A 144,179-nucleotide genomic window follows, 5' to 3' on the forward strand; every position below is an offset into this window, starting at 1 on the left:
GACAAAACAAGAATCTGTGCAAAGTTTCAGCTCAATTTCTCTATTTTTAAAGACTGTAGCGTGATTTCAACAGAAAGAAGGACAGACGGACGGACATTGCAAGATTGTCTTAGACTTTTACGATGATCAAGAATACATATACTTTATAGGGTCGGAAATGGATATTTTGATGTGTTGCAAACGGAATGACAAAATGAATATACTCCCATCCTTTGGTGGCGGGTATCAAAATTAGCTAAGCAATTGATAGATAGGCAAATGAACTAACCAATAAAGTTGAAGCTAAAAAAGAAATATAGTGTAGGATCAAAAGCCTACGTTCAACAGCTAAGATATTTACATTCCAGGACCACACTTTCTTTCTGATGTTCTCGCTAGTATTCGAACCCAGGCGTTCAGCATCATATGCCGCCATGCTGACCTTTGCGCCTCGGTGGCCTCCAAGTGTCAGACTTCAATGAAATAATTAAGACAAGATTTTTTTAACATAATTTTTATGTGTTCTATGATGGTTATTGTGCAGACACAATGGCTAAATTTCCTACTCAAATGGGTGGTCCATTAATCTTCGTCTACCCCCCACAGTACCGTGGAATTCAATCAATAGCGAAATAAAATCAAGTCGTCAAACAAACAGCGGTCACAAACACTGGCGTAACGTACCACACTACCACCTTCATCAGATGCCATAACTCTAATGGAATATCCTATAAATTGTTACTGGTATTTAATAATTTATAGAAATAAAACAACGACAACAAGAACAAGAACAAGAACGACATCGAGAGTAGCTGTAACAGTAATAACGGCAATGTTTGGTCACATAAAATTGGGGAAAAGAACAATAAAACCCATCGTAAATGAAAACCATGAATGATGGAGGAAGGCAGCCACTCAGGGCTTACCTGGTTACCGACCTCGGTCGGTGGAATGGGAGATGGGCTGATGGGCACTAGTCATATCGATGTGCGAAGTGACTGACTGAGTGCTAAGTGAGTGCGAACTGTGTGAATGGATGAATGAATGAGGGAGGGGCTGTGCGAATGAATGAATGAATGAATTTTTTAAAATCAATTTTCAACATTTATTGTCATGTGTTAAATTTATATTGGCAATAAATTGAAAGTTCATACTTGCCAAGCCATCGTGGCTGCCGATGTGTGTCTATGTCCATGTCCACACATGTGTCTGGACAAATGCCAAGAGCAGAACGGCATGGTCGATAAATGGGAGTGCGGACGGACAGGGGCCAAATTGAAATGCTTTTAAATGTGGATGTCCATTCAGAGCGTTCATATGACCACTTAGGAGCATGAATGGAGCTGTTGTCTGAATGCGAAAGTGACGTGATTGAGGAATGGTCAACCATTAAACTGTTATGGAGTGTAAAATCTCAGCTCTCCGATGGGTTTCTTTGGCCATTTTATGGGAGTCATTTATATTTGTATAGCATGTACATATGTCGGAGAATTGATGATGGGCTCTGATTTTATGCCAATTTATCGAGTCCCTTGATGTGATTAAAAAACGTGAGCAGAAGAACAGAGCCCAGCTGAGTTTTGACTTTCCATTCGATTGGCAATTGACGGAAATCGATTGGTTGTCGATTGAATTTAGGATTAAAATGCAAGCCAATGTATATGAATGTCAAGTTATTCTATATTCGTTTTGCTCTTTATTTTGATTTTGATGAAGCTCCCAATATTTTGATGAAGCTCCCATATAAGAGGAAGTGTTTTTTCTTAGTTGTAATTCTTTATTTGAAATACGGTTTGGCCAGAAAATTCGAATTATTTAACATCGGCAGCGATTTATGAAAACTTGGTCTTACGGGTAGTCGCTTGTGACGTATGTGACGCGTATGTCTGCCTCTGATCCTTCGTCCTTTGTTATTTTGCTGCCAAGATAGAAGAAGTTGTCAACGTCTTCAATGATAAGGTCGTTTTAAGATCCTAGTTGAGTTAGCAAAACGAAATGTCTACTAAAAAAGCAGCAATATGTTTGCTGAAACAGCAGTTTTGTCTGCTTGTCCTTTTTTAACAAAAGACCACTAAGCAATGGCAAAAGTTAGGAGGTGCCGACTGATTAATACCCTACACCTACCCTATAAGAACAATGTGGGAGCTATATTCAATTTTGAACTAATTTTAATGGACCTCGGTGGGTTTTTTCAAATGGGTTATTAAACAATCCGTATCAAATTTCGAGTAAATATGTTCAAACTGTAACAACTACAGTTCACAAATGACAACATTATTGCAATTTACCCAAAATCCGACGAACATATCGGGTGATATACATATGTGACAACTATATCTAAATCTGGCTCGATTTCTATGAAATTCACTAGTAATGCTGAGAGTCATAAGAAAATCCTTCCTGACAAAATCGGTTAACAAATGAACATTTTATTGCATTATTATTGCAAGTCAGACGAACATATATAAGCAGCAGGGAGCATTTTCCAAATCAGAACCAATTTTTTTCCAATATGGCTTCGTCTCTAGGCCGAAAAACATGCCTATACCAAATTTTAAGACGATCGGAAGAAAACTGCGACCTGTACTTTGTGCACAAATTAACATGGAGAGACGAACATAGATGACTCAAACGCTATACTTATCAATGGGTTTATCTCTCTTCCTTTTGGGTGTTACAAACAAGTGAACTAAATTATAATACCCTGTACCACAGTAGTGGTTTGAGTGTAGAGGATGCGTGGAAGAATGCCACTCATAAGATGATGATTTCAAATGATGATTTCGACCACTGACAAAACTTATAAAATTGTTTAAGAAGAGTAAAAAGTACAGAGAGAGAGTGAGAGAGAGCATGACTATGACGAGCCCATGTTAAGTTCACCAGTTGTTTACAATGAAAGTGGGAAAGTGGAACCAGTTCTCCTGGCGAGAATATCAAAAAATTTTCAGCGGTAGTTTATGCCTTCTAATGCTGGTGACATTTGTGAGGTATTGTACCATTTGGTATGGCAGCCGTGTAAAAACTTCTCCCCAAAGAGGTGTCGCACGCCGTTCACAGGTCCCTTATGCGGCACGCTATACGGAGGTCCCTTATCATTAGACATAAAACTTGAATCGGACAGCACTCATTGATATGTGAGAAGTTTGACCGTGTTCCTAAGTGCAATGTTCACGGGTACAATTGGCCAAAAAATTTAGCATTTGATTACTTTGGAACAAGTGTATAAACAAGTTTGGAACTAGCGGCCTGGACTACTGGGATATTTTACTTTTCGAATTTTTTTGGCATTACATATGTGTGAAAGGAAGGACAATTTAATCGTTATTAATAGACATTTTATTCTATAAAATTGCAATTTAATTCGTTCAATTAACAATATGTTCAACGTATGCCTTTTAAACAATTTGCCAAGATAAAAAAAATAATTTCTTGTCAAAAATAATTAAAGCAATTAACACCTTGTTTGAAATCTTTTTTATAAGTCAATACCATGTTTAATCGGTCAACATTAAGGTCTTTAAGAGGCCTCAATAAAAGGCAATCATTCATGATCATCACATCAAATTCGCTCATTCAATGCTTAGCGAGAAACGTACAATCTGACATAGCACGGAATCTGGACTTTGGAAAGCTAAAACCGCAACATATTTTCCATGTACATTCTCAACTTGGCTGGCCAAATTGTTTGAAAAAAGCACTCCTTGTTCCGATAATGAAGCGGCGCAATGACAAACCATTGTCTACCCACTCCTTGTGTAGGTGTATGTCCACCCGACTGAAGAACAACAAGAAGAGAGAAGACGATGGGCTATCAGCTGAACTGCAGGCGAGACACAGATGAAGAGTAATCATCTGATGGCCAGCAAGAGTTTCAGACGGAAGAGGGATATTCTCTTACCCCCTATTAAATGTTGAATGGGTTTATTAGTTTGCCTTCCACCCAATATATTTTTCTCTATATAATATCAATTTTTGTTCACAGCAACTTTATTAAAGCCAAAGGTAATTAGACAAAATGGCAGCAGACGATGGCTTCTTTTGCTCCCAATAGCTTTAAAGTACGCAATGCAACCGCCCATTACAGAATGTTTCTGTTTGTTCGACTCAAACATTGTCCCCATCCCTTCCCGGTGCTTGCTGCACATTAAATATAATTGGCCATAAGAAATTAAAATTTCCTCATGTTGACAGCATAATGAGTCTCCGTGTGACATTTATTAATGGACGAGAGCCTCATATTTTTTTCTTGTTCCCTATTCTGGCAACCAGTGACATGGTGGAAAGACTCGCTCACGCTTTGCTGGCAATGAATATGTGAAGGGACAATGGGTACTCAGCGTTCATCGGGCAACTGTAACGACATTCAAAGACGCAGATATGGGCATATTTACTTAACAAATATTTACATGAGCAAGGGTAGGGGAGGGGATTGTTGCCACTAGACACCACGTTAAATGGAACGAAGTGAGTGAGCTGAAAATTCCGGTATTAAAGTTAAGTGGAAGACATTACGAGTTGGTTGGCTCGACGTCAACTCAGATCATCAAGAGTTCGTTGTGACTCCCTCTTGGTTTGTGGGATGGTTGGATGACAGTTGACAATGATACGGAGTGGGGGAATCCATTTTGTATTTTTTGTCAATTTGTTTTTAGAGCATATGACAGACGCTTGATATGCCATTAGAGTTCACAACAAATTTAAATGCTGCAATAACCGTAGCAACTACATAGTTTTAGGGTAGGCAATGATAAATCGTGTCAGAAAAAGGCTTATACACTGGTGAAGCTTCTAACGGCCAACTGTTGTAATATACATACATTATGTTGAACAGTAAGGCCTTATTAATCACATTTTCAACAGCTTGTTTTACTTTGCGGCTATGTTCAACTTGGTCGAATCTGTTATAAAATATAATTTGTTTGTAATTTGTATAGGCGCAAGACCAAAAGTTAACTGTAACCGTTGAGTTAAAAAATGGCCGTGAATCAAGGCGTTGGTATAATTGCTGGCATTCGTAGACTGCATGTAGGGGGTCGCTCCATTATTTTCCTTATGTCACTTAGGTAGAAAATTTCTATGATGATGTTTTGACCCGTTTGTTAACCATGTAAGCAAAAACAAAAAAAGGTCATAATGACTCAAATTGTTTCTTTTTTAGTCTAAAATGGCTGACAATTTGTTTAATGTTCTGTTGCTTTGTATTCGAGCAACAATGTGCGACGATGGCTGTCGCTTTTGTTTTCTAATTGGAGCTGTCAGTCATTAGGAACAGTCTCTAAATTCATAGAATTATCCAACTCACTCGTATGACATTTGCTTAGTTGACTTTGATTGGGCAATTATCAATGAGGCTGCAAATCTCAACAGTGGGGAAATTTCCCGTCAGATCGCGAATTATTTGATGGTCTTTTATATATAGAAATTCGATTTGGGTTTGTTCGTTTGACGGCTCGCGTAGATTTAAGAACGGCTGAATTGATTTTCTAGAAATTTTCATAGATGTTGCAGAATGGTCCCGTGGTGAAAATAGGGTACTTTATTTTACTTCAATGGTCGTGGCGATTCAAGCGAAAATTTGTTTGCACTCATACTGTAACAAAAATTTGGTACCCAAATTGAAGAAGTTTTTGGAGGTGGGATGCCTAGGAGATCGACCCAAATGGACACATACACCAATTTTTTGTGAGACTCAAATGAATGGTATGAAAAATTAATTCACAAAGAAAGTTGATAACAAACGTGCTCATTTTAGTACCATACGGTATTTAAAGTAAACCAACAGCGTATGGTACAAAAACAATAGCGGATGGTGTGGATGAGACATAAAATGATTAATACCGTATGTCACTAGCCTTATTAACGATCTGGTATTGGTTTTAGCACCAGACCGTTATTGGTTTTAGTACCAATAGATTTAAATTGGCTGTTTTTTTTTTTAGTTTTCTTCATATACACATCGTGATAGGGCAAGCCATTAACTTATTTTGTCATTACATTTACAACATCAATCAATTTTCAACTCCGATATTCTTGATAGCCGTCTAAATATTTTTTTAAAACGTCCATATAAATCTATCGGAGGCCACCGTAGCACAGAGGTTAGCATGTCTGCCTATGGCGCTGAAAGCCTGGGTTCGAATCCTGGCGAGACCATCAGAAAAAATTTTCAGCGGTGGTTTTCCCCTCCTAATGCTGGCGACATTTGTGAGGTACTATGCCATGTAGAACTTCTCTTCAAAAGAGGTGTCGCACGGTGGCATGCCGTTCGGACTCGGCTATAAAAAGGAGGCACCTTATCATTGAGCTTAAACTTGAATCAGACTGCACTCATCGATATGTGAGAAGTTTGCCCCTGTTACTTAGTGGAATGTTCACGGGCAAAATTTGCATTTGCAATATAAATCTAGAGGGCGTAATTGTCATCCGATTTGGCTGAAATTTCGCAAACCGGTTTCTTTTATGATCTCCAACATTTGTGTCAAGTATAGTCTCAATTGGTACATAACTGCATATAGCTCCCTTAATGACTTATCTCCCGATTGCACTCTTTAGATCCCTAGAGGTCCTATAGACCAAGTATGGTCTAAACCGGTCTTTAACCTGATAAAACTCTTACATAATCCGACCTCCCGATTTTACTTGCTAAGTTGGCGCAATTATTTTTCGATTTGGCTAAAATATTTCTCCTATAACCTCCAACATCCATGCCAAGCATGGTCTGAATCCGTCTCTATTGCTCCCATATAAACGTTACTTTTTTAGCATATACCGGTAGCAGTTCCGAACCAAATTTATAATAAACAATGTCCACGTAAAGGCCGATTTTGATGATATTCGGTTCAGGTGCTGAGAGACCTTATAAAAGCCACAGTTTCAAATTTGAGATCAAATTCACATTGGATTCACATGAGATTAAAACTCTAAATCGGCATATAGGGCTATATGACAGCAATACCAAAAAGTAGTTCGGTCTGGATAATGTTCAGTTCGGACAACTAAACGCCTAGTCCAAATCACTGTCTGAAATTTCAGCGGAATCGAGTAATAAATAGGGCTTTTATGGGTTTAAAAAAAATTTGGAATTCAGCAAATCGTATATAACATCTATACATCGTATATAACAATCCCATGGCAGCCGGTTGTACGCACCGGATTGATCCGATGAAATTCTCGTGTTTGTCTTTTTCCGACATGGGAGCGGCACATTACGAAGTGCCTTCTTCGCACGCTTCTGATCCGTGCCGGAATTTGAAAAGATTGAAAAGAACCCCGGACGCAGCTTCTGTACGGTTTGCGTAACCGGTGCATGGAGTGGGTACATTTCCGAGCTTACTCTGGCCTCACATCACCACGGAAGTATAGTCATAGGTGCTGTGCGAACATAGACTGCAGTGGGTCACAAGCGTTGTCGTCGTCGCCTTCTGCGTCCTCTTCGTCGGATTATGTGACCCCCCGACCTCTCCCATGCTGCTTCCCAGCCCCAATATCGCCAGACCAGTGTCGGGTAGTGTCTTAACTAAACAGCAACGGTCTCCGTGGCAAGATCGACGAGATTGTGGATTTTATGAGTCGAATGAACATTTTGGTCGCAGCGATCCAGGTGACAAAGCTGACCAACACCTGCAGCCTGCACAGTTGTAACGGATACAATGTGCTACGCAAGGACCCCTACATGGAGTGCATGCAGTTAGGTCCGGTACTGCCGAGATAGAGCTATACAACGTGTACATACTGCCTGTTGGTAACTGTGTCCCAATTAATGACCAAGCTTACAATCCCGACATAAGTGGATTAATATCTTAGAGGAAAACTCTCGCATATCAAAGTGCTGTCCGATTCAAGTTTAAGCTCAATAATAAGGGGACTCCTTTTTATAGCCGAGTCCGAACGGCATGCAAAAGTGCGACACTGGTTCGAGGAGCAGTTGTTGCATGACAAAGTGCTTCACAAATCTCGCCAGGGACAACCACCGCTGAAATTTTTTTCTGATGTCCCACAAGGATTCGAACTCAAGAGATCAGCGTCAAGCGCGGTACTCTGTTTTGCTTTGGGAATAGTTGTGAAAAACTTTAACCAAATATCTTCAGCTTTAATTACAGCTTTATTGCTGTTGTTGTATTGACCACACATTTGCTTGTGTAGAGCGATACTATTTGTGATCACCAATGATCAACGTCAATAAAAAGTAAGTGTGTAAAATTTTAAACGCATGTCTTTATTCTTTCGACCGCTACCGTAATTTTGACAGAGGGCCAGACATGGATTTAGAATGTCAAGGTGATATCAACATCTTTACATACTTTGCAGGGACACAGATAAATATTTCGAGATTTTACAAACAGAATGATTAGATTAGCATCAGCGTTGGCACTACAAAAAAAATTTTTTCCGATCAAAATTTTTCAAAAAACATTCCACATTCCCACCCAGCCGACCCAAATTAAAAATTGAATCAAAACACATGCAATCTTCTTGCAACAGTTATTATTTACTTAACAAAAATACATGCAAATTTGCACACATTTTAGGGAAAGTCGTTCGCTTACTTTATTTGCCAGCGGAGGAGAGCGTGAGAGGGAGATCAAATGTTGACACTTCGAAAATTGAAAACCTTCAAATTTCTTCAGGAAGTTTTTTTGTCAGCAGAAATTTGCAACTTTGAAAAGATGTTTTACGAAGGTCGGAAGTTTTTTGAGGAGCAGCTATTTTGTGAAAATACAAAAGATGACACTATGTGTTTATTTGTAGTGTTTAAATTTATTTCATCATAATTGACTTTTTCACAAGAGTCAAGGCAGCAACCATTATTCTGGTACAGAAAATGTATAAAATCGAATCGAAATTTTGCCGCCGCAGGTGTTATTCTCCAAATTCCTACTGGAAGTAGTTCGTGTACTTTAGCTGGCAAATTTTTTAAAGAGAATAAAATGACTCTAATTTTCCTGTAAATTTTTACTGGCTAATGTTTGGTGGAAAAGTACGCGAACAGATTTAATATAGCATACAAAACATAAAAATTACATAAAAAAGTAAACACTTTGGAACCCACTTTTTATTAAAATGTTATTAATTTTTGAGAAAAAATAATGGAATGATCATGAGAAAATACTTATCTTTGTATCTCCATCGGGTAAAGATGTTTAGGGGAATAAAACTACTCACTTTTATTTACTATTGTGAGTAGTTAGAGCTTAATACAACACACCATTTATATATAAATATAATCCGATCTTGGTCATACTCGACACAGGTATCGACACCTCGACGACCAAAAAAAATTTAGTTACTTTGCAGTCCTCCTTGAGTTTAAATTTTTTGTGTATTCATTATCTACTCCTTCATACCTTTCATTCAAAATCCATATTGCCTAGGGTTATGTGGGGGTTAAAAATTCTCAAGACATTGTAGGTCCTTCCTGGGTCAAAGTTTCGGTTCGTTTTTGCATATTTGTAATCTACTCGTGAACACCTCTCGTATAATACCCATATTGGCTACGTTGAGAGAGTTCAAAATTCTCAAGACCCAGGAGATCCTTCGCGGGTCCAATTTTGGGGCTGGGATTTCCTAAATCTACTCTATAATCTCTTTTATTTGATACCGATATTGCCTAGGTGGGCCCACTTCCACCAAAGGGGGTTTTTGCCCATATGCAAAAAATTTAAAAGAACGGGGGTGGGACCTCTAAAGTGCATTTTTCCTAGCTTATCGGCCACAATAGCCTTCATAGTGGATTCCTATACTCCAGCAAAAATTTAACTTTTGCAGAAAAATGACCATTTTGTACCATATTCAAAACCACATTTATCATCCCTGTCACACATATTCTTATTCTCTCGGCTTCAGTCGTTGTTAAGACCCGGGCTGCGGAGTCTAGTTTTTGAGGCCGGAGTAGATGTCGGACTATTGAGTTTCGTTCGGTGTTGGGCACGTTAGCCCCGACTCCGGCTTAGACTCCCACCCGGGGTCGGAGTCGAGGGCTAGACTCCGTAGCCCTGGTTGAGACAGCAACGAATGACCATGCGCATGAGTGTACGCATCATGTTTCTATCTTTAATTTAAAGAAAGGGAAATTTATTTAATTTTCTTATTATTTTGTTTACTTTTAAAATACTTCATTCGTTCCGTCAAATATTTTTAATTTTATTCACGAAAAATTTAAAGAGGGTATGTCACACATACAAACACATATTTATTTGTGCACCTCTGGTAAACACCCCGCCTATGGTGGTGGTGGTACCGTGCAGTTAAGATGTTTTTTTTATTGTCGCAATTCACCCTGGAATCGTTTATCCGCAGTGTAATTATAACAGCAAGGATAAGTACTCTAGCAAACAAACATTTGACACGGACAGGATGAAGAACCTGCTTTTAAGCAATGCATGAAGTGTTGAGTCTTGAGAAATGCAAAAATTGTAATCTTTCATTTTAAATCCTTTTGCATGTGTAGCTCATCAGCTCCTTGTAAGGCAAGTCAGCATTGCCATGTCCAGTTAACTATCAGTTGCGGCATCTTTATCCTGGGCTGACGTGATGACCATCCGCCTTAATGTGAGAGCAGAGTACATGTCCATCAAATTTCAAGCAGGACACACGTGTCCATCTCTCCCTGTGCCGTGTGCCTGAAGTGTGTGTGTGTGTAGTCGGTATGTATGTGGGGGGGCTATGATAATCTGATTCATCTTTGATGTTACCTTGCCGTATCGCACATACAGTTCGGTTGGCTACTACTCCACCTGTGCTTTGTCCGACTTTCCTTTACGTCTCCCTTATTTATTTATCTTTTTTGGGGGTAGAGATATTCACTTTTAATTTATTTTCTCGACATATGAGGAGTGCCAACTCTCGGAGATGCCAACGGGCAAGCGAAAGAAGATGGTGGCTTGTTGCTTGCTGGTTGGCAGATTTTAACACATGTTCTGCAGCATGTAGCCATTTTGGGCATACATAAAAGTTAATTTATCCTTGATTGAAATGTTGTTTTGTGTGTATCTGCGATGGTTGCTTACTCTTTGTGTTTCCTTTTCGCATTACATTAAAAGGACATTGTCTGAACATAAACAGATTAGTTTAACATGAAACTGTCCGCAAGTTTGGTCAATAATCAATCAAGTGTCCGAATGCTTTATGTTCTTTTATTTTCTTGCTACTTTTCCCATATTTTCTCAATAGGAAAGCGCACAAAACGGAAAGACAATGGCCTGCAATGGCAAAGATAAAAGAAATGGAAAACTTTTCATGTTAATTAATTTCGAAAATAGGTTGGAGGACTTTATATTTTTATGGGTACTTTTAAGCATGCTTTAAAGTATAGATGTATTTGATTACACTTAAAAAAAAATTGTCGTACGAAAATTATATGTGCCAAGTTGGGTTCAAAAATTACCACATTATTGCAATTTTATTTAAAATCAAACGAACAAATACAGTCAATGAAATAAATTTACGTACACTTCATTTATTTAACAAAAAATCAGCTACAATTGCTCATGCCTGAATATGACTTTTACTACGTTGCTAAATCACATACTCATCTAGCCAATAAGTATATAACTAAAGTTTCGATATCACTCCTATTTGCGCCCTTATATCTACGAAAAAGAAAAAAGCTACATAAATAAATCATACACAACCTATATTACGGGTCTTTTGAGGAATTATAGGACACTTGGCATTGTCCGTAAATAATATAGTAGATGTTAGGACCATTCCAAAGTATAGTTCAAAATATATCACGGAGCAAAACGTTCTTTTTAAATGCGAATACTAGTTATTACAATATGTTTGTGAAGGGTAATTTTTTTATCTTTATCTTTTTGGCAACACTGGTTTAAACAGCTTACGCTCGTTTCGTGTTTTGTTTCACTGTCAAACATCTTCAGTTTGGTCTATAATTTAACCATGAATCGTCTTATAAACGAACAACGCTTGCAAATTATTGAATTTTATTATCAAAATTCGTGCTCTGTTAAAAAAGTTCATCGCGCGATTCTTCCATTTTTCGACGAAGCTCACTTTTCGCTCAATGGGTTCGTAAATAAGCAGAATTGTCGATTTTGGAGTGAAGATTAGTCAGAAGCATTGCAAGAGCTACCAATGCATCCAGAAAAAGTCACAGTTTGATGCGGTTTATGGGCTGATGGCATCATTGGACCGTACTTCTTCAAAAATGATGCGAATCGTAACGTAACTGTGAATGGTGAGCGTTACCGTGAGATGATATTTACCTTTTTTTGCCCAAAATGCAAGAGCTTGACTTGCATGACATGTGGTTTTAACAAAACTGTGCCACATGCCACACAGCACGCGTAACAAGGGACCTATTTAGAGGCGAGATCGGTGAACATTTTATTTCGGCCGATTTAACGCCTTTAGACTATTTTTTCTGGGTCTATGTTAAAGCTTTATCTATACCGCTAAGCGAGCTTCAATTGACGCACCGAAATGCTGGAAAGAGTGTTCAAAATCGGACTAAACAGATGGACAATTTGAGGCGTAGTCACGGTCAACACTTGCATGAACTCATCTTCAAACATTAAATAATATGGACCGTACTATCGATTCAAACAAAGATTTCAAGAATTTTATGCGTTTTTTTTTTCGAAAAAACTTTCCTATAGTTCTTAATAAATCAACCTATAAAATTCATCCTCTCGTGAAATTGGAAAAATTGTCGGAAAACCACATCCATGTGTACCGAGCAAGGCTGCGGTGCTGGTGTCGAGAAAATGATCTCGACTCCGACTCCGGATAACGTAGAAAAAATGTTACAAGGAACAAATTTTAGGGTTGCCCAAAAAGTAATTGCGGATTTTTCATATAGTCGGCGTTGACAATTCTTTTCACAGCTTGTGACTCTGTAATTGCATTCTTTCTTCTGTCAGTTATCAGCTGTTGCTATATGTATATAAAAGTTTTTATTAAAATTTCGTCTTAAAAAAATGTCATTACAATTTTGTCTCAAACAAACAAATCATGAGTGCTTGCATTAAAATAATAAAAAATTTCTTAGAAAAAAGGAAAAATATTCATTAAAATATTCACAAATATTCAAGTTGGGCTTAACGACCGAGCGAACACCCAAAGGAGAGATTGTTAAACGAGTCTTGAAGTAAAGGCATTGCCAGTTCCTCCGACGAGGCAGGACACATGTCACCCCACTGGTGGACGCGTTTCGATAATTGGGTTTCTTTATCTCATCGGCACCATCGTGAACTATGTCCGTCCGTCTGACCGGCCTACAGTTGAGTAGTAGTAGTTGAGATTTCACATAGGATTTGTGCTTATGATCTCAATTATAAGTACTACGAACAACTGTCAGACCGGCCTACAGTTCACAGTATAGGCCGGTCAGACGGACGGACATAGTTCAATGAAACAAAAAATGCACGTGGTAATTTCATTATAATTTTTCGTAAATTAAAGAAAACTTTTTTTTTCGAAAAAATGTATAAAATTTCACTTTTTGACAACGTTTTTGGTCAAAGAAAAATTTATCATAAAAAAGAAAATTTTATCATTATACTAATTTTAGTACATTGCGAAGTCCATCAGATTATAGGAACAATTAAAAAAAAAAATTATATATATATATATATGTCTTTGATTTTAAATATAGTGTCATGATAGACATCGAGTGTACTTTTATATTTTTCAGTGAACTGAAAGTTTCTTACATGTAAAGTTTTAAAGCGATCGCACCACAAGAAGGGGTAGTGGACGTAAATGGGTTAAATTTTTCTTTAGAAAAAATGGTTGTTTGGATTTTCGATAAATTTTTGGGCTTGGAAAAAATTTTACTACAATTTTATGTTTTAGAAGAGACTCCATTGAATTTTGTTCTTAATAATTTCATTGAATTTTATTTTTAATATTTTATTGAAATTTTGTCTCACAGAACAAACATTTTTTCGCTTTTTAGGGAAAATTTCAACTTTCAGTTTTTTTTTAATATTTACAAGTAAGGATGGGCAGGTCGACCTTTGGATACCATACACCACATAGGGTATACAGGCAAATTCGTCAAAATTAAAATTAGCTTTCATTTGATACGTAGAATTTCGACCAAAATCGGTATAAATTGTGGGAGTCATGGAGGAAATCGTTGTGCAAAATGTTGATAAGCTAGGTTAATAACCACGTGTGCAAAGGCCTCAGAAATGAATATCGGGAGATACATATATATTAGAGCTATATGTCAATCTGAACCGATTTCACAAAATTTATCAGTGATCATAAGAGTCATTAGAGAAATCTGCGTTTCTATTTTCGTGAGGATCGGTTATCTAATCACCAAATAAATATCAATCAATATACGGGAGCTTTATCTTAATTGCAACCGATTCTGCAAAAATTCCATCTATGAGAGTCATAAAAGAATCTTTCAAGCCAAATTTTGTGAGGATTGGTTAACAAATGTCCAAATTATTGCATTATTAGTTAAAATCGGTCCAAAATATATATGGGAGCCAGATCTAAATCCTTAGAAAAAGTCATAAAAGAAGACATTGTGCGAAATTTTAAGAAAAATCTGTTAAGAAATATGCTGAAAATGGCGACACATCGGGTGACGGAGCTATACCTAAATCTGAACCGATTTATATACAATTCAACAGCAGCGCCGGAAGTCGAAAGAGAATTCTTTGCGCCAAATTTCGTGACAATCGGTTGGCAAATGACCCCATTATGGTATTATAAGTGCAAATCGGACGAACATATATGTGGGATCTGAATCCAAATCTGATCCGAGTTCGGCTAAAATCCGCGTGTTTTGGGTAGTTGTGAAAGAAAGCGTATTGCACAATTTGAGGAGATCGTTTGATAAATGCGATTGCAAAGGCTATGCAACTGAAAATCGAGGGAGCTTTATCTAAATCTGAAGCGATTTCTATCAAATTCATCAGTAATGTCGAGAGTGATAAGGAAACCTTCATGCAAAATTTCGTTGAATTGGAGAATGGGTTGACAAATGATGTTATTATTGCACTATTAGTCCAAATCGGACGAACATAAAAATTGTACCTATATCCATATCAGACCGATTTCTTCCGATTAGTCTACTGTTATCAGCAAACACTTCACGCTGATGTTAAATTAAAAATGTTAAACTTTTGAATGAATCCATACAACATTTTTGAATTTCTAAACATCGATTGTGGCATTTGCTGTATGTGCAGATCCCAGAAAAAGCCTACCAACCACCGAATTTCAAATAAATCCAAATGAATGTTTTGGTTACTACAATGTAAGAGTAGATATTGAATTTGATCAATCTTTAAAAAAATTGGACTTTGATGATAATTAATATAGAAATCATATCAAAATTCAACCATACCTAAGGTTTCATAGTAATAGCCCAAATAAATGTTTTGTATGTGTTTATATATTACAGCAAAGTTATGATAGATGAACCTAACTATTGGGTTGCCCAAAAAGTAATTGCGGATTTTTTAAAAGAAAGTAAATGCATTTTTAATAAAACTTAGAATGAACTTTAATCCAATATACTTTTTTACACTTTTTTTCTAAAGCAAGCTAAAAGTAACAGCTGATAACTGACAGAAGAAAGAATGCAATTACAGAGTCACAAGCTGTGAAAAAATTTGTCAACGCCGACTATATGAAAAATCCGCAATTACTTTTTGGGCAACCCAATATTTAAATGTTTTTATCCTCTTGATAGTCTTTGGTTTTAGTAAAAAAGTAAATAAATTTATTATATTTAGGAGGGCTGTCTCACCCTAAAATCTACCAAACATATATTTAGACCAATCACGACAGTATGAAACTCCAATGAATGGTATTTAGGATAAGAAAACGTATATGATATCCAATTGTCGGACCAAGTGCAAGGGGGACCACCCCAAGCCCCAAAACACCCCTCAATCGGACATATTTACCGACCATGGCAATATGGGACTCAAATGAAAGGAATTTGCGAGTAGAATACGAATCTGATATCCAAATTAGGCACCACGTTTCTGGGGGTCCACCCCTTTCCCAAAACACCCCCCAAACAGGATTTATTTACTGATCATGGGAATATGGGGCTTAAATAAAAGGTATTTGAATGTAGAATACGAATTTGATATCCAAATATGGGACCAAGTGTTTGGGGCCGTCTCTCACCAAAAACATCCCCCAAATGGGACAAATTTACGACCATAGCAATATGGGGCTCAAATGAAAGGTCTTTGGGAGTAAAGCACGAATTTGATATCAATATTCGGGAAAAGTGTCTATGGGGCCACGCCACCCCCACAACACCCACCCAAATAGTAAGTATTTCCTGACTATTGCAATATGAGGCTCAAATAAGAGGGTTTTTAAAGTGGAACACGAATCCGATATATATTTTCATGGTCAACTCACTGAGTGGCCGCCCATCCCCCAAAACACCCCCCAAGCCGGTCATGTTTGCCGACTATGGAAATATAGGGCTCGAATTAAAGGTATGTGGGAGTAGACCACGTATCTGATATCAACATTAGGGGCCAACTGTCTAGCGGATGATCCACCACCATAACAACCCCCAAATAGGACGTATTTGCTCACCAAGACAATTTGGGTCTTAAAGAGAGGTGAACTAAATATTCATAGTTTTTAGGGCCAATACCCCAAACTGGACATATTGGCTGACTTTTGCAATAAGGAGTTTAAATGAGATTAGAAAACGAATTTGATATCCAATTTTGAGGGCAATGGCAATATGGGGTTCAAATAAATGATATATAGATATATGAGAATAGAGCACGTTGCTGATATATTTTCCGGGCTTAGTGTTTGGGGGACCACCCCAATCCCCAAAACACCTCTAAATCGGGCATATTTACCGATCATGTCAATGTGGAGCTTAAATGAAGGAAGTTGGGGGGTTGAGCAAGAATTGATACCCATTTTCGGGACCAATTTTCTGGGGGTCCTCCCCTTTTCTTAAAATACCCCACAAACAACAATTTTTTAGTAACCATCGCAATATGGGGCTCAAATAAAGGTATTTAGGAGTAGAATACGAATTTGATATCCAAATATAGGACCATTTATTTAGGGCATCACCCCTTTCTCAAAACACCTCCAAAGGAAAAAATTTTTCGACCATGCCATAATGTGGCTCAAATGAATGGTAATTGAGATTAGAAAACGAATTTGATAACTTATTTTGGGGCCATGTGTTTGGGGGACGCCTCATCCTGTAAACTTCTCTTAAGCCAATGGCAATATGGGGTTTAAATAAATGGTATTTGAGAGAAGAGCACGATGCTGATATTTTTTCAGGGCCAAGTACCTGGGGGACCACCTCTCCCCCGAAAACACCACTAAATCAGACATCATGAGAATAACGGGCTGAAATGAAGTATTTTAAGAATGGAGTACACCTTACATCCAAACTTAAATTCGTAGACTAATAACGATCATGTGGTATTCAGATAAAGGCACTTATATTGTTAAACTGTTAGTCAAGTTAGCATTGTATTTCACTAAAAGATCTTTAATTGTCCAAGGAAACTTTTGTTCCATATAAAGTAAAAGAAGGCGCAGCGGAGCGGGCCCGGGTCAGCTAGTTTCATATAAATGTGAACTTAAGGCCTTATTCACAAAACAATGTAAATTTGAAATAGGTTTATTTGACAGTTCTATAATGAAAATCTGTCAAAGCTATTTCAAACCAATATCGAGTTTTGTGAATACCGATTTTAGTTGCCAATTTCATGCTAAGAACTAAAGTACTCAACTGGATTCGTGTTGGAGCGGGGTTTCGTCAACCGATCGCTATGATAATACGTATTTTGCTTATTCGAATCAAAAGGAAAAAAATGAGTGCATGAGTTTCTCTATTTGCAAAATAGTTCTCCTTTATAGTATGGGAAGGTCTAATATACATGTATGACCGGATATACATATATATGGTGTTTTTTAGGCGTTTGGCCTTCAAGAATCGTGGCATATACTTTAATGTAATGGCCAAGTAATAAAAATTCGTAAGAAGTACGACGGTCACTTACTCAAAGTTATTTTCCAAACAAGTCCTTCACTAAATTACAGGCCTCGGCTGTCTCGAAGAAATTCCTACCGGCAATAACTATAACTCGCACATGTCAAAGTTTATTGTTTAGATTTTTAGGACGAAACTATTGGTGGTTCCTTAAAAATATTAATTTTTTAATATAATAAATTTAAGTTTTTTCTTCCTAAAAACGCACACCAAATCAATAAGCCAACCAAAACAGTCATTTTCACGGCTTGAGGCGCCAAGAGGGACACACACGATCAAAGTCATTAGGAAGACTCAGGTGCGGCTTCTGAATGCGATTAAATGGCTTTCTAAATTTCAAAACATATTTCATGCCAAACAGGCGTCCAAGAGGAGAGGTGAATTCAAATTGTCGGTCAGTTAAATGATTAAAGACCTGTGCGAACTGCGGGCCAAAACAAACAAGCAAAATTGTTCTCCAAATTACTACTAAATAGTGGCGCTAACACTTTTCTCCAGAAACGGCATATGGTCACATGGAAAAAGGAACTGCCGATACACGGATGCTCACAATGTTGTCTGAATGCGATGAGTGCACAAACCCATAATTATAAAAGGGTTCTTCTCTTAAACTGTTTCCTGTCCACCCAACAATTTGTTACTTTGGCAACGAGCCAATAAAGAAAATGTGATCTGACGATATTGAAGCAGAGCAAATGTATTTCAGTTAAGCGTAGTTCGGATAAGTGAAACAAATTTCCAGCTAAACGGTATAAGCATAAGTGAAAACGAATTTTCACGTCAACATACTACAATAAATATGTATGAAATGCAGTAGGAAGCAAAACCGAGAATCACTTGCTTGTTTAAAATATTGACTTCCACTTTGTTTTACACTTTTACAATAATTTTAGAAAATGGCTTGTTTTTGATTCTTTCTTTTTTAACCCTTACTTTTGAAACATAAGTAAAGGCCTGGTTATGCTCTCGTAAATGTAATGTAAATGGAGAACAAATGTATCGTAAATGCAAAGAGCCAATCATGCTTATTATAAAACTTAGCATTTGACATTTCAAACAAAACAAATTTTGTAACAAAAAAACTTGAAGGAGAGGTCGGAGAACTTCAGGCAAAACTCCAGGGCAGGTCCGAGAAAACGGCCCTCAACGCAGATATGTGAGAAGTTGAGACGTCTTTCCAATTGAAGGAGTACGCGATGGTGGCCTTCTCGAATGTTGAGAGGGCATACAACAACGAGGAGATGGGTCAAAAGTCACAGCCCTGAGCCGCAGATTATGGCCAAGATTCCCTTCTGGACACTATGGATGCGGTGGGCACACTGAGGATGGTCTCAGGAGACGGACTGGATTGGAGCTATACTAAGACACACATAACATTTCAGGGAGAGCTATGTGTCATAACGATAGACGAAAAAGAAATTCTGGGAAGGGATTTACAGTTTTTGAAATCTGTTGTTGTTGCTGATGTTGTAGCCACAATTGTAATTTCTTGTTATATGTCTCTCTAAGTCCCATTTTTCATTTACTTTTCACAACAGGTCAGACTGGCCACCTTTTCATGTTGGGCTTCCCATTATATTACTATTCGGCTCCGACATAATTTCCCTAATAACCTCCGACGAATGCATGCCAGTGATAACCTCTTCTGGCGCTACGTTGTCCGTTGAAGATTTTCCTCACAAGATTCGTTAGATCTTGTCATGATGAGCTTTCGTACGCATCCAGGGGCAGGTGAGAAAGCAGTGGAACTCTGCAGTGTGGACGATTCCTCCTTAGATGCTTCCCTAGCTGCTGCTGTCGAGGTACTTTGTGAGTTCCATTCTTCCCCGCTGACGCACACCTTGAGCCCAGCCCAACCGGATGACTCAGCCACACAGGGCTTGTCGGGTTCCATTTTGATGTCTTCCCCTCCTGTTTGGATTTTGGCGGGGGGATTTTTAGTCTTCTGGAATCCTCCAGACCTTAGCGATGTGGTCGATAGTTCCTTAGGCAAGTGTTCAGCAACAACTGCAGAGTCGTCTCGTGATTCCCCAACCCAACCGATTCTATAGACCTTCAGTCTCAGCTTGTTGAATCCATAGGATACAACTCCTTCCGACTTGTTAAGGTATGGGAGACAGCCAGAGTTTAGTACGAATACTGCATGTCTCCATCAACCGCATTCAATCAATCAATCTTCCGATCGGTGGTTGAAAAATTGAGATTACATTCCCTTAGTCTTCCAAGTATCGATTCAGGATGTGAGGGAATCCTTGGTATCCAAGCATGCGCCATTGGTCGAGAAGTAATATCTTCCTTCTTGACTAAATCTAGTGCTGCACCTGGCCAGATCTTACCAATCTTTTTAAGCGCACAACGATACATTTCAATTGAGCGTTGATCCCCAAAGGCAACTAGTATGTATCGGCCCCGATACAAGCCTGCATCGTCACAAACTAGAGGAGACCCAGAAAATTCCGCAAGGATATCGGAGTATAGTGATGACAGTCCATTGACTATCCTACTCGAATTATTTCTAGGTTTGCAGCCCTGTTCTTATCCCTAGTACAGCCATCACCAAATTCCAGCGATATTAGCAAAGGTTCTTGGGCCCATCTTACTATTGTTCGCCCTACTTCTTTAAGGCATGGGTGGCATGCGATGCAGTTTTCGAATCTAGATGTGTGGTCTTTAGGGTAGCCTGTGGAGTGAATCCCCGAGCCCAATTTAGGGAGTCTCTCTCCTTATTATTGAAAGTCTTTAGATCATTCGTACCAAGCCTCTCAATAAACCTGAGAGCGATGCGCCTCCTATTATTTCAACCTCTAAAAGATCGTGTTGGTTTGCAGGGGAATGCCGACGGCCTAGGCAAATTATAGGCATGAGAAGATAGAATAGGTTCGGCCTTGTCCTTACGACTGGAAGCAGGTGTCTTTGTCAAAAGCCTGAAGCTGCCGCTCCACCAGTCGACTTTTCGGTAGCAGACAACATGCTACGGTCTGATACCACCACAGCAACTGTTGGGTCATTGGAGTCCATTCTAAGCCTACTCCCGGACTTTAGATCTTCCGCTCCACTGGAAACAGACGCAGATCATCCAAAAATTTTTACATTTCAAACTTTTTTCTTGATGTTTTATTAAAAAGTGTAAGGTTTGCGTTGTTTAAGATTCGTTCCCAACTTTGCTCAATTGATCAAAATATGTAGCAGCAAATTCTGCGTGTCATGGTTTGCGTGAGACACGGTGACATTGAAACGGTTTAGATTAAATAGGGCAAAATCGCTTTTAAAACCGTGAGAAAATGTCTCACTCCTCCTCTCATCGCCGCCCAAAAGACAGATTAAAAATCATTATGTTTTTTTAGTCATTTTCTATGTATATTTTTGAAATTTTAAGCAAGTGGTTTTCGTCTTTTTTGTTTTTTCTCTTCAAGATTACAAGCAAATTACAAAGATTTGTTACATATTTTGTTTTCATTTTTTGGTTGAAAGGGGGTAGGGGGAAGGGGCTATCTTATCGCATTATCATATATTATTGTGGTAATGACTTACTTCTAATTAACGTTAATTTTGTTAGTTAATTTTCTACACAATCTATTAAATTTCGGATTCAGTTACCGGTGTGGTCTGTGGCTTGTGGTGTGAGATTTGATTTGTACAATACGTAAAATAAGAGATAGATAGGGTGCACTGCCATTAAGAAGCGGGGGTTCTATTTTGAGATTAAATGAAAAATACGTTGAGTCGTTTATCTATTGATGGAATGCCGCTCCGTCGGTTCCTTAATGGATTGGCTGACTCCTTCGACATTCTCGCCTTATCAAATCGATCATTTTTTTTTAATTTAAATTTGTTAAATTTACTATTTACAGTTTTGCACTTCACTTCACTATAAAGTGATTTTTTATTACTCGTGTATGTATAGCTAAAGTAATTATAATAATTAGCATAGTAGTTATAATAATAGTAGTTGTCATTTGTGTTTTTACAGGACTATGCTAGAATAAAAATCTACAAGATTTCATTGCGTTGCTCTTCTCTGCACCCACGCGGGGAAAAGTGTCTGTTGCACATTGCTGTGGTACCTTCCGACTGGTTTTTCTTTTTTTTTTTCAATATATACATGAATTTTGTTTGTTTGTTTATTTATCACAACATATAAGGGGTTTTGCATGCGTTTGGTTAAGTTTTTAACAACCTGCAGCATGCGGCGTTTCGGCCCAGGGCTGCAGGCCATGCAATGCTGCCAGAGGTGCTCCATTAACGGACTGTGACGATAGGGGCGCGGATGGTGGAGGCGCGAAACCTTTGCTTATGGCCTCCGCCTGCAGGGAGAGCATCAGTCGATTGGCGGCCTGTCTCTCAGCTTCGCGTTCTTCTGCTGTTTGGCGTCTGTAAGAAAATAAGAAAATGTAGATTGCCTTAGTTCATTGAATACAAAGTTGAAAAGATCTCATGTTTTGTTTGAAATATACGCATTGCTACCAAAGAAATATAGCTCCCATGTAAACCAATATTCTAATTGCACTTCTTAAGCCATTAGAGGACGCAGTCCCTGTCTGAAATATTGCCCAAAAACTTCTTCTTTGATCTTCAAGCCAAGTGCCAACGATGGTCTGAATCGGCCCATAACCTGATATAGGTTCCATATAAAGCGATCTCCAGATTTAACTTCTTCAGCCTCTATAGGGCTATCTACACCAATTATGGTCCGAAACGGCACATAACCATTTTTCAAGGTTTAAATTGGTGCCTTGCTAAAAATAATCGGTTTTTTAATGGTTTATTTCCAACAAACTTTTGTGATAATTACCACATTTAGCCATATTTTGAGATAAAAGATTTTGGCCCAAAAATTTTTTTTTATCGAATTCTTGATCACAAAACTTTTCAACCATAATAGGTGTGGAGTCTTTAAGGGTCATACATCGGTAGGTCATACTTATATCGAATATACCGCGAAAACGTGTCCCCGAAAACATTTTCGATGGCCAAATAAGCCATCGAGCCGACGAGCCCGTCTAAGAGCGTAGGGGATTCCCCCGTCGTGAGAAGTTGTGTCCTCAAAGCGACTCTTCTGGAAGAGTGTCCCGCGAATCCTCTATATGAGTGCTAGCGAGTAAGTCAAAAGATCTTAGAATCGTGTTGAAAAGTAACAAATTAGTGTTTTTGAAGATTTATTAAATAGTCCTCTAGAAGAGTTAGTAGTAGTGGGACTTCTTTATTTGAATACATTTTTTGATTCATTACAGATATGTTACTTAAAATTAATTTTCTAGATATGTACATTTATTCTTCCAAAGAAGTTATATCTATTAGCGACTTTGTGTATAACGTCTGTGGCATAAACTTTAAATTTTACTTAATGATAATCATATAATAAAAGTTGCCGATAATTATAGGCTATACATTAATATGTAGTTAGCGTATTCCAATTCTCCACTTCAATTCCATCTAGTATATGGACTTCATCGAAGCTCAATGACGCTTTACAAAGGCGGCCAACCTACATTCCTTTTGTACCGAACAAATTCCAAAGAAATGGTGTTTCCCTTTTTCTTAGGTTGTAAACCTTACACATTTTAACCCAGTTTGATCCCTCTACTGCGAGCTCTAAATATCCAATTAATTTTTTCTGATGTATATCGATCATTAAGGTAGAGGTAGGCTTTATTTGGGTCTAGGTATTTATATATTCTAAGCTGGCTTTCCGTTTTTTGGTGAATTCTACATTAGTAAAGTTTCTGTTTTAAACTGTTAATGAGTTTCTTGGTAAAGTCATTCCATATGCTTGATGAGGGAAATGTTTCGGGTCATTGAATATCCATACGTGCAGCTAAGGGTTTCAGTTCTTTTGCCCAGAAGAAATTTCTGCGTAATGTAATATTGGATAGCTTGTTGGGCAGTCTAACGTTCGAATGCTGAAACAGAGTTTTTATATAGTTTAAGGGCTTATATAGTTTAAGTGCAGTCCCAGGGTATATATATGTGTGTCCTCTACCTACGTTTCTATTGGGTTGCCCAAAAACTAATTGCGGATTTTTCATATAGTCGGCGTTGACAAATTTTTTCACAGCTTGTGACTCTGTAATTGCATTCTTTCTTCTGTCAGTTATCAGCTGTTACTCTTAGCTTGCTTTAGAAAAAAAGTGTAAAAAAAGTATATTTGATTAAAGTTCATTCTATGTTTTATTAAAAATGCATTTACTTTCTTTTAAAAAATCCGCAATTACTTTTTGGGCAACCCAATAGCATGAGAACGTAACTTGGAGTACAGACTGGCATCTTCCTTAAAATCCTTAAAAAAAACGTTGCAACGAGTCAACTGCTTCGTAATGGCAGAATCCCCAAACTTGGACAGCATAGGTTTGAATAGATCTGCAAACCGCCACAAACAATTTTCACTTTGCGTTCATATTTATGTCTGTTCTGCCCACAAAATTTTTCCATGTTGCGTTTATTGCATTTTTTGCTTGGTTGTTCCGATTTTGGATCGATCTATCCAAGTCCATCCGTCTGTGGAAATCACGACGGCGGTCGAATGCGTAAAGCTAGGAACTTAAAAGTTTGCTCACACACTTCTTAGTGTAGGTCGTTGGGTATTGCAAGTGTGTGATATCGGTTAAGATTTGGATATGGCCCCCATATAAACCGATCTCCCCCATATATCTCACAAATACGTGGTATGTGGTTTATGTTCAATGTTTATTTGTATTTATGTATTTGAAAAATGAGTGTGCAAGGTGGCGTATGACTTATGGCATATAAGGATATAATTATGGAAAATAAACATGCGCGCCCATGTGCAATAAATTTAATAAAGAAATGATTGGTGCTGCATCAGAGATGTTCGGGAGTTACTAACTTTAAGACATCTCTTCTTCCACTGCAGCATAACAGACATACCACTCATTTCTGACATACAATTTGATCGACCCATAGTTTACCGCATTCATTCCAAAGTCCGATGTAGGACTATTTTGTATTTTAAGTATATATGTTTATACACCACAAATGTGTCAAAAATTATTTGGAATTCGTAACAACTGAAGAATATTTTTCAGTGTCCAGAAAACGAAAGTCGGGGTAAAAATCTTAAATAAAGGTCCTGAGCTATACTCAATAACAAGAGTTCCTGGAGAAAAAAAAACAGAGGAAACAAAATCCCTTTTAGCCAGTGTACTATACCTTTATGGATTTGCATGTTTTCATTTTACTCAACATTTTATCTTCTACTTCTAATTCTGCACTTTAATTATAGTGTCCGTCCATGCCCAAACACTTTTTTCTAATTTTTAGTAATAAAGTTCTTCGCTTTACCAAAAAAAAAAAAACTAATTACGGAAATATTTTATAAATAAAGGCTATTAGCCTAACTAAATCTGGTCATCATTCAAATAAACAGGGGAGAGAAGAAATTGTCTCGTTATATATGATGATTAGATTTGGAATATTCTTCAAGAATACCAGGAGGAAGACGGTTTCACCACTCAGAACTGATGCCAAAGTAAAATGGTTTCTCCATTTGCGGCTTCAAGTGGCAAAAATGATTTTAATTACCATCTTGGCTAGACCCTTAGGGGATAACCGCAATATGCGGCAATGAGATACAAAAATTCAATGTGGCAACTTTTCGTAATTGTTCACCAAGTTGGAGCATCTGGTTTGTGAACACTTTAGGAAATTTATTATTAAAATGGGTTTCTTCTTAGATAGGCAGCAACTGTTGTAGCTCTTGCGGAGCATAATAACCTTTTTAAGTTAAGCTATTAGCACTCTTTATTGAAATTTATGGCCATATAAAATTTAACAAGGCCACAATTTAAGGAATAATGTAAATCGCTTAAGGAATTAAAAATATTTGCCCCAAATCATATCTTGCCCTCCATGCCATGCAAAAGAGTTGTTTTTAACTTAGAATGCCAAATGAGACTGAAAATTGCAAAAAAGCCAACATTTTAAAGCTTTTAACAAAACTAGCACATAAAGTTAAAGTAATGTGAAAGATTTAGTGAAAATACTGTAGAAGACGTTCCTCCGCAGAAAGAAGTTTCGGCACACATTCGACAGCATTTCCCCCTGTAATGGTGGCATTTTTTGACCTTCAATAATTTAAAACTAACGTCAACTGTGAAGGAGCTGGAAAATCTAGTGTTTGATATTTAAATAAGAAAAAATATGTTAGTGGAGGCCACCGCGGCGCGGAGGTAAGTATGTCCGCTATGACGGAAACATTTTTTCCGCGGTGGTTATCCCCTAAAAAATGCTGGCGGCATGTGTCGCTTAGCTCGGCATAAAAAGGAGGCCCCATACCATTGATCCAAAATTTGAATAGGACTTCACTCTTGGATATGAGAGAAGTATCCCCTGTACCTTAATGGAGTGTTCATGGGAAATTTAGTTGGTAGTAAGATATACTATTGGGTTGCCCAAAAAGTAAATGCGGATTTTTTAAAAGAAAGTTTTTAGTTTTTTTTACACTTTTTTTCTAAAGCAAGCTAAAAGTAACAGCTGATAACTGACGGAAGAAAGAATGCAATTACAGAGTCACAAGCTGTGAAAAAATTTGTCAACGCCGACTATATGAAAAATCCGCAATTACTTTTTGGGCAACCCAATATATTACTTGGGATCTAAGGATCTACAGACATGGCTCAGGGTTCCTTTGTCCCCATTACTTTGGAAATGGATATAAAAAATTTCTTATTTTCCCATCGATTTGTAAAGCGGACTTTCACGTTCCAGGGGAACTGAAGTCTGTGGGCATGTGTTTAGCGACATGCAAGCTTATTCTTCAATATAAGGTCCAAGGGCATCAGATGACAGATCCCATAAACTTGAAAAATTTTTTGATTACTTAACGGTAAAAATCTAATCATGATCAGTGTTTGACTATGTAGTTTCTGCTTCGCAAACTCTAGAAGCTTCTTAATAGGAAGCATTCAAAATTTTGATGGACCGAGCTAAAGGTATTTCTTTCATCTAATTTTATACCAACTCAGTTTTAATCCAAAAATAGTTTATGACTTATATGGGCGAAATAAACTTTTCAGTTCATTTATAAATTTATAGACTTGCTTTGTTTTCATTATCTCCGCTTGAGTTTGGGCAAAAAAAGCAATAATAAACACAACGAGAAGAAAAATCTCACTCGTTTTGGTGGTTTATCATTTTTGGCTAAATGGTCGTAAAGTTATTGAGCACGGACTGGGTTTGTATCCGCAAATAACATTTGTCAGAAACACACATGAGAAGGACTTGCATGTTACAGCCATATATATGTGTGTGTGTGCGTGCGTCAATACACACACTCACCGACATATGCATATGAATTTAATTCACATTTGTTTTGAGAGTTGTTATCCACACGCAATAATTCATGTCGAACCAAAAGTGTGATTAAATAATAAACAAAACGTAAAAATTCAAATAAATTGAAAAAGTAAATCTGCACATTGCTACGGCATTCGGGGAGCATTCGAGCTCTGTGAGCGAGAAGTGATAGAGTAGAGGTGGTATGGCAAATTGTAAATTGAAAAGCTCGCAAGCCCCAACCGTACATTGTTGCAAATGAAATTACAAAGTTTTACGGTGCACATAAATCACATTGAGGAAGGGAAAATAAAATAATTTGTGGAAAAAAGTTAACTCATTCAACTGAACTTGATTACATGCGATTGTAACTAAGTTTAAACTTCAGTATAAACATTTTGAGGAAAATTGTTGCATACGCTATAGTTGAAAAAGTGAAAATGTCATTACTTTTTCAAATCATGTGCAAAATGGTAGTGCCTTCGTCTGCAATTGGCTTTGCCTTAAGTCCAACAAAATATCTGTGCCAAATTATGCATTTAGTTATAATACCCTTAACCAAAGTAATAGAGCAGGGTATAAAAATCGAACAAGAAGTGAGGTCAGCTCCATGATAAGCCAATGAAAAGTAAGGCTTAAGTTTAGTAGAACGGTTAAAGAACAATAAAGTCACTGGTTGCGATGACACAAGTTTTGCGAATCCTCTTTCTTACCTAGTCAAGTTATTTTCCCCTTCCTGACATGCCCACTTCCGCACGCAGGACCACAATTCCGAACATGTTACTCATTGCCTCTCAAACGGTGTCAATTTATGCGAATATTTTCGAAAATAGAATTTTGCTATCACTGTCATTTGTGGTCATTTACATCAACTACCTATCCCATAAATCCATCACTGAGTATCGCTTCACCATTAAGGTAAGCACTTCGGTCTGTGATGAACTTAACGAAAACCAAAATTAAATCAATTTCAAGAAATTTGATATTCATTTTCATATTCCCACATTCACATCTAACACTCATCGCATTTATCATCACACAAATGAATGAATTCATAATTAATTCCTACATACATACATACATACTTAACTTCACACACACTCATACCAATAGTGCGGAAAAGTGGCATGCATGAAATCTCAATGACAACGTTATGAAAACTAATTTCACTAAATACTTTTGTAGCAACTGAAACTTTCGTTTCACTCCTCCCCCAACCAGCGGTCTATAATAGCAGCAAAAGTTATTTTTAAGTATAAATGGAAAACTTTTGCGGAGCCGACGAGAGTCTGTGCCGTCGGTCGGTTAAATGAGATTTTCAATATGGCTGTGTCGGCTGGCCCTTCCATTCGCCCCCGATGCTTTATGTCTACTACGCTGCTCTTCGTTCTGCGCATACTCCTCCTGTTCTCGTTTTGTTAGACATAGCAAATGAGCGAATAGCAGCCAACAAAGTCCCAGAGAAGGGGATTGCCTGCAGCGATAGACTGGCGATGGGGGGTGTATACATAAATATTTAATACACTTTTCATGAGTACTTAAGACATTATGATTAACATAAAGTCACTAGTCACTTTGGCTCGGAAATATGTTTCTATTTGCGAGGAATTTGGGATGCAAAAGCCACTTATTTGGGCAATTTTTGTATAGCCCATGGAATGAGATCACTTCAAATCAAATGAGGGCTGGTTTAGCTTTATGGCGAAACTTTGTGTAAATATGCGAATATTTGATAAATTATTTGCCCTGATAGAAAATTGTTGGGTGGTTTGAAATTGTGGTTAGAATATTGCAAAAGCCCATACAATTCAAAGTGTCTGTAAAGTCGCTAGTTTGAAGAAGCGGACGCTTAAAAAACAATTCCAATCAATCGAATTTGGAGTATAGCGAAGTAGTCAAAATTATTTACGCCAGCTTAAATTTTGAAATAACTTCCAAAAAAAGGGTTATTTGTTATTCTTGTTTGGCAACAGATATGATGATTTCAGTGGGTCCCCATTCTTCCATTATTTATGGCGAAATTTTAATAGAATAACTATGTTATAACTAAGAGCTTTATATTGTAGGCTTTTAAGTTCACTGTGAAACTGGATATTAGTACTACGCAAAGCGTATTTAAATGAACGCCTGGGTGCGTTGACTTATTAAAAACCTATTGTGGTTGAAAAGGGTATCGTACAGATTTTAAAGACTCAGCAAATGTGTGCTACCAAAAGTGAATTGTCTTATCGCCCTCAACTAAAGCCATAAGGAGTTTATATTTATGCCAACTAATTTCATACTTTTCTAATTATGCCCCAGTCGTTGAGTAACCCCACATGTGTCTGTACGTATTTTCTGTCATGGTATTTTCCACACTTTCTCATGTCCTGGCGAGTGTCTAGTCAGAAGATAAATTGCTTAGCACGTATGCCAATTAATAAGATTCTAGTCTTTGGGTCGTTTGTTGAAATCCGGAAGAGAGGCATAGAATTTATGTTTTTCCTAATTGAATTATTCAGCATATTGTATTGTATTTTCGATTTAATTACTATTCAAATGCTTCAGAAAATGGTGCGTTGTGAAGACATGTATCCGTTCGGTAAAACTCCAGATTGTTATTTGGATGTTAAAGGTTAAATACAAGCAAAAACGATGTTCTGATCTCATTGAAAACGTGTTAGAGACCTGGATTTATTTATTTTTTTAATTACAAAATTGTGTGTGCTTAAACGAAAATACGGAAGAGCGGACAAACAAGAAGTAACGGACTAAAGCCGGGTAAAACATAAAATTCAGAAAAATGCATGAAATCTTTATTTGAATCAATAGTAGGGTACATATATGATTATTTAATCCAAATTTTGACCATGACTGCGCCTCAAATAGTCCAATTTTGGCATACTCTTTCCAACATTTCGGCTGGCATCTCACGAATAAATGCTTCAATGTTGTCTTCTAATACGTCAAATGAAGCGGCTTGTTTGTATAGACTTGAGCTTTAACATATCCCCACAAAAAATAGTCTAAACGCGTTTAATCGCACGATCTAGGCGGCCAATTGACCGTTTCCTCTTTTGCCTCTCAATAAGTCCAATGTTACGCGTGCTGTGTGGCAAGTAAAGCTCTTGCATTTTGGGCAAAAAAAAAGTTGAACGATAGCGCTCACCATTCCCAGTTACGTTATGATTCGCATCATCTTTGAAGAAGTACGGTCCAATGACGCCACCAGCTCATAAACCATACCAACCTAAAAATCACCCTTTATAAATATGTGCTTTATCTAAATGTGAACCATGACTTTTCAACAACAGAAGTGACTTGTGCTTGCTCATCATGTCCTAGTGCTTTCTCATGTGAATATAATCGTTGAAAATGATTATAAAGTAGTTTTATACTAATCTACAATAAATGAAGTACACAAGTCTTAGGAAAATAATAGAAAAGGGAAAGTAAATAAGACTTTTATGGTAATCCTATTGCGTTATTTGTAACTTATTGACATCCGTTTAACAAGAACGTATGTTCTCATGATTATAGTACGGGAAATTAATCGTTTTAAAGTTTACATTGTTAAGATAAAGAAAAAAAATCCCACTGAATGCTGTGCTGAGAGCAGTCACTTTTTACAGCAATTTATTGGTCGAGCATTACCAATTAATGTTGTTGTAGATGTGTAATTTTGTAAATTTTGTTTTGTTGATTAATTAAAGGTTGCCTCTCTATTCTGGTTTTTATATGTTGTAGTTCTCTTGGTGGTTATTGATTTTTATATACACAAATTTAATTTAATTTAATTATTGTAATAGCTTGAAGTAAATCTGCCACATGTGTTTAATGGCTTTTCCTCGTATCGAATCGTTGATGTTTAAATGGATATCTCCTTTGAAAGAGGGCAGTGGAAGGAAGTTCATTTTTCCAAATGCTTCTTGGTACTTGTCATTGTGTTGTTTAGTTCTAACATGCAATTAATGAAATTCGAATGAATATTTATGAATTAACACATATGTATGTACATTGGCGAATGTGTGAAACTGTTCTCTTGTCTCCGATAAGACACCTGAACAAGTTCTTCTGCATATATAAGAACAATTTGTTGAAAGTTCTTTGTATTCTTGCTTTAAATCCGTCCTATATTAAGTCTGCGAAGTACATGTGAATCTTTCGGTCTTTGTTATACCCTCTACCATAGGATTGGGGATTACTAATTTCGTCATTTCGTATGTTACATATCGATATATTCATCTGAGACCCAACAAAGTATGCCTATATATATCTATATACATATATATATATATATATATATATATATATATATATATATATATATATATATATATATATATATATATATATATATATATATATATATATATATATATATATATATATATATATATATATATATATATATATATATATATATATATATATATATATATATATATATATATATATATATATATATATATATATATATATATATATATATATATATATATATATATATATATATATATATATATATATATATATATATATATATATATATATATATATATATATATATATATATATATATATATATGCATACTTTGTTGGGTCTTAGATGAATATATCGATATGTAACATACGAAATGACGGAAGCACGGAAACTTTCGAAGGATTAAAGCTAAACACTTGAAATTTTGCACAAATGCTTCCTATTAGTGTGGGTCGGTTGGGTTTATAAATGGGCCATATCGGTTAATGTTTTGATATGAGGTGTTATGTAACGATTTCCAACAACTATGCTAAGTTTGATCCAAATCGATTCATAACTTAATATAGTTGCGATATAAAGCGATAGCGGATCATGCCTTCTTGAGCCTCTAGAGGGCGCAATTATTATCCGATTTGGGTGAAACTTCGCATGAAGTCCTTTGTTTTGACTTCCAATAATTGTGCTAAGTGTGGTCCAAACACATTCATAACCTGATGTTTATGTAGCTCCCATATAAACCGATCTCCCGTTTATACATCTTGAGCCTATAACTGACATTTTACCTGACATTTTGTTTAACGACTTTTCTTATGACCTTTAACATGCATGTCAAATACTGTTTGAATCGGTCTATTACCTGATATAGCTCCCACATATACCGATCTCACGATATTACTTCTTGAAAGACTTATACTATGGTCTCCAACATCCAAACCAAGTATGGTCCGAATCGGTTCATTACCTGGTATGGCTCTGATAGCAAGTAAATTTCTATTTATTATCGTTTGTTTGCCGCTAACGAGGTACCGGGCAAAGAACTTGACAAATGAGATCCATGGTGGAGGGTATATTAGATTCGGCCCGGCCGAATTTAGAACGCTTTTACCTGTTTTATTTGTCTAGGTTTAGCTCCCTCTATGCAAAATGTTGCCTTATAATTCGCGCAACACAATCCATCTGCTCGACAGAATGCAATAGACACTTAATATTCCCCACAAATGATAGTTGATAATAAAATCAATAGTTAGTATTTAAAATATATGCGATTTGTTTAAATTGAGCGAATATATTTCGTAGGTTTATGAAGAATCTAATCAAAGGCTTATATAACTTAAAAATTTTATAAAATACTAACTGACCCGGGCACGCTCCGCTGCGTCTTTTTTTACTTTATATTAAAAAAATGTAGTACTCCCCCTTCAGATATCAAAAAATGTAGTACCCTATTTTCACCACGGGGTCATTGTGCACCATCTGTGAAAATTTCAAGAAAATCGGTTCAGTCGTTTCTGAGTCTACAAGGAACACACAAACCTACAAACAAACAAACACAAATTAATTTGTACAGCGGTCAAAAAAAGTATTCATCATTAGCAAAATTGATAATAAATTCACTTATTTTGGGTAATTGAAGAAAATTTAAAGTAAACAAATAATGCAGTTTTATGCAATAGTTTATTTTTCGTAATATGTTTTAAAATAAATTCAAAAAATAAATTTAATTAGCGCAAAAATTGCAATTTTATATAATAACACCAAAAACAGAACAAAAAAAGTATTCATCATTGATGTGCTATCATCAAAGTCAAATTCAAATATTATTTGGGAATCCCCCTTTTCTGTTTTATTTAGTAAAGGAGGCTTTGCCCTTGACAGCAAATATTTAATTTCATTGAAAATATAGTTTTTGTCAAAATGGGTCGTAAGCAAAACGAGGTTTCTGATGAGGTAAAAGTTTTGATAATAAAACACCACAGGAATGGTTTAACTCAAAAAACTATCAGTGAAATATTAAATAGACCACGATCTACTATACAATCCATCATCAGAAAGTGGACAGAAACGAAAACTGTTGACAATAAACCAAGATCTGGTCGACCAAAAGCACTTTCAGTTGGAGATGTGCGTTGGCTAGTGCGGCAAGTTCAGAAAACTCCGAAGACAAATGCGACCATTTTTCGTAAAAACACTATGGAATATTTAGGGAAGGAAGTTACTACACAAACAATTCGAAATACACTCAAAAGGCATAGTTACAGAGGAAGAACTGCACGTAAGAAGCCCTTTATAAATAAAATAAACCGAGTGAAAAGGCTAAACTTCGCAAAAATGTATGTAAAACAGCCCGAATCATTTTGGAAAACAGTCATTTTTGCAGAGGAGAGCAAGTTTAATCTTTTTGGGTGCGATGGAAAGGTCATAGTGTACAGAAAACCAAATACAGAGCTTGAAGAACGAAACACAGTTGCTACTGTAAAACATGGTGGAGGTGGTTTAATGGTTTGGGGGTGTATGGCGGCTTCAGGAGCGGGAAATCTTGAAATTATTAATGGAGTAATGGATCATAAGTATTACATTGACATTTTAAAGAGGAATTTAAAAGATAGTGCTGTAAAACTTGGGCTTGGTAATAACTTTCAATATTATCAAGATAATGACCCCAAACATTCTGCTTTAAATACCAAGATGTGGATGCTGTATAACTGCCCCAAAGTCATTAAAATTCCTCCTCAAAGTCCCGACTTGAACCCAATTGAACATCTTTGGGAACATCTCGAACGCAAATTGAGAACGCGCAATTTTTCGAGCAAGAGTCAAATGCAACAGGTGATAATGGAGGAATGGACTAATATAGACCAAAATATAACCGCTAAATTAGTCCAATCGATGTCAAACCGTTTAAAAGAAGTTATAAGACGCGGTGGTCGAATAACAAAGTATTAATTTTTTTAAATTATGTTATTTATTTTTTTGTTTTTTTGCAATGATGAATACTTTTTTTGTTTAATTTTTTGTGTTCAGCTGTAAAATGGCCCTTTTTGTTCCAATAAATACTATTTTTTTCTTTAAAAACAATGAAATTGTGTACATATATATCACACAAGCACTACTGCATCATTAGTTTAATATTTTTTTATTCCAATTGTCTTTTGTAGACTTATTAAAAAAAAAAACATTGAATGATGAATACTTTTTTTGACCGCTGTATATATATGAGAAATGCGATTGAGGCATTTAAGGGATCAAGAAGTCGAATCTATATCTTTTAATGTTAGTAGATGATTGGATGTTGCAGATCCCCATAAACTGGGGATCTGCAGCCTCCTAATACTGGCGATATTTGTTAGGTACTTTGCCATGTAAAAATTCTCCTCAATGAGATGTCGCACTGCGGCACGCCGTTCGGAGACGGCTATAAAATTTAGGCTCCTTATCATTGAGTTTGAACTTGAACCGGACAGCACTCATTGATAGGTAAGAAGTCTGACCCTAATCCTTAATGGAATGTTCATGGGCAAATTTGCATTTGCAATCTGACGATGGTAAAATCGTTCAAAGAACTTAATAAAGTCCATGATAGAGTGTAATATACGCGCCATTACTTGTTAATCTAAAACAAAGTTCTCGGAAGGCAGAATTGAGAGCATGGGGAAGGGATTCAGTTAGAACTTAATGTCGTGGTAATAAAGATATCCTTCAATTCAAATCGGACGAACACATATATGGTAGCTCTATGCAAAAAAAAAACGCATTTATGTTCCATGAAGTAAACATCTAGCAAATATTATAGAAATAAATTGAAAATTTCATAAAAATTCCAATCACTTTTTTCGCCGTATCAATTAAAAATTTCGAAATTCTCGTCGAAAATGCTGTTGAAGCGTTCAATAACCATGTTTTGGAGGGGACTCTATCGTAGTGGAAATTGGTTTGAGTGCATGCAAAAGTGTATACATCATACTGGAGAATACTTTGAAAAGCAATAAAATAATTTCCAATGATGAAAATTTGGATTTTCATGATTAGGCCAGTATCTATGTAGCAGCGTTGGTAGCATATTTTGTATGGACTACGACAGGACTAGTACAAGTTTCTCAACGAAGTTACTCAGGCACCCAAGCCTCCAGTGTTTGGAATTTTTCAAATTTTACAATATCTTCCAGTGAGATTCTTGTGAAAGTCCTACAGTATTTCTATAACTTGGATATTTACTCAACTTCGTCTCACGCTTTAATTCATGGTGTTTGTTCTTCAACTGGGCCATGTTCAATTTACATTCTAATCACAAACCACCCCCACATATAACAGTGCACAATGGGGATGAACTAGTCTTCATTCATATTTTCGTCAATTTTCAGAAAAAGAGGCCATGAAAACTTGAAATAGCGCTAAACAAAATGGCTACCCTCTTAGTGACATTAGCATAAACGAGCAGCCGTGAATAAAAACCATTTCGATAAGGTGACATTACTGCAGCGCATTGATGGTAACTTACAGTTTTAATGGCGCCTGGTCACTCCATTTGCCCATTTGCAAGGGAAACATTTAATCACACATCGCCGTGCCATAATGGGCAGTCGCCAAATAGTCATAATGCCCACTCAGGATATGGATTCCATATTAATTGGCCACCATTAATTCGTGTATTTTAGTGCAATATTGTTTCTGTATTTGCCCGGCTGCAAATGAAGTTGAGGGAATTCGCTTTTGTCACCATGCCTTGGGGGACTGTCTTCATTAAGCAGACGTTTTAAAATTGAGAGGGGGAATAAGAAGTGGTTGCGGTGGTGGGGTACTCGCTTAGGGGTCTGTTTATTTGCAATGTAAACAACAGCCATTAAATCTAAATGATAATTACTTATTGTGATTAAATTGACCCATTTCAAATTCAATTTACTTTGGTTGCATGCGCTCACTGAAATGTTGAAAAATCACGAACATGTTAATCTCGATGGCATTCATAGTCACATTCTGGCAAAACCAAGGCTGGGATCCATTATTATTTCGATATTACTTTTGGAAAACCGAATGGATGTAGACATCATTCCGACTGCATAATACCCTACACCTACCCTATAGGTACAATGTGGGAGCTATATTCATTTCTGAACCAATTTTGATGGACCTCGGGGAGCAAATATGTTCAAACTGTAATAACTACGGTTGACAAATGACAACATTATTGCAAATTGCCCAAAATCTGAAGAACATATGTATAAGAGCAATATCTAATTCTGAACCGATTTCGAGCAAACTTCTCAGATAATGTGGTAGTCGTAGAGGAAGGCGTTGTGCAAAATATGATCCGATTTGGGTCTCTGGAGTTTTAATTCAACTTACTGTTTAAAATTTCCCCTTAATCAGATAATAAATGCGCCGATTATGTGGCTAAGCCCTAAATCAATTGATCGATCTATATGGAAGCTATATCTAAATATGCTCCGATCTGGGTAACATTTGGGTTGGAAGTCTTACAGCAACGCATTGTTTCCAATTCCCGCAAAATCGGATAATAAATGAGCTTTTAATGGTATTTAGATCCTAACACAGAAGATCGTTCTATATGATAGCTTTTTTTAAATATAGCCCGATTTGGACTATAATCGGGACGGATGTCGGGAGTCTTGAAACAATTTACTGTTCCAAATTTCAGCAACGGGTTTTCAACGCGTCTGTTATAGGCCAAAGACTTAAAATCGGTAGATTGGTCTACATTGTAATTATATTCCGATCTGGACCATATTGAATTTCAGCGAAATCGGGTAATGAAGGCGTCCATATGGCAGCTATATGTAAATATGGTCCGATGTAGTCTATATCCGGGTCGGATATCGATGGGCCTAACAAATCTTACTGTTCCGAATTCCAGCGAAATCGGGTAACAAATACGCCTGTTACGGCCTTAAGAGCCTAAATCGGCCTATATGGCAGCTATATCACCGCCGTTTCAAATTTCAAAGAAATCGAATAAAAAATACGGCTTTTATGGGCTTAAGACCCTTAAATGCCAAATCGGTCTATATGGTAGAAATATCCAAATCTGATCTGATTCGACCCATTCGAAAACTTTACATGAAGAAATACGAGCCTGTGCAAAATTTTAACTCAATAAGTCAATTTTTAAAGACTGTAGCGTGATTACAACTAACGGATACTAAGACAGACGGACGGACAGATGAACATCGTTAAATCGTCGTAGAATGCTACGACGATCTAAAATAAATATATACTTTGAAAGGTCGAAGATTTGTCTGCAGACATCAGCTAACACTGTCTGCTGATATAAAATTAAAAATTTTAACCTTTGGATGAATGTATACGAAATTTTTTAACTTCTAAATAAAAATTGACTACACTTGATACTTTTTCGCGTTTAATTTTCTTTCAATAGCATACTCGTGCAGATAACAGTAGCAGTTATTTTGAATTCTGTTTTTTTAAATTCGTTCAAAAATTAGCATGTTGTAGAAAATTTAAAAAAAAAATGTACGTTATACGCTTGTAAAATTCGAAGATAATGTGGAATATAAAAATTTTTAAATTTTTGGGCCTTTTTGCCATTTGAAAACAGCAGAAAATGATTGCTGTTTTAGCAAAAGACTCATCCCTCGTCTCATCACCTGGACAAAGTCTAAATTTTCATTTGCATAGCTCATTAAGCATCGTCCATTAAATTACTTAGGCAACATTTTCAATATGCATAGCAGTCATTGTTGTAGTTTTTCCTATATTGCCTATCAATTTTTGCTTTGGGACTAATGATTGTTTCTGGTGACAACGATTATCGTGGCAGGCCATTTATTGCTAAATGGGCTAAAATGCTTTGATACGATTTTAATTGCCTATTATCAAACATTATGTGTGGAATGAAAATCCTAAAGTGTTGTCTTTCATTTCACGAGTCATTAGTATCGCATTTCCATAAAAAGCGAGACTAAACACACACACACACAAAGACTATTAATGACACAATAGATTTTAGATAAAATATATTGCTTTTATATTTCCCATTTCTCATGGTGAATTCTTTCTAAATAGACTATCAATAATTAGAAACTCATTATAAATTAATTAATGATGCATGTTACAATAATGGCTTAATCATCGATAATTTTATTTGCATGCGTAACCATACAGGCATATGGTTTTGATCCAATCTAAATTTGTGAATGACCTCAAAAGAAATAACTAAATTTACCATTATTTAGAATGAAATGGAGCTTTGGCGTTCTTCTATTTTACCCAATCTTAAGTCGATCAAATGAAAGGGATTTTAATTCAAACATAAAATGAGCGAGGTGTAAATAAAGCAAAATTGATGTTAGTCAATCAAGGCTTAACATAAGGAATATCAGGGACATTAACTGCAAATCCACATTTTCTCCAACAATATTCACACACAGTGATGCCCATATAATTAGACACACCGTATTTAATTTTGAAAAAAAAAAAAATTTTATTGAAATGAAATATTAAATATATTATTATTCTTTAGTTATCCCATGTATTCCAGCATTTTGTTTTCGACAGCTTATTAGGAACACATTCAAGACACACTTTTTGGGTATTCGCACGTTTAGGAACCGCGTAATTCCATGAAAAGCACCACAAAATCATTTGCATGAACATAAAATGAAAAATGCAGTGATAGCATGCACCGTAATGATCAAAAATATACCGCCAGGGGCCTTAAACTTGCCTTTCGAGAGTATAATAAAGTAAAATGGGGATGACTTACTCTAAGAAGTTTGGCTAGTTGTAACCCTTTTCCCGAGTTAAGAACAGTATGTGCATAAAACCATTACCAAAAACACGAAAAAATTAAGTGTCCCAAATTGTCTGTCCAAGCCTAAATTAGACGTTTTTTTTTCATTACCTTATTATGTTATGTTGAAAAACTTTTTTCTACATTTTTTAAATTTAAATGTTCGTAACGCTATAATATATGAGACTACCTAAGAAAAATAATACATATATCATTTAATTTCAATAAAAAGTTTTTTTTTTTTTAACTAAGAACAGTGCCTCTAATTATCTGATCACCAGTGTGTATTATACGTTTTTGTACAGCATCACTGCGTTTCAGGCTATACTGACTTTGGGAAATAGCTGCGCCAGATGTAAGAAGATATGTAACAAGTAAGAGCGTACTTAGTTCGGCCGGGCCGAATCTTATATACCCTCCACCATGGATCGCATTTGACGCAGTATCTCTTTTTAGGCAAACAAAGAGTATTGAATAAGAACTGTCAAGCAATGGGAGCTTTCTAATGTTATAGTCCAATTCGGACCATAAATAAGTGCTGAGCATTGTAGAAGCCATTGTGTAATATTTTAGTTCATTCGGATAAGAATTGCGCCCTGTAGGGGCTCAAGAAGCAAAATCGGGGTATAGGTTTTTTTATGGGAGCTGTATCAAGCTATTGATCGATTCAGACCATATTTGACATGTATATTGAATGCCATGAGAGAAGCCGTTGTACAAAATTTCTTCCAAGTCGGATGGGAATTGCGCCCTCTAGAGGCTCATTATGAACTGATTTGAATCATACTTAACAGATTTTTTGGAAGTGATACCAAAATACTACGTTCAGTCAAATCGGACGAGAATTGCGCCCTCTAGAGGCTCAAGAAGTCAAGACCTAAGGTCGGTTTATATGGCAGCTATATCAAAACATGGACCGATTCGGCCCATTTACAACCCCAACCGACCTACACTAATAAAAAATATTTGCGCAAAATTTCAAGCGGCTAGCACTACTCCTTCGAAACTTAGCGCGCTTTCGACAGACCGAGGAACGGACGGACATGACTAGATCGACTTAAAATGCCATTACGATCACGAATACGTTATGGGGTCTCAGACGCATATTTCGAGGTGTTACAAACAGAATGACGAAATTAGTACACCCCCATCTTATGGTGGAGGGTATAAAAATAAGTAATGGTGTTTTCGATTCTAGAAAAAAATGTTTCACTAAAGTTACACTTATAAGGTACAACATATTGCAAATTTCGCCCTGATCCTTTCAATAAGTTGCACTTTTACATTTTCAATGAAGCATGCTCATGTGTGAACATTGAACAGTAAGAAAACGTTGTTGAATTTGTTTCAATTTTGCAATTAACTTTTGACTCAAAAAACATGAAAAATTAAAAAGTTCGGCAGAGCCCGGTCGGGAGTCGATCCTGGGCACACGGAGTAACAGTGAGAGCCGTTGCCGTTGTCTAGCGTTCGAAGCCATCAATACAACTTCCAACAGATGAACTAAATCATGGGTACTACGGAAGTAGTGTAATTGCCACAGAAAAAATGTTTGCCATTACACAAAAATAAATGCATTGGAAAAAGTACAGCTAATAAGCATGGTTGTCGAGCTTGGTTAATGTGGTAATTGTATCATAGATGCGTTTCCACAATTAATACGATTCAAATACAATATACCAACGCACGGCCCTTGAAGCCATCACACCTAATATGGTTGAAAAGTCTTCAAACCAAAGACGAAACGTGGTTGGTGTGTCCGATCATTGAGCCCGTCTCGAAAGAGAAACAAACAACAATTTTAAAAATTGTAACAGGCAAAAAACTTGAAAGACAAATTTTCATATTTATAACATTCTATAAAGACAAAATTTACCTCAGACTAAGGCAGCTTCAAAATTATTTTTCTTGGGGTCAAAATTGCAAAAAAATTCTTCTTAAACAAAATTTTAATGACATTTTTTGTAAACAAATTGTAATAAAATCGTTTCAAAAGACAAAATTTCAGTGCAACATTCTCTAACGACCAAACTTCAGCCAGGACTGGACTGGCTGGCAATAGGCTTGTTATGCGCTCTAAATATTAAAAAGTAATCTCGAAAAAGCAAATTTAAGTCAGGAATTTCGTGCTGCTCAAAACTACATTTCAATAAAATTTTCTGCAGATAAAATTTTAATATATTTTTTTATTCGAAATGTCAATAAAATTTTTTCCAAGGACAAAATTTTAATGAAATATTGTCTTATACTATATTTGGACCAAAGCTGTTTTGAGCAAACAACTCGTTTTGCCTTTATAATGCTCTGAAAACCACTCGTTTTTCTTTTACATTTTTTAAGAGAAAACGACCCATTTGCCACAAAAACAAGTCATTCAAATTATGTAAGCCCAAATAAATGCCTAAATTGTGCTAAATAAACACAGCCCAGAGTTATGTCAAATAACAAAAATTAAAACTATAGCTAAAAAATTTATGAAATAAACCATAAACCAATTTTGCAAACATAGCAAGAGAATCTAAATCTTATACTGAGATTCCATAGAATTTAAATTGGAGTGTGAACAAATTTAATTTGCAAAATATATCAACCGCAATATGGGACTTCTATAAAAGCTATTTGGGAGTAGAGTACGAAAGCGTCATAGGCGGATATGGGCTACAGTGACACGAATTCGATATCCACATTCATGGCGAAATGTCACCACCCTAAATAGACACTAGAGAGCTAAAGAAGGCGCAGCGAAGTTAAGTCAAAATTTCTCCGTCTATAGCAAGCAGCGTTCATTTATTATTTCTGTACGCATTGATCGTAGATTTGGGCGCAGTGGAAACATCTTCAAACATAATTTCAACAATTATTTTTTGAATTTTGAAAAAAATATTGCCAATAATGATTTCCTTTAGTGGTATGTACGAAAAACTTTAATGAAATTTTTCCAAACTGTAAGGAAATGTGTTCAAATAGGAAAGATTTTTGTTAAATCCTATCAGTCATCAGACTTTTGTCTATGAGAGTAATTATTTAATGATACATACGTTTGCCGCTAGATCATTCACATCAATTATTGGGAATCTGAGGCTAGTTGAATGAAGAAGCTTTCTAGAGAATTTGAATCTTTTGAGAATATTTGAAAATTATTTATTGACTTATTTATTTAAATACTAAGCTTATAGTAGGTATAAATTTAGTATTAGGGATGTGACAACATTGGCAGCTGAGGCTGTCCGCTAAGAAAAAAAATTCTTTATGAAAATTATCCACTTTGAGGAGGACATAAATTATTTATTAGTTGACGAAAAGAGATCAAAAAATAAAATGTATAATGCAAATAAAATTGACAACGAAAATATCCCTTCCTATTTCTGATTTTTACATCAGTTTCATAACATTGATAACATAAACATCGAAAAACAAATCTGTTTTTGATGGAAAATATCATTAAAAATAGATTTTGTATCGATTTTAATGTATATAGTTTGAAGGATATCATTTAAAGAACGTAGATATAGCGTCAAGTTTTATGGAAACAGAAGTGATCTTAAACCAATTGACCGACAGAAACAATCGCCTTTTGAAATCATAAAACTAGTTTGAGAGCAAAAGGAAAAAATCTTATCAAAATACTGCAAATACTCCCCCGCCCCAATTTAAAAATCAGGCCACGTCTCTGTATGGTGGCATATGTTTGTAGCTGTTGCATTGTCTGACAATTTTTCGAGCCTTGGGCTTAAATGGGAAATCCCATTTTGATATTGTAAGTTTTGTTCTGTACTCACCTCCACTTGGTTCGTCTGTTTTGAAACCATGTCTTTACTTGAGCATCGGTCATTTTTAGACCTCGCGCCAATGCAGCTCTTTCCGCAGATGCTAAATACTTTTGCTTGTGAAACCGCTTCTCCAATTCAGCCACCTGAATGCGAGTGAAGGAGGTGCGTGGCTTTTTCCGTTTGGGTGGTGTGCGGTTCTGGTAGGGATGGCCAATACGTCGGGCAATAGGAAATGCAGCTGAAATGGGGAGAATGGTAGATAGACATTTTAGAAAATTGCCAAACGACTTATTGACTCATTACGCACAACAAAATTGTTATCCTTTTAGTCTGTATGAGTGTAGTTGTGTGTGTGTGTGTTTGTGTTATCCCATAATTGTTTGTCAAACGCTGTGGGGCGGCCTCGTCAATTAACCGAAACTATAAATTTTCCTATTTGCCTGGCTCACTGATAACAAGCCATTTCCGATCTTAACTTCCGGCAAACGCACACAAATGCCATTAACTCTCTTCGCTTGCGTGGATGGAAGGAAGGGAGGGAGGAAGACAAGTATTTTAAGTAGTTATGAATGAATGAAAGTAAAAGCCAAAGGAAGTTAGTAAAACGCATTTAAGGAACAAGAACCTTTAAGGGTAAATTTGTATGTATGGACTTAATTACAGCTCACTCTAATCGGTGTCGGCGTTAGTTTTTAAGTGTCGGCGTACCTGCCGCTGTGAAATCAATTAGGCTGTTTACCTACTTCCTTGCACAGTAGGCCCACATTTTTAATAGCTCTTTCTCTCCTTAAAGAGGAACGAAGATGACGCGCACACACACGCACTATCAAACAAACAAGTTACTTTTTATGGTCCCTTACGCTTGAGAGTAAGTGAAGTATGCTGCGCTAATAGGAATACACGCGACAATTTAGTTTTTATTTCGACTATGTGGTGATTGTTGTTGCAACTGGTCTCTGATGCGGACGGGTATGCCACATTTACTTCGGCTATCCATTGCCGTTGAGTCATATTGCTGGTGACAAAAAGAAGTTATATCGCGTTAAATGAAATGAATGAAAGACAGCCTGTTCGACTGTCGGACAGCTCGCTGACTGACAGAGTGACCCAGACTGAAGTTGGACATGCTAATGCATCAGCAGCAGTAAAGGTAACCCACCAACAACATCACAGCCGTAAATTAACCACCGAAGTTGGCCAACTGTGGCGTATAGAGAGACTTGAGGCTGATGACTGTGACTTCATTGATTGACTGTGTTATTTGGCCGGTCAGTCCTTTAGGTTCTCGCTTTGTAAAATTCGAAGACTGTGATCTCTATGGTCAGACAAGACGACGAACCTTTTAAAATTCTTTAAGGACGTCGTCGTCATTCAAATTGGTCGTCTGTTGCAGCAATGTCATTATAAATATTTTTTTGGCTTTTATTAGGTGCGATAAGCGACGAAGTGTCCTCTTTTTAAGGATGTTTTTTTTTTTTTTGAAGCAAGGGGGTAGTGTGATAATTAAAGTTTTATCTACAATGAAATTGGAATAAATATCCCGTCTTGTTGTCGTGCTACATGCAAAATAAAGGTACTTCTGAGCTTGGTACAGATTCTTTGTTCTATAGCCATGTTAAGTTTGAAGATTGGCTATATCCAACTACAAACTATATCTGCATATGCTCTGTAAACTGATTTTATCTAATAACCCGTTTTATAGAAGCGTTTCGTTTTCTTACTGTCAAATTATATTTATTTTAGTCCATGTTGCTATGAACATACTTAGTGTGCTCTGGAGGAGAGTTGGTCCAAATATGAATGTCAAATTAGTACTTTGATTTCCAAAAGTTTGGATTAAGTATCCGTTCTGGAGTTGCCATTATAGGGTATTCATTGGGTGAGTTTTCAGTAGTGGAGATGAACCCTGATATCATGCATTGGAGACCTAGCTTGCCATGGCTGCGCAAAATGGTTTTGTCTTTGTTTAGCCTTTACGAACATAAACTAAAAAAACAAGTACAACAAAAACGAATCTTACATACCCTCCACCATAGATCGCATTTTTCCCGGTGTCTCTTTTTAGGCAAACTAAGCAAAAGAAGGGATAAAAGTAAATAATTGCTATGCTATTGGAGCTATATCAAGTTATTGTCAGATTCGGCCGGTAAATTTCACAGTTGTTCAAAGTCATAACGAAACACGTAAGTAAGTAAGAGCGTGCTAAGTTCAGCCGGGCCGAATCTTATATACCCTCCAACATGGATCGCATATGTCGAGGTCTATGCGCGGTATCTCTTTTTAGGCAAACAAAGAATATAGAATAAGAACTGTTATGCTATTGGAGCTATATCAAGTTATAATCCGAGACGTTGTACAAAATTTTAGCCAAATCGTATGAAAATTGCGCGCTCTATTGGCTCAAGGAGTCAAGATCCAAGATCGGCTATGACAGCTTTGCCAGATTATGAACCAATTTGAACCATACTTAGCACAGTAGTTGGAAGTTATAATAAAACACTTCGTGCAAAATTTCAGTCAACTCGGACGAAAAATGCGCCCTCTCGAGGCTCAAGAAGTCAAGACCCAAGATCGTTTATATGACAGCTATATCATAACATGGACCGATTTGGCCCATTTACAATCCCAACCGACCTACACTAATAAAAAGTATTTGTGCAAATTTCAAGCGGATAGGTTTACTCTTTGGAAAATTAGCGTGCTTTCGACGGACGGACGGACATGGCTAGATCGACGATCAAGGTGGGCCGCTATTTCTACTTGGTTTATTTTATTTTTGGAAATCGAGGACGGCATAAATGCACTTCGTGAACATTGTTCACTGATCACACCGCCTTCGTTTAGAGCAAAGATGAAACATTTCATTTGATAAATGAGTGCGGAAAAAACATTTTAACATGGGCATGGTCTGAGGGCAATTATCATCACACGCTGGCTGTTCGACGCTGGCGTCCGTCACCCGATTATTTTACAAGAATGTTTCATAATTAATAAAATATTAAAATCTATTTGTAAATTTATTCAAGCAAAAAGGACAGACAGACTGTGCGGCCAGACAGACATCGTTCTCTTTATCGCTGACCTGTCCTTTGCGGCTCTTCCGTCCGTGCCACCATCGTGGAGGCCGTGGCTGTGGTTGCTTGGACCCATACCACTTCGCCCTGTTGCTCTTCGATGCTGGTGGGGTAGTGTTTTGTCGCCAGCTTATCTTAATAGCTTCGTCGAAGTACAATAATTGGCGCCTCCGCGGAAATGTTCATTATGAGCAACACTGTGGCGCTTGTTGGTGTCCAACCAAGGTGTTCATATTTTTGGTGTCTTGCTGATGTGGTTCATGATGTTGTTGCCATGTTCTGGCCCAATGAGGCTTTTAGTGGAGGCGAGTCAATTTCATTTTTGGTCTGAACTCATGTCTGAAGAGTGGCTGCCTAAACGATACATTGACACCGAGCAATTAATTATGAAAGCGTTGTAGAAACACAAAGTGAATGCAGTCGCCGATAGTGATAATGAAACAAAACCTCTTTGTTCTGCTACACATAACGAAACGAAACCTTTTAAAACTGCATCTCAATGATGGTCATGGGGCAGAATGACAGCCAGGGTAATGCGAAAGCCAGTCTACAGAAGCATTTAGCACACTTTCTCAAAGCCACGGGTAAAATGAATTATTAAAACCAAATTTTGCCAACAAGGTGACATATATTGTCCAGGAGGCTTTTGTAAATGCCTGCAAAGACCTCAGAAGATATTCCAGAGACTTACGCGGCCGCTCTCAAATTTACACGGCGTGTCATTGGCGACACTTCTACAATTAGCGCTTATATAATACCTGCTGAAGCAGTGCGTAATAATGCCTTCTAAAATACCGCTGAAAATATGCCTGTTCTTCTTCATTTTCGAAATGTCTTAAATTTCAAAAAGTTTTGGAAAATCGTTATGAATATGAGTTTACTCTTACTCTTTGTGTGTTGGTTTAACTGAATAGTGAATTGGCACAACACAAAAGAGTTGATTTTGCAGAAAACGCATTTTTAAATTTAATTTCCCGTTACTTTCAAAGAAAACAAGTAAAAGCGTGCTAAGTTCGGCCGGGTCGAATCTTATATACCCTCCACCATCGATCGCATTTGTCGAGTTGTTTACCAGTATCTCTTTTTAGACAAACAAAGGATAAAAGAAATGAATTGTGCTAATTGAATTGAATGTTGTAGACCACAGTAGAAGTCTATGTGTGAAATTTCATCCAAATCGAATTGCCTTTAGGGGCTCTGAAAGTAAAATAGGGAGATTGGTTTATATGGGAGCTGTATCTGGCTAAAGACCGATTCAGACCATATTTGAAACGTATGATGGAGGTCATGGAAGAAGCCGTTGTACAAAATTTCAGCCAAATCGGATAATAATTACGCCCTCTTGAGGCTCAAGAAGTCAAGATCCCAGATCAGTTTATATGGCGGGTTATGGCAGGTAAGGTTATGGACCGAATCGAATAAGAATTGTGCACTCTAGTGGCTCTAGAAGTCAAGACTCGAGATCGGTTTACGGACCGATATAGCCCATTTACAATCCCAACCGACCTACACAAATAAGAAGTATTTGTGCAACATTTCAAGCGGCTAGCGTTACTCCTTCGAAGGTTAGCGTGCTTTCGACAGGCAGACAGACGGACGGATGGACATGGCTAAATCGTCTTAAAATGTCACGACAAACAAGGTCTTAGACGAATATTTCGAGGAGTTACAAACAGAATGACAAAATTAGTATACCCCCATCATATGGTGGAGGGTATAAAAAGAAAATTAAATTTAATATTAAATAAAAAGTTTATAAGATATCATTTTATAAGATAACTTTTACACAAGACAAAGCATAATAGGGAGCATATTCATAAATTTACGTAACCTTATTTGGATATATCTGCTATAAAGACCGATCTTCCAATATAGGGCGCTAAGTCCATACAAGGCGTATCTATTATCCGATTCCACTGAAATTTTAAACAATGAGTTGTCTTAAGACTCCATTCATCTGATTGGAGTACAGTTCGTTCTACATTTGGATATAGCTGCCATATAGACCGATCTTCCGATATATGGTCTTTAGCCCATAAGAGGCGCATTTTTTATTTTATGTTACTGGAATTTGAAACCATGAGTTATGTTAAGACTCCCAACATCCAACTCGAATATGGTCTAGATCATATCGTACTAGATACAGGAGTTATATAGACCGAACTGCCGATTTGAGGCCTTAGCCCACAAAAGTCAAATTTATTACTCGATTTCGCTGAAATTTGGATCAATGAGTTGTCGATTTAGATATTTAGTACATTATGTTGTGTTAGGCTCCTCAGTACCAGTGCCGAGAATGGTCGAGACCACATCACCTTTCGATATAGCTTCCATACATTGCTGCTGGCAAATTATAGATATTCATTCAATCCCATAGTTTCAATATTTTTTTATTGTAACTATCGATAGTGCTCACAAATTTGCTAAATATATAACAAAATATTCATATTTTCAAAGAAAACGTGTAAGAACGCGTAAATTCGTACGAGACGAGCTTTGAATACCCACTACATACTTGGATACCTCTATAAAAGAATTTAAATCGTTTGTATTGGGGGAATCTCGCACAAAGTTTCATAATGATTGGTTAATAATTGAAGTTATAGGACAAATTTGTTTTAATTTTGAAGGCTTTCTAACCAAAAAAGGGTACACTTTAACAAAAAATCAAGTTTTACCGATAGTGTTAAAAACTATCGATATTGACTGAAATTTGGAACATAAAGTTATATTAGATCCCTTGTCATCTTTCCCAATTATGGACCAGATTTGGCCGTATTTACATATAGCTGCTATTTGGACCGATCTGCCGATTTAAGGTTTTAATTAAAAAAGGGGGACTTTTTGCTAAATTCCCTTAAACATTGACTTGTGTTAGGCTTCTCTGCACCTGAATAATGTGGAGATATAACAAATTAGAATAATGACTAAATATCCGTGGTTGTGGGTATCCAAAGTTCGGCACGGCCAAACTTAATACGTTTTTACTTCTTTTATTATGTAATTCTTCAGGCACATGAGCGATTTGATTATTCTAAACCAAAAGAATTCTGAATTAGTTTCTAAAATAAAAAGTGTTTTTTCTATTCAATTCATGGCAATCATTTTAGTTTTGATAATTTTAAGTCGAACCTATAAATCATTGCTTCTGAATGGCGATTCAAAAATTTTGTATCTTCTTTAATTAAAAATGTGATCGTGCGATAGAATATCAATGTGTAGACCATTCCAGATTATGCTTGGCACAGATGTTAGAAGTCGCAAAGAAGTCTTTGTGCCAAATTGCAGCAAAATCAGGTGAAAATTGAGGCTGCTAGGTACTCAGGAATTCAAATCCGGGGGTCGGATGATATGGGGGCTATATCCAAATCTGAACCGATGAGGCAATCCCCAATGACTTATATCGATAAGAAGTATCGGTGTGAAATTTCTTTATTGGTTCAAACGTCATCGGATTTCGACAGACGGACATAGGTAAATCGAGTCAGAGAGTGATTCTTAGCCGATCGGGTCGGATGATATGGGGGCTATATCCAAATCTGAACCAATGAGGCAATCCCAATGACTTATATCGATAAGAAGTATCGGTGCAAAATTTCTTTATTGGTTCAAACGTCATCGGATTTCGACAGACGGACATAGGTAAATCGAGTCAGAGAGTGATTTTTAGCCGATCGGTATGCTCATCATTGGGTCTAGCACTTCATCTTCTTAGCACAAAGATATAATACTCTGTACCACAGTGATGGTGCTGGGTATAAGAAGCAATCTAAAGAGACAAATGTGTAACGTCTTATTCATCAAATGTATTACACCATATTCTGAGAAGTTGTCATGGAATGACTAGTGACATTTTACTTGGCTAACAAAATGCTGTGTTTGAGGCCTTCTATAATGCGAGATGCTAGAAGTTGAATGTGCATATGTATGAGCTCTCTTGTAAAGTCAACTTCCATTAGTACACTCATAGAAAACAATTTGCTGAAAATAGCAGACACTTTCTGCTGAATATTAGTCGTTAATTTTGCAGCTATTGTAGCAGTAGTCCTCCTATTACAGCAGTAGTTCTGCAATTTGAGAGCAGCAGGCTTACTGCTGGAAATTCTGTTGTTTGCTGAAAATGACTGCTGTTTAATAATGGAGGGGTGTTAGAAGAAAAAATAATATACGAATGTAAATGTGTTTCTCAGTGGATGCTTACCTTCCATAATGTTTTCTCTTTAAATTTAGATATAAAAGGCCATGCCCATCATGTACACATTAGTAGAGCAATAACAAAAATGCGAGCGAGATCAGCCAAATTTCGAAATGTATACCAATGAATGAATCGGATAGGTTCTTTACAGTAATATTCCACAAATTAAAATCATCTCTTCAAACAAAAGTACGACAAAAAATGCCGAAAGTAATCACAACAAGTAACAGGCAAACATAAAAAAACAGCATACAGTTTTTTTCTGCAGATTTTTGTACATCAAACAGCAGATTTTGTTTGCTTATTTAGCCGACCGTAATGTTTGCTAATACAGCAGTCCTACGATTGCCGAAACAGCAGCAATGTCTGCTGTTTTAGCTAACATTTTTGCTGTTTTGAATAACAAATTTGGTTGAGAGTGAAGTACAACTGTTTTCCGGCGCTGAGTAAATTTTCAAATATCATGTGTTTGCGTTTAAATGCAAACATTTTTATTTTTTATTCTTAAATTCATAGATAAGTTCTTTGAACTTTAGTCCAACCTAGCCCTTTTCCTTGCGTAGGAAACCAAAAATATTCTATTCCTACTTCCTCTGCAAGTTTTTCCGCCAACGCGCATATGTATGTATGTAAATATGTATGTGTTTCGTAAATACTAACGGGCCAGGAATATTTTCGGCATAAACATTTCCTATTTATTATTCATGTTAAAAGCTTTTTCCATTACTTGGCTTATGGTTTATAACCTCAGTCGACAACAAGGATGCCCACCTTTGGGGGTACGGCACGTTGTGGCCACCACTCCACGCAACCTCATCGCATAGCACATCCGAACAACTTTTCTTCGAAAGTCGTAAAACATCCCTTTGGAATATTTTACAAGAAATTATGCCCTCCATGCCATCCACCTGGTTTTGGGAGGTATTCTGCTGCCATGCGAATGAAATTTTAAAACGTTTGTGTGAAATCCCTTAAACTTTAGTGAACATTATCATCATGTGTGGTTTCTGGAGAAACCCCCAACGATATTTATATACTGCAAAAGCTTAAAGTTTATGATGCACCCACCCCCAAATGCTGAAGTCGAAATGGAAGCTGCTACAGCATGTAGACAAAGAATCCGCTTGCAAACCCCTTTTCCAAAGCCCTGAAATCCATTCATTATTTGATGACTTGTTTTTTGTTGTTAACCCTAAGCAAATGGGTTCTATGCCTCTAAATTGGCTTCAATATTGAAATTGATATGCTACACAAGGATGCATATCAACCCCTTCATTCGTAGCGTTCGTATGTGTGTCAATGATATTGATTTTTAGGTTTTCATTTTGCAGAGTGATGTATTATTGATAGACCCTTTTCCGGTACTGTTCCTAGAATCCCTTAATAAACAACATGATTTGTCAGTTTAACACTTTTTTATGGTCTGGGTTGGGCAGGACATGAAATATTCAAATGCCAATTACGCACGTGAGTCAGTCAGCTAAGATATTTTTATAACATACCCATAAGGCATGGACTTGGAAAGCTACGCCTTAAGTAGAAATTTAATTGAGACTTATCAAACATTGGAGGAGATGCCAAGCCATAAACAAAGTGTTCGATCACTTGGTTTAAGAAAAAAAAAAACACAAACGTATTTTTAGCAGTTTTACAGCAGATATGATGCCGTTGGCGAACAAATGAAACCTGTTACTTATTAATTCATCCCTAATTCATGTAATATGATAACAATAACAATATAAAGACGTACACTTGTTTTTCTAGGTTTTTTTGCCCATGCCAAAAGTTGAACAGAGGCGCTTGATGATTTTACTAACTTTAAGTATTTGATATAACTCAAGTCTGTTGTAGGCCACCGCCTGGGTTCGAGTCCTGGCGAGAACACAGGAAAAACATTTCCAGCGGTGGTTATCCCCTCCGAATGTTGGCGACATTTGTGAGGTACTTTGCTATGTAAAAAGTTCCTCCCAAAGAGGTGTCGCACTGTGGCACGCCATCATTTAATCATTTAATAACTTTGAAACTAGACGTCTGATCGTTTTGCAATCTTCTAACGGTTTGTAGTAGAGGAAATAAGCTTTCAGAAATTGCTTGATTTGGCCACCCTATTAATAACATAGGGTGTGCTATTCTGCGTTATAGTTGACCTCTAGTGATTTCTTTAATACTTAACAAACATAACTTTTGATCCGATCTGTGTGGTGTTCATTGCTGTTACGAGAAACTTTTCTGCGAACTACCTGGCGCTTCCACAGGTTGCGGATAGAGGAATACTCCATACGGAGTAGCCGCAACGGGAGTCGCGAACACTCAGTGGTATCGAATGGAGAGTCGCTGAGAGAGAGGGCGGCACCGGCTCTTGCACAAATACAGAGTGTCTATGATGCTCGATATGACAAGGCGGGTTATTGGCGCCTTTAAATAACCAATGGCCATCCTGTTCCAGGGCCAATCGGTCCTTTGGACCACAACGAGTTTGCTTATCTACAGGAGCATGACGAGGATCGCCACCTCCACATGCAAATGTGGTTACAACAACAACTCAAAGGAAACTTATGTTTTGTAATGGTTGTAATGGTTTAAGCGAAATCGGGTGTCAGAAGCGTCTATTATGGGCTTAAACCCTAAATTGGAAGTTCGGTCTAAATGGCAGCTACCATTATCGGTTTGGATGTGGGAAGGCTTTGTACAACTTACTGTTTCAAATTTTAAAGAAATCGTGCAATAAATGCTCATGAATGGCTATAAGACAAAATATCGACACCATATTTGACCTCTCGGTTCCAAGTTTAATCGAAATCGGTTAATGAGTGTGTTTTTTATGAGCTTAAGACCTTAAATCGACAGATCGGCCTATATGGCAGCATTGAAGTCAAGGAGTCTAACATCTATACCCAAATATAATCCGATCGAGACCATAATTGGAAGAAAAACCCACGGTTTGAAATTTCAGCAAAATCGGATAAAATCGGTCTCTACGGCAGCTATCGGTCTCTACATGGCCTGTGAACGGATGAAATACGAATCTGTGCCAAATTTCATCTCAATATCAAAAATTTTGAAAGCGTAGCATGATTAATATAGCGGACGAACAGATAGACACACGGGCATCGTTATATCGCTTTATAATTTTTCGATAATCAAGATTATACACACTTTGTAGGTTTGGAAATTGATAACTTGTTGTATTGCAAACGGAATGACGAAATGAATAAATGTTACATCTATCCTATGGTGTGGGGTATACAAATTTGAATTAAAAAAAAATTATTTTGTCGGAGCGGATTTTGAAATTTTAAACCGCTCCGCTCAGAAAATGTCGCTCCCACTCCGGCAAAAAAAAAAACGAATCCCTGGTTGAAACTAATTACAAGTCTGGAATAACGTATTTAATTAAAAACGGAATCGTCCAAATATTCGTACTACACAATCGTAAGGTAAATATAAACAAGTAAAAGCGTGCTAAGTTCGACCCTCCACCATGGATCGCATTTGTCGAGTTCTTTTCCCGGCATCTCTTCTTAGGCAAAAAAGGATATAAGAAAAGATTTGCTCCGCTATTAAAACGATATCAAGATATGGTCCGGTTCGGACCACAATTAAATTATATGTTGGAGACCTGTGTAAAATTTCAGCCAATTCGTATAAGAATTGCGCCCATTGGGGCTCACGAAGTAAAATAGAGAGAACGATTTATATGGGATCTGTATCGGGCTATAGATCGATTCAGACCATAATAAACACGTTTGTTGATGGTCATAAGAGGATCCATCGTACAAAATTTCAGGCATATCGGATAATAATTGCGACCTCTAGGGGCCAAGAAGTCAAGATCCCGGATCGGTTTATATGGCAGCTATATCAGGTTATGAACCGATTTGAACCTTATTTGACACAGTTGTTGAAAGTAAAAATAAAATACGTCATGAAAAATTTCAGCCAAATTGGATAGGAATTGCGCCCTCTAGAAGCTCAAGAAGTCAAATCCCCAGATCTGTTTATATGACAGCTATATCAGGTTATGAACCGATTTGAACCATACTTGGCACAGTTGTTGGATATCATAACGAAATACTTCGTGCGAAATTCCATTCTAATCGGATAAGAATTGTGCCCTCTAGAGGGTCAAGAAGTCAAGACCCAAGATCGGTTTATATGGTAGCTATATCAGGTTATGGACCGATTTAAACCATACTTGTCACTGTTGTTGGATATAATAAAAAAACACGTCGTGCAAAAATTCATTCAAATCGGATAAGAATTGTGCCCTCTAGAGGGTCAAGAAGTCAAGACCCAAGATCAGTTTATATGCTAGCTATATCAGGTTATGAACCGATTTGAACCATACTTGGCACAGTTGTTGGATATCATAACAAAACACGTCGTGCAAAATTTCATCTCAATCGGATGAGAATTGCGCACTCTAGAGGCTCAAGAAGTCAAGACCCAAGATCGGTTTATATGGCAGCTATATCAAAACATGGACCGATATGGCCCATTTACAATACCAACCGACCTACACTAATAAGAAGTATTTGTGCAAAATTTCAAGCGGCTAGCTTTACTCCTTCGGAAGTTAGCGTGCTTTCGACAGACAGACGGACGGACGGACGGACGGACGGACATGGCTAGATCGACATAAAATGTCACGACGATCAAGAATATATATACTTTATGGGGTCTCAGACGAATATTTCGAGTAGTTACAAACAGAATGACGAAATTAGTATACCCCCCATCTTATGGTGGAGGGTATAAAAAAATACAGAATTTCCACCAGCATTCTACTTTTATGTTTCTGTTGTATGGATGCAATACCAATATATTAACTGACAAGTCTAGTTTTTAGAACATATTTTATCAAGTTAAAAACCAGATATCTGGCCAAATCCGGATGAAGTTGGTGCAAAAGTTTCGGTTTTATACCCAACAAATTTAAAAACTGTGATCCACTTTATATGGGAGCTATGCGCACATTTTAAACTAGGTGAGCCATATTGAAACCACATTATTGTTTTCCAAAATACAAAAATTCAAAATCCAAAATATCATCAAAATCTCAAAAAAAAAAACAGCATTTTATGGAACAAAATTGAAAATTAAGCCATATTTAAGGTATTAACAATCATCAAAGTTTAGATGCAACGACATCTCATATAATACAAAAGTCAGGATCTTTAACAGTAGTGTCAAATCTATTTTATTATACCAGCTGTAACCGGCCCGCTCTGGTGTGCCTTCATTAGCACCACGCGGAAAATAAGTTCTTTACTTACTACCATATGTATCTCCCCAGTACAATTTCTTTATTTACTACCAAATACCTTTTATTGAATAAATAAAAGGAGGTGGAGGTGTTTTGAGGCTTAAGCAACCACCTATTACTTGACAACAACAAATCCCATGGCAGCCGGTTGTACGTACCGGATTGACCCGATGGATTTCTTCATCGGCAAGGGCTTCCTCATCAGTGTTTAACACACTGCTACAACAACAACAACAACTTGAATCTTATTTTTAATACCATATTCGAAATCTACTCCCGAATACATTTTACAATATTTGAGTCCCATATTATTATGATCGTCTAATATGCTCACATAGAACGGTTTTGGTTTTGGGGCGGCCCCATGGTTATTACACCCAATTTTTAATATTCGATAATCATATTCGTATTCTATTCTATTCGTATTGTCCCGATCGGTATACTTTGATTTTGGGCGTTACTTTTGGGGTAACGCTCTAGGTATTTAGATCCAATTTTTGACACCATATTCGTATTCTATTCCCGAAAACCTTCCATTTGAGTCCCATATTGTCCCGATCGGTCCACTTTGATTTTTGGCGGTGCTTTTGGGTTTTGGGCCTGTGAAGGCCTTCTAGGTACGTGGAGCCGATTTTTAACACCATAATCGTATTTGACTCCCAGTTCCATATTGTCGCAATCGGTAAATATGTCCTGCTGGGGGGTTTTGTGGTGTGGGACAGCAATGAATAAATTTTTATGTCAGATTTCTACTCAATATTGAAATACCTTTAATATGATACCCATATTGCCCAAAGAGGTAAAAGTGTCCTCTTGGGCGGAGTTCTTGGGAGTGGGAGACCCCCGACAATTAGGGTGCAATTTTTATGGCAATTTCGTACTCTACTCTTAAATACCGTTCATTTGACACCCTATTGTACCAATCGATAACCATGTCCGTTTGGATGGGTTTTGGGATGGGGCGTCCCCCCAGTTTATTTGACTTAAACATTTTATATCAAGTGCGTGTTTTCGGGGTACCATAAAATAGCATACTAAAGTTTGCTTAAATTGGTGCACATATCTTCGAGATTTGGCGTTTTTGAAAAAAGGGGGAAAGGGGAGGGTCCGAGAAATGTCTTAGACTGGAACCTGCAAATACGAAAGTAGAGTTGCAATTAACCCATATATCGTGGAATCAAGCCAAGTCTTTTGCCAACTGTGGAGTTTGGTGGATAGAGCTTGTTGATGCCCTATGTTCACGTTGAACATTTTACTATTGGTTTTCTTTTGTTATGCATATAAAAATATTCCAATTGTAAAGGACAAAGTAGGCGCACTACAACATTGAGTAACCTGAATATGGTATTGATACATTTGGTATATTAAGAAAATTTTGAAAGCTATTTATTTTCTTTTCCCAAGTGCGAATGAAAGGGAAAAAGTTTAGAGCTCTAAATCTCTAAAATCTAACTGTTCTCTCAAAAGTTTCACCCAATGCATAGCAAAATTTACACCAATTTTAAGCGAAACGACTGGTACATGAGTTCATTGACACCCTTCTATACCCACCCTTTAAACGTTCCCGTGTTTCCTTCGCCACAAAAATTGGGAATTCCCGGGATTCCCCGACTCGGGAATTCTTCACGCAAAAACCTAAAACCCGAAATTACGTTACGTTCGAAGATGGATTATATCTTGATAAGGACCCATCTCCCGATTTAAGGTCTTAGGCGAATAAAATCCGCATTTGTTACGTGATTTCACTGAAATTAAGATCCTCGACAACAGTGAAGAATGTTGTCCAAATTAGTCTACATGATAATGTATCCTCCATATAGACCGATCTCCTGATTTACCCGATTTCACTAAAATGTAACATAGTGAGCTTCGATATTAGTGCCGAATATGATCCGAATCAGTCTATATTTTAATATAGTCTGCATATGATCCCATCTCCTGATTTAAGGTCTTTAAAAGGAGCATTATTTACTCGATTTCGCTGATATTTGGCAAATTGAGTTGCGCTTAGACCGCCCAAATTGGAGATCTACACATTACCCGATTTTGCTGTGATTTAGTGCGGTGATCTACAAAAATTTAACTCCCATACATCTTTTCTGAATATGATGCAAATTGGATTTGAATATAACTGCCATATAAAGGGTGATTTTAAGCTATTATCTTTTTGGCAACACTGATCTCACGCACGTTTCGTGTTTTGTTTCACTGTCAAACATCTTCAGTTTGGTCTACAATTTCACCGTGAATTGTCTTACAAACTAACAAAGCTTGAAAATTATTACATTTTATTATTAAAATGCGTGCTCTATTAAGAAAGTTATCGCGCCCTTCTTCCATTTTACGCCGAAGCTCATTTTTGGCTCAATGTGTACGTTAATAAGCAGAATTGTCGATTTTGAAGTGAAGATCAGCCAGAAGCATTGCAAGAGCTATCAATGCATCCAGAAAAAGTCACAGTTTGGTGCGGTTGAGGGCTGGTGGCATCATTGGACCGTACTTCTTTAAAGATGATGCGAATCGTAACATAACTGTGAATGGTGAGATGATATCCAACTTTTTTGCCCAAAATGCATGAACTTGACGTGTGGTTTCAACAAGACGGTGCCTCATGCCATACAGCACGCGTATTAGTGGACTTATTGAGAAGCAAGTTCGGTGAACATTTTATTTCATGGACAATTGGCCGCCTAAATCGTGCGATTTAACGCCTTAGACTATTTTTTGTGGGGCTATGTTGAAGCTCATGTCTATACAGACAAGTCCTTTACAATTGACGCATCGGAAGATAACATTAAAGCATTTATATGTGAGTAACATTTTACGATTTATGGAATTATGTATTAATTGTGTGGATTGTGTAAATGAAACGGCAATTGTGCAAGGCTTTTAATATCAGGAAATTTGAACAAGCTAAAATTGCGGTTAGTGTAGCTGCGAATGTAAATAAGAGATGGCGTTGATCTTTATAAGTGTAAAACGTGGTTCAACCTTAATGCATGAATTAGAACTTAAATTTATTAAACCTTTCCCCGATTTAAGTCGGAGATAATGTACAGCAATGTTCCAAATATTGTTGTATATTATAAAATATCCAGTTCCACAAAATCATATGTCTCCACCTTACCACCTACGTGCAATGAAGTACCTCAAACGGACGAATAGCTCATAAATCATTTTCCTCCATCAAAGATGTTTTATGGCTCATGGAAGCTCTATCAGCAGCAGCAGCAGCATCAGCAAAGACAAAAGCACTAAGGCGCCACCTTATCACCTAACGAAAGAGCATCCCAAAAGTCTTATAAATATAATAAAATATAAAAGCCATCGGGAAGCACAATGTCGCCAACAGTTAAATATTACCATGAGCTCATGTGAGCCTAAAGAAATCAAATCCCAAAATTATTGAAAGATAAGAGAAGAGAGAAAAACGACAAAGCTGAAGCCCTTCGAAGAGTCAGCCAGGCAATAGTAATGCAAGCCACACACGACAACTAGCTACTCTTTCGATATTTAACCTAGCCTAAAATTTTCTTGTAATCAACGATGACTGTTGACGCGTTACTACACCATTTCCGAGTGCAGTGTTAAATCAGGTCGAGTTAATATGAAAATCAAAACACTTTGTTCAACAATTGAAGTTCGGTTTGGCCAGTTGCCTTACAATTGAAATGGTGTATTCGTTTCGTTGAAGGAAATCCATACTTTGCTTCACCGAACAGTTGGCTGGTCTTGATTTCAAAGACTCATTTAATAAAGCCAAATTAAAAGCTTCCAAACATAAGCATTAACTCATTGACATATTTGTCGTCGGTCTGTCCAGAGGGCTGCTCTTTGAAGGTGGATGCAGAAATGTTGGCCAAATGATAAATTTGCCAAAGTCACGGCATCAGTGCGTCAGTATCGAAAGGCACTCAAATGACATCGTGTGGGGATGGAGAGGACCGCCCGGTTGGTAATTAATTCGGTATACAGGTTGAAAATTAAAAAGTCATGTTAATCACATCATTAAAATAGTCCAGCGAAGAGTAGCATAACAACAACATCACAGCCGACCATGCGAGATACCCACCATCGTTCGTACCCTTACGCTTATGCAAATTCCTTACTTTTAGTTTTTGTTTTCCAATTGACTTCAATCGAATCCGTAATCCGGTTGGCAAGTGCAAATGTGTGGCCGAATGTGTGGTTGTTGATCAGTGCCAACACTCACTCATATGATGCCCGTGGCATTAGGTTGGAGTGTCTGTAGGACAGGTTTCCCGCATCGCGGCATACGTATTTGATACCTGGTGGAGGGCAATGCATAATCCTTCAACAAACATTGGCGATGATGAATTTTACTTGGCCTCATCCTCTGCATTTGCTTTGTAGCTGGGCTTAAAATTGTTATTTTGATGGTCACCGCTTTTTTACCATTTTTTAAGCACAAAAAATAAATGGCGCAACATGCTCTACAAATCCTTGCGCTTATCTTAACCATCATTGGGGGTCATAAATTGACATGTGTGATTTTGCTGACTGTTAGACCGATCTTTCGAATATCGGAGTGTCTTTTGCTCAACCAACAAAATATTGGCGCGGCAAAAGGATAAGTATGGCCGAATTACAGTAGTTTCGGTGGTTAGCGGATGTAAAGTTTAGTTTTGGTAAAAGTTTTACTCCTAAATGATTTGGACAATTGAAGAATAGTTCATTGCGCGGGTGATGCCCCGGTTCATTGAGATGGCAATGCAAGCCAATAGCAATATTGCTTTTTTTTACAGACGATTTGATAAACCTGACCATTCTGACTGCGCTTTAAATGGTTCATATGCTGGGTCGAAGTTTGAAAAATAAGGTCCAATGATGCCGCCGTCGAGAAACAACGACACATTCATTTGGTCAATCTGCCGCATTTTTTTATGATAAGTACGCATTTATCAAAATTGGAGTTATTATGTACAAATAAACCATGTCTCCAATGTTTACAATGTTATCCTGTAATACAATGCAAAGGGAAAATTTCATGCATTCCTGGTGCAAATGAGCAGACAAACACACTGTGGCAAAAAAATGCTAAAAATTACCATACACACAAAAAATAAACCGTGTAACGTTCCGCTTCAACATATCAAACGTTATCCACAAACGTAATATTATTGTTTTTAATTAACTTTGATTATTTTAAACCCTTTAGCAGCTTGGTTTACGGTGAAGGGTCCTTCCTTTTGTTGTTTAACTAAAAACTCTTTAATTGCAAAAGTGTTTCGATTGCCGCAAACGATTACCGGTCCAACAATTAATCTCTTAAATTTCTCCTACTAGAGAGAAAGGGTGAGTATTTTGGCGCATAGAAAAGTGGTTGGCAAAAACACTAACTCTATTGCACATTACATTGTACGTGCGAAAATAATCCCAAGCAGACCCATAGGCTAGCAAATAATTGTAATTGTTTGCTCTTCACTGATGTAGACACATTCTCACACACGACATTTTTTCCAATGACAAAAGTCATTAGAGCAACACACAAATGGCTGGCAGATACAAAAAAACAACAAGAATTTCTAAGGCACATACATTGTTTGGTAACATTTACGCGATAAAGAAATATCCATCACAAAGTAGGTATTTAAATGTGCGACAACAACAACCATTTTTTGTTTTATTTGTAGCATAACGAATACAGTAGATCATTATAAAAAAGCGGAAAAGCGCACTTCGGCCGATCCATTGAAATCAAATATGCGCATTCCGGATAGAAGATATGTATGACAACCATACAAGTATCTTATCAGATCTCAATGCAATTTGGTACACATATTAAGATGTCGAAAAAAGTAAGTTGTAAAATATGGAGAAAATCTGATGACAATTGTGGATTCTACAGTCCATAAAGCATGTATTGAATGAAAGATATACATTGGAGTTATATGGCTTAGTTTCATTATATTGAATTTGTTTATTCATTATTAAATCTGGTGTGTACCTCAAACGAAATTTGCAAAGCCATAAAAATGCATCGACATATCCTAAGCGAAATATTAGGTTACGATACCATTACCGAAAATTGCACTTGCAGGTATGTAGCTCAAATGAAATTATATTTGCGAAACAAGGTGGTGTAAAGAAATTAAAGAAACACAGCTATTTTCCAGTAAAGTCTTGGCAGCAAGACATGGAAAAATCGTTCCTGTTTCCTTTAAGTATTCCTCTACTATATCATCAAAACGAATTAAAGGTTACTGTAATCTGATTTTCACACTTTTTTTTAATCAATACTACAATAATTGCCAAGTCATGACATAAATATGGAATCGAATTTCGATTTATACAATGCTACGTCTGGTCCGTGTTACTATACGTCCCCGAAGTTTGGACTTTTAATACCTCATATGAACGAAAATTGGATTTGAATGATGAGTACTACACTACAGCAAACGTGCTAAATTCGGCCGGTCTAAATCTTAGGAATCCACAACCATAGGATAAGAACAAATAGAAAGGATGAACTTCGAACTCAACAAATTGGAGGACGTTATAGAATGTAAACGTCGTATTTATAAATAATATAAACATTGTCTTATTATTTCAATAATAAGACCATACTTCCTCAAAGTACGGTCCAGCGCTACCGTTTGATGATATCCAACTTTTTTTGCCCAAATGCAAGAGCTTGACTTCCAAGACATGTGTTTTCAACAAGACGGTGCCACATGCCACACGGCACGCGTAACAATGGACTTATTGAGAGGCGAGTTCGGTGAACATTTTATTTCACGTTCTGGACCGGTCAATTGGTTGCCTAGATCGTGCGATTTAATGCCTTTAGAAAATTTTTGTGGGGCTATGTTAAAGCTTATGTCTATACAAACAAGCCCGCTTCAATTGACACATTGGAAGACAACATTGTTGAAAAGAGTTTACCAAAATTGGACACGGTCAACATTTGCATGAAATAATCTTCAAACTTTAAATTATCTTGATGGTACTGTCAGAGTTATATTTGGACGCGTAATGTAGCTTTACATTACAGATCGAACGAGAAAGTCATCAGTAAGACGACTGGGCTACGGATTAAGCACTTATCTTTCGCAGCCATTCTATAAAAATTGGAATACAATGTCTGTATTTATTAGGTATGTATATACCCACGGGTTGTTCGGCCGGACTGTACTATGTACTGCATAAGCTGCAACCCATCCATCTTAGAGAAGATTTAGTTTTCCTTGAAGTTAACTTTTCCTGATTTAGCTCTTATAAATATTAGCAGCCGATCAAATCATCATTTAAATACTATGCAAAAGATTCAGTGTTGCAGGTTTGGGTAAACAACTACAAAAAGGAGAACAAAAGAGTTAGAGATAGAGAGATTAAATGAAAAAGGAAGGAAGGATATAAACGGCGCTCTCGGCGAATGGTAGGCAACATGAGAATGAAGAGCTTCTGGGCGGTTTTAAGTATCACCTCACTGGACTTTCGAATTAAGCTGAGATTGTGCATTGAAAGCGAACATGTTTTCCTACTTTAGCCGAACATTGTGGTCCGCATCGTCAACAACATGGTACCGATGCCAATTGTGAGGTAAAGGATTTCCTTTACCCCGCGTTTACCACAGATCCTGCAAATTGTAGACTCAGCCACCAACAATTGATCGCTGTTTTTCAAGTCGTTGGTAATTGGTGTTGCTCTTTGATTTCGACTGTTTCTGCGTATGCTCATGACATGCCGATATGCTTGTTGGCTTAAAAGACTTCTGTGATCACACTTATTAGCCAACAAGTCGGTGTGTGTGTGATTGTGTTTGTAACTCGTTCGAATATTGCGAAGTAGCTCAAAGCATTAACAAGGCGAATACTGCCATTCTTGGTGGTATACTTTTATAACGACTCGTTTGTTTGATTTTCTCCAAATAATGGTTTGTATGGACTTAAAATTTTCGAGGATGGTATATTCATTTGCGGTCGAATTTAGTTGTGTAACAACCAAAGGTTTGCCCGCAATTTTATAAAAATTTTTAAATAATAGTTTATTAGAAGTGCGTTAAGCTTGAATTTTGTTGCATATGCAGTAAATAAATTCATGTAGAATCTGTGGAGCATTTGGAATAGATGTATATTTTACAATCCTTAAATTACTACCTGCGACATTTGAAAGGTCCACACTCTCAAATTCAACATTTTGTTGTTTTGATAATGGTGCCACCAGACGATATGTTTTTGTCATCAGTTGATATTCTGTAGGCGAAGTTGTGTCAGGGTGTAACATCTTAATCGGCCAATATTTTGATGTAACTCTGAATTATGTTGCTTGATTATGCTTGATAGACAGGTCCATGAATAAGCATCCTTCTGCATAAACATACTTCGGAGAAAATTGCGAATGCTAGATGAGGGCTTATTAGATGCGGATGTTTTTCATTTCAACTTTTTATAGCCTGCAGGGTATTATAGCTTAGTGTGTTTGTTTGATTCGATTTAGCTGTGTCCGACCGACCGTCCGTTTATCTGTCTGTCTGTCCATGTGAATTTGTGTACAAATTTAGTACAGGCATATGTTTTGACCTCGAGACGAACCCTATTGAAATTGGAAAAAATGGCTTCAGATTTGAATCAGATTGAACTAATTTTGTAATTATATCGTAATTTGTCTGGCGATTTTCAAGAAGTTTTGCACTATTTCAATATTGGTGAATTTGATAAAAATCGGTTCAGATTTAGAGAGTTTCCATACGTGAATATGTCGCCTGATTTTCACTTATAGAGCCTTAGCAAGCTTATTTATCAACCGATCTTCCCAAAACTTCTCTAAACGCTTCTACAACTATCAAAAAACAAACTACAAAAATTGGAACCGCCAATTTGGATATATCTTTGTCTGAATTGGTTTCATATTGCAATAATATTGCCATTCTCATGAAATTAGAGGCGAGGGTTTCTCTCATGACTCTTCTGGGCACTGGTGAATTTCATAGAAATCGGTTAAGATTTTGATATAGATACCATATATATGTGTCATCTGGTTTTAAGATTTTCCCAAAATTTTGCATATTGTCTTCCTTTTTAAATTTGTTGTGTATGTGCCGATTTTGGTCGAAATTCTAAGGTCTGCTTTGCTTGACTTCAGCCTGTCTTCACTTGTGATAATTATTTTTATTTGATATTATATATATGTCCTTTTTTGCCATTGGAGTACATTAAATATGTTACAATAAAATGTGACCAATAGTAAAAAGTTCAATGTGAACGTAGGACATCATATGATACTACGAGAATATTTTTTTGTTTTCATAGAAATTATCATGCAAAATTCCTCTCAAATTTCAATATGCCGACTTTAAGCAGGCATCAATGGTTTTGCTCATTGCTGTTCCTCCCTCCTAGACCTTTAACTTCGAATGCATGGGTTTTAAAAACTGCGTGATATGTAGCAATCGTTGGATGTTTTTGTAATGGACATTTAAGTGTGGCCCTGTATATGGGCCAGGCAACAGGCACACATCATTTGTTCTGAATGCCATAACCCTACCCCATAATTGCAATACGCAACAACCAAGCCACAGTGAATTGTGATTCCCAAGAGTTTACAGCCGAAATGTCTGTACGCCCTTGGCAATTGGCTGGCAATATTATTGACGGACACTATCCATGATGAAAATACAGTAGCTAGCCAGAAAGCAGCACACTTTCATCGTTCCACACTATACATCCTCCGTTTCATTTGCTTGGAACCGTTGAGGTTGTTAGTGTTGTTTGTGGCACACGTTGCACGTGATTTCTTTGAAGTCGATTCTCGCTTCTCGCGTACATTGGTAGCTTTCAAGGAATTTATCTGATATTTTCTGGCTGGGTAACACAGATGCTATGTGTCGGTGAAGGTGGTGCTGGAGTACTTGATGTCTCTGTCACATTAGCGTAATTAAATGGGCTAGAGACAGTTTTTAAGGTTACATTCTCTATGGCATTTATTGGATAGAAATGAGTTTTTGAAAGATAACTAAATTAAAATGAGCTTTCACTAACTAAAAGTTCAATGCTTTATACTCAAATCTACTGAAGGTGGTATAACACGACATGTGTCAAATTTAACATATGAGAAAATTGTAGAAACAGATATGCAGCTCTTTAATCCAAAAAAATTGCGAATAAAATAATTATAATAATGCATGCATAAAATAATTATAATAATGTTGCATGGATACAGAAAATCGCATGCAGTGTGAAAGCACCTTAAGAAATATTTATGACAAACACTAAAAACAGAAACTTAAGTTAAGATGTGATTATTCTACCTTTTCTTTTGAAAGATAATTGCAACTTAAATTTAGGGTTCATCGTGAAGCGTATGTTCGCATATGATGCTGATCGCTTTGGTCGAAAACGAGGTGAGAACTTCTAAATATTTTTCAGTGCTATCCGAGCATACCCTACTAAATTCTGGAGGCATTTATGAGTATTTCAGCGTTATAATTTTTTTTTTTTTTTTGAATAGATTTTATTGCTGTGAGAAAAATTTTTCTTTAATGGAACATTCATTGGAAATTTTAAAAAAGCGTCTTTTTTTTGTAAAATATTGGATGCCCGCTGAGCTAGTTAGAATGAAAAGCTACCCCAGTATTGGTTTGACGAGGTAGTGCCTTCCACTTTGTCTTCTTGAGCCCCTAGAGGCCGCAAATCCTATCCGATTTTACTTGGAACATTTCTGTCATTGACATCATCCTCTAAAAGTGAATATACGTGCGAAAATATGAACTTTACTAAAATTTTAGATATTTGTTTTTTTTTATACATATGTACATTGTTGGCGTTGCTTATTTGTATTATCTTGTATGGAGAGATTTCATTTCTCTGATGACTTAAAGTTAAATTCGATGTGGAACATTTCTTCCTTTGACACTATGCGCCTAGAGTAGAATATTGTGGGAGATTTTGGCTAGTTTTGATCACATGATAAAATAACACTTAAAGTTGTAATTAAATAATTTTTGCATGAAATGCGCAAATTTGTACTTTAATTTCCTTCAAAGTTTTTTAAAGATGTAGGAGCCACAATTTTTGCCATCTTTACCAAATTTGGCACGAAGTGCTTTTTTGATGTCCTAGTATGCGTGAAAAATTTCATCAGAATCGGATCAGATTAAGATATAGCACTCATATATATCTTTCATCTATTATGCACTTTTAAAGCTATAGTAACCACAATTTTGGTCCGATCTCTACAAAACTTTTCATGAGATGTTTTAATTGACATCCCAATACGTGTGCAAAATGTCATCAAAATCGAATCAGATCTAGATAAAACTCCCATATATATATATATATTATGCGTTTCGACTTTTAAGGCTGTAGAAGCCACAATTTTCGTACCATCGTAAGAAAATCGTAGAAGGTTCTATTCCATATTTCAATAGGTATGCAAAATTAAAGTCTGACTAGATTTGGATATATTTGCTATATATTAAAGGTAGGTAGGGTATTATATAGTCGGCTCCGCCCGACTTTTGCCTTTTCTTACTGGTTTTTTTAGTTGTTGGTGTGTTTATTGTTTTTAGCATTAATGGTTAGTTTGTATCGGAACAGTGGAAAGTAAGGATTTCTTCTCTCTTGCTACGCTTAGGAGAGTTGGAGGACTTATTGATCCCTGTTTCGAAACAAGAGCGTGCTCTTCGCCGTATCAAATAGTCTTTGGGTATGTAGGGCACCCTAATCATTTTTATAAAGGTGCTGATGAAGATGCATGTCGTAACAGAAATCATGATAAATTAGCCAGTCAAAGTGTTTTGAATAACAACACACACTTGCTCAACTTTTATAAGTTCTTTGCTATGCTATTCATTGAATAGAAAGCATTGAATATGATCTCGAGCTGGAAGAAGTTCAATAAATCAAGATTTCAAATTTTGAAATTCCATTGCAGGATATTGTCCGGCTTTAGACCATTGTTTAATGCTTTCTATTCAAAGAATAGCACAGCAAAAAACATATAAAAATCAGAAAAGTGTGTTATTGCTAGATGCATTTGACTGGCTATCCGTATCGCGATTTAATTTTCGACCAAGAAAAATCATCAGCGGATGATGTCAAATGGATGATGGTGCTCTACATACCATCCCAACTAGAGTAGATTGTAAAGCACATATCGGAATTTGATCAGGGCTCTTTAAGACGACTTGCTTCACGAGCGCAATAGAAAACAAATCAAATCTAACTTCCCTTACGCAAATCCAACAATGCCAGTAGCAACAAGCACAAACATCTTTTGCAAAACTCTTTTGCTCTTCGCACGGCGATCACCGAACGGTTGCCAGTGCTGTTTTTGTGTATTGGCAGTGATAACTACACCACATGCGACGTGCCTTTCGTTTTATTTGTCTGTTTGAGATTCCTTTTGAGAATGGATTTTAAATTTATTTATACACTTTTTGCTTCAACACTATGAAGCTTTCATTTTAAATGCTCGCAGTCTTGAATGTTTTAATTAATTAAATTGAAATTTAATTTTCAACATCGGCAGCCGGCTGTAAATGGCTATTTCTCTTTGAACAAACGGATACAAAAGACCGACGGTTAATTGATCGATTGGCTTTTCCTTTCTGTTTGCAAAAGGCCTCCACGCAAGCAACGATGTTGTAATTTAATGCCGAAAACTACCACAAAGTAATTAAATTTAATAATAAGACATCGTCTTCTGATCGTTGTTGTCGAGACGGCATGTACTTGGCTACCTAATTTGGTTTTACGGCCGATTTTATAGCCGACATAAGAGGGTTATAGTTTTGCACTAAAAACGAGCACAAATGAACGATCAAAGTCCTCATCCATAGCTAGGTAGGCTACGCTGCCTGTTGGCCAAACATTAAGACACATTAGTACCTCGTTAAGTTATGAACGACTACGAGAACAGAAACTGATACAGATACAGAGGCTACTGTGGTTACTTAGTTTACATTTGGGCTACATCACTCACCTGCCAGTCTATCCTTGACTGCTTGATGCGCCAACGCCGCATGATGCAGTGGTGGCAGGGCCCAGGTCAGTGGTGTCCGTTGGGGTGGTACTCTCAAGACGTGACCGGCAGCTGCCGCCGCCGCTGACGAATGGTAGAGATGGGGATACGTGTAAAGTGCAGTTGCTCCGCCGTATGTGGATGAAGCTAAGCTGGTGGCTAATTTATAGGCCGCCAAATCTTGTTCGTTCTGCAGGTCCTGTTCGCTACTGCTGGACTTATTGCTGCCGTTGATGTTGTTGTGGTTGTTATGCTGGTTATTGTTGTTGTTATGTTCAAAAGGCTTGGAAAGCAGGCGTGATATGCTGAAGGGCAGATTTTCACTGGATGAGGAACGGGTCTGCTCAGACTGTGATTCACTACAAGGGAAAAAAGGAACAAGGAAACAAATGGCATTAAATAAAATAGTGTACGAACACAATGTCAGACCACGTCTCTAGCAGTAATACGAATAATAAATTAAAAATGATTTTAAATTTATGCACATGTAGATGTTTCATTGAAAAAATTGAAGTTTCAATTCTCTCTCATCTCATTGAATATTTAAAAACTCAACTCTACGGAGGACGTCGTCGCAGACCATGTCGTGTGAATCATCATGTTTTGGTATATTGTCACCAACGAAGATATGAAGGAAACTGTCATCTGTATATTTATTGATGACATAATCCTATACAATGTCGCATAAAATCTCTCTCTTATTATCGCGACAACTATTTGAAAATGTCACCAATGATTTGTATGCAGTCTGCAGTATGTCTTCCACGATTTTAAGCCTGCCTGCCAGGATGATTAGACGATAAAGACTAGGATACAGCCGGCCGTGCAAATTTTCAGTACAGCATCAAAGGATGTTATATGAGAAGCAAATATAAATAAAACAACTAACAATAAATACAGCTCGGCTACACCCAAGATATCGACATCATTGATATCGACGGTTGAGTAAAGCGAGCTTTAGAAAAATTAAGGATCTACGTATTTGTAATATTGGGTGTGACGAAAGACGTAGATAAAAACTAGTTATTAGCATCAGCGTTTAAGGCGTCAAGAGTATGGTCCAGTCAGGCAGTTTAGGCCTCTACAGAATTCTAAAATGACAAGAGAGCTAAGAGCCTGTACATAATCCAGGCTCGGTAAGAGGTTTTCACCCATTGTACTTTGTCTTCTCCTCGCAATTGCTGGGCAGTGACACCAGTAGTGCTAAGGCGTCTCCAACTCCTCCTCGTCATAGCACATCCTGCAATGACCAGTCAGGACTCCTATTAGCAGTCCTAAGTCATGCTTTCTCAGCCACTGGTTAAGCGACGTCCTGTTTCGCACAATACTCGGCCACAGGGCCTTTCACACCCTACAAACTACGGCACCAGCCCACGTCATATTTGCGTAGTCAATGCTAAAGAAAACGACGAAGTACAAGCTGCAGACATGGTATGTTGAAGACTAGATTGCACGAAGTACTACAAATTGAAGCGACCATATATTTTGAGTAAAAATATTTTTTATTGACTCAAATTTGATTCAGTCAAAAACGAGTTACAAGCTGCACGAATATAATGTACCAGTATTTTGGGCCCATTCCCGTACAATGCCTTTCTTCAGCGTATTTTTCAGCTCTTACCAAATAGAAAAGTTCATCGAATTGGCATCTGGCGAATTTGACGGCCACTGAATCACTATGTGACTGAAATAAAGATTGGAAAATGCTTTTTTAGCCATTCCTGCCTTACAATTTATTTTAAAAATATGAATATGAAAATTATTTCCGGTGCCCTTCGTAGGCTCAAATTTTCGTATGTGCGTTCGGTTAAGTAAACAATTACTTTTAGTGTTTACGATTTGCAGACTTGTGGGATTTTTATTCGTCAGAGAAACGTTCGTGGAAGCGCAGCAACTCATTTACTCCTTCAAGTTTAACTTTTTTTCTTTGGTGTAAGATTTTCTGCCTTGTGGAACTTGGGGACTCTACCTTGAGCTCGTTTTTCAATGTACGCTGAGTCCTTTTAAAGGATATTTTCAGATCATTAGCCAATCGATTGCCTCTATGGCAGGAATTTAATTTTTTTTTACCACGACCAAGACCATGGTCGTGGTGGCAACACGTCTAGTATCATTCTCACGATTTATATGCGATACACAAACATTTTATTCACTTTGAGGCGTTTAAGTTCGCCAAAAAAACCCGGTTGTGATTTTCATCATCACGAATAACTTTATTTTTCAATAAACTCAGCAGCAATTGCTTTTGAAGGCTTGAGCTCTTAATAAAACATATGTCATGCAGCTGTCATTCCTCGCTTGACAGATAAACTAGTGTAAAATTGGTAACACTTCATATCAATAATTCATGTTTGGAGATGACATCTGCCCTCCCTATCCGTATAAGCAAGACTTAAGAGTTAAAAAGTGAACGTGGTCTATTCTTATATACCCTCCAGTATGGATCGCGTTCGTCACGTTCTTTGCACGGTTTCTCTTATTAGACAGAAGTTAAAGATATATAATGGCAGGTCGTAACAAGAAATCCCCATGCATCTTTATACATTTGGCTAGGAATTAATTTCTATGGCTACTCCAGGTCTCTAATCGAGAACTCGATTTATTTATATGGAAGCTATATTATGTTATGAAACGCTTAAGATCTGACCTGTCTACGATCTTTAAGGTCGTAGGAGCTGTCAACGTGCAAAGTCGGATCAGAATAGCACAATGTAGAGGCTCAAGAGATATACTCGACAGAATTTGGGCCGATTTGGCCCATTTTCCAACCCGACCTACATCAATGAGAAGTATTTATGCCAAATTGTACATGTTCGAAATGACTTCGAATGTCATTGTGTCTAATACCGGATGTGTTAAAAACGGAATGACGAGGTTAGTATACCCGCATTCTATGTTGGAGACTATAAAACCTCAAATAAGTGTCCTGAGGCTTCTGCTTTTAGTGTTTTTATTGGCAGAGCAATTTATTCTGAAGGAGAAAAAAATCAACGTTTTGTAAGGGCCACTAGAGGCAAATTTGATTTTGATTGTGTATTTATTAATCCTAAGTGGTTGTAGCCAGCCATCTTTCGAAGATAAAGTTGTGTATGACAAACCCCTTAGTGAGTTCAAGATATCGTTTAGGAAAATTGGTTTATGTAGAGGTTTTAGCTGTGAGCTGGTCTACTATGGAAATCGTATTTGGTACAACTATTGGAAGACTTGTCTAGACCGAAAAATGCAAATCAAATTTCAACCAATTGAAATAATTTTTCTCAAAAATCCAACTTCTAATTCCGAAGATCATGTTCAAATGCCGCTTTATCCGTAGGTATAATAAAACAAACATTTCGATGCAACTCATTTACATACAAATCAGCTTAATCGAAACTACAAATGCAGTGTTAAATTCGATTTATTTTACTTGAATTACCAGCTGACATGCATAATTTATCGGTTCTAGCTGCGATACATTATGGTGCGGCGGCCCCACAAACATTGTTGCGTTTAATGACGGCCGGTTTGCCACTTTGGCCAATAGCTTTATTTTATTAATTTTTATGGGAGAATTTTAAATAAAATTGTTATGGAAGTGTTTAACACACATTGTGACAAGTCGTTAAGCAACATTCAATAGCCAACATTTCCAAAATGCACTTCGTTTTAATTTAATTCAAGTCAATCTAATTAATAACCATTGACACCTCTTGCCACTTTCCAATGCGGTGTGGTCCATATGAGAGCGCCGATAGGCATTATCGAAGCAAATCGCATCACAATCGACGACATCGACGGCAATTAAAATGTTTAAAGACAACGATTATCTACAATAAAAAATGGCCATTTGATGGAGTTGGCAGATCGATGGCAATAAAAACCACAAGGGATGATTATGGGCAGATAATGTTAAACACAAACGGCTTTAATGGCAAATTGATGTTAAGTCAGTGTATAGTTGGAATCAGACGTTGTATAATCACAAGTCGATTTAGAGTATCTAACGAAATGTTAAGTCTCTTCCGTATCAAAAACTGCTGATGGTGACGGTAATAACAGCTCAAATCTAATGCTTAGACCATCACCTGGCACCATAAATACAAAATTGTTGTCCGTCCAACAACATGAACTGATTGTGTTGACATCTGAGGGCATGGAATAGCTTCATGTTCCCCTTAACCCAGCATGGGACAATAAGAATCTGTAACAACTAAAAGGTGTCAAGCGCTATGAAGTTTATCAGTCTACATCTCGTGAAGATGTGTGTTCATGTTAAGTCGACCAAAGATCCCCACAAAGATGTGAACAAAATAATTAACATTTCAAATGTGTTTTGGGTGTGTAGCCAATGTCAAATTATAGATAAACCTGCAGTACTACGCTTCTGTATGAGTGTTAATGACATCCTGGTAAAATTAGTTGCAAGTTATTGTAGAATAATAGAATTTTATATAGTCAAAAGAGAGTTTCTTCAATTTCTACCTCGGGAGGAACATTGAATATCCAAAGTTCAAACTTTTCTAATGATTATTAATGCTGGTAGTGGTGGGGGAGTATAGAAAGAGTTAGACTTTTTGTACTTTCAATTCGATCCTTCATTGAGTGTTGTATGTTGCATACGCCATATTTGACTTTTAAGTTAGGTGGTAAAAAGTATTTTCTTGCTGAATTTTTGGTTGATTTCCCTTTTATAGTCTCTATGCTTAGATGTTATGCCGACTTTATGTTGCATTTTTCGTACTGGTTCCAAGATCTTATTTAAGTTCCATTTTGTAAACCGATTTAAAATAACTTTGAAAATATTAACCTACACAGCAATAAGAAAACGAATAAAGTGAATCGAAAAGGATGTAGAAAAAAATGTTGCAGTTTTTGCGACAACCCTTTGTTAAAATCACAACATTTGAAGCAGCATAGAATACATCCAGATCCCCAAATCCCGATATATCTGTATCTTATGGGATTGGAGGTCACCGTGACGCCGAACGCCTCGGTTCAAATCTTGGCGTGAACACCTGAAAATTTTTTCAGCGGTGGTTATCCCCTTACTAAAGCTGGTTACATTTGTGAGGTATCCTGCCATGTTAAATCTTATCTACCAACCGGTATCGCTTTGCGGCACGCCATTCAGATTATCACTTAGATTAACTTTAATCGGACTGCACTCGTCGATATGAGAGAAGTATCCCCTGATCCTTAGTGAAATGTTCATTGGAAAATTAAGTGTGGTGTGGGATTAAGACCCTTAATTGGAGGAACGGTCCATATGGCAGCTCTATCTAAATATGTTCTGATCTGGATGATATTCTGGTCGGATGAAGAGAGGCTGAAAACAAATCACTATTTCAAATTTCAGTGAAATTAGGCTTTTTTGTCTTTAAGACCTAACACGGCAGATCGGTCTATATAACAAATATATCTAAACACACTCCAGTCAGGATCATACTCATGTCGGATGTTGGGGGTTTTAAGGCAACTCACTGTTTCAAATTTTAGCGAAATCGAATAATTAATGTGCCTTTTACGGGTTTTAGACAATATGCCGGCTGATCTGTCTATATGATAGCTAAATCGAAATATGGTCCAATGTGGACCAATTCCGGTTCAAACAACGAGAGGCCTAGTGCAACACACTGTTCTAAAATTGTGAAAACGGATAATAAATGAGGCTTTTATAGGTTTAAGACCCTAAATTGGCAGATCGGCTCACATGACAGAACGGTCCATATATATTAAATATGGTCCGATCTGGATCATTTTCAGTTTAGATGTCGGGAGGCTTTATTCAACTCACTGCTCCCAATTTTAGTGAAATCGGTTACTTAGTGCAGTTGTTTAGATATTAAGATCATAAATCGGCAGATCGGTCTAAACGGCAGCTATATCTAATGATGATACTATCTGGACCATATAAGGATAAGGGTGGGCCAAAGTAAACCTCTTTTTTAAATTTCACGAAATCCGGTTGTAAATGCCGCATATATAGACTTTAGACCCTAAATCTGCAAATTGGTCTATATGGCAGCTATATCTAAGTGTGGTACATCCAGGACCACATTCGAGTCACATCCTGACTGCTTACTGTTCCAAATTTCAGCGAAATCGAATAATGAATGCGCCTTTTATGGACATAAGACCTTTGTGATCTGATTTGAAGAACTTAACCTGCATATGGAAGAAATACGGATCAGTGCAAAATTTTAGCTTGATATCTTAATTTGTTAAGTCTGTAGCGAGATTAAATCTGACGGACGGCCAGACGGAGAGATAGACGGGCGTTAAATCGCTTTAGAATTTTACGACGATCAGAAATGTGTTGCTAACGGACTGGCTAAATGAATATATCTATAGTGCGAAAAATGCAACGTAAAAACGGCATAGAAAAAACGACCATAGAAGCTGTTACAGTAAAAAAATTTGAAATTCTACAAGCGTTTAAAGCACTTAAATCAAATAGTCGAAAATGGCGTATGGAATACACAGTGGTCAATCACGGATATATCGATTTTAAAGTACAAAAAATACTATTGATTCAAAACTGCACAAAGTTATATATCATGGAATCTTTAAAGTTAGCTATGCAAAGTTATTCTACATCCCTTCTCAAGATGTAGGAATAGAAGGATCTTTATTTGGAAGTACATAAAAAGCTGTTCTTTTTTAATAACTTCAAATTTATTTTCCTGGGCCTATAAACCGATTTTTTTGAAATCTCTACAGATAATGTAGAATGGACCCATGGTTAAAATAGGGCACTTTATTTTTCGATATCTGAAGGAGTCCTATATCATTTTTAGCCAAAATTTGTTCGAAGCCTTATACTAACCCAAAAATGAGTAAATGCGCGCTTAGTTCGGACCGGCCGAATGCTTTATACTTCACCTTCACCATGAACCTCATTTGTTAAGTTCTTTGCCCGGTATCTCTTTGTAGACAAACAAATGATAATGTATAAGAATTGGTAGTCTATTGGAGCTTTATGAGGTTACAAACCGATTTTAATCCTACTTGGCGTAATTGTTGGTAGTCAAATCAAAACACTTTATGTGATTTCAATTTCAGCAAAATCGGAAAAGAATTGCGCTCTCTAGAGGCTCAAGAAGTTAAGACCCAGGATCGGTTTATATGCAGCTATATCAAAACATCCACCGATATAGCTGATTAATAATCCCAACCGACCTACCCTAACATAAGCATTCTTGCAAATTTTTCAAGTGGTAAAACGTGGTACCTGGAGGCCCCCGACCCCAAAATCAGCCAAAAACTAGTTTGGACCAATCATGACAATTTGGGACTCAAATAAAAGGTATTTAAGAGTAGAAAACAAATCTGATATCCAATTGGAAGTATAAAAGGGGCCACCCCACCCCAAAACACTCCGTAAACAGAACATTTTTACCGAACATGGCATTAGTGGTTAAGTGAAAGGTATTTTTTCTAATGTCCTCGCCAGGATTCGTCATAGCCGGACATCCTAACCTCTGTGCTATGGTGGCCTCCCCACTTCCATTTTCATTAGATCTCCATTACTTGAGGGTTATCTATTATTAGAAAGCCATTTCAAGACTGGAGAAGCAGCGTCGCAGTTTGTCTACGATTTTATTGCCGTTTAAAGCAACATAATATGTATCACAATCACAATATTAAAAAAAGTTTAATTTTTATCGCTGCGCTTGACTTTTATTGAAACAAAAATTCCATGCCACTTGCTACATTCACCGCGCCGTTAATCAATGAAACACACCTTGGTTACTATCAAGTGTGTCCATCTTTTGGTATTGTATCGTTACGAATACATTCTCTGCAAACATAGCAGTCTTGTATTTACCTTGCTGGTCTCGCTCATTTACTACTCCCTCATTCAGTATTTCTTCAACCCCCAATCGAATACTCAATTCAAACATTTCGCATGATGTCATTATGGGCTGAGGAAATCAAGCAGCGATTTAATGCATCAATGGTCACGCAAATGTCTCAATTGGAACATAAATCTCTTTATGACGCTTTTCTAGTGCGGCTACCAGTGTTGAGCAATCGTGATCAGTAGTAGCCCAACATCGCCATCAATACTGCAGAGCCTTTTGGAGCTGTTACAAAGAAGCTGAAAGTTTTTGTTTCGATTTTTTTTCGGACTTACTCTAGTTCTCTATACGCATAACCGACGTCAATATTGCAGACTAATCGAAAAACTTCGATCACTTTTTTTTTTTATTTCTATATTTGTACATTATGGACCTACATACGATATGATGTATGAATAAGTATTTGCGAGTATGTAACTTTTCATTAACAATTTTATCGATATTGTCGTGCGTTGCGTGGGCTTATGTCATCTATAAACGTATTTTATTTGTTAGCAACGTGACAAACAAACGAAGCGATAGAGCAAATGTAGCATAGAGGTGAAGCTTCGGGGGAATGATTAAAATGAAGATAACATTTTTATACCAGTGATGGCCACGCTGGGAGGCCAGTGTAGCGAAGAGGTTAGCATGTCCGCCTATGGCGCCGAACGCCTGGGTTCAAATCCTGTGGTTATCCCTCCAAAAGCTGGCGACACTTGTGAGGTACTATGGCATGTAAAAACTTCTCCTCAAAAAAGGTATCGCACTGCGGCACGCCGTTCGGTGTCGGCAATAACAAGGAGGCCCCTTATCATTGAGCTTAAAACTTGAATCGGACTGCACTTATCTCATTGACATGTGAGATTTTGCCCCTGTTCCTTAATGAAATGTTCATGGTCAAACTTGCGTTTGCGATGGACACACTGCCACTACTGAAAAGACCAAATTGTTTTTGTGTGAGTATCATCAAACATCAACTAAATGAAATGGCTTTGAAATAGAGTCAGCCGAACGAAGCAACACGAAGTTGTTTACACTGAACGTGTGCTTCTGTATGTTTTCCCTATGCCCGCGGACATCGGAACTTATGTATGGTTGTGTGTTGTTGCTCATCTATTGTGTATACGCCCGTTAACAAATAATCGTTTGCGGCTATCTAAACACTTTTGCCACTAAAGATTTTTTTTTTTATTTTACAACAAGTAAAAAGGTTTTTTCACCGTAGTAGGTTTACAATATACAAAGTTAGTTACGTCCAATAATGCATCGTTTATGGCTAACGTTTAATATGTTGAAACGAAACGTTATACAGTATTCCGTGTATCGTAGAAATGTCCCAAAAGTTTTATTTTTTTGCGTGCATATTTCCATAGGAAATAAATTTATTTGATAGGCCCCTAAAGACCTGTCTAGCCTTATAATACCACAGAAGATGTATTATCTTTCAACAGGCTTAGACCACATTGCTAACGCAGAGTTATATTCCAAATACTTGGCAGATTGATTCATTAATAGTTTATTAATAGTTTAAGTAAATATGATCAAATTTCTCAAACCCTACACTCAAAAAATGAAAATTTACTGGCCATAAACGAACTTTTCGACAAGTTAAGTTCTTTTAAGCGAAACGTTCAGACTTTGTTTACTATAAAAATCCAAAAATTTTTGACGAATACGAAGGATGGATATTTCTTTATGGCACAGCAAATTATCAAACTTTTTATGCGCTGTAGAAATGTGGTTGCCTGCAAGTAAAATTTATCACCGGCAGTAAAATTTGAAAAAAATTTATTTTCCCAGTTTACTCCGCTCACGATTGCGACCCTCCCAATACTGACTGCTGGCAGACTGAGCTTTATCTTTCTTTCTACATCTTACCTACATTCTATGCCGAAATGGAAGACACACGATATATATTTACAAACCAAAATTATCATCTTTTCGTGTAATAAATTGTCTTTTGCTGTAAACGAAGCATTTTTGGTTGAAAAGAATACTTTACCACAGACCAAGTTCATAAATTGTTTACCATAACAGAAGTGAATTTAACATCGAAATGTGTAACATTTATGACTAACGTTGAACTGTGGTGCACAGTTACTATAAAAATGGTACTAAACTAAACTACTGCTAAATTTCCAATGAGCATTCCATTAAGGAACGGGGATACTTTTCTCACACCAATGAGTGCTGTCCGATTAAAATTTTTAAGCTCAATGATAAGAGGCATCTTTTTTATACCGAGTCCGAACGGCGTGCCGCAAGCGGCACCACTTGGTAGAGAAGTCTTAAAATGGCAGGATACTACACAAATGTTGCCAACATTAGTAAGGGGATAACCACATATATATGTCATAAAACGTGATAAAGTATTTTATGCGGTGAAATATCGTTGGCGTGTTTTGATGTGTTCGTAAAAATGAGACTTGTGAGAATCAATGCATATGAAATCAAATGCAGAATAAAACGAAACGAGCTAACACACATTAAATTCACAAACTAAATAAAATTTAAATACAATTAGTTCCAATTTATTTAATTAATAAGGGGATGGAATGTCCAAGCGATAACGGAGGTGGTATTAAAACAATTGATTCGGTACTATGCCAATAACATTTTGTTATAAAAAGCAATATTAAATCTTATTTCAAACGGTACTAATCATTTCATATTTTATCCATACCAGACGGCATTGCGTTAATACCATTTGGGATTGCTTCGCTATGAATACCGAAAGGCATCCAAATATGGAGTTACATTGTTATAAGTGTACTCACAAATACCTTTCATTTAATACCCACACTTGTTCTAAATATGTCCTTTTGACGGTTTTTTGTTACGGCCCCCAAGAACCCTGACTCAAAAAAAGTATTTTTTTTTTTAAACAAAAATTTGCCTTAATCGGTTTATCCGCCACCAAACATCTAGCTTTTTGTAAATTGGGGTCCGGGGGAGAGTACGCATGTCAACTATTCACAGGGCTATACAATCTGTCAGGAATGGTTCAAATGGTTTATCAAAGATTCATATAAAGTTGGGTTCTCTGGTCTACTTTCGGAATAATTGTGAACAACTTCAAACAAATATCTTTATTTTTATTTAAGACAAAGTATCAACACACTAGAATCACTTGTTTTTAACTACTCTCTCCAAGTACTAAGCGGTTATAAAACTTTTATTTATATCCTAAATTTTTCATGTATAATTTTTTCTATAAGGACTTCGACAGGGTTTCATGTGAAAAGGAGGAAACTAGAACCAACTATTAGTGGCTATACAACGCGCTATTATTTGTTTCTATCTATCTTTTTATCACGCCAAAGAGTATCCTATAACTAATGCTAATGCATTTTTTCGCACAAATCAAAGGCATATGTGTGTCGTTCAGTGCCTATGGTGTGCATGTAAAAGGTGTTTGGTTGTTGTTGTCTTACATGAATGTATTGAACTTAATTAATAATTTGTTTTTCTTAACATGTTCATGTCAGAGTCGTTCGTTTGCATAAAGAGAGAAGACTTCAGTGCAGCGCCAGACGGACCGACAGCTGGAGGCAATGAAATGGTCAGGATTTGTAGTCGTCGTCGTCGTCGTCGTCATCGTCATCGTCGATGTTGTTGTCACTGGCGTTATCTGTGACAGTTCTTGTAGAACTCATTAATTTTTAAATGAAAACATAAAAACGCTCGCTCGCATTTGTATTTTGGCTCGAATTTGAATTCATTCCGTTCATTTTGGCTTAGCATAGCTCAGATTTGAGTTCCTCAAGGGGAAACGACACGCAATCCAGAGTAATACCTGCCGTACAACTGGAACCAATGTTGTTTGTTTATTTTGTGTACACACTCGCATTTGTTTTGATTTTGGTCACGTTTAACTTTAAAAGCTTTTTTGATTTATTGTTTTATGAATAACAAAAATACAGCAAAACAAAAAAATGGCCGGTCAATAAACGCAGCAGCTTTTAGTGCATATGCGAGACAATTTTTAACTATCATGTGCCGAGTATAAATAATAAGTTTTTTTTTTTCAGGTTACGAAGTTTTTCATTGAAGCTGGTTGAAGTTAGTATTTCAGAGATTTTTTCCAGCGATTTGGAAGGCAATGTTAAGCCAACAAATGTTAAGTTAAAAGAAATAAAAAAATCGAACATATACTCAAAAGATTTTATTTGAGTTGTATTCTAATGCTAGGTTAGGTTTAAGTGCCAGCCTGCCATCAGACTCACTTAGACGTTTTCGTCCATTGTGATACCACAGGAACAGAAGAAGGAAGATGCCTTCTAATTCCTACTGTTCAACCATCCAGATCGCTTTAGAAAGTCCAATAAATTGCGAATGTTCACATCCTCTAAATCAGACAGGTTCTCAAAGAAATGAGAACCTAATGAGACTGCTAGAGTGGGACACACACACATAATGTATTCTATAGTCTCTTCTTCTTCGATGTCGTCACAGCTTCTGCAAAAGTCGTTGCTGGCAACCTTCAGTCTGTCAGTGACCCTTCATGTCGGACACAATGACTGAGACGTCTATTCTAGCCAATGACAGCAAAGCGGGGACCTCTTCAAATCTAGATTAGGCCACATTGTTTTGGAATGCGCATAGCCCCCTCTTTGTGACTTTCTATAATTCCTTGTCCTTCGGCCCTGGTCCTGAAAACTTAGCTTACATATCGCTAGAGGCATACCCAGTATCCCTGGAATGTTTAGGGTCGTTCCTAGTCTCGCAAGCTCGTCTACTTTACAATTCCCTGGGATATCTCTGGCAGCCAGAATAGTTGAATTTTGAACTGTTCAGCCATCTCGTTGAGAGATCTGCGACAGTCGAGGGCGGTTTTCATGTTCAGAAATACGTTTTTCAGGAATTTATTAGCTGTCTGAGAAGATATTAATGCCAATCGTCGTAATGACATTATATCTTAGCCATTTCACCACTTCCTTAATTGCAAGGATCGCCGCTTGATACACACTGCAGTGGTCGGTCCTTTTCGATATGACCAGTTCTAGATCTTTAGAGTACAGCCCAAATCCCACCTGGTTGTAATGCTAAGTCCACTCTGACTTGTTTTGTTTAACTCGTTTTTGAAAACATCTCAACTGTTCTCACCAGTTGAGATGTTTATGAAAACGAGTCGTTTCCCCAAAACAGATTAGACTGAACGTTTTCTAAACTTCTTAAAAAATAATTCAAAGATTTGCTTGGTATATTACATTTATAAATGTCAAATTGCCTTTCTTGTAAGTAGATTTGAAAACGACTAAACCGATTTTCTTGAAAATAGGGAACAAAATGTTCTCATGTAGGAAGCAGAAAAATGAACCGATCGGAATGGTATGGGACTCAAATGAAAGATATTTGGAAGTAGAGAACGAATGTTATACAACAATTTGCATGGGGTTACTCAAAACCGACCCTTCACCTGGGCAATATGGGACTCAAAAAAAAAGTATTTAACGATAAATACGAATATCGTGTCTAAATTAGTCACCCAATTTCAGGAATGCCACTCTTCCGCCCATAAAAACCCCTCCAAAAATGGAAAAGTAGACCGATCAAGACGAGGCGAGTAGAATACGAAATTTATTCTATTAACTCCAAAACATAAGTAAGTTAAGGTTAGGTCGAAAGAGGATGCGGATAATTGGCCGCCCCATTTAACTATGGACATGCACCTTAACCTCGTCTTCTCATTATCCGGATTTCCTCATAGGATTTTCGTCGTCCTACCGACTGCTTCGCTGTTCCACAGTGTTAAATGTACGTTCGTGCCCCACGGTCTTAACTCGAACTGCATCACCCCGAATGTCTTCGCGTTAACCAAGTTTATTGACTGTTCGTGACGACGTTCTCGCTTTAACACCACACCACCTCACGCATTCCGTGATCGTCTGGATCTCCGCATGCAGGACTTTGTTATGGTAAGGCTGTCCAAAACAGATCTCAGTCCCTGAGTTCTCAATGAAGACCCCCAGGATCACTCTGTCCTTTGGTTTGATCCATCTTTATAGCATGATATTTTAGATGGCAATACCAGAGTTCTGTTAATCTAAGAATGTACTGCTGGTAGCAGTGGCTCGCACTCGACCTCAAGTGCCAGACATCCGCTCCATAACCTCTTCCATTCCTTCCAGGTTTTCTAGTCGTTGCCTAGATTATACTGCAATGGTATAACATGTTCCTATCCTCTAGCCATTCTCACACTTAATCTGTATGTCTAGAGTAGTCTTCAGTGTCTTAATGGGAGTGGTCCTCCTCCTGTCTCCTATGGACCTATGCCAAGACAACATGTTATCTGAACCTGATGTATTATCCTTACGTTGCACCAAACTACTAGCTACCCTTTTCATTGTAAATGCTTTCGAAAAATATCAATGACAAATATATTCGATGTACTGGGCGTCTCATTGGGACGTTATTATCATATATCATAAAAACATCAATTAAATGATCAAAGCCTATGTTGGGCATGCTTATGATTTAGAAATATGTAAACTAATTTTACCGACGGATTTGGTAAGATACAAATTCGTTTTTTGTTAATCTTTTCCTATTATCTTACTGTTACTGCATTTAAACATGTTAAGTCCTAACCTAAGGGCCCTAGCAATGCGGCTTTAGACCTGATAAATCCACTCTGGACCAGATATTCACACTGCGCCAAATCCTGGAAAAGACCCGAGAAGGAGAAATCAACACCTACCATCTCTTTGTTGACTACAAAGCCGCCTTCGATACTCCTTTACGTTCAAAGGTATTTCAAGCCATGTCTGAGTTTGGTATCCCTGCAAAACTAATAAGACTCTGCAGGATGACACTTGCTGCTACGCGTTTCTCAGCAAGAATAGGAAAGAATCTCTCCGAACCATTTAGTACCAAACGAGGTTTCAGACAAGGAGACAGCCTTTGAAAGAATCAAAAGAGAGAGAGAGAGTGAAAATGGGTATGGCAGTAGAGGGAGATAAGACGAAATGGATGGTCTCAACTCCCAAAACACCCTGTATAACCGAGCAGATAAAGAAAATGTAGAAAGTTGAAAACCACAACTTTGAGATAGTCAGTAACATTATCTACCTCGGCAACGCCGTAACCTAAAAGAATGACACCAGTTTTGAGATTAAGCGATGAATAATACTGGCAAACAGATGCTACTTTGGACTAAGTAAGCAGTTTAGAAACAAGGCCACTACCCGTGTTGTTATATGATTCTGATGCATGGGTACTTGTGAAAACAGATGAGACAGTGCTTGAAGTATTAGAGAGAAAGATTCTTCGTAAGATATATGGACCAGTTTGCGTTAATGGAGAATATAGGCGAACTGTATGACGACGATAGCATAGTTACACGCATCAAAAGACAATGGCTGCGTTGGCTAGGTCATGTTGTCAGAATGGATGAAGAAGCTCTAACAAAGAAGTCTTTTGAAGGCAAACACGGTGGTACAGGCAAACCAGGAAGACCAAAAGATCGATCGATAGATCAGGTGGTGGGAGACACCTCGAAACCAGGTGTCAGAGATTTATTAAAAATGCATTTACTTTCTTTTAAAAAAATCCGCATGTACTTTTTGGGCAACCCAATATTTATCTGGAACGAATAATTTTTTTGCGTGTGGGTTAAGGGGCGTAACCTAGGATCTATATCCCAAATAATAACCTCAGTAAATTATACATAAACAACGAATTAAAGTTTTCCAGACGATCCTAGCCATACGAGCCATATTTTCGGTACCATTGATTAAGGTAGAAAATTGCTGCGGAAAAGTTTATTCAGATGTCCACTTTTCCAAATTATTTTGAGGAGAAAATTCTTTAAATGAATGGACAGGTATGTTTGCATTTTAGGAAATTGACTTTGGTACAAGAACAATTTTATACCATAGCTTAAGGCACATAAAATAGTTCTTTAATTTTTTTTATTTAAAAAGTAAAGATAAAAAAATTCAATTCAATTAGAATATGACGACTTAAATTTGAAGATAGCTATTTCATTTGGTAGATGTGTTTCTTTGGCTCGCAATCATTAGCGCTATCCTTCGATCGAGAGAAAAATCTTCAACTTTTAGTTAACTTTTTTGTGCTTTTCGCATTTTGCACCTACCTTAGAGGAGCTTCCGATTCATCATAACAACTTGCTCCATCCATATCGACCTCTGAACCTGTGCCGCATGACAAACGCGAATCCGAATCGACATCCACATGGATTTCCTGCTCATCGATATCATCACGATCATCTTCTTCGTGTGATGACATGGTGGAGCAATACGAGGGAGCCAATTTGAAGGTTAAATTAACGCAAATTTACAAAAATTCCAAAATCCACATAGGCTACGCCAACTCCAAATGCACGAAACACACAACACACAGACACTGATTTATTTATCTCTTTTGTTTTCTTTTCTTTGATGACAATTCTATTTCATTGGAGGAACACCGCTTTTGGGTTTAATTTGATTTGTAAATTGTTTTCAACTTTACACTTTCGGTCAATTAAACACTTTTGGATTTCTTGTTTTGCTTCTTAATTAGCTTCAATCCGCATTAACGACAATTGGGGCTTTTTCGGTTTCACAAAATCTTTTGTTGTTGTTGTGTTTGGGTTTCTTTTCTGATCCGCTCTTTGTCCGTTTCATGAATGAATGAATGAATGAAAAGCGCTTAAACGAACTCGTCAAATGGAGGTGTTAACGCTAACTGAAATGTAAACTGCCCCGTTGCAAAACGTCAGGCGGGCCATGCCATTGACGACACACTCGCACACACGGAGGCCTATACAATTGAGAAGAGCATGGAGAGACAGTCTGATTTTGACTTGTTAGCCTCTTAACAAGGAATGGTGAATGGCTAACGGCAGGAGTGAAATGTGCACAACCACCATCATGACACACCATTCACGCACACACACACAAACACACTCACACAAATCAAAGGAAAGAAACACCGGCAGCTAATGGGTTGTTAGACCTGTTTAACTGCTTCCTTCCTTTTAATGCAACGAGTGAGTGAGCATTCATTGTTATCGGTCTCGTTGTTGCTTTTGTTGCTGGTCGATTGAAGGCTGTCTGGCCTAAACCTAACCTACGATAATAATGGCACTTGGTGTGTGTGATGTGGTGTGCGCTTCAAACTCCGCCCCCATTCGCCGACATGTTGAGACTCGGTGAGCTGAAGTATGCTCTCTCCGCAAAACTCTCATCGCTCATGTGTGCTGGTTTCTTAAAGCGAATGTTGAAACTTGGCATCACCTTTTATTTACATCAGAAGGGGCGTAGCTTGAATTTTATTGGTTCTGCGCTGGCGTAATTTTTTCTAGTTCTTAGCCATGAGTTTGTTTTTGGGGGCGCATTTCTTGTCCACACCATCGCTGCCCACAAAAAGATGCAGGCAAAGCTTCTTTCGTTGACTTTTAATCTGGGGTTTTCTTTGTACCTACATCCGAACAACGGTTTGTTTTTTTGTTTGTGGCGACATTTTAATTGGCAAACGTTTTGCTTTGGGAGCTTTTTCATTCACACTCACGACGAGCTGTGATATTCATGTTTGAGTGGGCGGCTGGGATGTCTTATGGTCTCTGTCCACAGATTTGCTAATCATTTATCGGGTTTTGGTTATTTTTTCCTTCAAGATTCACATTTTTGTATTTTTAATTTTCCCCTTTCCCACTTTTCGAACAAAATGAACGAGGAAAGTGCAATTTTGGCAGATTAATAGCGCTTTACGTCTGAACAATACGAGGGTCGCCATATCAATTGAGGTTTTTGATGGAAATGACGATCTGAGACTCCATGATGTATGTATATGATGTATACGACTAAGTAATGTGATTTAACGTCCTTGCGTGGTAATCTAAAAATTTTATACGGATTGTCCGGTAAAAGAGTAATCGTTTGGTATCATTATGTAATGTAATTTCATAAGCTTTCAGATGGGTAATCAAACATTCCATACCAAGCTTCTTTTGAAATTTTTGGTAACCACGACCTTATAAGTCTAAATGCCGATATGCTCTTTCAAATATCACATTTTGATAATAATTACTGAAAATTAAAAAAATAAAAGTCCCCACAAAAAATAGCGAAGCAAATTGGCACATGCACTTAGTTTTGCACTTTAAGAATTATTAAAAAAAGTTTGTTTTTTAATATTTTTTGATAAACCACTATTTTTTATTTAAAGTTAATTTAGCATGTGTTGGCATGTCTTTGATAAATTTTAAAGTTATTTTGTTAGAAATGAATTAATTCTATAGCTGATATTTTGTCTGTTACCCGTTTGATGCGACAGGGACTGTTTTTATGCATATCTGCGATTTTTGATGGAAATGGGATCAACACTGTGCAATTCCCTTTTTTCAAGATTAATATTGTGGATTTGGTTAAAATATTACCTTTGTAATTTAAGTTTGCATTAGTTAATATTTGATTTCACCGTTCATGGTTTTGCGATTATCGCGTTAAGCACTACTTTGTGAAGCGGTCCGGTAAGCTTAAATTTAAACTAACATTATAAATTTTTACTATAGCATAATCACATGGGTACTATATTTCCTTTTTGTTTTATGCACGTGTTTAGATATTGAAGGCATTATGTGTTATGAATATTTCATCCGAAATTATGAACATAGAGATCAAATAACACAATACATGTAGCCTTACAATGATGCATTAAAAGATGGCGATACCAAAGGTTTCGCTTAGGAAACCATCATAATTTCTTTCCATCTATACATGGGACTGTTTATGTTGTGTAATGTAATCCCCTAAGACTCTAGGAAGTCGAATAACTTCAAGATACTCTCCAAACCAGCTTGGTGTGACTATATGGTAAACCCTCAACACTGAAAATTGAGGCAAAAACACGTAACTGGTTGGTGACAAACTTAATATTTTAATTAAATCTACAATTTTAATTTCGCAAGAAAAGAAATGCAAAGTTTCAATCCTATTTCCTATAAAATTTTAAAAAAAAATTGCGAATTGTATTTGGTTTGGTTTTGGTTTTTTGGGGACTTTTCTTTTATGTTTTAATTTTTAGCAATTGTTCACAAAACGTGGTAACTAGAAGAGAAATAAACTAAAACAAGTAAGAGCGTGCCGGGCAGAATCCTATATACCCTCCACCATGGATCGCATTTGACGAGTTCTATGCGCGGTACCTCTTTTTAGGCAAACAAAGAATATTGAATAAGAACTGTTATGCTATTGGAGCTATATCAAGTTATAGTCTCATTGTGTAATATTTCACTTTATTCGGGTAAGATTTGAGCCTTGTAGGGGCTCAAGAAGCAAAATCGGGAAATAGGTTTATATGGGAGCTGTATCAAGATATTGATCGATTCAGACCATATTAGAAACGTATGTTGAAGGTCATGAGAGAAGCCGTTGTACAAAATTTCTGCCAAATCAGATGAGAATTGAGGTTTAAGAAGACAAGATCCCAGATCGGTTTATATGGCAGCTATATCAGGTTATGTGCCGATTTGCGCCATAATTAACACAGTTATTGAAAGTCACAACAAAACACCTCATGCAAAATTGCAGCCAAATCGGATGAGCGCTCTATTGACTCAAGAAGTCAAGATCCAAGATCGGTTTATATGAAAGCTATACCAGATTATGAACCGAATTAAATCATTCTTAACACAGTTGTTGGTAGTGATACCAAAACACCACGTGCAAAATTTTGAGTCAAATCGGATGACAATTGCGCTCTCTAGAGGCTCAAGAAGTCAAGACCCAAGATCGGTTTACATGGCAGCTATATCAAAACATATACCGATTTGCCCCATTTATAATCTCAACCGACCTACACTAATAAAAAGTATTTGTGCAAAATTTCAAGCGTCTAGCTTTACTCCTTCGAAAGTTACCGTGCTTTCGACAGACAGACGGACGCACGGACATGGCTAGATCGACTTAAAATGACATGCCGATCAAGAATATATGTATATACTTTATGGGGTCTTAGATGCATATTTCGAGGTGTTTCAAACAGAATGACGAAATTAGTATACCCCCATCCCATGGTGGAGGTGATTGATTTTGATCTATTTATGATTTTTAATATTCGAAAGAATTGCAAAAATTGAAACTGAACCGAATTTTACCAAAGTCCCCAACAAGTGAAACATTTATTTGCTTCCCGTTGCATATAGGTTAGTTTAGGTTGAAAAGAGGGTGCAGATATTAATCCTCCTAATGCAATCCACCAGCATAGTAAAATGTTTAACATTACTGCTTTGTACCAAATTTAAGTCTTACGTATAATATACAATTGAGCAATTGAATGAAATTGTAGTTACTACGTCATTGTAGGTGAAATTCGGGCGATGTATATAATTATATGGGAGCTATATCTTACACTGAACCGATTTTCCTATTGCTCAACCTTGGTCCAAAAAGTGATATGAGGAAAATGAAATGCCTTCGTTACAAAAACCCGGAAAAAGGATGAACAAGACGTAATTCTGTGTTCATCGGTAGGCTGCATCACTGAGACAGTAGTAATGTACGAATTGCATTCTTAAACCATTAACGCCTGACCCTCGATTGCCTTGTCCGATGTTGATGAAATTTCACAAACACAGAAAAATTTAAAAACTGTTTTCAATTTGATGATCATGAATATATCTTACTGGGATCTTAGACCAATATTTCGTGGTATTAGCAACAAAAATATAAAGTTAGTATACCCCCCATTCCATGGTGGAGATTATAAGAATGTGTATTTAACAGTTATTTACCTTATTTCTCCCAAAGGAAGTGAGTCTATCTCATAGGTGGGCAAAGAGAGTGCCCCGTGCTTTTTCCCTCCGCTGCTTTGGTGAGTGCGAGCTCTCTTTACACTTACAGAATTAAAAGCAAACCACGAACATTATTCGGAGCAGCTATGGCAACATAAACACATATAAAATCAATTTGTTTCTTCGCACTCGCAAACAAATAAAACGTTTGAGACATATTTGCAAGAAACAAAATACTTTTATAGCGAAGTTTTCCTTTATTGCAAATATATAAAGTTTTGCCTCAACATATCAAACGGTAACAATAAACGTAACCTTGTTGAATGTATCTTACTTTGTTTATACTAACCCTTTAGCAACTTCGCTTACGGTAAAAGTACATTTCTGTTGTTGTAAAACCAAAAACACTTTAATGATAGGTGTTTCGATAGCCTTAAACGATTATTCGTTTACCGGACCAATATTTATTTTTTTTTTAAACGTGTGGACCAGTTGTGGGGGATGATAAACCCGGAAATTGGCTATTTTTAAAGTTTCGCCATAGGTACGTCCAATGGCAAAAATCATTAGAGTAACATGGAAGGGTTTTAATATAATTGTGTATCATAATATCGAAATAAATTGAAATACACTCTGGAAGAGTTTGTATTACCAACCTATATCTGCCCTTAATTGGTAAACATTTGAGTTAGAATTATGCTACTACATTAAGTTTAACTTGGCATCCTTTTCAATATGCACAATCTATTTTAAAACTAAAAAGAATGTACATATACATAAGCATGACGTTAAATTACTGATAAAGCTACAATTCCTTGGAATATTTGCCATTTTCATTCATAATGTCCCTTTTTAAAATAGGAATGAAATAGGATAGGATCGTAGTACTAATCTTTAGGCATACAAATATGTATTTGTTAACCTTTTGCCTTAGTATTTCATATTTCACGTATTGCCATCAAAAGGAATAAAGATTGAGGGTTCCAATGGAAATTGGAATACATCTGTTCAGGTTTTGTATATAGCTCCTATGAATATGTTTGTCCGATTTGGACTAATATTGCAATAATGTGGCCATTTATCCACTGGTCCTTACAAAATTTGTCACTAAAGATTTCTCTCATGAATCTTTAACACGCGAGTAACTGTTCATACTTCTAGTGAATTTGATCGAAATCGGCTTAGATTAAGAGATAGCTCCCATATGCATCACTCGATTAATCCTTGTAAGACCACAATTTTTATGTTATAATTTTTAGCATCAACGTCGGTTCAGATTTAGATATAGAGTCCATATGTTCCAATTCCTACAATTCCTATTGGGTTGCCCAAAAAGTAATTGCGGATTTTTCATATAGTTGGCGTTGACACATTTTTTCACAGCTTGCGACTCGGTAATTGCATTCTTTCTTCTGTCAGTTATCAGCTGTGACTTTTAGCTTGCTTTAGAAAAAATGTGTAAAAAAGTATATTTGATTAAAGTTCATACTAAGTTTTATTAAAAATGCATTTACTTTCTTTTAAAAAATCCGCAAATACTTTTTGGGCAACCCAATATTTAATATGTTTAGTATCTGCATTCTTGCTTAGTTTTTTTCCCAGCATTATAGAATTTAGTTTAGTTTAGAATTTAATTCGGTTCTCTTGTATATTTTGTACCCGATATTTGACTTTGAGGTTTTCTTTTATCGATACATGCTAATAGCAATTAATGCATTGAATTCAATTTTTATTTTGCCATCGTACTTGTGGCGAGGTATTAAAATAAACATTTCCCCATTTTTGTGTTTTTCTGCCAAAGTGCGAACCGTTTGAGTATTCTCTTAGCTATGGGTTGGGTTTTCAATTTCTGTGTTCTCCTTCTCTCTCGCACACACAAAGCTCCAATCGAACATGCCACATTTGGTGTTGTCGATGGAAGAGAATCCCAATGTCTATTGGGTGATTGAGTCTAATATGGTCGACGTTGTAGTTGTTCTTGTCATTCGCATTGTTGTTATCTGTGATTGAACAATTCTCGTTAACAGCTCTCATAGCACTGCAAATTGCGAACATACTTCCACTCCACAGCACTGTGGGGCATTACAATCTGCATGTAGAATAAGGAGACGGAGACCTTTTCAATATTTAAATAAGCTTCGAATCAGTGAAAATAGTATTTTTGTATTGGTTACAAATTACAAGTATTTTTGTATTGCTTACAGCCTAACATTTGCCTAAAATTTGCATGATAATTTTTTTTTGTCTTAAGAGGGGGTTATACTATTCTAGGCATTACTTTTGTAACACGTCGAAATATTGATCTGTGACCCATAAAATATATACATTCTTGATTGTCTTGACATACGTAGTCGATCTAGCCATGTCCATCTGTCCGTCCGTCTGTCGAATTCACGTAGCGGTCCTACTAATAGAGATATGCCCAGATGCAGCTTATTGATGTAGGTCGTTGGGGATTGCAAATAGGTTAGATTTGAATATAGCCGCCATATAAACCGATCCGCATAATTGGCTGCAATTTTGCATGAAGTGTTTTGCTCTCATCCAACATCTGTGGTAAAAATGGTTTTAATCGGTGTATAACCTGATATAGCTCCCATATAAACCGATCTCCCGATTTGATATATTGGACGCCTTCAAGCTTCAATTGGTATCCAATTTGGTACGTAAAGTATCCATATGCTTCAACTTAGACTACTTTGTGGAAATTTATAACAGAATCTATGGTGGTGGGTTGCCAAGATTTGGCCCGGCCGAGATTAGCACGGTTGTACTTGTTATGCCTAATAACTCGAGATAATCAGAATTCTATCCACATTTTAACCTACAGCTTGGAACACACGGTCGAAAAATTTAAATATTCCTGTATTTCAAGCGATGAGTTAGTTGTCTTGCTCCACCGTGTATGAACAGTTTATTTGTTTTAAGTTGGCGTACTGCATGTGTAGAGGTGTATGGATGGCATGAGTTGTGGAAACGGGTTGTGCTCCTTACTATTGCCATGGACGGGCCGATGGATGATGATGGTCTGATTGCTTTCGTCGTTTTACACTCGTTCTCAATTGAAAGCGATTACCCTCTTTTAGCCGTAGTTGTCAGTTGCCAATATTGTTATTGATGTTGTTGTTATTGTTGTAGTCGAGCAATTTGAGATCTTTATTGGTTAAATACTTGCAGCGTGAGCTGTTTGCCATGACTTCGCTGTATTTCCTCTAATCTCAAAACTATTGGCATTTATACGATAATGGCAGTGTTTGTTGTGTTGCTCACGTCTAACGTCTGGCTGTTGTTGTTGCTGCTGCTGTCAAGGCTTAAATTTTTTGTTTTGGCGATTTCAATAAATTGAGCTGTGTGGAAAAACTTTGCCAAATTGAGATGCGAAATTCCTACGGTCATTTTGGAAATAGCTGCGCGTCTAGCAGTGAATGGCATCAACTTAATCGAATGGTATTTCTATTCCGTTTGCTTTCGATGATTTGATGTTCGCGGGTGTGGGGATGCTTTTGCCATTTCGAAGTTCAGTAGATAGATAATATTGGAACTATGGATGGTTTTTGATTTAAATTTATTCTACGAATGGCGAATGGGCAATAAATTACATCACACATGCAGCGATTAACACGATTAGAAGCCTCAGGAAAAGATATAAGCACACAAATTAAATGCACATTGGAGGCAACATGCCCGAGTTCGCTTATTTGTCCTTTTTCTTTCTGCGGAGTGGAGGTTTCTCCTCTCTCCTTTTCTCCCGAAACCTCTCCACACTGTGCGTTGCTACTGATTGCAGGGTTGCTCTATATGCCGCATTTTTGCTTTCAGTAGCATCTCGACACTCTTGGTCGTACCATGGGTTTCTTGGGGGAGGCTTCCGGTACACAAGTACGGTTTTTGCCGCATTTTTCATGAAGTGGGCAATGGTATGCCACTGCGCCATTATATCATTGGAACAAGGAGTGCTTTCATCAAGCAGTTGGGTCAGTCGAGCAGAGTATGCCGCTGCCATGTGTTTTGTTTGCAGCTTTTCAATGTCTAGTTTCCGTGCAGTGTCAGAGCATACCTTTCTCGTCATGTTCAAACGGACCTTTGCAGCAACAAAGTTATGATCCGAATCTATATTCGCACCACGGATCGAACGTACATCTAACACGCTGGATGAAAGCCTTCCATCTACCATAACGTGATCAATTTGGTTACTCGTGTTTTGATCGGGTGACCGCCATGTGGCTATTTGAATATTTTTATGTTAAAATCTGGTGCTACTAACTACCATGTTTTATGCCGCAACGAAATCTATCCACCTCAACTCATTACTGGACGTAATCTCGTGGAGGCTAAACTTTCCGACTGTTGGACAAAAGATTTCTTCCTTCCCTTTCTTCGCATTTAAATCTCCCAGAACGATTTTAATATCATGGGTGGGGCAGCGGTCATATTCTCTCTCTAGGCGCTCGTAGAAAATATTCTTCTTCTGCTCGTCCTTATCTAACGTTGGGGCATGGGCTGATGTTGAAGAATTTGGCTTTTATGCGGATTGTGGCTAGCCTCTCATCCACCGGAGTAAAGCTGGAGACAAGGCGTTTAAGTCTCCGATTAACCACAAATCTACAGGCAAAATCATGCTGTTATGGCAGCTATAGTATAATTCGTTACCGTTTGGTATTTTTGTGACGCCATTCCCAGTCCATCACACTTCCTGTAAGGTGGTAATATCTGCCTTGTATTTTTATTCTCTAAAAAGAGTGAGGACATTCCAGGTGCAGATCCGCAAATCATGGTCGTTTTTTCGTTTGCGTGGCTCGTCAACGTTGGAGGGGTCCTTTTTTACAACTCCTTTGTTTCTCAAAGTAGTTCCCATAGTTTTCAGGAGGCGGGAAACTTGCTAAGCGTCCCAACCGCATGGCTTTTATGGGATTGCACATGTATCCCTCGTTGTTCCAAGATCCGGTCTCATAATAATGTTAAAAAAATTATCATTTTGCTCGTGTTCGTATATTAAAGTCATATTAAAATAGATAGACCAAACTATTTAAATATCTTAATAGCCTTCAGTTTTGGTATTTCCGTACCATGATGAATATGGAGGTGTAGGTCTGAAATTTGGAATGTAAGTAAAATTTAGAAGTATATGATGGACGACTAATTGATTTTTTCACTTTGCGAACATTTTGGAAACAAAATTGACATTATTTGGTACTTTCTTTATAGATGGAGCCAGGGGTCCGAAATTTGGCATGTAGGTACAACTAAGAAATACAGGGTAAGTTTTTAAGATCTATGGGAAAGTTTAAAAAAAAAAAATAAAAAACACATACAATTTATTTGAATCGATAGTATATATATAATTTAATTTAATGTTTGAAGATTCTTTCATGCAAATGTTGATCGCGGATGGACTCAAATGGTCCATCCGTTAAGTTCAATTTAACCATACTCTTTCCAATATTTCAGTCGGTATCTCATGAATAAATGCTTCAATGTTGTATTCCAATGCGTCAATTGGAGCGGGCTTGTCTGTATATACATGAGCCAACATAGCCCCACAAATAATAGTTCAAAGACGTTAAATCGCACGATCTAGGCGACCAATTGACCTGTCCTGAACGTGAAATAAAATGTTCACCGAACTTGCCTCTCCATAAGTCCATTGTTACGCGTGCTGTGTTACATATGGCATCGTCTTGTTGAAACCACATGTCATGCAAGTCAAGCTCTTGGATTTTGGGCAAAAAAAATGTTGGATATCACATCACGGTAGCCCTGATAATTCGAAGTTGCGTTACAATTCGCATCATCTTTGAAGAAGTAGGTCCAATGATGTCACCAGCCCATAAACCGCACCAAACTGTGTGTTTTTCTGGATGCAATGGCTGATATTCACTTCAAAATCGACAATTCTGCTTTTTTACGTACGTACGCTAAAAATTAGCTTCGTCGTAAAATGGAAGAAGCGCGCGATAAACTTTCTTAACAGAGCACGCATTTTGATAATAAAATTCAATAATTTGCAAGCGTTGTTCGTTTGTAAGACGATTCATGGTTGAATTATAGACCAAACTGAAAATGTTTGACAGTGAAACAAAACACGAAACATACATGAGCTGTTTAAACCAGTGTTTCCAAAAAGATAATAGCTAAAAAATCATCCTTTTATATGAGCTATATAAAGTTATTGACCGATATAGATCGTATTTGTCATTGCTGCTCGAAGTCATAGAAAAACACCACCTCCAAAATTTCAGGCAAATCGAGTAATAATTGCGCCCTTTAGAGGCTCACACGATAGGTTTATATGACAGCTATATGAGGTAATCAACCGATTTAGACCTTACTTAAAACAGTGATTTGAAATCATACTAAAACGACAAATACAAAATTTCAACCAAATTGGATAAGATTTGCGAGAAGCCAAAGAAGTCTAATTGGGAGATAGGTTTATATGGGGGCTAATCACGTTATGGACTGATTGAGACCACACTTCGCACAGTTGTTGAAAGTCCTCTAGAACCTCAAAAAGTCAAGACCAGTGGGAGGGATATCAAACCATTTGGTCCATTTACAATCCCAACCGACCCACATTAACAAGTATTTATGAAAAATTTTAAGCGCCTAGCTTCACTCCCTCGAAAGTTGGCGGGCTTTCTACAAACAGACGGACGGATGGAGGGACGGACGGACATGGCTAGATCGACTTAAAATGTTATGACGATCAAGAATATATATACTGTATGGGGTCTTAGATCCATATTTCAAGGTATTAGTGTACCTCCATCCTATGGTGGAGGGTATAAATATAATTAGCTAAGAATTTTAGTTTTTTTCTCGTTTTATATGCATATCAACCTTGCAGTCCGTAATTTGTATCCGATTTGGTTAAAATTTTGCACGTAGTATTCTGTTATCACTTCCAACAACTGTGCTATGTATGGTCCAAATCGGTCTTAAACCTGATGTAGCTCCCATATAAAGCGATATCTCGATTATCATTGTTCGGTTCCTAGGAGCTTTCATATTTGCCTGGTTTGGCTAAATGTAAACGAAGTGAATTATACTTATCCGATTTAGCTGAAATTTAGGCTAAGAATCTCCGTGCATCCGCCTTACGCTGGAGAGAACATCCGCAAAAAGTGTGTGCGGCAGTTATCCCCTGCCAATACTGTCGAAATCTGTGAGGTACTGTGCCATTTAAAAAATTAAAATGGTATGTCTGTCATGTAAAACTTTGCAATTTCCAATTCCTGACGTACTTTAAATTCCTATATAGAATGCGGTTTCAAAATGAAATGAGGGGCGTATAAGATTGAACACTTCTCTGTAGAAAAGCACCTACTTATGTTGTAACATAGATAATAATACACACAACGACTTGGATATGCAAGTGATTACGAATTATTTCAGACTTTATTAATTTAGCATTTCACTAATAACAATTCTCCAAGTGTTATTGTTGTACGCACAAAGTCCATGCCATCGATATGGCATGGCATGGATATGGCAGGGATAACTACAGGGTGGCTGATGAATATTGCTACAATGATGAATATTGCTACATTTTTTTTTCGGTGTATGGAATACATTTTTCTTTTATTCATGTTAAATTAAATTATTAAATTAATTATTAAATTATTATTAATTAAATTAATTAATTAATTAATTAAATTAATTATTAAATTATTATTATTAAATAGAAAAAAAGTTATTACATTTTTTTTTGGTAGCGGCTTTCATCAGCCACCCTGTACATAAGGCGGGGAAGGACATCTTGGCGCGATTGTACCGGAACGAGTGGGGAAGGAGGTAAAACACATTCATGGAATGTGAGTGGAATATTTGTGTAATGCGAATTGGGTTTTTATTTTGGTATGAGATGGCATGAAGTTAATTGGATTTTATTTTGTGCAATAATAACAACAACAAACACAGCGAAACATACCTGCTCGTAGTGAAAACAATTGCTGTGGCAATAACAATCTGCCAATGCAATTTTAATGTTAAACAACATCGAAGAACACGAACGACAGCAGCGGCAGCATCCACAACCACTCCGGTGGCAATAACACAGTGCTAGTCTTCAACGGTAACAATCCTCTTCACCATGCACAATGGGTTCTATGTCCTCCGTTTTCTGAGACTGCGGATGCAAAAAAAAATGATGTGTACCTACAACCATAGTATAGGGGTTTAGTATAAACATACTCCTTGTAACAAATGTGATCCTTGGAACACTTCGTGTCAGTATTTGGGGTCTATTCCAAATCTGAACCGATTTCTTCCAAGTAAAAAAGGTTTCGTCTCTAGGTACAAAAAGTCTGTGAAGATCACAATTTTCATCTAACCACATTAAATAATATGAACAGGTAGACAGAGAGTCTAGCATGCTTAATCCAAATAAAAAGTTGTTTTAAGTGTAGCCGTGTACTGATAGGTCCGTGTACCGTTAGGTCCATGTATCTTTTTTGCTGCATTTAGTTATAATAACCTGTACCACAGTAGTGGTTTAGTGGCTGTATAATGACAATCATTCAGCTATCAAATTCGAAATGGAAGATCGTTAGTATATACACGTAAAAAAAATAAAACGTTAAGAAAATTTTTTGCGAAAAACAAATTTATTTTATTGGAAAACTATTATACTAATGGTAGCTGTGCATTGAATGCTAGTTGTTAATCTATTTGAAAGTCATTTCTGTCATGATAAAACTTTTGTGAACTTCATCTGTGATAAAGCCTTTTAAGCCAAAAATGATTCGTTTAGTGCAAAAAGCAATGTGTTCCACGAAAAAAGGATTTTTTTGGTTATTTTTATATCTTGTGTCTCTTCCAGTTGACAGAGAGTGTTGCTAAAAATAGACTCATATGTTATTCGGGATTTCAACTAGTTTTTATTTATTTAAAAATTAATTTTACGTCATACGTATAAAATGGTTTGTGCGTATAGAAAAGGATGTCGAGTTCAATTTAATTTTGTAACATAATTCAAACTCAAATGTTTACGAATTATAAGCAGATCTCAGTAATTCAAATTCTTTCAGAGTATATTTGGATTTATTTCGAGGTTATGATACAGATACAAACACAGTCTACACACTAAAATACTCACCGTTTCTCTGTAGTAGGAGCGACACAAAAGAATAATGTTTCGCCCGGTACACGAATAATCGTTTGCGGGTATCGAAGCACTTTTGCAGTTAAAGATTTTTTGGTTTTTCAACAAAAGGAAGGTCTTTTAACCGTAGGCAAAGCTGTTAAAGGGTCTATGAGTCACTGAGACTCTTCAGCTGATTGTCCGTGTATGCAGTTGCAGCTACACCGTATATCTATAAAACATTCCTCTTTCGGTAACTTGTGGGCGAGCCCGGTAGCTTTGTATATGTATATTTCTCGATTTCTCTAACTTAAAATATTCTTATAGAATATTTTTTGAAGTGAAATTTTAAGCTTCGGTGCTTGAAAATTATTTCTTATATACGTATATATAATAATGAGACAGCAACAAAACAGTCATAATTTGTATTCAGTAAGTAAATGAAATGAAATAAAAGTGCGTTAAGTTCGGCCGAGCCGAATCTTATTTACTTCCACCATGGATTGCATGTGACAAGTTCTTTAAATGACTTTTCAAACATAAACGGGCTGATATGATCAACAAAAGTGAGTCAAGGCCCATTGAAACTTGGTTTATTTCGGTTTATTTCGAGAGAAGTAGGTTGAAGGTGCATATATATATTTACCTTTTTTTCTCAATATTTTTTCTAATTTATAATATTTTTTAAATTTTCCTATGTACACTTACCCTACAAAAGCCAAATATTTAATGGGTGTTTACACATTATGTAGGGACGGACATGACATATATATGCTTTATGGCATATGGTTTTAGTTTACCCCCATCATACACACATATATATCTACATTTGACCGATTAAACATAGTATTGACTTATACAAAACTGTTAAGTGTTCATTGCTTAAATTTTTTATGACATAACAAGTAAGAGCGTGCTAAGTTCGGACGGGCCGAATCTTGGGAAAAATATGGCTGCTATATCTGGTTATAGACCGATTCGGACTGTACTGAGCCCCAGGAAGCCGCCAAGAAGTCAAATCGGGAGATCGGTTTATATGGGAGCAACATCAGATTCTTGACCGATTTGAACCGTACTTATCACAGTTGTTGGAAGTCATAACGGAACTCTATATGCAAAATTTTAGCAAATCCGGACAAAAATTGTGGCTTCCAGGGGCTCAAGAAATGAAATCGGGAGATCGGTTTATATGGAAGCTATATATGAAAATCTAAACCAATATGGCCCATTTGCCATCCCAAACAACCTACATCAATATAAAGTATATTTGCAAAATTTCAAGCGGCTAGCTTTATGCGTTCGACCGCTATAGTGATTTCGACAGACAAACGGACGGACGGACATGGCTAAATCGACTCAGGATGTCGAGACAACCAAGAATATATATACTTTATGGGATCCTAGATCAATATTTCGAGGTGTTACAAACGGAATGACTAGATTAGTATTTTTCCATCCTATGGTGGTGGGTATAAAAATTCGTGTTTTTTGTATCACGGCAAGTCATTCGTAAAGAAGTCATACGTTGTACCTATTTTAATTGTTTAATAGTATAAATTGTATATTGATCAAGATTATATTGTGTGCCCTTTCACACATAGGTAATACAAAACGAAGTCCGAATGAGTCAAGTATATGTCTGACGTTGCTAGACAAAAAAATTAGAGATTATATTGACTTGGGCTCTGAGGACGGAAGATAATACACGTGGATCTAGAATTCGATTTCTACGGTTTATTTTAAAAGTTTACATAAATTATTTTGTTTATAATATTATTTACGAACGGCGACACCGAGAAGAGCCTCATGATGAAAACGATTTTTTTTTTTGTAAAAGCCTGGGACCATTAAATAAAAATACAAATATTTTTAAGCAATATATTTCATGTTTTATCCGCAATTTAATCCAATGAAATAGAGAGTTTTTTGTTAATATATTCTACATTAATAAAAAACTTTCTATTTCATTGGATTAAATTTCATTTATTAATTATACCTTACACCACTACTGTGGTACAGGGTATTATAACCTAGCGAAGAGAGGAAGAGAGATTGACCCCTTTATAAGTATACCGATTGACTCTGAATCACTATCTGATTCGATTTAGCTATGTCCGTCTGTCTGTCCGTCTGACAATGTTAATTTTTGTACAAAGTACAGGTCGCCTTTTTTATACGATTTTCTTCAAATTTGGCACAAGCATTTTCTTGGAAAAAATCGGTTCATATTTGGATTAAACTCCCATATATATGTTCGTCCGATTTGGTTTAAAATTGCAATTATATCGTCATTTGTAAACCGATTCTCACGAAATTTCTCAGGAAAAGTTTTCTTATAAGTCTCGACATTATTGGTTAATTTCATAGAAATCGTCCGATTTGGACTTAAATTGCAATTAAATCGTTATTTGAAAACTAATTCTCACGAATAAGACTCAACATTATTAGTGAATTTCATAGAAATCGGTTCAGGTTTAGGTATAGTTCCCTGATATGTGTTAGCCCGATTTGGACTAAAATTGCAATTATATCGTTATTTGTAAACCGATTCTCACGAAATTTTACACGAGTTATTCTCTTATTAGTTTTGAAATTATTGGTGAATTTCATGGAAATCTGTTCAGATATGGATATAGCTCCCATATAAATTTTCGTCCGATTTGGACTAGTGTTGCAATAATTTGGTCATTCAGATATAGATATAGCTCCCATATATATATTCGTCCGATTTGGACTAGTATTGCATTAATTTGGTCATTTGTTAACCGATTCACACGAAAATTGGCACAAAGGATTCCCTTATGACTTCTGGGATTATTATTTAATTTAATAGAAATTGGTTCAGATTTAGATATATCTCCCATATGCATTTTCGTCCGATTTAGAATAATACTCAATAATTTAGTAATTTGTTAACAGATCTGCACAAAACGAAGGTTTCTCCTATAACTCTTCATATGACTGATGAATTTCATAGAAATTTATTCAGCTTTAGAAATACCTCCGATATATATGCATCTCCCGATTTTCACTTTTAAGGCCTTTGCTAAACCATTTATCAATCGTCTTCTCAAAAAATCAAATTTAAGCATATTTAAAATTCGACGACTTAGCCTGGATATCCAATGTGTTGTAGGGTATCAAAAGGTCGACTTCGCCCGTCTTTGGCCCGTCCTTACTTGTTCTTATTAAAACAGTAAAAACGTTATTTAAAACATAGTGCACCTTTCAAATAAATTGGTTTATGTAGTTATTTACCGCTTTAATTGGATTTTTGCGCTTTTCATAAATCCAATTTGCAAAATTGTCAATCAATAAAATATTAAGTTCCTTTTTAAAAACGCCAATTTAAAAATTAGTGGCACTTTTTGAATTCGGCCCATTGTGTAATCCCAATATTCGTTTATAAACCATTTTCGTGATATTGCGATGGCTTTTCGCTTAAAACCTCTCTTTGCGTTGGCAGGTTTCCTACATTTTATTTCTCTTGTTTTTTTAGTTTTAACAACGAACGAAGTACAATGAAATTGAAACTCGATGTGAATATTAAACAGAAAAGTGCCAGCAGCATACGCCATGGCTACTGCAATCGCTGTCAGCTGGAAGCCCCATTCCATACGTGGCGTGCCAATAGTGGCAGGACATCGGGTAGGAGTTCGAGTCAACATGGAGCAGCACCAGTAAGTAAACGATATGTTGTTGGCTTTTATTTCCACTCCTCCTCCTCCATCTTGTTTCATTTCCAAGTCCAGATTTAGTTTCTCTTTATTGTCTGTGCCTCATAAAATATTCAGATTCTATTATTCTGAAATTGCTCTGCTTCTGCTGCAAATTGTCGTGTACGCCGAGCTTCTCCTCAACTGGAGGTCTTTCCTGCTGATGCTGGTCGTTTCCTATGCAGCCATAAAATAATGGCATCATTCATTCATTGACGTGGTTATACTCCCAACATCATCTTGCCCTTCACCACACTCACTTTCATATGCAATTTTATTTGTGTCATACAGGGTGGCTGATGAATATTGCTACAATGATGAATATTGCTACATTTTTTTTTCGGTGTATGGAATACATTTTTCTTTTATTCATGTTAAATTAAATTATTAAATTAATTATTAAATTATTATTAATTAAATTAATTAATTAATTAATTAAATTAATTATTAAATTATTATTATTAAATAGAAAAAAAGTTATTACATTTTTTTTTGGTAGCGGCTTTCATCAGCCACCCTGTATGACCGTACAAATAATCATTCACTGCACCATTTGGTGAGCTCCGGGACAATGGGTTTTGCTGCCTTCATTCGATGCCAACCATGCTCCCGATGCTCGGGGGCAGATAAGCCCATTGTAATGTCATTATTGAAAGTTACTTTCTTGCTGTTGGATACATTCACTTGAGCTACATTTACCGTATCGGCTTTTGTGGTTGTCTGTTTTGTCTCCTCCAGAAGCGTTATTGTCGTTCGATTCAGAGAATCTAAGAATCTCTGGAGCTTAAATCAGTGGTTTGTCCGTAAATTATTATCGTCTATGGGACTTTAGTGTTCTCCCTGTGGTCGGCACTTGTCGTCTAATGCAATGGATTTCCGTTTATCTCTCAAGCACACAGAGAGGACAACAATTTGAATAAAATTTTGCACGAAATGGCGCTGTTGTTGCATGTGATGAATGATTGAAATCGATAGGGGTTTTGTATCTGTTTTAGTGTTTGTACGATACGGATGTAATCATGGTCTAAATATCATATTCGATTAAGGCAAAAAGAACATTCTGGGGCGGCAAATTTGGAAATTGCATACATTTTAAAATAATCAGGAGAGCATTAACTTAGACACACATGGTATGGTGTTATAAAGTGCGCTGATAGAAAAATTGACACCGAACGTATTTATTTCGATACTGTATGGTGATGTTGTTGTTGTTGTTGTAGCAGTGTGTTGTACACTAAGGCGACAGCCATTGCCGATGAAGGAATCCATCGGGTCAATCCGGTACGTACAATCGGCTGCCATGGGATTGACTGTATGGTAATGATAGTGAAGAGTCTTAGTACCCCGTATGGTATGGATAAAATATGAAACGATAAGTACCGTTTGGTATTATATTGATCATCAAACAGGTCTGGCTTTCAAAAATAACTGTTAGTGGATTTAGTACAAAACCGAGATTGTTTTGATTCGAATGTTACCGCTTGACAAACTAGGTTATTGGACTTCTTGAGCCCCTAGAAACCAGAAATTTCGTCCGATTTGGCTGAAATTTTGCACGTAGTGTTCTGTTATGACCTCAAACATGTGTGTAGAGTACGGTCCAAATCGGTCTATAATCTGATATAGCTCCCATGTAAACCGATCTCCCGATTTGGCCTCTTGAGCCCCTGGAAGCCACAAATTTCGTACGATTTGGCTAAAATTTTGCACACAGTGTTATCTTATGACTTCCAACTACTGTGTCAAATACGATTCGAATCGGTCGATAACCTGATATACTTCAACTAAATTAAGTTTCTACACATTTTTTGAAGAATCCACGGTGGTGGTTTCCAAAGATCCGACCCGGCCGAACTTAGCACGCTTTTACTTGTTTTTATTCATTCTTAAGTCTATAGATTAAATAATGCTTACAGACTTAATTATAAACTTAATATATATACAATACAAATATATACAAATATATTCGTGGTGTGAGTATTTTTGCCCATCATTATACGCTCAAATACTCACCTTTTCTCTCTCTATTATTGGTACGGTAAACGAATTATCGGTTGCGGCTATCAAAAGCTTTTACCATTAAAAATTGTTTGAGTTTACCATAGACGAAGCTTCTAAAGGGTTTACAATGAACAAAGTAAGTTGTGTTCAATAATGCTACGTTTATGACTAACGTTTGATGTAGCGAAACGTTATACAGATACTATACAATACACATTTTGTAGTAAAAGTATTTTGTTTGTCGTAAAAATGACCCAAACGTTAAATTTTTTTGCGTGTATATGGCAGCTACATCGAAATATAATCCGATCTGAACAACACTTGAGTCGGATGTCGGTAGGATTTAAAAAAATTTACTGTTTCACATTCCAGCGCTATCGGATATAGATGCGTCTTTAGGGGCTTTAAACCCTTTGCCGGCAGATCGCTCTAGATGGCATCTATATCTATATATGGTCCGATCTAGACCATATTCAGGACGGATGAAGGGAGGCTTACTGCAATTTAATAATTTCAAAATATCGGATAATAAATGCGGCTTTTATATCGTATTTAGGTATAGCTGACTACATAGGCAGATCGGTCCATATGGCAGCAGTATCCAAATATAGTACGATTTGACCAATTCAAGAACTTAACCTGCGTGTTGAAGACGTACGGATCTCTGACAAAATTCCAGCTCAATATCTTAATTTTTGAAGGCTATATCGTGATTACAACTGACGGACGGATAGACACACCGACATAGTTAAAACGTCTTAGAATTTTACGACGATCAGAAATATACGTATATACTTTGTGGGTTCGGAAATGGATATTTCGATGTGTTGCAAACGGAATGACTAAATTCATATATGTCCCCTATCCTATGGTGGTAGGTATAATAAATAAATTAAAAACTCATCTACTCTCGCATTTCGTACCCATACATGTCGTATACATTTTACTGCGTCAACTGGATTCCATTAAATTCAACACTTAATGTTTTTCGTTTGATTGCAACTTAAAAATAATGAACGCGAATAAAAATGTGAAGCAAATCATCCTGATTCATTTATAACCAACGCAGCAACAAGAAAGGAAGGAAGGAAAATTAACAATATGGAAATATGAGAAATGATTGCATTCTTTATTTGGGTTCCACAAGGGAAGCGAGAGGTATACAATTATTGCTTTAAGAAAAGACGAATAAAACTGGCTCATTAGTGTTAATAGAACGAGGACTTGTATGTATTATTCATTGTCAAAAATATACGATTCATTTACATACATTGACAGTACTTAACTTGAGAGTTGAGATTACATCTGAGCCAAGAGTTTCAAATGACTTAGAGGAAGTGCTAATGCACATACTCGTAAGTTGCTTCGTCCGTAGTAAATTGTAGCTGCTGGCCAAACAAAGGAATTCCCAAAACATAGCCCATACCTTTGCAACAAAAACTGCTACGTCGCCAATAATCTCATCTAACGGGGTTCTAGAAAAATTTGACAGTTAATCACAACTGCTATGAGCCATTTTACCTCAATTGTCATAGCTTTAATTTCGTTTGTTTTCATCGAGTACTAAAATAATCTGTAGAGAGGATTTACTTGATTGTCATAACTCTAGTGTCACCATAGCTTTCGAACGACTAAATTCACATTTTCCTGATTTAAGCATAAACATTGCCTGGTGAAAAAAATCGTTTTTTTAATATGCCAATTTTTTACATATTCCGATTCAAATTCAAACTTTCTTATCAAGAAAACGAATTGACTTGTTCTGGTGTGGTTTCTCGCAAATGGCACAATTCATGCGTCACCTACATTTGTTTTTTAACCCATCGACAAATCATCTATTAATTCTTTAGCACGACGTGTTTTCTTATTATATCCAACAATAGTGCCAAGTATGGTTCAAATCGGTCCATAACCTGATATAGCTACCATATAAACCGATCTTGGGTCTTGACTTCTTGACCCTCTAGAGGGCGCAATTCTTATCCGATTGGAATGGAATTTCGCACGACGTATTTTGTTATGATACCCAACAACTGTGCCAAGTATGGTTCAAATCGGTCCATAACCTGATATAGCTACCATATAAACCGATCTTGGGTCTTGACTTCTTGACCCTCTAGAGGGCACAATTCTTATCCGATTTGAATGAATTTTTGCACGAAGTATTTCGTTATGATATCCAACAAGTGTGCCAAGTATGGTTCAAATCGGTTCATAACCTGATATAGCTGTCATATAAACAGATCTGGGGATTTGATTTCTTGAGCTTCTAGAGGGCGCAATTCCTATCCGATTTGGCTGAAATTTTGCATGACGTATTTTATTTTTACTTTCAACAACTGTGTCAAATAAGGTTTAAATCGGTTCATAACCTGATATAGCTGCCATATAAACCGATCTGGGATCTTGACTTCTTGACCCCTAGAGGTCGCAATTATTATCCGATATGCCAGAAATTTTGTACGATGGATCCTCTCATGACCATCAACAAACGTGTTTATTATGGTCTGAATCGGTCTATAGCCCGATACAGATCCCATATAAATCGTTCTCTCTATTTTACTTCGTGAGCCCCAATGGGCGCAATTCTTATACGAATTGGCTGAAATTTTACACAGGTCTCCAACATATAATTTAATTGTGGTCCGAACCGGACCATATCTTGATATCGTTTTAATAGCAGAGCAACTCTTTTCTTTTATTCTTTTTTGCCTAAGAAGAGATGCCGGGAAAAGAACTCGACAAATGCGATCCATGGTGGAGGGTATATAAGATTCGGCCCGGCCGAACTTAGCACGCTTTTACTTGTTATTTCTCACTTTATTGAATCTCAAATAAATTTTAACAGATTTTATAATTTAAGATTTCCTTGTGCAAAATGTCTTCATGCGTATTTACTTCGTTTGCTCTACATGCAACAGCATTCATTTATCAACATGGTGTAACCTTAAGGTAAAGAAATTGGATTTAATGCGCCGACAATCAACAGCAATATTAAAATAATCATATTTTATAGTTTATTTTTATACATATATTCTTGAAATTGATTTTCCTAATAAAATGTTCCACATTATGGGCGTCTTGTTCGATAGATCACCATCGCGTACTAAAACACTGCTGTACGTTTGGCAAAACAAAATGCTAATTTAACTCTAAAGCAGACAGAACGAAGAGCGGAACGAACCGCATCCACACGTATTAATATAAAAAATACATACATAAAATCGAAATTGAATCATTTAAATATCGTAAACCAAACGACATTAAAGTAAAAACATTCGATCGTTTTTCGAACTGTTTATGGGCCTCTCACGAGTCCAAAGACTTTGTACTTAAACACTATGTAGCCAAAAACAAGTAAAAGCGTGGTAAGTGATCGCCCAGGCCGAATTTTATGTACCCTTTACCATGGACCGCTTTTGTAGTTCTTTGCCCCGATCTGTTTATAGGCAAACAATGTATAAAAATGTACATGCTATTGGAACCATATCAGAATGTGGATCGATTCGGACCACACTTGGTTTGGATGTTGCAAATCAAATCGCGTAAGAATTGCGCCCTATAAGGGCTCAAGAAGCAATATCGGGAGATCGGTTTATATGGGACGTGAATCATGGTATAGACCGATTCAGAGCATATTTGGCATGCATGTTGAGCTCATAGGAGAAGTCGTTGGACAAAATTTCAGCCAAATCGTATAAGAATTGCAAAGCGCCTAGCTTTATTCCTTTAAAAGTTAGCGCGCTTTCGACAGGCGTACGGAAATGGATAAATCGAGTTAGAATACTTTGTTGGGTCACAGATGAATACTTCGATGCGCCGGAAATGGAATGGCGAAATTAGTATACCCCAACCTATGATGGAGAGTATAAAGAAGAGGCAGAGATAGACGAAGAGTGCTATACGCTGAAATAAGACTTTCAGAATGATGAGAACAGTTAAGTAAATTCTTTTTTAATACCCACCACCGTAGGAAGAGGGTATGTTTACTTTGTCATTCCGTTTGCAACGCATCGAGATATTCATTTCCAATCCTAGGTTAGGTTAGGTTTAAGTGGCAGTCTGCCATCAGACTCACTTAGACGTTTTGGTCCATTGTGATACCACAGGAACAAAAGAAGGAAGATGCCTTCTATTAGTTCCTACCGTCGAACCATCCAGGTCGCTTTAAAAAGCCCAGTAACTTGCGAATTTTCACATCCGCTAAATCAGACATGTTCTCAAAGAAATGAGAACCTAAAGTGGAACTCCTTCTAACTGCTAGTGCGGGACACACACAGAAGGTGTTCTATAGACTCTTCTTCCCCGATGTCCCTACAGCTTCTGCAAAAGTTGTTACTGGCAACCTTCAGTCTGTCAGCATGTTTTCAGATTAGACAGTGACCTGCCATGACTGACACAATGATTGAGACGTCTGTTCTAGCCAATGACAGCAAAGCAGTAAACCTCTTCAAGTCTAGATGAGTTTTGGAATGCTCACAGCCCCCTCTTTGTGACCATCCATCATTCGTTGCCCTTCGGGCCTGGTCCTCGGGCCGTTGCAATCTTATAAAGTATATATATTCTTGGTCCTCGTAAAAATATAAGACGACGTTGCCACGCCCGTTCGTCTGTCTGTTGACATCACTCTAGTCTTTGAAAACGAAGATATTTAGCTGAAACTTTGCATAAATTCTGTTTTTGCCCAAAGGCAGGTTATGTCCGAAAATGAGCTATGATGGGCTATATATTAATACATCCCCCATATAGACAGATCTCCCGATTTAGGCTTTAGGCTCATAAGAGCTGTATTTATATGTATTTTGGCTACAATTTGGCACAATGATTTGTGCTAAGATTCCACAAATTTGTGCTGAATATGATCCAGATCCAGTCTAATATAGCCCCCATATACACCGATCTCCCGACTTAAGGTCCTAGGCCCTTTAAAGCCACATTTATTGCCCAATTTCTCTGACATTTGGCAAAATATTGTGGAGTGATCCCCGAACTCCATGCTGATTATGGTCCATATCAGTCTATATCTTCAAACAGCCCTTATATAGACCGATCTCCCGATTTCCGGTCTTATGATCATAAAAGCTGCATTTATTATATCATTGGGCTAAAATTTGGTACAATAATTTGTGCTTAGATCCTTAACATTCGTGCCGAATATGGTTGAAATCGGTCTTTATCTTAATTTAGCTCCCAAATAGACCGATCTTCCGATTTAAGGTCTCAGGAAAATAACACCCGCATTTATTACCCGATTTTGCTGAAATATAACACAGTGAGCTGTGTTCGGCCCTTCGAAGTCCGTATCAAATATGGTTTAGGTTGGGTTAAGTTCGGTTGAAAAAAGGGTGCAGATATTCATCTGCCCATGCCACTATAGACATACACCTTAGCCAGTAATCGGCTTGTAGTGCGTTCTTAAAAAATAAAAAGTAACCTCGAAGACGAAAATTTTTAGGTTTTCCGTGCTACTTACAAAATCCTTAAATTGTTTTCCATACCACTTCCCTAAGTTGGTTCATGTCTGGTATCGTTTCGCCACCTAAGTACCGGTGTCTGTTAGCCGCGAATGCCGGGCAATGACAAAGGAAATGCTCCAACGTCTCATCATCTTCACCACATGCCCTACACACGGTATCACTTGCCGATCCGATTTTGCATAAGTGAGCTCCTAGTTCACGTGTCTCGTTATGACATCAAAAGCTATACTGATCTCCTTCTTAATTCCTTTCAGTAATAGCCTCGTCCTCTCACGATCCGGATCACCCCATAGGATTTTCGCCGTCCTATCGACTGTTTCGCTGTACTACAGTGTTATATGCGCGTTCGTCGTCCATGCCCTTATATCAGACTGCGTCGACCCGAAAGGCTTCGGAATAACCAAGGTTATCAACGGCAGTTCTCTGGCCTTCACTGCCAAATCGTCTGCCCTTTCATTCTACCTTACTCCGTTTTGGCCCGGCAAACAAACGATGTGGATTGTGTCCTCCTCAGAGAAAGCGTTAATCTTCTTACACTGCAAGACTGTTATTGACCTTACAGTCCTGGTTGTAATTACCCTTATGGTCATTTTACTGTCCATAAAGATGTTCACACTCGACGTCCTCCCTTTAGCACCACACCACCTCTAACATTCTGTGATCGCCCGAATCTCTGCCTGCAGAACCGTATTATGGTCAGGCAGTCTAAAACAGTTGTCAGTCCCTCGGTTCTCAATGTGGATCTCCATGCGCACTCTGTCCCCTAGCTTTGATCCATCAAATATGGTTTAGATCGGACTATTTTTGGGATTAGCCCCCATATAAACCGATTGAAGGTCTTTCACCGATAAATAGCGTATTTATTCCCGGATTTTGCTGAAGTGAAGTAGAGTTATGGCCTTGAGTGTTGGTGAGATTGGTCCAGATCGGACCATACTTCTATATAGCTCCTTTAGGTTCAGAATAGGGAATTTTCCACAGGACTTTAAAAAAGTTGTTTATATATACCCGAGGTGGTAGATGTCCAAAGGTCGGCCCGGTCGAACTTAAAACCTTTTTACTTGTTTAAGTAATATAACACTACTTCAAACATTGTGTGATACTAAAGTCACTACCTAAAAAAACTATTATTTTTATCCCGGCATGGGATGGTTGGAACTTTGAGCTCCGATTTGAGTGGTGTTCATCGTCATTACGAGGGGCTCAGCTGGGAGCTACTGAGCACGTCCACAGGTTGCGGATAGTGGAATGCTTCGTAATCGGAGTAGCTGCAATTGCAGTCGCGGACTATCAGCGGTATCGAGTGGATGAGCTCAGTGAGATTCCGGGCGGCAGCCACTCTTACTTAAATACCAGCCATCATCTTAAGCGGTTGTATTTGCTGTCCCTAAACTTAGATCCACATTTTGCCAACTTTTTTAGATTTCATTACTTGAATTTTCGTTTAATTTAAGCACGTTAATAACGTGTTTAGATTGCTTGAATAAATTTCTATGAACGAAAATAAAAGTTAAATAATATGAGTATAGTTTGTCCTTTGTTGTGTTGAGTAAAAGATGTCAGCTGCCCTCAACGATGAACGCATAGCCAGTAGGGTGTGCAAACTAGAGATACTATAAAAGCATCTGCATAAATAAAAGGCGTCTTTAAACTTTATGACAAGTGATTAGCTGAACGCATTCAGAGTTATGTATGTGGCAGTTGATGGTCGTGTTGCATTAATGAAACGGATGCACAAAAACAAACAACAAAACGTTAAAACAACACCTTTGCCGGGCTTAGTAATTTCAATGCATTTGGTTGTTTGAAGCATTTTATCTTAAATATGCGCATTAACCGCTTAATTTGTTGCTGACTCCACTCCACTCACATTAACTGCTCTAACTGTTCCATAAAAGACGAACAACGAACATTGACATCTCGTCCCCTCTGTTGCTTTTCTCAGAGAACTACAAATTTAAAATAATTTTAAAAATTTTACTACAATTCTGATAACATTCGATGCACTACGAACAGGAAGACAGACCATCAGTTGGACAAATTTCATTTGTGGATTGGGGTGGATTGTCATGTTTCTTTTCCCATAGAATAAATTACGTGTGTTTAAACATGATTTTGCCAAATCAACCACGTTGCCTTCGTACGAATTTCATGTTACGATAGCAGACGACAAGAAAAGTACTATAGGCCGAATACGTGCATTTACTCATCTCGTTGTCTTGTTATCTGTTTTACTCAGTCCTTAATTGTCCTATACAATGTTGTATTTTTAAACCAAGAGTTCAGTTCTTGAAATACTCTATGATTGTTAGTGTGTCTAGAAAGCAGAATTTAATGGCCTGCGCAGGCTTTTGTTTTTCAAGCAAGCGAAAAAAAAACAAGGATGATTAGTTCGGTTTTTGAAACCCGGTTTTTCAAGCTCATCACACTAATCGGCTTCTTGAAAATTGCCATTTGTCCGGCGTTTGATAAATCGGTTAAACTGGTTTGTTACCATTGGTTAATTTCTGACCATATTTTATTTCATTGAAATTTTGTGTTTTGAAAATATTTCCTTGCGATTTTAACAGTTCACTAGAAGAAGAAGAAAAATACTTTATCGAAATTCATCATGATTAATAAAAACTTTATAAAAATTTTTTACACAAAGTTTCCTTGAAATTTTGCCTTCATAGAACATTTTATTCAAAATTTCTTCTCAGAAAATTTGTTGCAAATTTTTCTTCAGCAAAATTTCAGCGAAATATATTTTTTTGAATGTGGTCTCCGCGCTAAATCAATGTTGTCTCAGAAACTGAAGAAAGGATAAAATCTTAAAAACTGAAACTGGTTTGAAAAAACCCAATTCTTCAAATTATTCGAAAATCGGTTTTAGGAAAAGGCCAGCTAATTGATCACCATAGAAATAGCAAAATAATACACAAAATCGTTTCTTCATAAATTTAGGCAAATATTAAAAGAAAGGCCATTTTTTTATTAATCTTTCTTTAAAGATTTTCCAGTAGTTGTCAACAAAATGTTAACAAAAATTAACTAGACTAAGGTATGGGGATATAAATGTCTATTTCGATTAAATGATTTAGTGTTCTTAGAATCCTGAAACATACATATATATTTGCATGGAAATACATAATTCATTAGCCATAATCGATATTTTCGATAAGTAAATTCTTTTGGAAAAAAGATGGAGCTTTATTCACGGCGAAAGTGCAATTTTTCGTGTTTCTCGGAAATGACTTAACCGATTCACAATCGGATTGATTCGTTTGAAAGCCAATAATAATATCTACAATTCCATCCTTATTTTTGCCTACCTAACACTCACAGTTTCCGAGATATACAATAGAATAATTTTTTGTTGCGTCATTCTGGAAGTGTCTTGTACGGATGGAATAGGTAATTTTCGCTTTTCTTGGAAACGACTTAACCGATTCGCAATCGGACTGATTCGTTTGAAAGCCAATATCGACAGTCACGCTCATTGGCTTGTTATTCCTGAAACTGCCCCGACGGCATTTTATTTAGTTATAAAAATTTTATTTTTTGTAAAATAAAAAAAAAAAATATTATATATTTAGTTATGTAACGAATATGTGTGATATGCTGCTATGTTAATATTTACATAAAGCAACTGCAAAGTGGCGAAACTCTTATGCGAGATATGGAATGCAGTTAGAACAAGGATGAAAGCATTCTTGTTCGAAACTTCTGTTGATCTTTACATAAAAAAGTAAATTGTACCAGTAATATTTCTTAGAACATGTAATAATTTTCCATTTCAGCAAAATATTACTATACGAAAGGCAACAGACGTTTTATAGAAAACGATGGGATAAATGACAATGCTACTTTACTATGCATACTGGAAGATGGGCAAGTTTTAACAATTTTAAGTTGTGAGCAAACTTGGAGCACAACATATTAACTATCACTACATAAAACATTGATTAAGCAAGAAACAAAAATCTAGACTTCTCAACGGTGCCAACATAAACAGTTTTGAAATTTTCGAGTACAGCCCTAGAATGCTAGTTCAAATGTTGGTCATTATCTGGTGGCAATACCCCATTATTCGTACATACAATAGAACCAATTACGATAACTTCGGATGCAGAATTTGATTGATTTGCACAAATACTTCCATTAGTTTCGTAGCTTTCTGTAGATGTTTCTCCTTTATATTTGACAAAGTGGTGGGGGGTGTATAAGATTCGGCCCGGCCGAACTGAACGTGTTTTTACTTGTTTTTCAATAAACCCTAATATACAACACGAAACAATTAGGCACATGCGTCTACATTGTTACCTGTTTGTGAACTCCACTCCAATCTTGGATGTAAGGAAGTGAAAATTGTTTCTAAATGGTATCGTTTAATACAAAGAACACAAAATGTTAAAAAAATCCAAAAGATATTTGGCGTCATCTTTAAGTAGTTAACGTTGGCGATGGCGTGAGTCATAAATACGAATTAAAAGTGTAACCTAAACCACAGAGCTCTCCGACCCAATGGGAATGAAGGGCATTTGTCCATTTGTCGTTTGTCTGCGAACACAATTTGTTCCTGTCTATCGTCTTATCACATTTGGGACATTTGGTACTGAAAACGGATGAAGTAAACACTAAAATTATTTATTTCTGTTAAAAGCATTCATTTGGCTCAAGTTTATCGTTATTTGCCAACATCGACCAAAGAATTTAAATTTTTAAATCATCCGTCATACACATTTAATTAGTAGTATAAAATACACTCAATATTTGGTAATTTCGGAATTCAAATCGGAATGAGGATTTTATATTTACGCCTACTATATATTCTTCATTTGATCTCTGAAAAAAAAAAATATTCAGTGACATTGACAAAGGTCGGTACACAAAATCAACAACGCACTATCACCAAACCTACGCCGCATTTTCTCAAATTTTTTTTAACAGCGTTTTTTATGCACAGAAAAAATATCACAAACATTTTTTCAATTAAAAATTTAATTGAAATAAAAATGTTTTCAATTAAAAAAAATAATTGCATCAATCATTTTTTAATCGTGAATGAAATTTTGGCAATTTTCTATTAAAAAATTAATTGATCTTATAATTTTTTAATTGAATCTGAACTTTTTTCAATTACGATTGTGATTGAAATTTTTTTCAGTAAGTTAAGGTCATTTGTACAAAGGTAAAAAAATAATTTTGGGCATGATCGTACATGTTTTACCTATATTATAGTATTGATGAATATATCAAGGTGGAATAATAGACAACGTCTAGATAAAACGGCTAAAGTTAGAATTTTGAAATTTTGCTTGAAGGTTGCAACGAATTGAGAGGGTCCAGAAATGTCTGGTTTTGTACACATTTGTACTAAAAATTTACGAAATGTTCGTTAAATTGTTTGAATTGTACTTTATCCCATTCTACTTAACGAATGGAGCAGTAAATCTGAAATTTAGCATTTGTATTGGTCTGCAACATTAACAATTTTGTACGAAAATCGTAGAATTTGGCACCAAATAGTACTATTTAACACAAAAAATTACCAAAAAGTACTATTTGATACATAAAACTACTATTGGCTACAAAAAGTGCCTTGTGCAAATATTACTGGTGAATTTAATGGAAATCGGTTCAGATTTAGACATAGCTCCCATGTATATATCACCCTATTTTAACTTCTAGAGTCACAGCAAGCGCATTTATTGACCAATCTTGCCAAAATTTTATAAAACGCTTTCCTCGACGACTGCCACAGTATCTGAGGAATTTGCTCGAAATCGGTTCAGATTTAGATATAGCTCTCATATATATATTCGTCCGATTTTGAGAAATATGGCAAAAATATTCTCATTTGTTAACCGATTCTGTCGAAATTTTGCAGAAAGGATTTGCTTATGACTCTCAATATTAGTGGTGAATTTCATAGAAATCGGCCTAGATTTAGATATAGCAGATTTTCACACCAAGAGCCACTAAAAACGCATTTTTTGACCCATCTTGCCAAAATTTTTGCACAACGCTCCTATATATATGTTTTAAACTTAACAAATTTTATAGATGCAGTAACATCTCACATAATACAATAATCAGAATCTTCAACAGTAGTGTACAATTTATTTATATATGGTTGCACAACTTGGAGCTTGGCACAAACGACTACCAGTAAAGTCTAAGTTTTCATAAATCGCTGCCTACGACAAATACGTCGAATTTTCTGGCCAAACCATATTTCAAATCAGAACAAACACTTGCCCAGTCAAAGTAGAAATTCGGAAGAGAAAATGGATTAGGTTGGTTAATATCCTACGCCGACCGCGCGATAATATAGTGAAAAATGTCCTAGACAGTAACTCGCAAGAACAGCGAGGGAGGGGACGACCGAAAAACACATGGATGCGTTGTACGAAAAGAGAGTTGAAATCAAGCCAAGGCATCGGCTAAAGATAGAACTCCATGGAGAGAGCTTCTTGATACCCCATGTTCACACTGAACAGTTTACAATTGGTCATATTTTATTGTGATATATTTAATATACTCCAATTGTAAATAAATCCATATGTATATACTTTCTTCTACGAACGATAATAGCCTTTTATTCTGCTGAAAGCTCCACTTCTAAATTCTGATAAGTGTGAAAATGGAAATGAGATTTCGTGGATTCTCCTATTATTTAGAAGTAGAGTTATGGAGAGAAATGAATGGGGCACTTTCAAATTTATTTGCATAAATTTCTGTGTTTCGTTTTCGGTTTTGTTATTCATTTTCTGTTGTGGACAACATGTTTCGGTTTTGGCTCATGAAAATGCTAATGTCGCAATAAATTTGGTTCGATCTCTTAACAGTATTCTATTAATTAGAAGTCATTAAATGTTAAATTTTAAATGATGATGCGAATCGTTTCGGCATTCTTCCAAATAGCCGTTTTTCAATCAGTTTTTTCTCATGACAAACTCAATGTTCGTAAGCGCATTTGCTGAATGTAAAGAAGCAATGCATAGGTCTCCAGCTTTTGCATACATTGCTACATTTGCATTTGTACATTACAATGGGAACTAGTTTGTGAACGAAATCGTTATCCATTCAGCCTTCAGTTTTGATCCAAAATAAAATAATGGACAATATTTTAATTTTACACAATACTCGACGACACTATCTTAAATTAAATCTAAGGCCATAAATTTTTGTTTCAACGCTTGAACCCACGTTTCATTCGAAATGAGAACAAAGTACCTGGAAGCACAAAAATAGCTTTCGCCTTGCAAATATTTTTTTGATATTTCTTGTCAATCTACCCCTCGTCATGATGATGCCATGCAATAACATTACATTTCAATTAATTACAATAAAAAAAAAAAAAAAAAAAAACAAATAAGTAAGGAGCAACGCCGACGTTTTGATACTTTACACTTTAGTTGATACCAGAGCAAAGATGAAATACAATCATTCAGAATATTATAACTCAATTATTAAAGCTTGTCTCATTTGCCCAACAACATAGAATCCACAGAATTGGCCTTTTTTTCATAAAGTTGTTGCCAACACTCACAAAGAAATTTTTGCGCCTGTGCACATTTGAGGAAAATATACTAGAAAAACGAGCATAACAAGAAGAAATTGTGACATTTTAATGTCATCAAATTAGACTGATAGATTATTGAGCAATGGTAGAATGTATATAAACCAGAATCCAGTTGTGGAACCTTGCATGAATTTATATAAAAGCTTTATACAATATAAACTTCAGTTTAAAGCAAGTTGAAATGTGCTAATTTCGGCCGGGCCGAATCTTGGGAACCCACTACCATGGATTCTGTAAAAAATTTTCACAATCAAACGTACTTCAGGGCAATTGTTTGCGTACCAAATTACTGCCAACGCAGGCACAAATTGATACATCTAGGGGCCGTAGAAGACTATTCGGGAGATCGGTTACTATGTGGGTTATATCAAGTTATAGATTTGGAGCGTACTTTGCACAGTTATTGCAAGTCATATAAAACACCTAGTGCAGAATTTCAGCCAAATCGGATAACAATTACGATTTCTAGGGGCTCAAGACGCATAATTGGGACATCGGTTTATATGGGAGCTATATCAGGTTGTTGATCGATTTGAACCGTAATTGGCACGGTTGTTGGAGTCATAACAAAACAATCCGTGAAAAATTGCAGCCAAATCAGACAAAAATTGAAGCTTCCAGGGGCTCAAGAACTCAAATCGGGAGATCGGTTTATATGGGAGCTATATCCATATCTGAACCTATATAGCCCATTTACAATTCCCAACGACCTACATTAATAAGAAGTGTCTGTGCAAAATTTCAAGCGGATGCCATAATTCGTTCGACCGTTATTATGATTTCGACAGACGAACGGACATGGCTAGATCGACTCAGAATATCGAAACCATATCAATATTTCGAGGTGTTACAAACGGAATAACTTGATTAGTATACCCCCCATCCTATGGTTGCGGGTATAAAAAGTTCCACGTTTAGTGAATACAATGTGGATGCTTCACTTTTTGGATTTTTTTCGTATATTAAAAATCAAAAAAAAAAAAAATGTAGAAAAATAAATGACTTTTTTTGTAGAATACTCTTTTATTTATCGTGCTTATAGGACTCAGAAAGTGATTCGAAATCAATCAGTGTACCTATTTTTCTGTCTTTTTTACACCCATCACCGTTTGCAACACATCGAAATATTCTTGATCGTCGTTAAAATCTAAGACGATCTAGCCATGTCCGTCCGTCTGTCTGTTGAAATCATGCACAGATTTTTTTGCACAAATTCTTTTCTTGTCCATAAGCAGGTTAAGCTCGAAGATGGGCTATATCGGACTATATCCGAAATTTGGGACAGTGAGTTGTGTAAGGAATTCAACATTTTTCTTCAATTTGGCTTAGATCGGTCAAGATTTGGATATAACTGTCATTAAGGTTTTTGTTATATCAGATCGGTTCTGATCTGGATATAGCTGGTATATAGAGCGATCTCTCGATTTAAAGTCTTGGCACCATAAAAGGCACATTTATATTCCGATTTCACTGATTTCACAAGTTTGACACAGTGACTTATATTAGGCTTTTCGACATTCGTTTCGTATATGGTTCAAAAATGCAAATTTTGTCCATGAACATTCCCCTAAGGAACAGGGGCAGGGGTGGCCACCGTAGCGCAGAGGTTTGCATGTCCGCCTGTGACGGTGAACGCCTGGGTTCGAGTCCTGGCGAAACCATCAGAAAAATTTTCAGCGGTGGTTTTCCCCTCCTAATGCTGGCAACATTTGTGAGGTACTATGCCATGTAAAACTTCTCTCCAAAGAGGTTTCGCACTGCGCCACGCCGTTCGGACTCGTCTATAAGCTTGAATCGGACTGCACTCGTTGATACGTGAAAAGTTTGCCCCTGTCGTATATGTTTCACATCGGTCTATATTTGGATATGGCTACCAAAAGGACAAATATTTTTTTCTACAAAATTGAACAATGACTTGTACTTATTAGAGCACTCAATGTCCGTGACGAATTTTGTCCAAATCAGACCATATTTCGATATAGCTGCATAAATTATGAATTTTTCACCAGACTATGACGAAGGGTGGTTTACTTAAATACCCGAGGTGGTGGATATCCAAAGTTCGGCCCGGCCGAACTGAACGCCTTTTTACTTGTTTGTTGATACAAACGAATTGTCGAAGTTATATTACCCTGTGGTGAATGATATACAAAATTAAAGCACAAAAAATCGACACGAATCACTTCCATGCATTTAACGAAATCTTTTAAATTTTGTTATTGCATGCCACCTAAAGTGGTCATAAAAGATGTGTAAATTAGCTCGTGGTATTTTTAAATGGATTGAATATGAGTCAATTAAAACAGAGGCCTTGTTAAATGTAAGCTGTGCTTCCAACAACATTTGTATCGACTAAACCATGTTCAAATCGAGCCATGTAATTGGTACTGATATTTGTAGTGCTATGCACAACTTTTATATTGCACAAAAAATTAAGCGAACCATAGCTGATCTTAGTGGTCGTCATAGTAACCATTTCCGACTAGCACGCAAAGTGCACGCTTCCATGTCCCCGCTAGAACATAAACCACTTTGGTCTGATTTGGTTATCCCTTACTAATGCAGAAGCAAGTACTCGTCAAACATCGTTGAAGGAGGTGACGATCTAAAGGGTGATTTTTAAGCTATTATCTTTTTGCCAACACTGGTTTAAACAGCTCACGCACGTTTTGTGTTGTATTTCACTGCAGAACATCTTTAGTTTGGTATATAATTAAACAACGAATCATCTAATAAACGAACAACGCAAAGTGAGATGTGGAAAAAAAGTGGAAATAATTCTGTCGTTTTGGAACGGATAGAGATATCTTCATTACATGGTTTTAGCTGAGGTGTTATTTAGTTTATATGCAAAATTTTAGGGCTCTAGAAGTCCCAGGGCCCTATGTTGGGCCTTCCAAAGTTGGTTACCTCTGCCCTCTGTTAACTCTATTAGAAGATCTGTGAAGTACAATATTAACATTTTTTAACAAAAAAGCTGGGAAACCCCTTCGAGTTCTCAAAACGCAAAGCTGAGACTCCCAACTTTGTAACATATTTTCTTTTCCCCAAGTAATAATAATTCATTGCATGCAAAAAATTAAAGCCAATTTTGCAAACATCTTTCCCCAGTGTGGAGATTTTCGGTGTTTTCATCAAGAAAGATGGCCAAAATTTTTATTCATTTTTTTAAAAACATATTCATTCAAAAATTTGTGAAAAATTAGAAAGATATCTTAAGTAGTTTTGGTTTTATGATATTTTAAATTTCTTTAAATTTTTTGCATTTTATTGTAGCACACGTCTCGACCTTTCCAGAAACGTATAATTTTTATACATAAATTGTTATAATAAAGGTCAAAATCGATACACAATGTGCACACTTCGGTCATTTTGGCATTCATTCATGACAGAAATGTTGTCTTGAAATTATATCTGTGCTTTTGTGCGACTTCTCTAAATGTACACTAATTTACGATTTGTTGCCAAATTATGCGACCTATCCCAAAGTTGTGTCACTTTTGGGGACCCTTATGTATCCAGAGCCTGATCCATGGCTTGACAGCATGTCAAATTTTCAATTGCTTGCTGAAGTGACGTTTATGTGCTGACCGGTATGATTTTCTGAAAGGTAGAACTCATAACTTCCTACAAATAAAATGTTAAAAAGCTTGGAATATGCCTTATGGTTTGATCAAGTTATCGTCGGTATTTATAAAACTGTGGAATTATTTGTAAACCGATTATAAATTTGAATAGACTGTTGAAAAGGATGCAAAATAAGGATTAAAAAAAATTTACAGATTGTCCACCAAAAGTTATCCGCTTTAAAGCCAAAATTTCTGTAAAAACGTAAATTTTGCATTTTTTTGAAAAAAATACTTCCTTTATAACTTTTGTTTCTTCTAGTAGGAGCAATTTTCTTGTACATATTTTAAAGATGACTAAATATAGATGCAATTAATGCTGACAATTTATATGAATTTGTTAATTTTGAACATTTTACAAAGCATTTCACTGTGCCCAAACTACGGTCAAAGCCTACAGCCTACGAGAACCAACGATGATTTCTTTTAACTGATAGATTTCGACCTATAATCACTAAGGTTTCAATTGTCTTGGGTGAATTATGGAATTCCAAAACACATAATAATTTTTTTACAATATTAATTGTGTTTTCGAGTTCTTAAAATCTTTCATTTTATACCTGTTGTAATTCAAATAATTTATATTCAAATATTACTAATTATTCTTTGAAACCCTTATTTATTATTCATATCTATTTCACTTTCGAGACGAGCCTAATGGCCATAGACTTCCTTTTATGCAATGGAAAAGTGAAGCCAAAAGATACAACACTTCGGACACTTTTAGGTATGAAGTTAATATTTATTATTAACTATAGTTTTTCAGACAAGCAAGAAAAATATTTTATTTAAAGACAATTTTTAAGTAATATTGTTTTACTGATAATATTTCAATTAACATAGTAAAACTAGAATTAAGAATTACGTCTTACACACAAAAAAAAAAAATAATTCCTTTCAGATAAAATACATTTTCGCCAACCAAACTTTTTTTGTAGAAAAACGTAGAATTTTGATACAATTTTTTGCGATAAATTATTGCAACAATACGTGTCAAATATAGTTTTTTTACACTGCCAATACCTTTCATTCTGAATACATAACTCGTTATTTGCAGTTTTTTACCTATAAATTCATTTAACGTCATGTATATGTACATTCTTTTTCATTTTAATGTTGTAACATAATTCTAACTCAAATTTGTACCAATTATAAGCAGAACTATTAAGTTGGTAATTTATAGTTACAAGAAACAACTGTTTCTCATAAAAATGTCTAGAAGATTTTTTTTAGCGTGTAGAGAAAAGTGTGTCCAATTTTTGTTTTTCGGAATAATTGTTTTTTTTTTGATCTTTGGGGGCCGATTTTTTATCGGACCCAAGTTTAAAACGATTCGTACCACAACTGGTACGTTTTTCAATTAAAGCCTATTTTATGAAAGAAAATTCAACTTGTAACACATTTCGCCCTTTGGCCCTTCTGTAAGAATAATTGGAACAAATCTTTGCTTAACCGCGAATGCAAAATTCCACTTAATGAATTTTTATCATTGCATTGTACAACATTTCATCTGCTAATGGTATATAAATCCATTCGGCATTGACTGGCATGTGCGCAAACGCATTGGACACCTTTATTAATGAGATGGGAATGGGGGAACACAGTGCGAGTGACATTAACACGAATTTAAATAGCATAACATTAACACGATCTATCTCTCAGAACTCCAAATGCTTCCGCTGTGTTCTGCTCTCGGTGTATGAGAGAGAAGTCATACTTCCACAAAGTGGAATAGCACGAGCCATCTCACTTGTGCTTGTGTGTGAAGTGGGTTCGGTGTGAATGTATGTGACCGGTTTCTCAACTAATTGACATTTTCTTTTGATTTGTGATTGTAGTTCAGCAATTAATCAGTCTTTGGCTGTAAAAGCATTTAAATATCCCCGTCCACGTCAATGGTTGAGTCACTCTTAACAGGATAATGACGGAATATTCATATTCGTTTGGATACACAGGGCCTTATTGAAATGAGTTTATAACCTTGTCAGTCAGCTCTTTGTAATAACGTTACAGTGGATCTTTAGATGTTACTTGGCACAAATGAGCTTTTTGTCCGCAGGTATTTACTTCTAAGATGGGTTGACTCAGATCAAATATGCACATAGAGTATCTGTATTCAGATATGGTCTTTGTTAAAGACCCCAGGAAAAATTGATACCATGCGGCATCAAGTACCGTAAATGTAGAAAAAATGTATCAAAAGTGTAACGAAACAATTATGCTTGTTACAAAAGGTAGCATTTGCATTACAAACAAAACAATATTATTATCAAAAAAAGATTTGAAACTTAGGAAGGGTCTGACTTCGGAGAACTTCAGGCATTCCTCAAGGGCACAACGTGCACCCCACGTGGTGCGTCTCTCCAACTGAAGGAGTACGCGATAGCGGCCTTCCTAAAGTTCTGGGAGCATTTTATAACGAAAAGATCTGTTAACAGTCACCGCCCTGAATCGCACAGGGGTCCAACCGAGTTTCTTCCAGTGGACGGACTGTATGCTATGTGACAGTATTATCAACGCGGACTTCGGAGATAGTGTGTTCAAATTGCGAGTGATAAGGAGAACGGCTTAGGGAAAGGTGTTTCCGCCGATTCTGTGGACTTAGTGGTTAACGAATTTCTGTTGGATCTCAACAGGGATTGCGTGAGAATGATTGCAATGCTAGATATGCAACATATCAAGGTCTATATTCGGAGCTGCGCCTTCAAGGATGCGCTTAGACTTAGGGAACTTGGCATGCTGGAGGAGACAGAATACGGCCAATAATCCCTTCTGAATGCGGTAGGCAGACTGAAAAGGTTTAAGACGACTTGGAATTTCGGATCCAACAATAATTTGTTTATCACTATGTTCCCGAAGCGTTCCCCTTATCACCTGCCTTTTGACAACATTATCTCCGAAGGCCGCGTTGACAGTGCTGCCACGAAGCATATGGTCCATCCACAAAGAGAAATTCGAGTGGATCCCCGTGCGGCTCAGAGCGGTAACGGTCGACCATTCTCCTCTTTGCTAAATGTCATCTTAATATTCAGGAAGTCCACCATCGCTTACTCCTCAGTAAGAGAGACGTCTTGACTTCACGCATTACTGCGTGGAGAGGCGTCTTCTCTGAATCGGGCCAAAATAGCTCTCATTTAAAACGATCACTCGATTGCACATCTTAAGCCGTTAGAAAGCGCAGTTATTGCCTGATTTGGCTGAAATTTTGCTCAACAACTTCTCCTTAATCTTCAACTAACGTGTCAAACTTGCTCAGAATCAGTGTGTAACTTGATATTGCAAATCTTGCCAATGAACATTTCCCTAAGGAACAGGGGCAAACTTCTCATCTATCAATGAGTGCAGTCCGATTGAAGTTTAAGCTCAATGATAAGGGGCCTCCTTTTTATAGCCGAGTCCGAACGGTGTGCCGCAGTGCGACACCTCTTTGGAGAGAAGTTTACATGGCATATTACTTTACAAATGTTGCCAGCATTAGGAGGGAAAAGCCACCGCTGAATATTTTTCTGATGGCCTCGCCATGGTTCGAACCCAGGAGTTCAGCGTCATAGGCGGACATGCTAACCTCTGCGCTACGGTGGCCTCCTGTAACTTGATATTGCTCCCATAAATATCGATTTCCCGATTTTACATCTTAAGCCCCTACAGGGCCACTGGGCACGGTTCGGTCCATAACCTGATATAGCTCCAAAAGTAAAGCAATTCTTATTAATTATCCTTTGTTTGCCTATAAAAAGAACCCGGATAAAGAACAAATGCTATCCATGGTGGTATAAAAGATTCCCTCTGCCGAACTAAAAAGCAGCCCCTTAGCATTGAGCTTAAACGTTAATCGGACTACACTCATTGGTATGAGAGAAGTATCCCCTGCTCCTTAATGGAATGTTCATGGGAAATTTGTATGCAACATTTCCTTCTACCGTTGAACGTTAGTCGTCTATTTGCCACTCTTTGATACAAAGCCACTTCGTTTATGGTGAAACCCTTAGAAACTTCGTCGATGGTAAAGGAATGTTCTTTACGCAAAATCATAAAAATTCTTTTAAGCCAAAAATGTTTCCTTTACAGCACAAATGATTTGTTACACAAAAAGATTTGTCATGTTTGCTTTGTTTTTCTTTTGTGCCACTTCTATTTGCCAGAGAGTGCGAGTTCGTTCGCTTGATAATATAGGGATTCATATGGGCGAAAACAAAACGAAAAGTTGTAATTAATTTTTTGCTTTGTTTATAGCACTAGAATTTGCAAAAGTTCGCATGCAAATCGTGGCTTCTATTTATGAGTATGCATCATATATGATGATAGTTATAATACTTACTTTCTTTGTTGACCAATACACAGTGTTCCATTCACGAATAGAGTTTCATGAACCTTGATAAATGAAATCTAAATATGAACAGATTTTCCCAAGACCAGCTCATATTTCCTAAGCTTTTCACAAAAATACGTAGAGCTATAATAACCTGTACAACCGTAGTGGTACATATGATAACAAACCTCATCTTCAATGTCTGTTCATTTAAAATGTGTTTTCTTCTACTTAGTTTACTATTTTTGTTCGTGGGAAGCCGGCAAAAGCTTTAATTTTGATTTTGATAGTTTTAAGAATTTTTGAGAGAGTCTGTGAGCATAACAGCCTTATGTCTTGTACTTGGAATAAATTGCAAATAGTGAAGAGACTGTAGGTTAATAATTTTACCAAAACTCTACATTTTTTTTATACATTAAAAAGAGGATGTGAATCAAACTCAAAAGAGATCTTATATCCAATTTCGAATACATTAATTGAGTGCATTAAGGCCTTCGCCTGCAAAAACAACCGATGTTCTCCCAATGATTTGCCCTTTGGTCAATAATGTTTAAAGCATTGAAAAAATAAAAAAGATATAAGCTCTGATGTGGGCAATATTACCATCATCATCAATCAGTTTTCAGTTTAATGCTCTGGTCTCCATTCAGATGCCCATTTACGACCGTGTTCTTCAGTGTCTTTCGAATAATGTCAACGATGAGTTTAAAAGCCGCAATTTGTCACACGCTGTTGCAACTAGCCAGGACCCAGTAATCATCCCCGCGCACCCAAAATATCTTCTGCACTAGCGCCATCCATCCCCAGCTTCCAACGTGCTAACTTTATGGTTTCCAATTAGCGTGTGTCGGCTTTTGTTGGTTGTGGGATGGCGTTTTTTTTAATTGCCTCTTTGTCAGTTAACGGTGGTGGCATTCACCGCTTCGAGTGAAGTTTTCGTCCCGACACGTTCATCGCTTCAGGTGTTAAGACGTTGTTTTGTCCCATAATCATCATTTATTTGGCCTAAAGAGTTATAAATTATACTTAAACCTAAAAAGCGAGGGTAGAATGGCCCTTTCCAATGGTATGCCAACTGTAAGACAAACTTGAAAGTTATTAACAAGCATTTCTTCCAAAAATCAGATGTATCTACGGATATATGATATTGTGATTTTTATTGGCGGATGTGATGATTACAAGAGTTTAAACATTGAGAACACAGAAGAGGCATTCTTATCTGATTTCGATGAGATTTAAAGTAATGAATTATATGAAGTCGTAACTATACCCCACACCACTACTGTTGTACAAGTGCATTTGTTTCTGACACCCAGAAGGAAGAAAGATAGACTCATGAATTTTTAGTTATTATTCTTTTGGCAACACTGGTTTAAACAGCTCACGCACGCTTTGTTTTTTGTTTCGCTGTCAAAAATCTTCAGTTTGGCCTGGAATGAATCGTCATACAAATGAACAAGGCTTGCAAATTATTGAATTTTATTATTAAAATGCGTGCTCCGGTAAGAAAATTCATAGCGCGCTTCTACCATTTTACATCGAACATCACTTTTTGGCTCGTACGTAAATAAGCAGAATTGACGATTTTGGAGGGAAGATCAGCCAGGAGCATTGCAAGAGCTACCAATGCATTCAGAAAATTTTGGAGCGTCTTATGGGCTGGTGGCATCATTGGACCGTACTTCTTCAAAGATTATGCGAAACGTAACGTAACTGCGAATGGTGAGCGCTACCGTGAGATGACATTAAACTTTTTTTTTGCCCAAAATGCAAGAACTTGATTTGCAGGTTTCAACAAGACGGTGCCATATGTCACACAACACGCGTAACAATGGACTTATTGAGAGGCGTTCGGTGAACACTTTATTTCACGGTCGGGACCGATCAATTGGTCGTCTAGATCCCGCCATATAAAACCTTTAGACTATTTTTTGTGGAACTATGTTAAAGCTCATGTCTATACAGACAAGCCTGCTTCAATTGTCGCATTGGAAGACAACATTGAAGCATTTATTCGCGAGATACCGGCCGATATGTATGTATGCCAAAATTGGACTTAGCGGATGGACCATTTGAGGCGCAGTCCCGGTTAACATTTGCATGAAATAATCTTCAATCATTAAGTTATTTGAACCATACTATGGATTCAAATACAGACTTCATGCATTTTTCTGAATTTTATGTGTGTGTGTGTTTTTTTTTTTTTTGAAAATCTTCCTATAGCTCTTAAAATATCACTTTTTATAAGTATACGCATCGACTGAGGATTACTTTCTGATTTGGCTGACTGAGAATTATAGTCTGTTTGTCCATGTTAATTTGTGTACAAAGTACAGGTGGCGATTTTCATCCGATCATTTTCAAATTTGCTACAAATTTGGAAGCATTAACTTATTTTTCTATATATTGCTGGTATAATTTACGGAAGTTGGTTCGTGTTTTTATATATCGTCCATATTTATCGTCTGATTTTCACTTCCAGAGCCTTTGACAGATCATTTATCAACCTATCTTGCCAAAATTTTGAGTAACGCTTTCCTCTACGAGTACCGCAATGTGTTCCGATTATGATTGGAGAACATACATATATATACATATATGTATGTTCTCCAACTTTGAGTAATATTGCAATAATGTTGCAATTTGTCAACCGATCCTCACAACTTTTGATTGTTGAATTTAGTGAATTTTATCAAAAGCGGTTTAGTTATAGATATATATCTCCCATGTATATGCACTGACCTATTATGAAATTATATAAATACATAATTATTACCATTATTACACAGTTGTCATCTGTGTCATTTTATTACCCATCCCAAAATCTTTGCCGCAGTTCATCAAATTCGGTTCAGAAATAGATATGGGGTCGATATGGTGATATTGCCCAACATTCACTTAAAGGGTTTGTGTACTTACTTGTTTTTCACTGAAATTGTGAATTTAAATATAATTTGGGGCAAACATTCATCCAGGCCTAACTTCTTCTCTACTAATTTACAATTGTTTTGTCCGGCCTATTATTTCACAGTTTTAAGTTTAACTGTAAATTTCTCTTTGCATGATATGAAAATGTACGATATGACTTGACTGGCCTTTCATCACGGTTATCTCAGGGTCTCTCTTACTGACGACATGAAATGGTGGTTTTCCATTTTTAAAATATCAAATGTCATTGATGGACAAAAATTACATGTGTGGGATAAAAATTACATTTGTGATAGAAAAGCAAAAAGCATTTTCGATTCGAAACTATGTTTGTCGAAAGCATGACAATGTTGCATTGAGGTGATTGTGTTTGAAAGACGTGTATTTTTCGTAGGTAGAATTTTGACCAGCCAACCAATACGGGGAGTTATGCCCAAATTATTGTTATTTTAAGAAGTATCATTATCGCCATGCTCTTGTGATTCCTATAAAATATTGGGCTGCATCTATACATACAGATGTATGTGCATTGTATGTATATTTCCTTTCAATATGAGAACATCAAACTAATCACCTATCTATTGGCAATTTGTATACAACTATGGTCATTGAAGCTTCGATGGATGGACGGGTATGTGTGTCGAGGTAATTGATAAATGAGATTTTAATGCTTCATGAATGGTTGCCGAAGTCCCATACGTAATTAAATTTAATTTATGTTTACACAAATGTTGTTGATGGCTCTCATTATCCTTACATAAGGCAGCCAAACTAAGTGAGCAAGTTCTTCCGCATGCGGCACTTTCATCCTCCGTAACCTCTTTGCTGTGGCCACCAAATGAGAAAATAACGCCTCTGCTCCTGGTATTGTTTTTAACATTTCCCAGTGTAATAAAGCAAGGATACCGAACCCCAACCATTCAGCCATTTGTCATTTGGGAACCACCTCTATTTGGTTGATAGTCTCGGTTGGCTTCACAATAAAAATCCAAAAAGTTTGGAAACTAAAACATGCTCTTAAGTACTCATCACACAGGCAGCCGGACGGACGGACGGACTTACTTTCGAAGACTGGAGACACACATGTTTCAATAGTCAGTATTCTCAAGTAAAAGTGGACGACCATCCACACTTCTCACAGTTTAGGTCGGAAGAGAAGAGAATACGGAGGAAAGAAAGACCAATTATGTCGGTTTCATGTCAAATTAAGAACACCAACTTGCAACAAGCAACCGAAAATCGAAAACCGACAACAAACAACTGGCAGTCACAACAACTCAACAATATTTGCGTTGCGGACACTCATTGATGTTCTTGATGAGAGTTGTTGTATTTTATTGACCACATCCAATGACGACAACTGTGGCGATGCGGATGACGCCGCATCTTGCAGGATCTCTGGCGGTCTGTTAGAAGAAATCACAGTGTCTAGTTGACTCCAAATTTGAACATTGCTCAAAAAGGTCTGAGAATTTGTGAATTGATTAATTGCCCATTTTTAGAAATTACATTAGCACTTAGGACGGCTCTTTTGTGATTGGGTCATCAGATGAATAGTAGCGTTGACCGGGCCAGATTTTTGCAGCCTGTTCGCCTTAGTCCGTGTATCTCAAAATGAGTAGTTTTCGTTCGTTTGTATTTGACAATCATCTGATTTTAAAATGGGACATCAGTTGTTTTAGAGATTTGAGTGGCACGAATTTAGAAAAAAACGGCTCTTAAATCGCTTCACCCATCTTCAAAACACAGCAACAGATAAGAGTTCCGTAGAATGTAGAAGTAGTTTCACTTGAAAGTTTTGGTGGCATCATCTCAAGGTCGCATAATCAATTATGTTTGAAATATTTCTTATCCTTTGAAACGTAAGGTGTTTCAATTTGTTAAACAATCAACATTGCACTCATGTATATATTTTAAGAAATATTTTTCTTCGATTTGAAATACTGTGCTATGATGGAAACTTTGCGGTAAAAAAGTGACGAAGTGATGATGTCCATAAAAGCAATTCAAGCTATTCGATGAGTGGAGTTTGTGAGCGGCGGTAATCATATCAAATGATTACAGCAATCAAGCACAGGACGGACGATATTATCCATTGGCTATCGGAACCAAACGACCCTAATTAAAGACAAACAACATCGTTTGCTAATATTTGTACGCTGTTGTATCATATGCGGCAGTGTTGATTTGTGAAAATGATAGGGCGCGACAAGTAAAGACAATGCCGCTTTGTTAAGATATTTGCCAACGGAAACGGAAGTATAAGTTTGCAGGGCTTTATTGATTCCTGAATTCTATTAATAATTACATAATGTATAATATATGCAATAAGATATCGGAAGTATATATATATATATATATATATATATATATATAACAGTATCCATAACCCGATCTATTCCTAAAACAGTTCTTTGAACTATTATCATTAAGTGAACTACGCCACTCCAATGGGTAGCGCAGAGGTTAGCCTGTCCGCCTATGACGCTGAACGCCTGGGTTCGAATCCTGACGAGACCATCAGAAAAAACTTTCAGCGGTGGTTTTCCCCTCCTAATGCTGGCAACATTTGTGAGGTACTATGCCATATAAAACTTCTCTCCAAAGAAGTGTCGCACTGCGGCACGCCGTTCGCCTCGTCTATAAAAAAGGCCCCTTATCATTGAGCTTAAACTTGAATCGGACTGCACTCATTGATATGTAAGAAGTTTGCCCCTGTTCCTTAGTGGAATGTTCATGGCCAAAATTTGCATTTGCAATGGGTGAACACCATAAATGACCTATTACGCATGCCGACTGAGGAGGGATTTGGGCCCGTCTGCTGCGCAGAAAATATTCTAGTACTTCTAAGGGGTAAGGACCCGAACCAGCTATGCAGGAGCCGAAAGGGTCATGTATATGGCATATGACTGGGCTCGACCTAGAAGTCTCAATGTTGACCCAGAGAGGACGGAAATATGCCTGTTCACGAGGAAGACGTAGGTGGGTCAATTTTACGCACCACGTTTCCTTAATAAGCCGATTCCGATATCTGACCATCCATCCATTACTTAGGTGTAATATTGGACAGGAAACTGAATTGGAAGTGTCACATTCAGGAGCGTACTGAGAAGGCTTACAGATGATTGACACCGTAGGCTCGAAATGGGGCCTGAATCCGAGGATTGTTCACTGGCTCTACAGGAGCGTGTTTAGAACAATACTTACTTACGCCACAACAGTTTAGTGGACTGCTATGGAGAAAAGTGCAACATAAGGACCATACAACAGGTTCAGAGAACACGTTGTCTTGTGACATAGGTGGAGCGATGAGGACCACGCTCACTAGAGACTATTATATATTATTGATATCCGACCCATTCACATACAGATTAAGTGTGAGGCAGCCACTGCGGGTATGAGACTAAAGCCGATGGGAGAAAGGATTGAGGATGGGAGCAGCTCATACCATCGCGGAATATTCAAGCCGACGATAGGAAACCTGGAAGAAAGGAAGAGGTTTCCGATCGGATACCTGAGATGAACCTTGAGGTAGAGCGTGAGGCACTGCTGCCAGTGGCACAGTCTTGGTCAATAAACTTGGTTAACCCGAAAGGCTTCGGCTCGACGAAGTCCGAGTTAAGGGCGTGGGCGATGAAAGCGCATACAACCCTGTGGAACTGCGAAACGGTCGGTAGGACTGCGAAAATCCTATGGTGGGATCCAGATCGTGAGTAGACAAGGCTATTACTGCAAGGAAATAAGAAGGAGGACAGTATTGCTATTGGTATCATAAAAGGACACATAGGACTACGAGCTCACTCATGTAAAATCGGTGCGACAGTGATAGCATGTGTAGGGCATGCTGAGGCGTTGGAGCATTTCCTTTGTCATAGGACTCAAATGAAAGGTATTCGGGAGTAAACTACGAATATGACAAAAAATGAGGTCCAAGTAGTTGATGGTCGGCCCCTTCCCGATAAGTTCCCAAATGGGAATATTACTCGATCATAGCTTGATGAAACTCAAATGAAAGGCATTTGAGAGCAGATTACGAATATGACATTAAACTTTGTGTCCAAGAATCTAGGTGGGGCTTTACCTCCTAAAATCGCCTCCAATAGGTTATTTGACCTATTAAAATAATGGGGAATCAAGTGATAAATTCTTTTGAGTAGAGTGCGTCATTCAAATTTTGTGTTCAAATGACAGATGGGATGTGGCGCACAACATGACAATATGGGATTAAATTATATGTAAAAGGTTGTGGACTGCAAATCTGGTATCTTCATTATGCTTATATATCTTGCGGACCACCTCACCCCAAAACAGTTGATCAACCATAATGGATTAACAGGACACTGTGTGATTTAATTAATGTGTGGGGACACAAATAAATGTAGAGAGAGGGCAGAGTGGTTAATATGAATTACACAGCATTTATCTTTGTTATCAACCTATCGGTCCATTGAATAAACAAAAATAAAAAGTAGGAATTTCGTTGCGGTTGTTTGCGATATTATTTTTTAACTTTCCCACCCAAGAAGGTGTTTAAGTGCCGATCTTTCCCATAGAAAACAAAGATATAAATACAAAAAAATTCTATAGAAAAAAAGAATTTTGGAGAGAAATCTAATTAGTTAAAATGTTGTCAAAATTTTAGAGTAAGAATAAGAAACCTATTTTTCGCGTGATGAAAATGAAGGCGCAGCGATGTTGGCCGGGTTTAGCTATATATACACATAAAAATGAATTTTAGTTTGTTTGTGTGCTCCATATAGGCTCAAAAATAGAGTACTTCATTTTCTGATATGGAAGGGGAATGAGGAGATCCACCCCCTTTGATATCCAATTGTGGGACTGAGTGTTTCGTGGCTCACCCCACACCCAAAAAACCCATCAAATCGGACGTATTTACAGACCATGGCAATATGGATCTTATATAAAAGGTCTTTGGGAGTAGAGCACGAAATTGACTTTTACTTTTGGGGCCAACACACCAAGAAGGACTTTAACTGACCGTTTCAATGTGGGGTTTAAATAAGAGGTATTTGGGTGTAGAAAAATTAACAGGAAAATTGGAATACATTTTCAACCAAAATTAGGTAGAAATTTCCACATTTGGAGTACTCCTATCTATTGTAATATAGCATTATCGGGCGCAGCAGAGCGGGCCGGGCTCAGCTAGTTACATATTAATTTGGAAATAGTTATGTATTTCTTAAAAACTATTCTCTTATTCCAGTTTTATTAGAATTGATTTCAACGTATCAGGTATAAGAATGCACTTACATGCAGAATGCACTTACATATTTTAAGGAATTATATACCTCTTTTTATTCTACACAAACTAAAGTTATGTATGTATTTGGCTAAATTTTTTTACGATACCTTGTTTTCAGTGTACGCTCCTGTAGCCTGACAGGTAATTGCAGCAGTATGGAATGGTGAGTCCCAGTGAGAGGCAGATGGCACGGCTATTATTTAAATACTAAGTGCCTATCATATTCGATGTGACAAGGCGCCTTTAAATAGCCAGTGGCGTTCCCGCGGCTATAGGTGCTGTGGGCCAGAACGAGATTGCTAACCTATAAGATCTTGACGAAGATCGCTAACTCCCCATGGAAATTTGGCAAAAACAACAACAACATCATTGCCTAAATGAGCCTGATTTGAAGCTACACGACCGAAATGGTCGCTGATATGGTCCTCTTACTAGCAGATTTCCTGACGGAATGTTGTTGAAGTATTATTGCACCGATCATATTTGAATCTTTTGACTAGCTTTAAATGATTCAAGCTTTAAATGATTCAAGAGTGCAAATCAGAACGTCTTCACCTAAAACAGAGGTATAGCATCATTTGGCAATCCCTGATCATTTTTAATATGATCCGTTTAGCCACTGCCGTGATTATTTGGCAATCAACGTGGCAACAGAACTTTTGCTTCGATTCAGGTTGCCCAGATGTAGATATGAAATGTTCACACATTTATTACGGCATTTCGTTGCAGATGATTTTGGCATTCACAGGCTGACGATGAAAGAGAGTTTAATAACGCCATTCACTTAGGGCTTTTTTGTAGTTTTGTAATTTAGTCACATTTCGATCGCTGATCGATTGTTGGGGTAGGTGACTACATTGCGACAATGGTCCAATCAATCGGTTGAATTAGTTAGTCGTCGCAAATGGAGTTTGTGATCATTTAGATTTGAATGACTTGCGGTTGAGATTCGATTTGATTGGCTGTGAAAGGGGGAATGGTGAGACGCCAAGATAACAGCAGCACATCGCCAACAGCGTACAACTGCCAATCAACCGCCAAACCACGGCAATGGCATTTTGAAATCCAATTTCAGTTTGAAACAAATGGCTTTTCGGCAAATTGCATTTTGTACGTGGTATTGCATCATTTAGTGTGGCCATTTATCCATCCGTCCATCGACTCATCAGCATCTACGCGATTAATCTGCGATTCCTTTCAATCACATTTATGTGTCCATGAGTGCTTTAAGAGAGATGGGTACATGTCTTCTCTTGTGGAAGAATTTTTGGTTATTGGAAAGTGTGATTGCTGTGCGGCACCTTTAAGTCGAAACGAAACAAACAATAAATTGTGGCTTAAACTGTTGGGAATTGAGGCAGGGATCAGCTGGAAAGGACAGAGTCGAGTATGGCAGGAGGGCAGACAAATGAGCACATAACGAATTTGTTGAAGTCTTATTGCACCGAAATACTCCACGTTAACTAACATATAGCCCTAATCGTATTAAGCAAATAACAACGACGATATGATAAAGAGCAGGGGGAAGATGGAACATTGATGAAAAAAAAATTTATTTTATTCTCATTGTGGAATTAATATTTTAGTCGGTCGTCGAAGACTCCATCAGAACAATTGCTTTTGTTGTTTACCAGTGCGCCATCAATTTCATACACATATACATACATATGTCTACTATCCGCACTGTGAGTCGGACAAGAGAAAAATTATACAAACTGATATTTAAATACCCAAAATCAAAACATGGGGCTATACTTTTAGTCATTCCACACGCAAAAAATAAAAGGTTTAGGACATTTTACGACAAACAAAATACTTTTTTATTGTAATTGTATAACTTTTGGCTTCAACATTCAACAAACCCTTTAGCAAAAAATTCTTAATAGCAAAAGTGCTTCGATTGGCGCAACGGACTATTCGTGTACCGGTCTAATAATTATTCTCTTGTGTCTCTCTCACTAGAAAGATTGTGAGTATTTGAACGTATAGACAAGTGGTTGGCAAAAATATTCACACTGCTGCACATTACTTTGCTCGTACACAAGAAAATAATCCCAAGCAGACCCATGAACTTGCAAATAATTGCAATTGTGTGCTCATCCCATTCTCACACACACACTCTCACACACAATAATTTTCCTTTTTTGTTTTGACTGACCAAAGAGCAGTTGAATTGAACAGCTCGGTCGAGTGCGGATGGTAAACTCGGGAAGTGACAATTTTTAAAGTTTCACCTTATTGAAACTGGTTGAAAGCTTATGTTGCTTTTTTGAAACACTACAAACATTTCGATGATAACACATTATTTTGTTAAAATTGTTTTAAAAGTTACTGCGGAATGTCCTACTGAATCAAATCAGCAAGTTATTTTGCTCAAAAATCTATTATCTAAAACAAATTACGAAAAAACTTCGCGAAAAGCGAACATAGTACCAGCCTTTAGGTATAAAAATTGTGATATCTCCAGTGACAAAAATCATTAGAGCTGCAGAAAAATGGGTGCCAAGTACAAGAAAACACAGCATGAATTTCTAGGCACATTCATTGTTTAGTAACGTTTACTCGATAAAGGAATAACCATGCCTCTTTTCAACCTAACCTTACCCAAGGAGACCATAATACAAAACCGTAATGGAGTTAATATCTATTTTAAACTTGAACTTGATTATCTATTTTAAAATTAAAAAAAATGTACATAAGCGTGACGATAAATTAATTTATAAATAAAGAAAAAATGGTTGAAATCTCTAATAATATAAAAAATTAAATGTACTGTTAGAGGAAAGAAACTTTATATTTGTCGCAAATTCTAGCAAGAATTTATCGAAAAAAATATTTACTTTTGTCGTAAACAAAGTCCAACGTTTTTCAGAAAAGAAGTTACCTTTATATGAAACGAATTATTTTTTTGCCTGCAGTTATAAGATGTCAAAATATTAATATGCTTGTCTATAAAATATATATGTACTTTTTCATTAAACGAATTTAGTTATTTTGAAAACATACTTCCTATTGATGTATTGTAGATCGTTGGGTTCCTTCGGCTTGAATTGATAAGCAATACTAGTTATTCGACATGATTGAAATATGTTATGTAAGGTACATTTATGACCTCCAACACCCACACTGTTACACAGATATGACTTCTTGAGACCCTAGAATACTCGTATACAAGTATGAAGAGGCCGTCTAAAAACAATAATTTATTTAAAAAAAAAAATGTCTCTTTAACTTCAGTTATTAAGAGCTCACTGTGTCGGCTAACAATATTCACAATGAACATTAAAATCATTGGAAATTGTTTTCATAATTACCACGATACTTGGCTTTCGTACTCGAGAGACTTGTGGATCTCCCCTCCTTGTGTTCTATGGGGAGTACAACATGCGAATCACAATCGAAATCAGCAAGGCCTAATGCTGACATAAATTTCAAATGCATTGTCTTTTTCAGATTGAACACTCCTCCTACGACCGACCCTACCATGAAGTTGTGTACTTGAACACAGAATACACCGTATAGCACCGAGACTATGCTCTCACCCTTCGACATCATGAAGCACCACTAACTGCATGGCAATTGGCCATAAACGAAGTGTTTGAAAGGGTGTCGAATCATTGTTTCCATATCGAGCAGGCGATAGCATTCCATGCCAAGCGAGTACACATCTGCTCCAGCCCGCCAGAAGAACGCAGGATAATGGTGAGTCCTTCGCGAGCAACCCAATATGTTTAATTCATCGAAATGAGCGTTGGAATGGAGCGCAATTGTGCGGCAGTCATCGCCCACCACTTTGCCGGCATTGTGGCGCTCATTAAAAATGCCTATACTTTTGCGAATTCATGAACCCATACAGCAGGGATTTTTGGCTTGCTCATGCCTGCCTGCCATCCAATTCATACCCATCCACCCACTGTAACCGAGATAATAAAGTTAATAAAAACAGTTATTAAACGCAACATCCTTGCTTGTTACCCCTTAGTGTTCTGTAATAATTGTAAGCCATGCAATTATCATAAAATGTAACAGAGTTTAATTAATTAATGAATATTTGAGTATGCCCCCATCTCTGCTCACCCCTCTCTATGCCCTAGTTGTCTGGCACCTTAATATTTCAATTCAGTCAGAAACGATTTGGATTGTGTTCGTTTTCATTCTTAAGATGTAATCATTTTAATGGCATCAACGAGTGTAGTTATTATTATTATTATAGGCATCTAAGAAAATGGAAAAAGTCAAAGGAAAATTTTAATGTTAGATATGTAAAAAAAATATAAGTCGAACATAGATAGTCGATAAATAGTTATAGCCCCCATAAAAGACGACTTTTTATAGCCTCCACCATAGGATCGGGGTATACTAATTTCGTCATTTCGTTTGTAACACATCGAAATATTGATCTGAGACCCATCAACGTATATTCATACTTGACCCTCTTGACATTCTGAGTTGATTTAGCCATGTCCATGTCCATCTGAATGTCTGTCGAAAGCACGCTACCTTTCGAAGGAGTAAAGCTGGGTGTTTGAATTTTGAACAAATACTTCCTATTAGAGTAGGTCGGTAGGGATTGTAAATGGGCCATATTGGTCGAAGCTTTAATATAGCTGCCATTTAAACCGATCTCGGATCTTGACCCCTTGAGCCTTCAGAGGGCGCAATTCTGTTTTGATTTGGCTGAAATTTTTTTTTCAAGGTGTTTTGATATCCAAAAACCATGCATAGTATGGGCTAAGTCGGTTCATAACCTGATATAGCTGCAATATAAACCGATCTTCAGATTTGACTTCTTGAAGGCGCAAATACCACCCAATTTGACTGACATTTTGCATGTTAGGATTTGCTGTGGGTTCCAACAGCCGTGACAAGTACAGTCCGAATAGGTTTATAACCTGACATTGCTTCCATATAAACCGATCATCCGATTTGACTGCTGTGTTTGTAATTATTTGGCTAATATTTTAAACGTGCTATTGTTTATTACTTTTAATAGTCATCACAAGTACAGCCCATCTGTATCTGTAGACTAGAAAAAGTCATTCAAAGTACGTATCAAATGCAATCCATGGTCGAGGATTCCACCAGGCCGAACTTAATGCGTTTTTACTTGTCTCTTTTTGTAAATCAACCCACCCTGCTTTGGTGAGTGTAGTTAAGGAACGGAGGGGGGAAGAGGGTGTAGTGTTTTTGAAATTTCTTTTAGTTTCTGGATGTCGTAGGTAGCGGGAAGACACTTGACGAAAGTCGATTCTACATGCGAACTGTCCTTGCCAAAAAAGAATTTTCTTCTCAGCTGGCCAATCGATTACAAGCCGGCATCGATTGAACAGCGCCACACAACACGCATTTGGACGATGCTTAAGGGAAACAATAGAGTTGGGTTCTCTACCTTCTCCAATCAAAACCAATATCCGCCTCTGGACACGGTCAAGCATCGCCGGGGATCATTTCGATATTAAGAAAATCAGAATATTTCTAACGCCGCTTAAGAAAGCCTAAGCACTTAAAAGCTTCCTTTGACACTTTAAACACATGTTTGGACTACACATGTTTATGGACCACTCTGCGGACATCACATTGCATCTTCATGCCCAGAACAACAAAAGCGCTTCTGACTGCTCGATATTTTTACTGTCGATAGATATTGACGATTGTAAAATGTCAGTGAATGTCTGTGTCAGTCAATCTATATGCAATCTCTATTTGATGAGAACCTTTCTTCAACACTTATAGTGCGATCTCTTAAAAAACTCGATATAAATCGACCAAACTAATTATCGGTACCAAAAGCGATAAGCTTTGAAAGGAGTGCACCGTGCCAGACCCTATCAAATGCCTTGGAGATATGTAGATCCACGTCCTTTGCTCTCATCGAACTGGTGAAAATAACGACTCCAACGTTCCGATAGGTATGCCATCAGGTAACCCATTGAGCGGAACCCATACTGGCGGTCGCTAAGAACACCATTGGACTCGACACCCTCTGAATTTAGACTCGAAATTAATCTGAAATTAGTGCTGAAAACAGCAGACACTGCTGATATTATATTACGAAATGTCTTTCCTTTGAAGGAAACCATATAAAATTTTTTAACTTGTAAAAATCAACTGAAGCACTTGCTGCATATTGACATACGTTTTTCTCAATTTTAGAAGTATGATTTTTGTTTAAAAGTCTTCCCAACACAATATTCAGTAACCAATTACTTTCAGGTATACCCTCAATATTACTTTAACATGAGCATGTCATTAGAGGAAAGTGCTTCAGAGTAAACATACCACCATATCATAAATAATTAATTCTTGGTATAAATACATAATGGCATACCTCTTAACATACCAAAATATGGAAAGTAATATCTTCGATTTAAAAATAATTATTGCTTAAAAAAGAAAGCCCGCATGGGTTTAACAGTGCCTTGAATCTTTTCTTTACTCCTACAGCTAGTATTTATAAAAATTTTAAATAATGTGTATGTTTGTGAGCACATGTTTTTTCCATCTTTGTGCAAAATTATTTAAGAGATTTCTAGAACAGGAAAGTGTAGAGAGTTATCTTTAACCATGGTAAGCCTAAAGACTAATTTTTGGGAAATGGCATGTTAACGTCCTTTTCGCCACTTCATCTATGAGTTTTATAGAAAAGTATGGAAAACTAATGTCAATGCTCAAGAAAATGCAATGCAGTTTAATAATTACTAGCCAACCCAAGCACGCTTATTTATTATTTGTAGGATTCATACCCCTCTATTTAATTTATGCCCCATTTTGTTATTATCGGCTTATATGTCGGTTTGGTGGGAATTGAACGAGGGGCGAGTGCTAGAAACTTGACTTATGTAGCCATTTCTGGTGCTTACCATACTTACTTTTGCTCTACAGAACCGATTTGCATATTTTAGGATTCTGGAGTAAAAATATGGGTTCCAAGACAAAAATAGGAGGGGCGAGCGCTAGAAGCTTGACTTATGTATCCATTTCTGGTGCTTACCATACTTACTTTTGATCTACAGTAAAAAAGTAAAAATATGGGTTCCAAGACAAAAATACCAAAAATCAGGGTACGTTTGTATGGGACCTACGCCCAAAGTTGGACTGATCTGGACCATATTCGGCACAGTTATTGATAGGTTTAATAAAACTACCCATTCCAAAATTTCAGCCAAATCGGATATAAATACGGGTTTATCGTCATGACAAAAGTATATTCCAACCGATGAACGAATCGATCAATATTTCAATGAAGCCCATATATGCAAAAAAGATGTGTTTACACCAAGTTTGGTGAAATGTAAATGGATTTTAAATTAGAATGAATCGGTGTTTGAGAATGTTTTAAACATCGCTGGAAAGTTATAAAAATTTCCCTTGAAATATGGTATATTGCATAAAAGAGGCGGTCGGTTTTCATGCGTAATGGTGACGTAAAAAAATGGAAAATTCAACTTATTTTAAATTGAACTTTAATGATGACGTAGTAATTAGTACTTAACAGTGAAAATATCACTACTTGCAAAATTACTTTTTTTTAGTACTTTGGCTGCCATGACCACTAATTATGCACTAGGATACCTTAAATTGTTGGGAACATTGCAAGCTTTAATAAAAAAAAAAAACATTGGAACTTTTTGCTAGTGTGAAACTTAAATATCGAAATGAGATAAATAAGCATTTGTAGCGTTTCCTAAAATGTACCTCCGCTTTATAGAAATGGAAAGATATTACAATATAATGCTTTGATGCTCAAAGTTAACGAAAACTTCAAATAGAAGTATTTTTTTGAAAAAATTTTTTTTAAGTTTTTGACAAAAAAAAAAAATTCTTTACATATTTAAGACGTTGCCATTTTTAAACCGCTAAAGATACTGACATGATTTATTTATGTTTTGTCCATACATATACTCGCACCATTTGTTTAAAATTTTCACCATATTACTTAAACTTTTTGCGAGCAACGATGGCAAGGTACATAATGCATGTTTTTTTTTTGTTCATAGTCCAAAATTATGCAAATCGGCTTAATAGATATTAATTCGTCGATGGTTGGAGAAGGGAAATGTGGCCAACTTTGACACTCTATATGGAACATGAAGGCCAACTCAAACGTTTACATTGAAATTTTTACGATAACTAAATCCAAAAACAAATCCTGCCATGAAATGGGTTTATTTAGGATTTAAAAATAAATCATGCAAATATTGGATTTATATTTGTATGGTAAAACCTGCAAAAAACGCAGGTTTTAGCACTCGAAAAACTAGAAACTCCAAAAGGCCATAAATCCGGATTTAGTGACCAATGTTAATGTACTTCTTTTTCCAATTTTTTTCACCGTTTGGCCCACTATGTTACATCAAGAACTTTGATTAAGGGATAGGTCAACATAAACTCCATATCTAACCCTAATCACATCTGAACTTTATTCACTAAGGAAGAAGAAAGGTCTGAAACAATTCAGTCCAACATTTTTTGCGACATCGGATTAAAAATACTTCTTTTATAAGTTCAAGACCCATATTTGGAATATCTGACCATATGTCAACTATATCGAAATATGGCCCGATCTAATCAATGTGGCTAGCGAGCGGCCTTTTACAAATCATTGTACCAAATTTCGCCGTTATCGGATGAAAAATACGTGTTTTATGGTATGGTATATATGGAGATCGACCTCCATTGGACTAAATATATATGTGACAATATATTTTTCAAAAAGTGTGCTTTACGTCTAATTATATAGTGTTTGCGAAAGTTACCCAACATTTAAGTTTAACGGCCGTTACAAATAAAGCTTTTATTTTTTGAAAGCTTATGAAATTGAGGGTAGAAAAGTATACACCAAATGGAAGAAAATTTTCTGAAATTTCATGTCGGAAATTATCAAATGATGTTCACAAGAGCAATTTTTAGCCAATCAAGAGATTGGTGAAAGGGTGGACCTTTCGCTAGTTGTAACGGTAACGCCCGTTACGCTAGTTATGATGGCAGTTGGACTTTCTATACTGGCAAAACCTTTAATAGTAATTAATGGTTGGGGAAAAGGGGAAAAAACTGCACAAAGGTCATAAAAAGTGAACTTTTAAATATATTTGTTCAGAAGATACATTCGTAGATTTCAGTAACAATGGTTACATTGTTACAGTGGAATTGCCCGTATATCAATATACATATATTTAATATGTAAATTTTAATAAAAAAGCAAAAATATAACTAGAAATACCCTCCACCTTGGATCGCATTTCACATGTCCTTTGCACGGTTTCACTGTATAGGAAGAAAGAAAGGCATAACAGAACACTATAAGAAATGCCCATCAGATTTTACCCAAAAAGTTTTACAGCAAAATTTTACCCAAATTGGATAAGAATTGCGTCCTCTAGAACCTCAACAAGTATATTCGGGAGATCGGTTCAAATGAGATCTATATCATGTTATAAACCGATTCATAACATAATTGGTCCATCTGTAGGAGGTCATGGGGAAAGCCCTCTTTCAAAATTTCAGCTCAACCGGATAAGAATTGTGCTCTTTAGAGGCTCATGAAGTATTGTCAGGAGATTTTGGTAAATGGTAGCTTTATCTGTACGTGGAACGATTTGGCCTTTTAACAATCTCAACCGACGTACATTAATAAGAAGTATTTGTGACAAATTTTCGCCAGCTATCCTTACGGAATGAAGAAATTTGTGTACTCCCACCCTATGGTGGAGATTTTAAACATTTTACGCTGCATACTCTTAAATTTTTTTTAAGTAAACAATTACTGCTGTCCCATTTGATGTATGGTTGCCCACAAAGTAATTGCGGGTTTTTCATATAGTCGGCGTTGACAAATTTTTTCACAGCTTGTGACTCTGTAATTGCATTCTTTCTTTTGTCAGTTATCAGCTGTTACTTTTAGCTTGCTTTAGAAAAAAGAGTAAAAAAGTATATTTGATTAAAGTTCATTCTAAGTTTTATTAAAAATGCATTTACTTTCTTTTAAAAAATCCGAAATTACTTTTTGAGAAACCCAATATATTCCAACGTAATCAATCGAACTCGACGACGTAACTCGAAATTTATATAAAAATAAGTGAGGCTTGCCAAAAAAAATTTAAAATGTCGATATTTTGCGATTTTCCCGGTTAACTGCATTTTAGCAGCAATTTTTAACATTGATCGATTTATTGTCTGAGGCAAGCCCAATACATTTTTGATATCTGCTAGGAATTTCCAACATTATCGTTGAAATTTTTTTTTTAACCCGAATTCACAAAAAAAAATATTTTTTAGTCGTTGAACTAATTTTTTAACACGACTTCACATCGACCAAATGTGATTTCCCGAAGTTCACAAGGTAAGAATCGACACGCAAACACGCACTTCGACCTAATTGGGATTCCCTGAAATATGCAACGAGTACAACCAAAGCAGGACATCTAGCATCTAGCTTGTGGTGTTTCCACAATTATTATACCCAATCATTTAATATATTAATTTTTAACATAGTAGGTTGAGTTTTAATTTTATTTGTTAGTTTAAATATAAGACTTTTTGGGATTTAAAAAATTAAAGCGTGCTAAGTTCAGCCGGGCCGAATCTGGGGAACCCACCACCATGGGTTCTGCTAAAAATTTATACAAAATAAATTTAGTTGTAGGGCATGATTTTATTCTACATACCAAACTTCTTTCAAACCAGCAAAAATTAAAAGCTTCTTGGAACCGAACAAGGATAATGGAGAGACCGATTTACATGGGAGCTATATCAGTTTATAGACTGATTTTTGCCGTATTTGGCACAGTAGTTGAAAGTCGTAACAGAACATCGCATGCAAAATCTCAGATAAATGGGAAAAAAATTTCGGCTTGTAAGGACTCCAGAGTTCAAATCGGAAGATCGGTTAGTATGGGAGCTATATCAGGTTATAGACCGATTCGGACTGTACTTGGCACAGTTTTTGGACTTGGCACAGTTGGCACAGTTGTTGGAAATTATAGCCAAATCGGACAAACATTGCAATTTCCAGGAGCTCAAGAAGCCAAACCGGGAGATCGGTTTATATGGGAGCTATATCTAAATCTGAACCGATATGGCTCATTTA

General features: G+C 36.8%; 1 protein-coding gene across 1 annotated transcript; it reads right to left on the reverse strand.

Moving 5' to 3' along the window:
* Positions 1 to 21,320: 21,320 nt before the first annotated feature.
* LOC106083785 (T-cell leukemia homeobox protein 3) lies at positions 21,321 to 85,054 on the reverse strand. Its single transcript, XM_013247035.2, has 4 exons — positions 84,481 to 85,054; positions 68,521 to 68,918; positions 43,050 to 43,278; positions 21,321 to 22,342 (listed from the first exon to the last, which is right to left on the reverse strand). Exons 1-4 carry the CDS (start codon positions 84,630 to 84,632, stop codon positions 22,141 to 22,143), a joined length of 981 nt encoding a protein of 326 aa, XP_013102489.1. The 5' UTR covers positions 84,633 to 85,054; the 3' UTR covers positions 21,321 to 22,140.
* Between the last annotated feature and the right edge of the window lie 59,125 nt (positions 85,055 to 144,179).

The sequence above is a fragment of the Stomoxys calcitrans genome, chromosome 2 (genome assembly GCF_963082655.1).
Source record: "Stomoxys calcitrans chromosome 2, idStoCalc2.1, whole genome shotgun sequence".
NCBI classification, from domain to species: Eukaryota; Metazoa; Arthropoda; class Insecta; order Diptera; family Muscidae; genus Stomoxys; species Stomoxys calcitrans.

What these genes read in the sequence shown, in the direction of transcription:
- LOC106083785 (XM_013247035.2), bottom strand. Translation starts at nt 84,632, where the DNA reads ATGTCATCACACGAAGAAGATGATCGTGATGATATCGATGAGCAGGAA. An exon ending in GAATCGGAAGCTCCTCTAAG is followed by an intron (nt 68,919 to 84,480) that starts GTAGGTGCAAAA and finishes TTTCCCTTGTAG; the next exon opens with TGAATCACAGTCTGAGCAGA. An exon ending in AGTCAAGGATAGACTGGCAG is followed by an intron (nt 43,279 to 68,520) that starts GTGAGTGATGTA and finishes TCCCCATTTCAG; the next exon opens with CTGCATTTCCTATTGCCCGA.